Source organism: Drosophila guanche, unplaced genomic scaffold (assembly GCF_900245975.1).
Source record: "Drosophila guanche unplaced genomic scaffold, DGUA_6, whole genome shotgun sequence".
NCBI classification, from domain to species: Eukaryota; Metazoa; Arthropoda; class Insecta; order Diptera; family Drosophilidae; genus Drosophila; species Drosophila guanche.
The window spans coordinates 1,731,382-1,854,023 of NW_022995756.1; the positions used below are offsets into that span (position 1 = coordinate 1,731,382).

General features: G+C 42.8%; 13 protein-coding genes and 1 pseudogene across 16 annotated transcripts; 9 read left to right on the forward strand and 5 right to left on the reverse strand.

Moving 5' to 3' along the window:
* Positions 1-9,409: 9,409 nt before the first annotated feature.
* On the forward strand, positions 9,410-14,682 carry LOC117590069. The gene is made up of 9 exons (XM_034282399.1): positions 9,410-9,553; positions 9,742-10,732; positions 10,799-11,686; positions 11,745-12,727; positions 12,795-13,198; positions 13,259-13,472; positions 13,536-13,733; positions 13,798-14,166; positions 14,230-14,682. The coding sequence occupies exons 2-9, from the start codon at positions 9,823-9,825 to the stop codon at positions 14,347-14,349; spliced, it is 4,086 nt and encodes a 1,361-aa protein (XP_034138290.1). The 5' UTR covers positions 9,410-9,553; positions 9,742-9,822; the 3' UTR covers positions 14,350-14,682.
* A 2,743-nt stretch (positions 14,683-17,425) lies between these two features.
* LOC117590057 (transcription factor che-1) lies at positions 17,426-28,467 on the forward strand. Its single transcript, XM_034282378.1, has 5 exons — positions 17,426-18,316; positions 24,425-24,574; positions 25,326-26,065; positions 26,149-26,245; positions 26,322-28,467. Exons 1-5 carry the CDS (start codon positions 18,121-18,123, stop codon positions 26,456-26,458), a joined length of 1,320 nt encoding a protein of 439 aa, XP_034138269.1. The 5' UTR covers positions 17,426-18,120; the 3' UTR covers positions 26,459-28,467.
* A 5,133-nt stretch (positions 28,468-33,600) lies between these two features.
* LOC117590201 (probable serine/threonine-protein kinase MARK-C) lies at positions 33,601-45,459 on the forward strand. Of its 3 annotated transcripts, none has more exons than XM_034282652.1 (7): positions 33,601-34,521; positions 40,156-40,335; positions 40,411-40,922; positions 40,980-41,202; positions 41,269-41,479; positions 41,552-42,227; positions 42,303-45,459. In XM_034282652.1, exons 1-7 carry the CDS (start codon positions 34,341-34,343, stop codon positions 43,887-43,889), a joined length of 3,570 nt encoding a protein of 1,189 aa, XP_034138543.1. In that variant the 5' UTR covers positions 33,601-34,340; the 3' UTR covers positions 43,890-45,459. The 3 variants fall into 3 exon arrangements, with proteins under 3 accessions (XP_034138543.1, XP_034138541.1, XP_034138542.1); XM_034282650.1 differs by having other exon boundaries at positions 33,602-34,521; positions 41,552-42,261; positions 42,334-45,459; XM_034282651.1 differs by lacking the exon at positions 33,601-34,521 and adding an exon at positions 37,265-37,791 and having other exon boundaries at positions 41,552-42,261; positions 42,334-45,459.
* A 727-nt stretch (positions 45,460-46,186) lies between these two features.
* On the forward strand, positions 46,187-51,436 carry LOC117590184 (E3 ubiquitin-protein ligase Arkadia). Its single transcript, XM_034282593.1, has 6 exons — positions 46,187-46,404; positions 46,688-46,869; positions 46,926-48,505; positions 48,571-50,589; positions 50,649-50,773; positions 50,846-51,436. Exons 2-6 carry the CDS (start codon positions 46,761-46,763, stop codon positions 51,006-51,008), a joined length of 3,996 nt encoding a protein of 1,331 aa, XP_034138484.1. The 5' UTR covers positions 46,187-46,404; positions 46,688-46,760; the 3' UTR covers positions 51,009-51,436.
* A 503-nt stretch (positions 51,437-51,939) lies between these two features.
* LOC117590185 (WD repeat-containing protein 55 homolog) lies at positions 51,940-53,803 on the reverse strand. The gene is made up of 2 exons (XM_034282594.1): positions 53,668-53,803; positions 51,940-53,605 (listed from the first exon to the last, which is right to left on the reverse strand). Exons 1-2 carry the CDS (start codon positions 53,673-53,675, stop codon positions 52,120-52,122), a joined length of 1,494 nt encoding a protein of 497 aa, XP_034138485.1. The 5' UTR covers positions 53,676-53,803; the 3' UTR covers positions 51,940-52,119.
* Positions 53,804-54,022: 219 nt separating this feature from the next.
* Positions 54,023-58,490, forward strand: LOC117590183 (Bloom syndrome protein homolog). 2 transcript variants are annotated; one of them, XM_034282591.1, is made up of 5 exons: positions 54,023-54,244; positions 54,303-54,631; positions 54,764-56,275; positions 56,336-57,158; positions 57,214-58,490. In XM_034282591.1, the coding sequence occupies exons 1-5, from the start codon at positions 54,151-54,153 to the stop codon at positions 58,461-58,463; spliced, it is 4,008 nt and encodes a 1,335-aa protein (XP_034138482.1). In that variant the 5' UTR covers positions 54,023-54,150; the 3' UTR covers positions 58,464-58,490. The 2 variants fall into 2 exon arrangements, with proteins under 2 accessions (XP_034138482.1, XP_034138481.1); XM_034282590.1 differs by having other exon boundaries at positions 54,303-56,275.
* A 32-nt stretch (positions 58,491-58,522) lies between these two features.
* Positions 58,523-59,765, reverse strand: LOC117590186 (thiamin pyrophosphokinase 1). The gene is made up of 3 exons (XM_034282595.1): positions 59,529-59,765; positions 58,919-59,443; positions 58,523-58,856 (listed from the first exon to the last, which is right to left on the reverse strand). Exons 1-3 carry the CDS (start codon positions 59,680-59,682, stop codon positions 58,711-58,713), a joined length of 825 nt encoding a protein of 274 aa, XP_034138486.1. The 5' UTR covers positions 59,683-59,765; the 3' UTR covers positions 58,523-58,710.
* Positions 59,766-61,832: 2,067 nt separating this feature from the next.
* LOC117590133 lies at positions 61,833-73,678 on the reverse strand. Its single transcript, XM_034282505.1, has 8 exons — positions 73,109-73,678; positions 67,583-68,323; positions 67,269-67,504; positions 64,120-64,791; positions 63,791-64,038; positions 63,540-63,712; positions 62,785-62,908; positions 61,833-62,544 (listed from the first exon to the last, which is right to left on the reverse strand). The coding sequence occupies exons 2-8, from the start codon at positions 68,128-68,130 to the stop codon at positions 62,413-62,415; spliced, it is 2,133 nt and encodes a 710-aa protein (XP_034138396.1). The 5' UTR covers positions 68,131-68,323; positions 73,109-73,678; the 3' UTR covers positions 61,833-62,412.
* Positions 73,679-81,986: 8,308 nt separating this feature from the next.
* Positions 81,987-82,652, reverse strand: LOC117590117. The gene has a single exon (XM_034282467.1). The coding sequence runs from the start codon at positions 82,639-82,641 to the stop codon at positions 82,012-82,014; it is 630 nt and encodes a 209-aa protein (XP_034138358.1). The 5' UTR covers positions 82,642-82,652; the 3' UTR covers positions 81,987-82,011.
* Positions 82,653-89,549: 6,897 nt separating this feature from the next.
* Positions 89,550-90,769, reverse strand: LOC117590116 (transcription initiation factor TFIID subunit 15). Its single transcript, XM_034282466.1, has one exon. It carries the CDS (start codon positions 90,694-90,696, stop codon positions 89,614-89,616), a length of 1,083 nt encoding a protein of 360 aa, XP_034138357.1. The 5' UTR covers positions 90,697-90,769; the 3' UTR covers positions 89,550-89,613.
* Positions 90,770-94,753: 3,984 nt separating this feature from the next.
* Positions 94,754-95,853, forward strand: LOC117590118 (protein Fer3). The gene is made up of 2 exons (XM_034282468.1): positions 94,754-95,255; positions 95,333-95,853. Exons 1-2 carry the CDS (start codon positions 95,114-95,116, stop codon positions 95,788-95,790), a joined length of 600 nt encoding a protein of 199 aa, XP_034138359.1. The 5' UTR covers positions 94,754-95,113; the 3' UTR covers positions 95,791-95,853.
* Positions 95,854-97,306: 1,453 nt separating this feature from the next.
* LOC117590177 lies at positions 97,307-98,567 on the forward strand. The gene is given in 7 exon segments (XM_034282572.1): positions 97,307-97,502; positions 97,564-97,729; positions 97,731-97,945; positions 97,948-97,992; positions 98,039-98,267; positions 98,269-98,383; positions 98,385-98,567. Coding segments are annotated over 7 exon segments (1,149 nt in total).
* Positions 98,568-99,690: 1,123 nt separating this feature from the next.
* LOC117590011 lies at positions 99,691-101,286 on the forward strand. The gene is made up of 4 exons (XM_034282298.1): positions 99,691-99,978; positions 100,043-100,530; positions 100,589-100,955; positions 101,029-101,286. Exons 1-4 carry the CDS (start codon positions 99,801-99,803, stop codon positions 101,253-101,255), a joined length of 1,260 nt encoding a protein of 419 aa, XP_034138189.1. The 5' UTR covers positions 99,691-99,800; the 3' UTR covers positions 101,256-101,286.
* A 252-nt stretch (positions 101,287-101,538) lies between these two features.
* LOC117590010 overlaps positions 101,539-122,642 on the forward strand; it is a 58,482-nt pseudogene continuing 37,378 nt past the window's right edge.

The window sequence follows — 122,642 nt, forward strand, 5'->3', positions numbered from 1 at the left end:
ATCTTCGACAAAACCGACAAGCAAGAAGCAAGCTGCGTCCACTCGTGCAAGAAACCAACTACACAGCTGACATAAGCGTATACAACGCGACTGCATGTGAGCTTAGACTTCTACAGTCTAACTTACCCATTGAATCACTAGAAGCCTATCTGTATGACTTAGGCACTAATTTTAGTGATAATGAATACATACTATGGTGAGCGACTAAATATCAAAAGAAACCAGCTAAAAGAAACATAAATATCCGCAAAAACAGCGGAACTTGGTGTAGGTCTAATAATGAAAAAGCGGAAGCATTTGCACAACATCTGCACTCTGTGTTTCAGCCAAACGATATAAATAATTATACAACAGAGACTGAAGTAGAAAAATTCCTTGAGTCACCCTGCCAAATGAGCTTGCCTATTAAAAGCATTAAATATGAAGAAGTTGTGACAGAAATCAAATGCTTGAACAATAAAAAAGCACCAGGCCCTGATAAAATAGACGGTATCACCCTAACAAGTTTACCACCAAAATGCATTCGGTTTCTCGCTCTTATATATAACGCGATTCTCAGACTAGAACACTTTCCAAGTCAATGGAAATGTGCAGAGATCGTTATGATCCTAAAACCAAACAAAATAGAAACGGAATTGGCATCATACCGTCCCATTAGTCTGTTGACAATTTTCTCGAAAGTGTTTGAAAAAATACTATTGAAGAGAATGTTGCCAATTTTGGACGAACTTTCCATCAAAGGACTTATGGTTAAGCCTAAGTCCTGGGGTCACGGGACCCCTGAGCAATGTCACAGGGTTATTAATGATATAGTTTCGGCATTTGAAAACAAAAAATACTGCACTGCTGCATTTCTTGATATTCAACAAGCGTTCGATAGAGTCTGGCACAAAGGTTTGTTGTACAAGATAAAGAAATGGCTACCTGCTCCGTACTAGAAGATGCTTTTACGTGCAGCAGAAAACCGATAGTTCATCACTACTTCTCATCAACTCAGGCGTCCCACAAGGAAGCGTATTGGGACCAATTCTCTACACCCTATATACGGCCGACATGCCAGTTACAAACAACTGCACTGTTGCAACATATGCTGATGAAACAGCCGTTTTAGCCACAAACACATCTATAAATGAAGCTTCTGAACTCCTGCAGAGTGAGCTAAGCCTAATTGAAGACTGGTTCCTTCGATGGAAAATTAGAATAAACTCCCTGAAATCCGTCCAAATAACGTTTTCATTAAGACCAGGTAACTGCCCAAATGTTACACTTAACGGCTCACCAATTCCACAAAGTACCTGTGTGAAGTATCTCGGCTTGCATCTCGACCGCAGATTAACATGGAAAAACCACATTAAAGCAAAATGTCAACAACTTAGACTTAAAACACTAAAAATGTCCTGGTTGATAAGTCGAAAATCAGAAACCACTTTGGAAAACAAAATTCGCCTCTACAAATCCATACTGAAGCCTGTTTGGACCTACGCTATACAGCTTTGGGGAACTGCTAGCAACTCAAATATTGAGATACTTCAGCGTTACCAATCAAAAACTTTGCGACACATTGTCAATGCTCCGTTTTACGTATCTAATGCAAACATCCACAAATATCTGAATATTCCAACCATTAAAGAAGAAATAAAGGAAACTAGTAAGAAATACATCGACAGACTCCACAACCACGAAAATAATTTAGCCTTAATTATAAGGCTTATATATTAATTATAATTATAATAAATAGCCTCTATTAGACAATAGCCTAACAGTAAGAAGACTGAAAAGATACCACATTCTCGATATCCCTGATAGATAAATCCAACAAACTGAAAAGATGTTATATATAATAGCAGGGCTCATTGGAAAACTGCTATTTCTGTTCATTTAATATTAATTATACAATTTACCTATTGTTTAAAAACAGATTGTAAATATAAAGAGAGAGAGAAAGAAAAAAAAAAAAAAATATTCATACATACATTTACTTTTTCTTTGATATATTTTTATAATTTTCCTTCCTACTTTATATTATTTTCCTTTTTTTATATTTGGGTAAATCAAAATCTAGTGTAAAATCGATACTTTTGGATGTGTTTTGCGATGTTGAATAAATTTAGCCATAAGCGTTAATATGAACTCCTGCTAAGTGCGCTTAACTTGAGGGGGTCATGCGTCGTGTAGGGAACGTAGGCAGAGGTATTGCGGCATAGACCTTTTTTTGTGATCGCCGTATAACTTTATCGGATTATAGCGATCATGGAAGGGAGGGCATTCGTGGCCGCATTTCCATCTTGCGCCACAAAATAAAGGTCTGGAAGCTAGGAGTTTTGTCTCTGTTCTGTCTGTTTCTTTTCACTATTGTTTCATAAACCGACTTGTTCATCGCACGCGAATTTTAATAACTTTATGTATATAGACGAGCGGATAGAGCAGCGGATCCTTCCCTTAACCCCCCCCCCCCCCCCCCNTACCCCCCCCCCCCCCCTATTAAATGGTCTTTATAAGATAGCGAGGAAGAAACAGTTTTTAAGGCAGACAAATGCTGCTCGTATATTAGTACATCCGAAGTCGATAGACTGGCCGGGAAGAATCAGTCTAACACAGAGGAATTCCAGGTCTTGTGAGACCTGGACTATGAAAAGTTGCGACGTAAAGTAAGAGTTTACTGCAATCAGAACCCCTCCTCCACGTCGAGACGAACAATCATTCCGATAAATTGTGTACCGATCTGCCAAAACTTCGGAACTAAGAATGTCCGGCTTTAACCAGGTTTCGGTAAACACAATAACATGGGATGAAAATGTGAAAGTATCCATAAAAAGAGTGCTCAGCTTACTACGTAAGCCGCGAGCATTTTGATAGGCTACAAAGAGGGATGTTAGTTTTTTGACTGCAAGGAATTGCAGTGGGAAGAGGGCGATGGAGCAGAGGAGGAAGGACCACTGGCCTCACTACTAGGAAGAGTTATGGGGGCCTATTTTTCTTCTAAGCCTTAAACTCTTTCACAACCAGGTGCTCTGGCCAAAATTTGGAAGAGCAAATGATCTCGAAATGAGTTGGAGACACGCTAATCTTGAAAAAGGATATCTCCCTGGCATAAGAGAAATTAAACTTCTCCACCTTTAAGAAAACGGCTTTTATTTTGCTTTGTATAAAAGCAGTTACATCATTAGATGTGAGGTCAGGGGCAAGCCGAGAGACAAAAACTTGCCGCTTTGGTGGGACTCCCACCAGAGGTTTTGGCACCACAGATCTGGTACCTGTGACAGCAATATCCGGTGGTCCGGGACGTTTATTAACTGGTGGGATCGAAATAGATGGACGCTACAGTACTAACTGGCTGCATGTTCTCCGAGATGATCGATTCGGTAGCCGAAACTTGATCACCAGCAGTTGTCGTTGCCCTCGGATTAGCGAACGAAATTAGCTGCTGCACTATCGGAGTGGACGAAGACAGTTGATCAGCAGCGAGCGGTCGAGGGACAGGCACTTTCAGATCACGAGGAGTGACTTTTTTGCGCCTAGGAGACTCATTCAGCAATTTAAAACTGCTGAATACTGCTTTTTAAAGCCCACGGTCAGCTCCTTAAAACCCTTTCGCGTCTGCCTCATAAACGTGACCATGTCATTCTCGACAGACCGACATGCCTCGCAACTGTAATGCAGACCATTACGCTTTGAAATTGCGACACCCACGAGGCCTGAAAACCCAATACATTTTGCGTGCACTACGTTATCGCAGAGCCAGCAAGGGATGATCGGCTCGTGGGTGATCTGCTTTTTGTAAGCCTTAGCGGAGCACACAACCAAGTATTCCATTATTTTTATTATTTATATTGAATATATAAATAAAAAATATATACAAATTATTTTCACAAAACAAATAGCAATGGGACCAGTGTGCATTTGGTCGAATTAATTAAAGAAATGCTTAAAGCGGGATCGAAAACAGATGAGCGCAGAGAGGAGAGAAGAACAAGCGCAGCGGCAGCTAAAACAGTGAGCGCACGCCACTGCACAGAAAGTATTGAGAGCGAGAGAGGGAGAACAGCTACTCGAGCTATAGAGTGAAAGACAGAAGCGCAACTACAATAGAGAGCGGTTAATAGTGAGGGTGTACTTACAACAAGAAATAGCACAAACACACAACTAACCGACGCACAAATGAATACGATTTTAATTTTAAACAAAATAATAGGCATGCACTCGCGTATTAGGATAGTTAAGAAAAACGGCAAGCTATTCAATAATTATAAAAAGAATTATTTCGAAAAAACCCGGTGTTTATCCAAAATATAAAGGAAAATACGGAGCGCAAAACAAAAACACGTCTGGTCACTACGAAAGAGAACGTTTCCTTCCATACGTTTCCATACATATTTCCAACAATTAAAGAAGAAATAAAGAAAACTAGTAAGAAATACATCGACAGACTCCACAACCACGAAAATAATTTAGCCTTAAGTCTATTAGACAATAGCTTAACAGTAAGAAGACTGAAAAGATAACACATTCTCGATATCCCGATAGATAAATCCAACAAACTGAAAATATGTTATATATAATAGCAGGGCTCATTGGAAAACTGCTATATCTGTTAATTGATAATTAATTATAAAATTTATTATTGTTTAAACAAACAGATTGTAAATATAAAAAAAGAGAAAAAAAACAACTTTTATTGGTATATTTATTTTTTCCAACCCCCAAGGGTCCGGCCACCAATCCCCACCCCTCATTCTGCACATGTTGCGGCAGGTCAGGTTCTAGCTGCGTGTTCTACACGCACTAATACTTGTAGCTGCGACGTTGGCAGAGGCCTGGGACTTCGCGACGCACATTCTGCGGTGACGTTTCGCTTCCTTCAAATTGACAATCTACTATACTATTTGGTTAGTGCACTAAGACTTCAAACTGACCTAAAACTGGCTGCCTAATCAGTATAGTGGATTGGGTCCCAGTGCGATTCTTGGTGCGAGACCCTTCGGCTGAGAGAGTTTGGCGTTGGCTCTCTTGAGCATTTAATGCAAAGCGACTCTCGCAAAAACAAAGTTTTCTTTTACTTTTTCAAGTCTGCTTCGTAATTTCTTGTGTGCGGTGACACATAAATGATGGCAATGCGTGTATCTATTCTCGACTTCATATGCGTTTTCATTTCTAGCGCTTGAAACGTTTGGCACTTTTGTGTTGCTGCTGAGCTCACATACCCTTCCTTCAAACTTGTGACTTTATGAAGAAGCTTGCCCCAATAAAAATAAATTGATCTTGCGTATCCTCTCTATGCTCATAAATTTCTTAAATACAGTTAGGACGAAAGGGATAAACAGTTCTTAACATCTAAATATGTACATATACAAATAATGAAACGGCAAGTGACTTGGCGTTAAAAATATTATTCATTAGAGTATTCATCATACACTGTGTGAATAAACGTAGAGTTATAATTGGAGACATGGCAGCTGTTTGCTTCACAGCTGATACTTCACAGTATGTAACCCGCATTATTCATAGTCTGCCTCAAAAAAGTTCCTTTCCTGGTATTGACTGTGTCTCCAAAGCCGGTGTGTCTTGCATTGAAGTCTCCTGCTATATTGTCTGCTTAAAAATGGTGAGTGGTATCAGGGGTTCAAAGTATGCAGATGAGATGACTAAATTTTGTCCGTCTCCACTAGTTTTAGCTATTACAATATCTTGATTGGTTTCTAAACAAATTATAGAGAAGTGATGTAGATGTAGATGACAGATGAAGAAAATATGTTAAATTTTATAAAAACCGAAATAAAACAAAATTTTTTTTTTTTTTTTTTTTTTTTTTTTTTTTTTTTTTTTTTTTTTTTTCTCTCTCTTTATATTTACAATCTGTTTTTAAACAATAAGTAAATTGTATAATTAATATTCAATTAACAGAAATAGCAGTTTTCCAATGAGCCCTGCTATTATATATAACATCTTTTTAGTTTGTTAAATTTATCTATCAGGGATATCGAGAATGTGGTATCTTTTCAGTCTTCTTACTGTTAGGCTATTGTCTAATAGACTTAAGGCTAAATTATTTTCGTGGTTGTGGAGTCTGTCGATGTATTTCTTACTAGTTTTCTTTATTTCTTCTTTAATGGTTGGAATATTCAGATCTTTGTGGATGTTTGCATTAGATACGTAAAACGGAGCATTGACAATTTGTCGCAAAGTTTTTGATTGGTAACGCTGAAGTATTTCAATATTTGAGTTGCTAGCAGTTCCCCAAAGCTGTATAGCGTAGGTCCAAACAGGCTTCAGTATGGATTTGTAGAGGCGAATTTTGTTTTCCAAAGTGGTTTCTGATTTTCGACTTATCAGCCAGGACATTTTTAGTGTTTTAAGTCTAAGTTGTTGACATTTTGCTTTAATGTGGTTTTTCCATGTTAATCTGCGGTCGAGATGCAAGCCGAGATACTTCACACAGGTACTTTGTGGAATTGGTGAGCCGTTAAGTGTAACATTTGGGCAGTTACCTGGTCTTAATGAAAACGTTATTTGGACGGATTTCAGGGAGTTTATTCTAATTTTCCATCGAAGGAACCAGTCTTCAATTAGGCTTAGCTCACTCTGCAGGAGTTCAGAAGCTTCATTTATAGATGTGCTTGTGGCTAAAACGGCTGTATCATCAGCATATGTTGCAACAGTGCAGTTATTTGTAACTGGCATGTCGGCCGTATATAGGGTGTAGAGAATTGGTCCCAATACGCTTCCTTGTGGGACGCCTGAGTTGATGAGAAGTAGTGATGAACTATCGGTTTTCTGCTGCACGTAAAAGCATCTTTTAGCCAGATATGATTTCATTAATAAATAGTACGGAGCAGGTAGCCATTTCTTTATCTTGTACAACAAACCTTTGTGCCAGACTCGATCGAACGCTTGTTGAACATCAAGAAATGCAGCAGTGCAGTATTTTTTGTTTTCAAATGCCGAAACTATATCATTAATAACCCTGTGACATTGCTCAGGGGTCCCGTGACCCCTCCTGAATCCGAATTGGTATTCAGGAATGATGGAAAGTTCGTCTAAAATTGGTAACATTCTCTTCAATAGTATTTTTTCAAACACTTTCGAGAAAATTGTCAACAGACTAATGGGACGGTATGATGTCAATTCCGTTTCTATTTTGTTTGGTTTTAGGATCATAACGATCTCTGCACATTTCCATTGACTTGGAAAGTGGTCTAGTCTGAGAATCGCGTTATATATAAGAGTGAGAAACCGAATGCATTTTGGTGGTAAACTTTTTAGGGTGATACCGTCTATTTTATCAGGGCCTGGTGCTTTTTTATTGNAAGAATTGCAGCACCTCCATGAGCTCTATCTGATGGATGGTCAGCTCTTACTGTGTCGTATCCAGTAACTTTAAAAAAAGATTTGCTAGTGAAGTGTGTTTCTGAAATAAGCATGACGTCAATGGCATTCGTTTTTAAAAATAAAGCTATTTCATTTACATGGTTGGAAAGCCCATTGGCATTCCATATTCCTAAGTTTAGATTTATTTGCATAGCTTATTTACAAGTAACATTATCATGTTAAGTAAATTATTGGTAAGTTGAGATTGTTTTTCTAGAAGCTGTTCTATTCTTTCTAGAGACTTGTTCGAGTTACTATTTCCTGCAGCAACTTGAGCGTATGATTGGTAATCTTTGGGTTGTTGGGTCGAATTATTAGACGGAGCAAATGATTGATATGTACCATGGTCATTTTTATTTTTGTCATCTTTGGTGTTTCTCTGGTGGTTGCGTCCGCTTATTATTTTTTTTGATATAAGATCCTGATAGACTTTACACCCTTTGTAACTAGCAGCATGATCTTCGTTGCAGTTGGCACATTTTGCTGGTTGCTCTTTATCTTTTGGGCAAACGTTGCTGGGATGGTTAAGAGAGCATTTCACACATCTGTGAGTTTTGGCACAATATGACTTTGTGTGTCCAAATTCCTGGCAACGATAACACTGAACGATTTCTTTAGTTTTACGGGGTGGTTCTATATTAACAACTGCGTTACCAATGAGTTTAACTTTGTATATATCTAAGTTCTTATTGTTGGGCTCAATGTCTAAGTAGAACAAATTCAATGGCTCTTTGGTTACACGACTTTTAATATTACTAATGTTTCTAACAGCGTGACCTTTGGACTCCACATCTTGTTTGATTAATTCGATATCCGTTGAGAAGTGCAAATTCTTAATAACAACTCTGAATGCCCTCTCATGTTTAAGTTGGTATGTGTGAAATTTGACAGAATCTTTAGTAAGAGTTTTAACAAGTTTCCTGTATTCTTCAATAGACTTTACCATAACTCTCACATGACCATCGCGTTGTACTTTATAAAAGAAAAGCTCTTTTTTAATTGTAGTCTCGAGGTAAACTAGCATTCCTTTTATATCACTGACTTCAGATAAGAATATAGGTGGCGGCTTGGCAGATTCAGTTAAGCTATCTTCAGTTATCATGTCCAGTGCTTCGTTTTCATCTTCATTTCCGTTATTTGGCGTACTGTCGCTTAGGAGGGCATATTGATTGGAGCTGGTTCTGGGTGCTAAGTCCAGAGCGATTTTTTTCTTTAGTAGAATAGGAGAGACTTGGTTTTGTCTCTTGACTGCCTTTGACTTCAATTTTACTCTCTGCCAGTTCCAAACCGTTGTGTCGTCTTCGTCGTCGTTCATGATAACAACAACACTTTGTTATTGCTTATCAGTAACCACTATTTTGTTTGCTTTTGTTTTGTGAATCGAATAGTACTTTTGCTTTATATTTACGAACTGAAAGTTTTTGCTAAGGCAACTTCGGCTCAAAAATTTACTTTTATTTCCGAAATTTTATTTTCACTTTCTCTCCTAGATGTTGCTCCTACGAGCAGCTCCGTTCAAACACGTTCAAAACAAAATTTAAATATGATTAAACAAATACAAATGAACAAATGAACTTTTTAGACAAATTTCTGAACACACACACATGATGTCTTCAGAAAAAAATAAAGTTTTGACTTTAAGGCCGCAACAAACAGGCCATAAGTTGTTTTTAAGATGTATTCTGCTACTCGCGACGGAAACAAATCCAACAAATCAAAAACCATGGCAATCGGTCCAGCCGTTCTCTAGTTATAAGTGCTTTACAAAATACGACTTTCTTTTATATATATAGATATGAAAACATTAAAAAAAAAAAGTTGTACTCCTAACCAGCTAATAATATTATAGTATATAATATATATTAAATAGAACCACTAACCAAATAGTATATATAGTATACTATTTTATAGTATACTATTTGGTTAGTGATAGAACATAAAAGTAGAGGAATATAATCTAAGATTACGGTATATTGAAGGTGTATTTTGAAAAAGAGAAGGTATATTTTGGTATATTTTTGAGGGCTTACCGATAATTCCGCGGTCACACTGGCTAGATGTCCCAAATTGATTTTTGAAATTTTTAAATAATAAATATAAGAGCAAGTGCAGTGGATCGAATGAAATAAATCACCATTATTGAGAACCACGCTTGAAGTAAGCATGGGAGCGAGCAGCAAATGTGAAGGTAAGATAAGTGTTTAAATCTGCATGCCAATATTTCGCCGTGTCGTGTGGGTCGGTGACACGGTGGTGGGAGGTGACTTCATCACCTTTGTTGTCCGCCTGTGCAGTGCTGCGGCGCATTGTGCAACTTGTGGATATTGATTAATTGCAAGAAACTAAAGATACACACACTTTGGAATTTCGTTGTAGGAGGAATCGAAAATTAGAACTACAGACAGACCTTTCCAACCATAACTATTTAAATCGGGGACGACTCTAAAAACCATCACAATGGATATAATGGAGCCACCAAAAGTCAATAACAACATGAACAAAGTGTCCCCCGTTGACAAGATGAGCTCCAGCATCAACAGCACACTGGAAGACACAACGCCCAGCGATTCAGGGGTGCAGTTGCTCGATTCCGAGAACAGTGATGTGATGCTGGAGTCCATGTGCTCCTATGAGGAGAGCTCGAGACCCATTAAAGTCACTTCACCACAATTACCTTCAATAGACCCTAACTCCAATGTGGCACCGGCTGAGTCCATGATGACTAGTGACTGTTCGACCTTTGACACCACTGAGAAAATTGTGTACAGGCGAAAGGTTCACAAGACTTCATCCACATCAAAAGCCCCGAAAAAGCGCGTATCCTTTCACGAGGATATTCTGAAAAACACTCGCACCGACAATATTCACATAGAACATGGCTTTATAACGTACAAAAATGGCCGCAAGCTGACCTTTGCGAACTCTGCGGGTGTGGCCGGAGCACCCGGCCGGTATTCCTGGTGCCCGGAACGAGATCGTTTCGAGGGACCCAATGAGATCTCTGCAGCTGGCAGAGACGATGATGATGGCGAAGATGCTATGGCTGGTGGTGGCAGAGGTGGCAAGCGACATTTGGTGTATAGAAATGCCTGCTCGGATGTGCTAGACTATGTCAACACGGACATGTTCGATACGAATGAGCCTGTTGGCCTGCAGTACGACGCTTCGGGTGTGTTCGAATATACCCCGTCTGCACAGAAACAGGCAGAGCCTGTCCTATATAATTGCGTTTGCAGCAGCTCCAACTCCAGCCTGGATTCGGATGAACAGGACAAGAACTCCAACTCGAATCGAAAGCAATACGAGCAGGCCAAGAGCAGCTCTTGTGATTGCATTGGCATGAGTAATGTAAACAATAATTTAATTGGTAAGGCAATAGAAGACTAGTCTTTAACTTAGTCGTTAACGTATATCTATAATCTCTATCAAATAGGTGACAACTGCTACTACTCGGAGCCCAATATTGGCGATGTCGACGGTCCCGCAATGAAATCAGTTTGGAACAAGGAGAAAAAGCCAAAGTCCAGCTGCCTTAAGAAAACAAAACGTCAGACGAACATCATTCTGGAACAAGATCTCAATGGCCGTGTCAAGACCTTTAATGTGCACGACATTAAGCATCAACTACTAGACAACAGCAGCAAAATGATCTTTGGATCATTGAAAAGTATTTTCACGATGCCCCTGCCAGAGCGAGGGGTGCCCGAAGGCTCTGAGGACCTTCAGGCGGTGGTAGAGTGCGTGCCAGAGCTGGAGCACACTCTGGAGACGAAAGCAAATCGTCCACAGGAGTCCCTAACGCTCAAACCCAAGCCATTCCTGAGCAAAAGTCTCGATGGCAATAAGCAGACACAGTCGGTTAAGAAATTTGTGCACAACGTAGATGAGCAGCTTCGGCACAAAAATGATGACAGCTCCGTGGAAGCCTCGCCCACGGAGACAAAACCCTCGCACACTTTGCAACGTCAGGAGGAATTCGATAAGGAAACAGCCGCCATAAGCAGCATTCCCAATGAATTCCGAAGCAAATTTATTATCAACTGCGAAAGCACAGTCTTCGAGCACACTGGTGTGTCCTACGAGACTGGGCAACCGCAACCAGAATTCTCCAACACAGACCAGCACTCCAGAGTAGCCAGTTTACTAGAGCAAAACACACCCATTGCCGAGCCAGCAGCTATTCAGTTAAAGAAGTCGTTCATGGATGCACCCATTGCCAAAACGTTTAGCAATTTCTTTCGCAGCCTTAAGGAAAGCACAAGTGCTGTGGGAACTCCAATTGAAAATCCAGAAGAAAAAGCAGCCGTAGATGATTGTGCTGGTAAGAAAGTGTAAACAAATTTATAATCTTATGTTATAATGTTTAATTTATTTAACAGCTTTAAAAATGCCTAAGCCGCAACAACAGCAAGCGGCATCCAGCTGCAAGCTGTACAGAAATCACTCTTCATCTACCTTATCTGAACCGACAAGTTCCACCAACAACAGCAGCGGCCACCACATCAATCAACAAGCTAATAATACAGATAGCCATTCGCGTCATCTGTCCTCTCCTCTGAAGAAGTATGGCCAGCCAATGCAACCAACTCGATACTACGACCAGCAGCTGCTCCACAGTCGTAGCCTTCACAGCCCCAACAGCTATCTGGCTGCTCCCGGGGGTGGCTGTGGGGGTCCTGGCGGAAGCGGACGCGACTCAAAAAGCACCATCCTAAGCGAGGAATACGATGATTTACTCACAATAACCACCACAGATACGACCAATGATAAGCGTTCCATGGACAGCGATCTGCTCATCATTGACTACACCGATGTGGACTATGCTCACCTTCTGAAACCTCCAGCACCTGCAGCCAAAACCTCATTAATCAATCGATTCCTACGAAATGTCACCCAAAAGAAAATACTAGAATCCTCCATTCGGAAGAACAATTTCTTCGCGGATAAACTACGAAACGAACAGAGGCTCTATGTCAAGGGGGCTCGACCCAAGAACTATGAGCTAATAGACGACCTCAATGCGGAAATCGCAATGGAGATTGAAATGTGTGGAACGAGCTCCCCTCGCCGAGAGCTGGCTGTAAGCCTTGATACGGATACGCCAGAGTGTGTATCCAGCTTTGAGCTTGGCATTGGAGAAATATCAATTGAATTGTTTCATGGAAAAAGTCTGCTGAATTTACGAGATTCCAAGGATCAGCTTTTAAAGGTGTTCAAGCTCTATACTGGTTACAGCACCGAGGGCGTTATGACCCCAGTCTTGGTTTTACTTACTGACAGGACACTATATGTTGCAGATCTGGATCGGGACAGCCTGTGCGCCAAGTTCGTTTTGGCCTACAAAGACTTAGATGTAATTTTGGTAAGCATTTTTTGGTTCAGTTCATTGTGATCTCTATCTATAATTATTGGAATTCAAATTATTCAAGATGGGTCCCTTCGGCAATACTGTTCTTCTGAGTAACAGCATGCGGGACATGCAGCAAGTTTTACTGTCAGGTGGACCATATCCAGCCGGATCCCTTGTTGCCAATTTGGAGCTTTGTGCCAGACGCAGCGGCGCCACTCTACCGGCTGTGGGTCAACTGACATTAGAGCACTTGGCCCCGCTGCAGGCTTTTGTTCGAGCCAACAGTTGTGTGGGTCGGGATGAACGCTGGCTATTCTATGCCGTTGTCAATGTTCCAGCTGTCGATTCATTCAGAGCAGACTCACCTGGTGAGCCACTGGGACCATCCATTAGAGGGTTCCTCATGCATCGACGGCTTAAGGAAACAGCAACCACGACAGCTGCGAGCAGGGTGCACTGGCAAGCGGGATACTTTTTATTGAAGTCCGTTGGAGTTTTAAGCTTTTTAATGATAAATTAATCGAATTTTATTAAATTTTATAGAGCCGGCGTCTTGTATATGTTTAATGACTCCACCCAGAATCTTCCCAGTTGGGCCATGGCTCTTGCCGAATGTCAAGGTGCCCGACGGACACTAAAGTCCGAGCGGCCTCATTGCTTTGAGATTATGTTAAAAGGTGAACTCCTGCAAATGGCCGCACCAGATGAGTACGTCGCGTCCGAATGGCTGCAAGCCCTTCTACAGTCGGCTACTGGAGTAAGTCATAATACAAGTAAATTAAACCCTTAAACAGTCTGTTAAATTCTGATTTGATTTTAGCATTTGAAACCGCAAGAGAAACACAAAACATTGGGCTGCACTATGATCGTTACGGAAAATCACTTGATAACCTTGCGGGAAGATTTTTCGTCACCATTGAGGCCACTCAACCATCATGTGGATACTAACGTAGTTCCACAAACCAAACAACTCTTATGTGAAGAAGAGCTATTGAGTGTATTTGAAACGGGTAGCCTAGTACGTATATTGAATATCGTATGCTATCAATATGAACAATTTAATGCTTATGTATTGTTTTCAGATGGGCTCTACAATGAGTACGCCGACTCGGGGCACTCAAAGATCTTTCTCTTCTTTAAGCTCCACGCCTACGAAAAATGGAAACGATCCGGAAACACCTAAGGAAAATTCGTCCCCTCCTGGAAAATCACAGCGAATGAGTAGTGTCTATGGAAAGAACTCTGGTCTGGCAATACTTACTTGTGGGGAAATTAAAGCCATGACTGGTATTAAGATAACATCTCGTACCGAGACCTGGTGGTGCATACTGGAGTTCTCGTGTCAAGAGGCGCCCTTGGAAAGTCTCGATGATTTGGTTATCTTTTTTGCCAGCAGCATGGAAATGCAATGCTTTTTGCGATTACTGGAACAGTTGTGGCAGGCCAAGAATGTATGTAGGATCAATGGGTCCCACAACCCTATTAATAATTACATAATTTTGGTCAAATTTTAGAACGATCTATTTCCAATAACAATACTGGACGACGGTGACGATTTAGCCGAGCAGTGTACCCTTCTTTATATAGAGACCAATCGAGCATGGGAGCCTCTGCTATCGGCTGCAATGGGTTAAGGCGCTTAGTGCTCAAGCTTATATATCCTCCATTTACAAACCCATACACAATTTATTTCCATGAATAATTATGTCTAAAGTGTTAAAAATACTATCCAGAATACTCAAACTAACTAAAAAACAATAGTATTTATATGCGAACGTAGTCGATATTATATATTACATTTGTATTTTCAATTTTGTATTGCCTGCTGCCTTCACTTAACTCATTTCATTGATTTGCGCTGTTGTTATACCTACATTGTATGTATATTTTTGTGATATTAAACGTAAACCTTTCTAATCATTTTCTTAGGTTGTATTTCAGTTATATTTATTTTTAAAATTAAATACTCCTTCTATAAATATAAAAAAAAACAATACGTAAATTAATCTACTTATACCGAGTATCAACTTAAAAATATAATTAAATAAATATGTTGTTTCAATAATGGTATTCTGGTATGAATGTACATATGGATTTACATATGTATTTACATACATATGCGTCTAAATTATGTAAAGTGCAATATATTATTATGCAGAAGGGGGGGGTTTGATTTTATACAGAATTCCGCAGTTCAATGCATGCAATTCCATTTCAATTATCAAAGATTAAATGCCGTGCCTCCTTTCGCTCTCAGCCACAACTCAACCTTTGCCAAAAGGAATAAACGTTATTATGACCCTATCTACTCATAAACACACATGCTACGTACATATGTATTTTTTTATATTATCTTAAGCTCTTTGAATGATGAGCCTTGGCGTTTTCAATAAATAGAAATGGTATAGGGTTGAGCAGTCCAAGTAAATGTGAGGTGGCTTCCTATTCTCTAGGCCGCGCATCAGTTGCAGCAGCCGGGGGAAGCTATCTACATACATAAATATGTACATACATATATACATACATACATATGCCTACATACATATGTACATTTCGAAATGAAGGTCTTTAGAGGATGCTGAAGAGGGATACGAGTTAAGTGTTGTAAGTATGTATGTACATATGCATGCACATACATATCTGCAGGTTTAATTTACTCTGTATGCACATATGTAGATATAAATGCTTTGTTTCTAGACAGTACAAAGTTTCAGTGATCGAGTAACACGGAAACTCTCCGAAATCATTTCGTACACTTATGCAAAACTTATAATTATCATAATTGGAAAATGTGGATATAAATTCATTAAAAACAACAATGTACACGTATATATGTATGTATGTATGTACGTATGTACAATTGCATGTATGTAAATATGTATGCAAAAGTTGCAGCTCAAAAATCAAGCTAAACAAAGCATTGCATTCAAACGTCCAAGAGGGAGAGAGAGTGAAAGAAAAGAGAGAGAGAGAGAGAATGAGGAATATGGAGAGAATGGGAGAGAAACGTAAAAAAACTCCAACCCTCTTAATAAGTCAAACGAGTAGAAGACAAGACTGCAACAGGAAAAAACAAGAATGAGAAAAATATACAGACACACAAACATACAAATGTACATTCTCACACATTCAGCTCAACATATACAACAGAATTTTCAACCGCAGCGACTTGAACATGCGCTACCATGTTTTAGATATTATTTGAAGCAAGTTCGATGATTTTGCAAGATCCTGACAGGAAGGAAGAATATTCTGAGCTACTTTTGCTCAAGCAAGCAATATGTATTAATAATTGTATGTACATACATACGAATGCATGTACATGCATGTATGTATTTGAGTCTGAAAATCTAAACTCCATGTTTGATTGCTTGAACCGATCAACGGATGGCGATACATACATACATATATATGTATGAAGTGGATCCAGAAATACTAAAACACTTGCGGACCCTTGAAAGAGAACACTACTCTTGGCAGTTCATGCTTTCTTCTGCTGGACTCACTTTCATTAATACAAGCATTGGCGAGCAAAATGCAGCAGCAAACCCAAATGCAACGAGAGCAATGCGCCCGAGAATGCTCGCTCTCCTCTGTGCCTCTCTCTCTCTCTCTCTCTCTCTTTTTCTCTCTAGGCAAACAGATCCCAGATACATGCACACAGTGTATGTATGTGCGTTCACATGTAAACGGATAAGTGCACAGCAATACCACACAACCCCAAAATGTTGGAAAACCAAATAAAAATACAAGGCGCATTGTATGTGCGTTTTCTGTTTTAGATATCACCGACTTCTGAATGCACTATGCTGGCGAATGCAATATACATATGAAAATGGTACACAACATTTTTGGTATACGAAATCTGTGAACATTTTGCAACACAGCTAATAACAAACTTATGTACATAGATACATCTCTGACTCATGTCCTGCATCTTTTCAATTCACGAACCACTAGCAAGCTTACTTATTCGAAGCGAAACGCAAATGTTCAACTAAATCAACATTCAAAAAGTCATCCTGCTTGGCGCTGTTGTCAATTCATTGTTTTTGTTTCAGCAGCAACAAAAAAAGTAGCTCATCTCAGTTGAAAACCAGTTTTTATGCTGTTAACCGGTTTTCATCCTGATAACTTACAGCGAATTTTGTGTCTCGCTGGGTCTGTGGCTGCGGCTCAGTCAGTTCCAACATAAATTGCAGTTCGCTTGCACGGGAGATATTCGGCGGCGGACCAATTCTAACATTTAGCTAATCAAGAGGAGAGGCTGGGCAAGTGTCATATGCCCAACGCTCAATGCAGCAAAATGTAAGGAACATACAAATAAACGCGCATTTTCCAGAGAAGTAGAAAAACTTCCACCCTCAAAGCGGCACACAACATGCGCGCTTACTTACACACACACAAGCACACTATACATACATACATACAGAGCGAACTAACACAAACATGTAAGAATGCTGCAGTCGACGAAGAAATAACTGCGAGGGCTATTCGACGGCCGCGTACCGAGTACCTGCATTCATCCTAACATATGCGTTCCAGGCAGGCTCAAAACAGGAATTATCACTTTGGCTTAAATAGAAATAAACGGTTTGGGGACACACGCAACCGAAGCATGTTTAATAATGTACCAAAGGTCTGACGAGGTCTAATATACCCGTGTACCCTATGGTATGTCACTGTCATTTGCGTCGCAGTCTCTGCCGCCGTCCGCGCTGTGTCTGTGTTGCCTGCCCCAGTGTTTCCGCTTTCTTTCGTTGTAATGTTACTTTTAGTTTGAATTCGGAGCCTCGACGAGCCGGTTGGAAGCGAGATTTTAGTTTAATTCTGCTTGGGTGTGTGCGTGTTTAGTTTAAACGAAATTGAAAGTTGTACACTTTACTACCCCCGAAAAAGCGAAGCACAGCATAAAATTGTGCGCTCATACGCGCGCGTTTGCGACTGTGTGTGTTCGTGTGTGTGTGTATGTGTAAACGCGAGCGTGTGTTTGCATTAGTGTGTGTGTGTGTGCCACGCCACGCCACACCAACGGAAACCAACCCCCACCAACAACAGAATAAAAGAAGAAAACAACAACAAACAAGCAAAGTTAGCACCACCCACTCTTGAAAAACTGCCTCATAGAGTTCGGCGTCATCGTCATCGTCATCGCCATCGCCGTAGCCGTTGTTACCGTTTCATCATTGCCTGTGCCCTGTGCCTGTCTCTGGTTTCGGCTTAATAGCGATCGGATCGTGTTGTGTAAATTGTGAAAAATATACATACATACAAATATCTACTAAAGTGTAACGGATAAGTGAAGCAAACCGATTTGAGAATACAAGATCCGCTATTTGCCGAGACAAGGCGAGACCCCCGTCCGCCCCCATCCTGCCGTGACAACCGCTAGCTTACAAACTGCTATGATGAATTTCTCCGCGTTTGGTGGCCCGTTCTCTGGCATACATCAATTCGCCGCTAAATTTGATGCACAAACGCCGGGAGCATTTGGAACGCCGCCTGCGAACGCAGCAGCCGCTGCAGCCGCAGCAGGAACCGATAATCATGTACAGCGCTATCAGACCAATGGCAATCATTTTAATCAGAATGTGGCCAACGGTAAGTGCATATACCAACTCCCATACAGAGGCAAGCATGCACGTGCTTGTGCGAGAGTGTGAGAGTGTATGAGTGCGTGGATGTGTGTGCTTGTATGTATGTATAACATAATCACTAAAAATTTATTTTATTTTTATCGATTTATTTTCGCCCGCTGCTAGCAGAACAGCAGCAGTGTCGGCGACGCCAGCGTCATAGCGTCAGGGCATACACTCTCACTCGGCAGCGATGATGTTCGGCTGCCGCTTATACCCGTCTCTATGCCCTACACAGCGCTTCGCTTCGGTGTATTATGTATCGATGGTATGGAAGGAACTAAACTGTTGTTTTGTTGGATATGTTATACGCACATATAGGGAATTACGTTGCGTTTTTGTATTTTGAGTGTTGGATTGGATGATTACTGTTATGTTTACAGGTTAATTAATTGTTGGATCATTGGAGGAGAGTCTTCTTATCACACTTCTTAATATCTCCTTTGTTGTGGTCTAGGGCACCTTTCAGATACTGACCGATCAGTTTCTCATTGTACACATCGTTGCAGGTTTTTAGTTTCTTGGAACTGCAAGGGGAAGGAGATTCATTTATATTTGTACAATATACATACAAATATACACATGTATCTACATACATACGTATGGATGTATTTCCACCCCATCCCTTATACATAGCACTAGTAGACATCTTCATACGAGGGCTAGTCCAATTTGTAAACCGCACTATAATTGAGGGTTGGTGAGCGGGAAACGGAACGACTTATACCCTGTCATCAAAGCAGAATATAACGATTTTTTTTTGTTTTTGTTTTGCGCTCTTTTTTATATTCTACTCTATGTTTTGAGTCATTACCACCCTCCCCCTTTTCGCTAGTGGGTGTTTGAGAGTGCGTGTATGTGTGTGTGTAGCCTTTGCTGCTGCCAGTTTTTCTTGGTGTGTTGCTGTTGTTTTGCTTGGCTTGAAAATGCAATGAACTCAAATAACTTTTGAATTTGCTGCATTTCACTTTGTTGTTTGGTCGGGGTGGGTTTTTCTCTCAGAGCTACTTAAGCACATACATAGAAATACAATTAAACAGACATGCACACACCCATGCATACATTTGGTACATACAAACATATGTATTTTGTATGAAAATGCATATAGGACAGAACATATGTATGTTATATGTATAATATGTATGAATGTTACATACATACATTTCAACCCCCAACCAAAAAGCTATTGCTTTTTTAATTGCACTGACTTCTTGCCAAGTTGCAATATTTCAGTGGAAGGGTGTGACCGACCACCAGTGCAACCCCTACTGGGCCTCAAATCTCTCACCTCCCTTCCTGCTCGTGTGACGCGAATATGTACGTGGGGCAAGCAAATCATCCTAGTTCCTCCAATCACCCCCCCCCCCCCCCCTCTTCTTTCTTACATTGTGTTTCTTCAGCTTCTTATCAATTTTAATTAGTTGCATTTGCTTGCATAATTGGATTCCCCGGCCAGGCATCCCACTACTCCCGTTTTTCATTTACCAGCCCATCCTCCAGAGAAAGCCTCATTTCATAATTTATTTCTGCTATGGCAACCAATGCTCTCGTACATAGTTTGCATTTATTGGAAAGTAAAGAACTAAACGCAGACCCAAACTCCACAACTCCATTGGGTTCATTGATCCCGGCTTTTGAGCTACGCATTATATTTCCAGTTTAGCGTTTTATGTTTTTTTACCTGCTATAACAGGAAAATTTCTATACTTGTGTGTGCGTGTGCGTTTGTATTGCTGTGGGTTGCTCTTTTATCTCGCTTTTACGTGCATACATGTACGTATTTACGTATGTACATGTAGCTGTACGTAATCTATGCAGTCTTGTGAGCGAGTGTGTGCATGACTGTGGTTGATCCTATGCAGGCAGGTAGGTAATCTGTCGCACGTCGATGCCGGCTGTACGGCTACTGCATTTTCTTGTCGCTTATTAGCTGCATTATCGCTTCGCTTTGCAGCGCCAGTGCCTGGGCTCTAAGGCTGTCCAGGAGGTTCCAGCCTCCAGTTATCTCTGCTGCAGATGCATTTGAATATCATTTCATTGCTTTTCGGTTGTAAAAATTGTTATTAGGTTACCAGGAAATATGCACACATAGCTGCTCGCCTACTCTTGCCCTTACCATTTCCATCGATGTTGGTTCAACATCGCCGCTTATGAGGCACATTTCTTAGAATGAGGCAAGATTTTCTACATCCTAAGTAAATAACGTTATGGTCCGTTATGGATTGGTTTAGACAACGTCACCAAAAGTACTTTATTAATCTGTTAAATACTTTGTTAAATCGAGGATTGTTTTAGGTTTTTTCCATAGGGTATCTTGTTGTCGAGGACACTTTCCCTAAAGTATGTTTCTTCGTATTCGGACTTCAGGGGGGGAGGTCTAATGTGCCGCAGACCCAACCATTTGCATTTTTATGTACCCATGTACATATGTACCCACATTTGTACATATGCATGAGTGTGAATGGCGGGTTACACCCCCAACGTTGCCTGGATGTATGCAACACTAAAAATGTGCGCATGATAAAGCAATGAACGATGGGTGGGAGGGGAGGATTGGAGAGAAGACCGCCACAGCACCAGAACCAGCCCCAGTCCCCATGCCATTCAATCATATCTATTAGAAGGATGGTACATGAGGACCAGCATTCCATGATTATTTTCCTCCCTGTCTTCCGAATAACTTTAAGACTTAAAGCGGTTTTAGAATCGTTGTTGTCATGCTGGCGCGCTGATGACTTAAACCCTGCCACTGGCGTCGTGTATCCCCCATTCAGCCTTCCTTCAAACATTGCACTATGGTCCCAATGACCACTTCTGGTGGCCAAAAGCTAATTTTTAAAAGTTAAAACCAAGACGCAGTTTTTGGGTCTCTGTATTAAAAAAAAGATTGACCATCAAAGCCGCGTACCAGAAATTTTCATAGATGTCGCCACCATCGAAAAGTCTGCTGTGAAACCTAGCGGTCATTATTGCACAGCGTGTGCAGGGAAAAAGTACCAATTGTATTGCTGTTTTAAATATGTCATGAATTGAAAAATAGATTAACTGGTCCAACAGTCTAACAGTAGGCTTTTTACTACGTGTTTTGTAATGTGAACGGTATCTAGTAGTTGGCGATGTCTTCGTAATTGTACGTCAAAGTGAGGCTCAATTTGTAGCAGTTCGTAGTGAAAAATAATTTTGTAAAAAGTGTTTTTAATAGAGTGCCACTTAGTCCCACCTTGAAACCTATTGTGTGTCGTAGACCATTAAATGATTGTTAAAATGTCTTTAGTCAGAAAAGCCACATTTGACCACAACTCTTACAATTTGCATTTATAGACCATAACCTCAAATGAGAAATTTCAATGTTTTTTGCCGTAGGGGTAGGGTACCATTTTGCATTGCATTTAAGCCACAGTATTAGTCACCAGCTATTTTGGAGGGAAGAGTGTAGCAAGTGTAATATTGTTTTATAATGGAAACTGCTGAAGAGCATGCTTTGTGGGAGAAAAAACGATTATCTTAGATTTTTAAGTTGTTTTAATTTGGGCTACGACTTTTTTTTATAAAATCTTGATCTGCTAAACATATTCCCATCCTTTTTTTGCTTCTAACAATAGGAGAAAAAAAAAAACCCGATTTTCTCTAAAAAAAATGAGCTGCCACGCCCATTTCATTCAAAAAACCTTCCTCTTCCTATTCTTAACTAATATCAAAAGACTATATCCAAAAATCTTCATTCGTTCGCGAGTTACTAATTAAGGACAAGAAAAGTGGTCATTGGGACCATAGTGCATTGGACTCTCACACCAACAACCGCATCAAACTTCGGGTCAAATTTCGCCCAACCCTAGGGGTTGCAGTTTTTCCTAACCACGCCATGGATGGTCTCTCTCGTATCAACTCTCTTTCACTCATTCTGTCACGAGGCCGTCTCTCTCTCTCCATGTCACTCCCTCACTCACTGGGTTTTTGGCGCGGGCGCTCTCATCGCTTTCACTGCCTCTCACACACACGAATGCAAGCATATATATGTATGCTGTCACTATTGCCGACAAACATAGACACAGATAGGTCCAGATACCCGCCATCCGCCATGTTTTCCAAATCGTAGCCTAGCCCCCCAAACCAGCCGACCCATGTCGTATTCCTTTCCATTTTGTTCCACTTTGATGTGAATGATCCGCCCAGGAACCCCACTTGAACTGTCAAAGCCCGCCATTGTATGGGGTCTCTCTCTCTCTCTCTCTCTCTGTGTGTGCTCCGTGTTCCGTACTTCGTGCTCAGTTTGGGGCGCCTCGCGTTTACTCTCCCTTTGCCTGGCCCGGTATCAACTTCACCGACTTTAACTCGTTGCTCGGCAAAATGGCAACAACAGAGACGACATCGACATCGTTCTCTTCTATGTTGTCGTCATCGTCATCCTGTTTCATGGGAAAGTGAAGTGAAAAGTGAAATGCTACGAGCAACACAACGCATGCCGGCTTCCATCCACGCATGCCTCCTCTTTTGTGTTGTTGCTATGGCTTCATTATAGTGTCTTTTTGGTTGATAAAGATACTTTTGAACTTATTTAATTGTAAAGGAATAGTTGGGATTGGTTGTGATTTATTTAATTTTTTCGCAAATGGAATACTTATTGTAATTATCGCTATACCTAAGAGGAGCACTTCCAGAGTACTGCACCTATTCGTGTGGAATTTAAAATATGTTAATTTTTAGCTCAAGGTCGTTCGCTAATGTGTTCAAATAAAAAATAAATTTGGACACTTTTCCCTTTTCCACTACTCTTTTGATGATTATTGTCCTTACCATCTGGTCTAATACCCAAAAGTATCCATCAGAAAAGTACACATGTACATATGTCACTGGGTACTTGCGAGTGTCTTGGCTGTAAGGAAAGTATAGTCTGTAAAACAAGTCAATTGGCAACAGCCAGAAATGTTATTTTTAAAACCGAGCACCCGGCTAAGAAATATTTCAGATGGCAAAACGCACAGCAGTACCGAGCAGAAATGTACAAAAAAATGCACACCCCCAGAAAAAAGTGGGGAACGTTTTTCTATGGCATACATTCAGGCGTGTGCGCGTGCTGGTTGTTGTTGGCAGGAGGCCGCGTCGCGGCCGGCATTTTCAGTTTCAGTTTTAATTTCCTTTTTCCTATGTATGCGTTGTCGGCGCACCCGAAAACACGTGTGTAAGCGTCCGTGCTGTGTGTCAGTGTGTGTGTTGTGTGTCTGTGTGCGAAAATTTGGCCTTGGCAGACGGCAGGCGTCTGGCACAAGGAGTTGGCGGCAGGGGAGGCAGGCGACGACAGCAGGCAGACAACAACAATTGTAGGCAGGCACACGCACGTTCTCCACACCGAGTAGGAACAGAACAGCGTTTGTTAACTACATATGCCTGGACATATCTACATATTCATACATACACTCGAGTGTACAAATCCCCAAGTTTGTAGATATGTGTACACATTATGTGTCTGTATACTCAGAGAGCTTTTTCGGCGGCCTACACACAGCACTCACACACAGACGATGCATTTACTTGGCTATTTATATACACGATGCTCCCTACGAATACATATGTACGAGTACGAGCATTTTTGTATGTATGTACCTTCTCTTACTATATGCATGTATCGTGCCATATCGTCGTTACTTTGGTCTTTTCTCTGTTTTGTTGTTGGATTTTGTGCCGGCACCCGATCTTTATTCGGCTTGCCAGCTGAGAGCTAGAGGAGCCGGAGGAGAAGGAGCCGGGAAAACTCCTCTAGTCAGCTCTCAGGACAGAGCCAGAGACTGAGCCCCAGTCAGCAGTCAGTTGTAGTTAGTCGGCCAGTGTACATTGTGGAGCTCGCGACTGGTGGTCCGAAATTGAATTGGATTGCTCTGAGTTACACCTAAATCTAAATCTACATTACATATTACATACAAATATACATACATATACTATAAAAAGGCTGTGATAATCCACCCAGTTCAACACCAAAATGTGTAAATGAAAACTCTGATGAAATTTTCAATTGCCTGAATTTCCCAATTGCCGGTTCTTCATCCTGTTCAATAATGATTCCTTTTTGTCATTTCAGTTTCGGCAGCAAATAACATGCAATATGGTCAAAATATATCCATACCATACTCATCACAGCCGCAGGGTGATCTAAATTTTCTAAATGCAGCCGCTGCAGCCGATCATAAGGGTAAAATCCATCCAAAAATCGAACGTGACCGGGAAGAAGGTGAGTCGTCGTGGGTGGCTATGAAAATCAGTTGAATAGCAGTACTGTGGCGAGCAGTAACAGTACCGCACCGGTTGTGGGAGGGGCAGGAGGGGAGGCTGAATTGTACATAGGACTGGCACACCGGACATACACATGGGTCATGTACATATAAAGTATACACAGTCTTTGGGTTGGTATATGTGCATTTCAAGGACGCACATTATTCTTCGGCACATGAGCTTCGGCTTCTCGTTATTTATAAATGTTTTTGGGCCTGTCTGGGACACTGCGTGGGGATTTTAGTAGAAGAGATTTCATAGCATACTTTTTCACTACAAGTGGATATTATTTTTTAATTTTGATTACGGTTCTGCTTCTGCAAATGCGAAATCTTGCCCCGGAAAATTCGTCTGAAGTGAAAGCTCTGCCAGTGGCAAGAAGGGTAGAGAAGAGATGGAGGTGCACAGGAAGGAAAAAAGTAGGCTTTCCGTTGCTGATGCCTGTGGCCTTGGGAGTAAATGGATAATATCGCTCGGATTATATATTAAGAAAATAGACGTGAGACCCGCCGAGTCCCCACTAGCACGCCCACGCCGCAGCCCGCCGCCTCCTAGGTTGTCAAGGGGAAGAAAATTGTTGTTGGGGTAGGTTTCTCGTTGTAATTGTAACAGAACGAACCCAAGAAAACCCAAGAAGACAGGAAGCTTTAAGCTGAAATTATTTCATGCATCTAGTTTGAAACTAAATCGTTTTGTTCCCCCCCCTGCAGTTCTCAATCAGCAGATCTTACAGAATGTCAATCAGTCGTGGCAGACGCTGGCCAACACGGCCAACACTGTGGACTATTCATCGCACTTGCTCTCCGCAACACTGCCAATCTCCATTCAACACTTCCTCAAGTATTCGGAGACCATCAAGAAGGAGTCCTCTGGCGATGTCCTGAAGAATGGCACTAATTTGGCCAGCCTGGCGCTGGGAGGCGTGGCCCTCACGCCCAGCAATAATGGTGCGAACGGAGGCCACCACAATGGGGGATTGGTAGGAATGGATCACGGCGGTCACATGACCAACATGACGGACGCGAATGGCACATCGCTGACCAATGGCGGGGCCAGCAATGGCGTCAACGGCAATACCAATGGAGCGGTCGCCAACGGTGGAGCTGGGGCAGTGTCCAGCTCAGGGTCAGTGGGTACCACCAACGCGAGTGGAGGCACCACCACAGCCAGTGGCAAGAAAACCAAAAAGAAGAAACCACCAAAGGAGAAGAAGCCACGCCCGAAGCCAGGCGAAATCCGAGAGACGAAAGCGCTGGACGGATCCACTCTCTACTGCTGCCCCGAGTGTCAAATGGCATACCCAGATCGGAGTTTAATCGAGCAGCACGTCATCTCGCATGCCGTGGAGCGACGCTTCGTTTGCGACATTTGCAATGCGGCCCTCAAACGCAAGGACCACTTGACCAGGCACAAGCTATCCCACATACCGGACAGGCCTCATGTGTGCAATGCAAGTTTTATAATTGATAGACCCTTTTGCTCTTCCTTTCGCTGTCATTTGACTGATTTGTGACTTTTGATTTCCATCAATAGATCTGCATGAAGTCCTTCAAGCGCAAGGAGCAGCTCACTTTGCACATTGTTATCCATTCCGGCGAGAAGAAACATGTTTGCATTGAGTGTGGAAAAGGTGAGCGTTAACAAAGCACCAAAGCTTACTTACATAAATGACTTAAATGACTCTTTTGTTGTGTTCTTTTTTTTAGGTTTCTATCGCAAGGATCACTTACGTAAGCATACGCGCTCCCATATTGCCCGACGCGTCAAGTCCGAGGTATCGGCACAGAACGTTAACGGATCCGGGGGCAACAATGCACAGACCAATGCACTACATGGTTCCTGAGGATCGTACAAGGACTTTTGGTAAACTCTCAAACAAATTTCAAGCCATGAGGGCGGCCGAACTGTTGGCAATACCATGCGCTCCTCCGTAAGGATTGTGTGGTGCTGGCAGCAGCTGTGCCGCCTTTGAAATTTGTTGAAGAGTTTATTAAAGGTCCTGCTGAGCGTCACCAAACTCCAACTCCAATAACAATAACCCTCTGAATAAAATGATGTTATACTTACAATTTGCAAGTATTAGTACGATTTTGTTCACGACACTTTCAGTTCTTTAGCTTTAGTTCTTTCAGTTTAGATTTTCGCACAAAAGTTAAGTCAAGTAAGGAGGAGAGTAAATGTACAAAACAAAACACAACACAGCAAAAAAATATATACGGAACAGATTTAAAAAGATTTCGAAGTTTAGTAATGCGCATATTTTAAGGGAAAACCATACCATACCATACCATACAAAAAGTTACTTTCATTTCTCTTTGAGGATCTGTGATCTGTAATTGCTGCATAAAAAAACAAACACACAACAATTGATAATTGAAAAACTATCGAGCGATAGCTGTTTTATGAATAAGTTTTTTAATTTGCTTAATTTTAATCAATTTATGTGCAATTAACAAACATTTTGATTTGCCTTTTAGTTGTTTTGGTCGGCACCTCTGTTCATCGCGTGAATTATGAATTTTATTTCGAGAAAAAACCTGGCTTACATGTTCATATGTATGTATGTGCAAAAGTCAAAAGAATAATTGTTTCATTGAGTTGCAACCTACTATTAGCCACTCTTTTGCGCATATTAATGAAGTAAGAAACCCTAAAATGAAATTTATTTCTAGTCTTGTATTTTATTTTATCCATAGACATAGTAGAGGAACGGAATCCTCAGAACAACCCCCTCAAATTCGAGGTCATGTAATTTTAAGCTTTTAAACTTGAGCGTTCAAAAGGAACGAAAGGAGATCCTCCTACGCGAAACACACACTAAACAGAAAATGCAATACAAGGATACTTGCTTCTTTGCATACCCAACTTCCAGCCATCGTCATTCTTTAGAGCAGAGAACTACCATTAAAGAAACTGCAACAATATCTATGTGTAATATACATTCATACCGCGATAGATACAGATACACACACACACACACCTATATCCAGCTTACCAATCAATAACTGATAACCAACAAAACAAATTAAAAATAAGAACAATATATACAGAAGCCACAGATACCACAATACCAGATACCAAGATAGCAGCTAGCACAGAAGATCAACAAATATTGCAAATGCTAACCAATAACAGAAACAATAACCGAGACATAAACTGTATAAAACAATATTTTTATATATATAAATACAAAAGGAAAAAGGAGAGCAGAGCATATGACAGAACAGAATAGGAATAAAGGCATAAAACAATAACCGAAATAAAGTGCAAACACTTCGTGCGAGTGACAACGTAATTTACTGTTCAAATACAAAGCATTTTTGAGATTAACGATAGACGTACATACATGATTAATCCATTAATCCATATGCATACAAGGCTATGTTTTACTCATGATATGCATCCTCGTCGTTCACTTGTATAGTTAATATGACTGCTTCAAACTAATATACGCTAAATTACAGAAGATACAACTAGACTGTAAAGCGAACAACACTTAATTCCTTGTTTGTTTCAATCACACACACGCACACACAGCTCCCAAATGACCCTTTGTGCTCGAACTTTAACGGCGAATGTTATAGTACCCCATAGAGTTCGAGCCAAGGGGTCATTCAATATGCTATGGTTCAATACTTGTTCGAAGAAGTACTATTCGACACCAGTCTTTGGGTTTACAGTACAGAGCAGAATGGAATGTAATTCAAACACTTGCAGCGAAGTACAAATATATTAACAATACACACCTTCAAGAGGAAGCCCCCCACTAAACAACAGGCAACAAGCAGCCAAATGCATACACATAGAAGGAAATCGAAACGAACCACGAGAAAAAATTAGCCAAAAGTAAAAAAAAAGCAAGAAAAAAAACAATAACTATGAAAAACCTAAATACAGTTACTACATTAGAGGGTAGCATATTATTAACAAGTTTTTTCTGGCCAAGCAAGCGCTAGCTTGGCGACTCTCCAATGTTGTATCCCATCCATCATCATCCACTGACCCCCAGCCCAGAGACAATTTATAAACAAAAGTGACAAGTTATGAATAATTAAGCGACCTTCACACAGCAAACAAACAAACAAGAAGTTATTATTTTGCAATTGATTTTCTTAGTCTCTCTCCTAACATACAATACTTAAAATCGCGTAAGAGTATATAAAACAATAAGTTAATAAAGAAAAAGTTGCAATAAATGACAAACAAATGAAATTAAATCACTCAGGGATAAAGCCTCCAAAAGAAAAACAAACATAAAATAAAATGCAATATTTTAAAAATGAAAGAAAAGAAAAACAAAAACGAAAACGAAAACGAACCCGAAAACAAAAATTTAATCTAATGAGAAAAGTACATTTTAAAGTTAAAAAATATTTTAGTATAATACAAGAAGGACGAAAACAAAACAACATTTTTTAGAAATTTGCACAAATTTTTGGCATTTTATAAACGCATAATAAAAGATAAAACTAAAAACAATACATAAAAAGCAAACAAACAAAATGACGAAATAGAAACATATTTTCTCACATTTCATTGGCTTAGCGAAGGTTTAAAAACAACAGAATAGATCGGCAAAAAAACAAACAGAAAAAAACATAATTATATACATACATTCATAGACAAACGGTCCGTGCAACATTTAGTGCATTTATATAAAAACAAAACCATAGATAAACAACAGTTCATATTTACAGGAAAAGAAGTATCGATCCATCGTATAGAGTATTGAGAATACAAAAATGGGAAATTAAAAGAATGGAGCGAAGTGGAAGGGGAAGGTCGGTGGCCAAAGATGAAGTTTTAAGTGTAGTTAGAGAGGTGGGCACGTCGAACAGAGAATAAATTAGAACGAGTGCAGGTGCTGGGTGCAGGCACCAAGAGAAGGCAGAATCGAGTATACATTACAACATTGATAGATTTAAAGAGTTTAAACACAACCCAAGAACACTTTATGACAACTGTGTGTATTGAATTTATGTTTAGTGTCTGCAGCATGCTAGGAAAGTTGTGCGTTGAGGGAAGATCGAGAAGAGCTAAATACTTTTAAGGTTAGATTTTCTGCGAAAGGACTGAAGTTAAGGCAACGTAGCGTTTAGATGCAAAATTGAATTGAAATCGAGTGTTATGGATAATGGAGCGTGCGCGAATGCGAATGCGATTGGTGACGAAAATTATTTGTTTAAGGCTGGACTTTGTAATTTCAAGCAAAAACGATAGACGGTAGACGGTAGACAAAACGAATGAAAACAAAACATGTAAAATGCAGATACAATATTTTTATAATTAAAAATGGAAACCCAACCAACCCCTGTTCTTAATATGTTTAACTCAACTGCAATTATCGTTAAAGACGTATTTACTGTTTGTGATCCAAATTCATTAATTAAACGCAAATCACCCCATTTGTTGCATGGGCAAGGTTTGAAGTAAACATCAGATCAGGGTTCGTTAAAAACCTCACAACGTACTTAACACATGCGTTTTTAAGACACTACGCAAATAGAAGAGAACGAAAAACTCGGGATTTCTAATACGAGCCATATGCAAGGTTTAAAACTTTATAGCGACTCGACTCGACTCGATTTGCAATGTTTTTCAGGCAATGTCAAATACAATACCTGACTCGGCCTGACCTCGACTCAACCGTGGAGTCCACAGTACTTTTGAGGATTATACGAACCCTTATAAATAGAGCAGGAACAGTAACTTGTACTTAAATGAATGAAGATAAAAAAACAGCCACTTTGAAATGTATTTACTTGAATCAAATAATATTAATGAGTATATATAACTTTGTACTTGAATAATATTTTATTTATATATACCTTAAGTCAATAAAAATTCTAATAAATTATAATCACCTAAAAATGTGTTTCATTTAAATATATGTTACGGGTTAATTTTAAATAGATATTTTAATTATTTTATTTTAATTTAACGAAATCTTATCTCCCTCTTCACCCAGATCAGTAAAATATGTTTAATTGAAATTTTAGTCTCCAATTGTTTCCGTTAAACCAACATTGCCATGGAACCTCAAGGCCGCCTCAAATAAATTGTTTTCAATTGGTATTTATTTAATATCTATTCATCAACAAATCAAAAATATATTTTTAGTGTTCGTTCGGCAAAAACTCTTTTTTGAGTTCAAAATTTTTAGTAACATTTGTACCTGGTCAATGCGGTATCATCGTCTGGGACCAACGAATTTCGCTGTAGCGATTAAATTAAAAAAAAAAAAACATAAATCATCCACAAATATATCGATAAGAAATACATTTCGATATATTGATGACGTATATCTGACATCAAAAGTCTCGAATGGTGATTTGAAAGCTGGCTAATATGCAAAATACAATTAAAGATTTGTTAGATATGTATGTATAAGGTAATAAGGTATACAATCCAATAAAAAGGAGTATTTATAGTAAGCCATATTGATTCTTTAATCTTTGCAAACTAGTAATATCAAAAAGACATACAAATTTACGATATTTGATCGATTACTCTGCGGTTACTAACAATTGTTAACTCAAAGAAGAGTTGTTTGCCGAACGAACACTAAAAATATATTTTCGGTTTGTGGATGAATAGATATTAATTAAATAACAATTGAAAACAATTTATTTGAGGCGGCCTTGCGGTTCCATGGCAATGTTGGTTTAACGGAAACACTTTAAGGTATATTATATACTTTTCAGGATATTTTGACGACGAAATTGGTTCAATTTTATATTTACGGTATATCGTTGTACATATAATGGTAGATTCATTTAATGAATTTCCATTTTTAAGGTATATTCAATAATATAGGGTATCCCAACTCCCATGCGCATGTTATGTATATGTCCCTCGAGGAGCTTCTCTCTTTTCCGTACGGAACTTTCTCTATCTTTGAAGGGATATTTCTCTCTCGAAACATGGGAATTTTGAACAAAGCCTGTATTGCAACACCATCTACATTTTTTACCGTTGTCAGCATAGTTTGGAAGGGGCAGCAGCTGCGAAAAGTGAGCAGCATTGTTCAACAACATTTGGCACGGAATAAGCAACATTCAGTACCCTTTGAGGATGGATATCCTCGAATTGAAGAAACTTTAGAAATCTCTGGCTCCAATCAATGCAAAAACATTCCATCTGTGTTGGTAAGCCATCTTAACAACATTTTTCGGATACCGAGAATATGTCTAGATCGATATTCATAAGTACATACATAGAAGGCATATGAAAAGGTTAAAAACATGTCAGTCTAAGATAAAGTCATTATTAATGTTTGAGAGAAGCTTTGAAAATGAAATTTTTATATTAAGTTATGGAAATAGGGTATACAAACGACCTTACTGTACTATACATGCCGTTGACAAGCAACATATTGTCAAATTACGTTGCATTCCGTTCCCACTCACGTAACGTTTTATCCCATTTTGTTTGTTAACCTCTTAGCTTTAAGCCTCTTTAGTAATCAGATCCGAAAACACGTTTGCTAGCAAACACTGAAATATATGTTTCTAGCGGCAGAGTGTGACCAAAGGTGAAAACCGCTTACATATCAGGAAGCCGTTTGGCTTTCTTTACCATTTTGAAAATGTGTGAAAATGTAATAAAAGATTAAACAAATAAATGAAAGCAAAATGGATCCATGCAGGAAATTACTTTTAGTGGGATTGGCGGCTCTTGCGTTAGCGGAGGAGGAGTAAAATAAACGAAATAAGCGCCGACAACTTTGATTAAGCCCATTTCTACAGGAAAGAAACTAGGACGGTCGTTTGTCTATACATGTGAGTATTAGATTAAATGCAATCTCATTAATCCAGAATAATTTTTTACTTTTTGCCGTTGATGGCCTCAAGGTCGTTGAGAACGGTGGTCATTTATCTTTCAACTTCAGCGGCATTGTTGCCTCCATTTTATTGGGACTTTATGTCGAACTGCTAAAAACATACTTTCGAATACCACAAAATACTATCTGCTGATTTTTTAGATTTAATGGGCCAGTGTACTTTTTAGCGACTGTACGCCGGCACTAACCATACAGTATCTAGATTTGACATTACTTGGAAGCGAAACGTCACCGCTCAGTGTGCGTGGTGAAGGCCCAGAGGGATCAGATTGGATCATTATAAATTATAGTTTTAGAGCGAAGACTCCTAACTAGCTGGTAATATCATATAGAACATCAAAATCGAAGAAAATGGTTAAAGACTACGGCATATTTTTTAAATGAGACGGGATATTTTCGAGGGTCTGTCGGTATATTTTATCGATAACCCTGCGGTCACACTGCTGACGTAGGGTTGTCAAGTATTTAAAATATGTTATATCGGTGATATTTGCTTAGAAAAAATATCAATATAATATACTGCAAAAATATCGATATATTTGCTAACATATTTCTAGTCTTCGTTTGGCAAACTTTTTGAGTTCAAAATTTTTAGTAACATTTGTACCTGGTCAATGCGGACTCATTGTCTGCGACCTAACAATTTCGCTGTAGCGATAAAATAAAAAAATATATATATTTGCTAAAATTCAATTCCGTGGGGACGTGTGATACGCTTCGAACATACATACACTTGTATAAGTGTGCTGTTGCTGTGATATGCAATCCGTGAGCAAAATAAGATGGCTCTAGCTTTTATAGTCTCTAAGTACTAGCCGAAAAACAACACTGCCAGACGGACAGACAGACATGGCAATATCGACTCGGCTATTGATGCTGATCCATACTACTAACAACAGAATATATGTTTTTTATGGGGTCGGAAACATGTCCTTCTGTGTGTTACATACATCCACTTTTGTGCACAAATACAATATACCCTATAAATTTTTTTAGATCCTGTGGTAAGTTACCGAATTTGAAATATATAGAAAAGTATCGCCAAAACATAAGAAAAATCAACCAAAAATCACGATATAAATATATTTTTATTTTTAAAAATATCGATATATTGATATTTTGATATATATCTGACAGCCCTATGCTGACGTCGTCTGTCGGAAAAAAATCTTCGAACGGTGAAAAATGGATCGGTAGCTGGAAAGATACTTTTAAGCGAAATACGCAAAAAAAACGGCTTTTGTCCGCTATTTCAGCGATTTTTTTTGTGCTGTAATCGGCAGGAATAATTTTTAACAACGACCACTACACCACCACCCGTCAGTTCCAGCAAAAACAACACAATACCTGCAATATAATTACTTCTGCACCACAGAACACCCAACTATTGCACAGCCAGCCAAGCCCACAAAGGAAAGGTGGAACGCAAAAAAAAAAATAAGAAAACCAAAACGGAAAAAAGGAAGAAATTGAACTTTTTGCCTGCTTTGCCGATGTGATGAGAGAAATCTGCAGTCGCCTACTCCAACAATAAAACTACTAGTAAATTTGAACCAAAATCCTGTCGTACGAAAGAATCAAATTAATTCACACACCACACTCGCATTTCTTGGCAATTGGATTAAAAGAGTATCACAGGCAGAAAAAATATTTTCAACCAGCCACCATTTTGAATGAGCTGAAGCAGCAGATAGAGAGAGACCGTAACGCAGCCGACGCAGCAGCAACGTTTCTTGGATTGCAGCTGGCGTCACAAGCCCCCTTCTAGCCTATTCAGTTCCTGCTATTTGCATCCATTAGGACGCCGAGACTGTGCCGGGCCACCTGGTGTTCATTCTGTGGCCATAAATAATTTCCAGCGAAAACGCCAACTCCCGAAAATATGGTTGAGTTTAAGGAAAAAAATGCCAGCACAGCTGCAGCAGGCAGCGTGAAGCAACATCAACGCAACGCCAACGCAGGGAACGTGAACAACAACCCTAGAGGTTCTGGAGACAGTGGGTTATGCGGCAGTGGAGTTTCTTCCAGCAACACGGATAACAGCTGCAGCCAGAGTCAATCAGGTGAATATATAGAGATTACTCCTAGGTTTGGGTAACACATACACTTTTATGTGTTGTTATAGTGCTTAGTCATATTGACAGTTAGGAAAGTTCTCGACATTTCCTTTGCTCGACTTCCACGTTACGTTTGTGTTTCGTTTCATCATCAAAACTTTTGCTACGCTCCTATTGATTGTATCAAATCAATAGTAGCAGTAAACATGTGCATACATATGTATGTACATGATGAGTCTATAAAAGTGCACATTGAAACATATGCAAAGATCGACTCGACGTGGTCGAAAATACATTTTCTCTTTGTTTTTAACGAAATACCGGGGCGAGAAACAGCTGCTGCTGTGGAAGCCAATCAAGCAAGGCGGAACAAGAGAGTGACACGCAAAAGAGTATCTACGAGCTGAATGTGGAGGCATTTAAAGTAACGTGAGTCACTCTACGGTCCATGCAATTTGTTCAAAACGAATGTTTTGGTAACAAAGTTTTATAGCTTAAAACAACGACGTTCATAGCGGTAGCTACGATCTGGCAGTTGGCAGCGCGGCTGGCAGAGCAGCCTGCATATAACCTTGATGACGTTTATTGCTCTTGATGACGTTTATTGCAACCCAAAATAGAACGACAGGCCAAAGCGAATTGGAAAAAGCAAAGTGAACGAATGAACGGACTAACAGAGACAAAGCGATGAGAGCGGCCTCTCGTGCCTCCTACACGCTCCTATGTTGACCGAGTTTGGTGGCAACTGCAATGACGGCAGATTTCAAATAGAATGGACCGAACCGAATCGTACGCGCAAACGAATATCTAAAACCTTAGACCAAATAAATGAAACATTTACATATACCGAAATAAATTGTTGTAGAATACACCATTCACAAGCTAGTAAACGCTGGTGTTTTAATTGAGGGCGATGTTATTCAATAAAACCATTCATACATACAAATGTACATATGTATGAATGGATGTGTATGTTGTCTGTTCTATGCTGGAATAAAAAAACATGGAGGACAGCTAGTGCCTACGTGCACCTTTACATTCGCGTCTCTTAAAGTCCCTCAGTCGCCCGCTCTCAAAGCCCCGAGAGAGAAATTGTTACATATGGCAATGCCGCCTTTAGCTTAACAAAACAATATCAGCTGAACTTGTTGTTTACTTGGGAAAGACGAACACAATGCTACATTTAAATGGGTTTCCTTTGCCCTTTCCACGTTTATGCTTTTTAAAAGAATTCGAGCACATCAGGCCACTTTGTAGAAGTCGAAGTGTGTGTGTGTCTGTGCGTCTATTCACACTTCAACCTCCCAAAAGCCATGAGCTACGTGAGACAGAATATACATTAGTGTTTGTGCTTGTCCACACTCGTAACAACAGTGGTGAAACAGAGCTGCCAACTACGGATGACGAAAACAAGTCAGTTTCCAAAAAAATATATTAGGATAGAAATGAATGAAAAACAGTAGTTACTAGTAATTTTGAATTATCAGAATTTCGATATTACTTATGTTGACTTGTTTTAACGACACTGCTTTATAGTTTTTCCGACGCATGCTTTCAAAAAGTAGACATGTAGTGGCTCTTAAAAAGCTGACTGCAGCAGCACTAATGGGGAAGAGAAACCGACAATTTGATTCTAAGAGTATATGTTTATGCGCTGTATGTTGGTGCCGCTCGCTCTTTTTCTCTCTTTCGAAGAGTGTTTCGGCTCTCATATGTAAATTATTACTTTAGACAGCATGGTGTATTCTTTGCATCATGGAGGGATTGTGCTAAACATCATGCTAAACTACAAACATATATACAACATACATCATAAGGCTTCATACCGGTCTTTCTTCTTCAACGCAAACTCTTAACTGTTCACCGTACTCTTCTCTTCGCCCACCTTCTGTTTTGTTGCTATTTCCCCTGTCGTTGTTTTTGTTTTGAGCTGACACAACCACAAAGATGCCATTTGTCGCTGCCTTTACTTATTGTCAAAACTGGTTTTGCTAATAAATGATATGGCTTTGGATTTAGTTTTTCTCTTTATTTTTTTCTCTTGCTTTCCTCACGCTCTTAATTGTTTGCTGTTTTATGTGTGCCTGTGTGCACGACTATACATACTCTATGTATATGTATGTATGCACTACATATGTATATGCAGTATTTTCCATGTTATCACCACAGGTATCGTATCGGCTGATTCCTTTTTTTAAGTTTGTAGGAGGGACCTGGGAACTTACCGAATCCCAGTAATTTCAATAATAATAAGCATCAACCGTAAATAATTTTAGTATCCCGGTTGCTGTTGATTATACATACAAATATGGAAAAAATACAGGTATTCAAATATTGACTTTTAACTGATTCAAACACACACATGTATGGCTGCATTAGTGCAACCAGAATTTATTATATGTACTTCCGGGCAGGTCTGCTTGTTATTTACTTTGGCATAAGATAATATACTCTTATTGGTGTGGAGAATTCGGCTTTGCGAAGCCGAAATCTCCAGCGCTTTGAGGAGGCTTCTGGTTGCTTTTCTTCTATCTGCAATACATATGTACATACATATGGCACGTGTAAAGAGGGAAGCCGAGAAACAAGAAAACCAATGTACATAAATACACTTTTTATTACAAGTCACAACAACAGCACACTCTCGCTCTCATTGTGGCGCTCTCATCCGGCAAAATAAGCTCACTCTCGCGTCACGTCGTCGGTAGTTTTTTGGCTGTTTGTCCGCGGTTCGCCAACGGGCGCGTGTTCGATTCTTTCCTCGTTGGCGCCGAGTACGTTAGGTCCGCTACAGTTTGTCCGTGTTTTTTATTTTTTAAACCACTTTTTTCGCCCATTCGTTTAATTGTGCACCAAAAACTTTTCCGCATCCACCGGTACAACGAATCCCTTCCGTTATCTTTCACCCACTAGTTAGCAAAAGCCAAAAATTTTTCGTGTGCTCCACTCGTCGTGGGTTGTGGCTATCTTTGGGGAAAAAAACGCATTGAGTGTGATTAATAATGAAGGCGAGTGAGTGAAAAATAAAATGTGGATGTCGAAATCACAGACGGCTTTTTTGCGTATTAACTTGAAAATTAATCCAGAATAGGGTTGAAATTAGCCCAAATCCAAACATCGAAACCACAAAGTAGCCGGAATACCTACCGGTAGCAATTTTATCTACGCATTGCAAAAACGTGCCGCACAGAAGCGAAACGGGCGTTGCTTAGACGAATTGCGTTGCGATTAAAAGGCGAGAAAGCAATAGCAACAACATCGCAGCAAACATGTTGGGTAAATACAAAACAAGCGTAGAAATAAATAGTATGTGTGTGTGTGTGTTATATTCTTTAAGTTTAACCAACACAATTGCGAAAGCTGCATACATTGTACATGTGTATGCATGTATGCATGTATAATTCTTATGTTCTTCAGTAAGGTGCAATCTTGGGATCTGCATGGGAAAACGTTTCAAAATGCCGGTTTTTGATTTTTGATTTGGCGACTTTTCCGCTACCCATTAAATCAGGTTGCTGCCCTTTCAATTTGGATTTTGCGTTGGTACTTTCGTATATAGTGCATGAGCCAGCATGTGTTGATGTTTATGCACAAACAAGTGTTAATATATATGTACATACTTATATACATTATAAAGTAAAAGTGCACATGGGGCGTAAGAATTAAATTCAAGCTTGATATTGTTATTCTTTATTTTGTATTCATGCTGTTTATTCGATTCTTTTTCTGTGGTCGCTTTTGCGTTGGTTCGCCATTTCTATTTAATTTTTGCTTTTACAATTTCATTTTGCTGCGCAATAATTTTCTGCTTCTTTACAACACAAACACTCGCATACCGCGCCTGCTGTGTCTGTGTGTGTTTTGCCCATGAAGTCATGCAAAACTAGAAGGTGGCGCAATGAGCAGACTGACTGAGCTCTCAGAAATTTCAATCTTCGCTACTAGGAGAACAAATATGAAATATTCCATTTCGATCAGGGGTGCGATCTTCTCCCACTCACGCCACTCCACAGTCAACATTGTGAGAGCTCCAAACAGTGTGCGTCTCCTTGTCTTACATTCGTCATGCTATGAAGTAATACCAAAAGAGAGATACGCCTTATCTACTGTTTGCTCTCTCTCTAAAATGTTGCTCTCTTTCTTTCTCTCTCCGCTGAAAGCTCGAACCGCATGTTTTTTTCCTCCATCAACAATCCATGCTAGTGATAAAATCAGCACAAGAGGTACGAAGCGAAGGAACTCAATACAATAAGAAATATATTTTCTATTGCCCGATTTTACCGCACAAACACATTTTTAAAATTTGTGTTGAGTTTAAAGCTAGCTTTTTGCGTAGTTCATTCTTATCGGCATTTTGTTTATTCGCATAATTATTTGCCACCGTACTCCTGCGTTTCTATACGTACATATGTACATATACTGTGTTTATTGTTATGGAACTTTGAAAATTTGATTATGTTTGCTCGTAAACCACGAATCTAAAAGGTTCTTTCCAGGCTGATAATTATGGTTTAGCTATCAGGTGAGTTTTGTTTGGTTAACAGTAGATCTGAGCACATGCTGTATTCTTCATTCTGATACACTAGATTGTAAATAATAAGATGCAAAATAGCCACGAGAGTGAATGTAATTCGAGGTGAAAAGCCGGCCGGCAATCAATGATCAATTGTTTATTTACATGCTTACATATAAGTTGTGTGTATGTACATTTAATAGACATGTGTATGTATATATTTACATATACATACTATGTATTATTCTCGAAGTTATTTTGGAGGATACTTATCTCTATCTCACACCTTGCATATTTATTTGGTATCTTTAAGATTATCTACGCAATTGATACAATTTACGAAATCCCAATAAATAGGCCAAACATAAATTTAGACAAGAACCGACAACCGCCTGCGCAAACTTTTGTGTACGTAAGCATGCGAGGAAGTCCGGAAGAAAAGACCGAGAGCATCGAGGTCGTACAGATGAGACGAGACGCGTTGCAAATGACGCGATAACGACTTCGAATAGAGGGGGGGGGTGTTAGTGCTGTGTGTTGCACACATGCAGTAAAAATGTTAGTTGAGGCGCACCAAAATTCTATCTGAAAACACACACCAAGTCTCAAGATCAGATATTTGATGCATATTCCCCACTTAATTCTCGGTGACCCAACCCTTAATTTCCCTTCAGTGGTGGTGTGATTGCGGAGGCAGCCAACAGCGAATTGCGATGTGATTAGGAGGAGATATTCGTGCAAAGTGCAACGGGCTTTGAATAGTCAAAGCGCTGAATGCGACAAGAAAAAAAAATCACACAATAAACCTAGCTGATCGTCAGCCGCCTTACTTTTATTGCCATCGGGTGTGCTGTGGCCTGACTTAGCTTTAGACAACCCTCTGTACATATATTTCCAAACAGAATTTTTCTATAAACCTGTGAGTGTGTGTTTAAATATTAGTATTCGGCTGCTGCGAGAGTTGTTTACGTCCCGCGATTTGCATTATACGCAGTTGGGCAAAATAATTTCTTACATCGACTTCCTTCCTATTTCCAATTACTATTTATATTCATTGATAAATGTTGAAAACTACTTAAATAAGAAAGATAAAAATAACAGTAAACCAATAAATTCGATCGTTACAGATGGCCAGAATGAGCTTACGCGCTACAGTAGCGAGGATGCGTCGGGAAATGAGTCGAGTGAAGCACCCAACATGACCGAGGTGGAGCGGCAGGCCGAACTGAACCGGCACAAGGAGGAGATGCAGAAGAAGCGCCGTAAGAAACGCATTAGTTCCTCTCTGCATTCGTCAACGTTTCAAGGTTAGTATGGTGGAACATGTGGAAGTACGTACTCTCGAACAGTAATTTAAAAATAAATCTCGAACATCTTATTAGAACTCTACAAGCTGACCGGTGAAATACTTGGCGAGGGCGCTTACGCTTCGGTACAAACTTGCGTTAACATTTACACCGACCTGGAATATGCTGTTAAGGTTATTGATAAGATACCAGGACATGCGCGTGCTCGTGTCTTTCGAGAAGTGGAGACATTCCACCATTGCCAGGGACATCTGGGCATCTTGCAATTGATCGAGTTCTTTGAAGATGACGAAAAGTTTTACTTGGTGTTTGAGAAAATCAATGGCGGTCCTCTGCTCTCCCGCATCCAGGAGCACATCTGCTTCTCGGAGCATGAGGCTGCGCAGATAATAAAGGAAATTGCCTCAGGATTGGATTTTCTTCATAAGAAGGGCATTGCCCACCGTGATCTCAAGCCGGAAAACATTCTCTGTGTGAAAACCGACTCGCTGTGTCCGATCAAGATTTGCGACTTTGATTTGGGCTCTGGCATAAAGTTTACCACGGATGTCTCCTCGCCAGCAGCCACTCCCCAGCTATTGACACCAGTATGTACACCACAACTCCGAATCAATCTTATCTGATCCTTATTATATATTTAACAGGTCGGAAGCGCCGAATTTATGGCCCCCGAAGTTGTCGATTTGTTTGTGGGCGAAGCAAACTATTACGACAAGAGATGCGATTTGTGGTCCTTGGGAGTCATTGCTTACATTCTGCTCTGTGGCTATCCACCATTTTCGGGCAACTGTGGAGAGGATTGTGGCTGGAATCGCGGTGAAAACTGTCGCACTTGCCAGGAGCTCCTCTTTGAGTCCATTCAAGAGGGTAAGTTATCTCAGTTGCCATTATATTTAATGTTTTTAACTTTCTTTGGACATGTGTCTATTTCAGGACGCTTTAGCTTTCCGGAGGCCGAATGGCATGATGTAAGCGATGAGGCCAAAGACCTGATTAGTCGTCTGCTGGTCAAGCAGGCCTCAAAGCGTCTGAGCGCGGAGGCTGTTTTGAATCATCATTGGATTCGTATGTGCGAGCATGAACCGCCGACTAGCAGGCAGTCTGGCCGCCACAAGGCATTGCAGACCCCAAGCAATATTCGACGGTAAGTAATATAGAGCACCAAAGATAATGCCAACCAACCGATATATCGGATCTCTTATTTTCGAACTTTTAGGAATCACCAGTCTGCTAGGGAAATTTCGCAGTTTGCCGAGTCTGCCATGGCTGTTAAGCGCGTGATCTTGCAGCATTTCTCCATGCGCTATGACTACATGAAAGAGCGTCCCAACATCTACCAGCCATCACAGGCCTATATGGATGCTTATAGCGATGAGAACTATAATCCCAAGCCGCCCTCTCATTACACTCGAAATCGATCACAACGCACAGCTGCAGCAGCAGCAGTGGCAGCAGGAGCTGTGGCAGGTGGCTTGTCTAGCTATGGAGGACGCATGTCCTCGATTCATGGCCAGAGGACGAGCAGCCGTCACTCTTCCAGGAATGCTTCACGCAACGCATCTGCGATATATCCAAGCAGTGGAGGATTTAAGACGTTGAATGTTCACGAGGAAGACGATGATGATGACGCACTCGAGGCCTTTGGACGTTTGGATGATGATGACGACGAGTGGGCCATGTCGACACGTCGCTATCAGCAGCAGCGCGAGCTGCAGCAACAGCAGGAGGAGACGCTTGGCGATGATCACGAGGATCACTATAGGGAGAGCGTCAGCGAGGGAGATGAGGGCGACGACTTAGAGAGCGAGGATTATCAACACTATAAGCATTATTGGCGCGAGTTAGACGAAGATGAGGGCGATGACTATTTGTATGAGCAGCAGCAGCAACGCGTCGATGATATTGCAGAAGAGGAGGAGGAGGAGGAGAACGAAGAGAAGGAGGAGGAGGAGAACGAAGAGAAGGAGGAGGAGGAGAACGAAGAGAAGGAGGAGGAGAAGGAGGAACGAAACAAACAACACGCTGACAATCGAAACCAATTGAAAGCTAAAGTGGAACAATTTGGCGAAGCCAATGAAAACGAACAGCAGCCGAAGAATGGTGGGTGTGAGAAAGATCTTATTATGGATAATATGGAAAAATCGAAGCAAAGTGAATTTGCTAAACTCACAATGACAACAACAATGCGCAATGATGCGCAGGAGAAAGAGAAGGAGAAGGAAAAGGAATGGATGAAGGAGAAGGAGAAGGAAAAGGAGAAGAATGAGCAGGATGATGTTGATGGAGCTGAGAGGCAAGGACCATCAAGTGATATTAGTGCTACTACCATCACCGATAATAACAAGAAGCAAACACCAGTTAAGACTACAACAACACACATTAACAACATAAAGCAACAATGTGAGCAGCAGCAAACTGGAGATAATGATGATGATGTTAAACTATTGGATAGTATTAGTGATTTAAATGAAAAGCTACCTGAAATTTATGAGACTGCAAATATTGTTGTCAACTCAGCGGCAGTGCAACCAACAACAACAGCAGCAGAAACAGCAACATGCCCACCAATCGATAACATAAATGATGATGATGATGTTTTGAAAGCGATAAATAACGCTCCGAAGACAACTGCAGCTGAGGAGACAACAATGCGAACGACTTTTGGTAAATCACACGAACAGCAACAACAACAGCAACATACAGGCTACAGCAAACCAACACGCAATGTTTGTTTTGCACTTGATGCATATCAAAATGACGAGGATGCCGACATAGACGAGGACGATGACGATGACTACGATGAGGATGACGAGGGAGAAGATGAAATGGAGCCACAGTGCAATAGTTCAGCAGCTTTTAAGCAACCGCTGCCATCTATTTCCAATGCCTATACACGGAAGCAGCGCCAGCAGCAGCAACGATACATTGTGCCACGGTACCAAGGTCAGGGTGGTCCGGTTTCGGGTCAAAGGCAACCTGAAAATTGGCGCTATCGCACTCATCACTCGGAGCAGCAGCAGCCGGCCGCTGGCTATCGGAAGTACCGCCCACCCTTTAGCACTGGCGGGGGCGGTGGTCACTATGGCAACCAGCAGCGCAACTATTTGGGTAGTTTCTCGCACAGCGGCGGTGCCGCTGGCTACAAGGTAGCTCCATCGATGCAGCCACCACCGCAGCGAAATAACAGCGCTGGGAGCAGCAGCGGCAGTGGCGGCTCCCCTCCATCAGATGAGCAGTCTACATTGCCGTCATCTACGATCCGCAACTGGCGCCAAGATTGCGTTTACGTAAATGCATCCCCAATGCGCAGTTGTGGAATGAATCAGCAGCAGTCGCGGGCCGCTGTGCAACATCGGCAACATCATCAACAGCCAAGAATTGGCAGCGGTCGCTTTGCCCATTCGCAACCAGCCCTGTTGATGGAGGAGCTGCCCAACATTCGCATTGGCCTGTCCCCTCCAAGCGAGAGCTTGCTGCTGCAGCGACGCATGCGGCAGCAACAGCGAGCCAATGATCTGTCAGAGTATTGTGAAGCTGCAACTGCTAGTGGCTAGGCATGCCTTATGCCCTTTTCAGCTTTAAGAAATGTGTACTGCGTCGAAATACATAGTTTTGTGGCGTTTTTTACGCACATTCTCAAATTCAACTTTCCAGTTATATACCTTGTTTGGTGCAACATTTCAACCACACGCAAACATTTCATTAAAACGTAAACGCAAAAATGCAAAATCCTACTAAAGTTCCGTCATCGCAAGAGAAACAGATACAAAATTGTGGTAAGGAAGGATCGAGATAATTAAAAGAGCGAATCGCCTTCAAAGAGCAATTGTCTACGCTGTTTTGAAACGAAAGCCAAAGTCGTTCCCGATAAAAAACGTACTTTTTTTATAAAAAAGATTCAAAAATTGTAATTTGTATTGAACTTTAATTTTTTATTTTGAAAAATAAAATCGAATACAAGAAGTGTTTGAGCGAGATGCATTAACCAATTAACATTTTTCTGTTCTATAATCCTGTAATATTTCATGTAAATTGAGCAAATGTGAAATTTTTTGAAAACTTGAATATTGTAATGAAAGTAATGAAAGGAATATTTAAAGATCTTGTAAAGTATCTGTGTTTCAAATAACAGAGAACAGAATAATTATAAAAACTCATGCAACCATCCACAGATTTAGAGATGCTTCAGATAATTCAAACAAATCAGCGTGCAGATGTGTTTAAGCTCTTCGACATGCGGAAGTGCATTCATTGTCTATTCAGTTTTCAGGTCTGCAGTTGTCAATTTTATTCAATTTTCTAAAAAAGAATCTTTCGAAAACAACTAAAAAATATATTTTTTTAAGTCTTGAAAAAAAATGTACACCCACTAACAAAACACTATAGACAAACCCAAGGGTTCTTGACATTTAACGATGCTGAACATTTTTCATGGGCGTAAATAAAGGTAAAACAAACAAAAGAAATTGTGTTAAATACATAATTATAATATTTAAAAAAATTGTGATATAAAATGTAAATGTAAATGCACCTGAAGAAATCTATCTATCAAATGACGCTGTGCCATCAACAACATCCACACTTCTGACTACTGTTAAGGCCGCCAGGAAGAGGAAGTTTCCGCAATCTTTATTTGTTTACGCCCCCAAAATCAATGTCAAGTGCATCATCAATACTTCTATTTTTCCAACAAACTAGCTTACACTAAAAACTTCCATCTAAAACAAAAAGTATAAAATAAACTCAAAAAATCCCTATTATAAAATATATAAATGAAATGGAGAGAATCGATGGCAAAACAGCATCAGTTTAGTTCAGTTAAAGTTTAGAACATAACATTTATAAAACGACAGCGTCCAGAACATTTTTCACTATTTCACTATATCTATTCCTACAGAAGCAATTAAGTTTGCATTAAAAAATTTGATAATATGGAAATCGCATTCGTTTTAATTTGTTAAGCTGTGAGGAATGTTTCGCAACGAAACAAAAAAATGACTAAGGCAAGATACTACTACGCTCACTTGAGATAAAATCCTTAGTTTTCAAACGTCCGTTAAACGTATGAGTAAACTTAAGCTGTTGGATACTGGTCAAGAGCTGCTTTAGTAAGTCCGAACAGAAACAAAAGTGAAACAATTGATACAAAAATTGAATAATACCATTAATTGAAATGTTTGTATGACAAATTTGTTTTGAAATAATTGCTGCAAGAGATATAAAAAAATGTAAAATGAAAATGAAAATGTGACTAAGATAAAGTCAACCTTCAATAAACGAATGAATAGATATTGTTTTATACATAAAAAAGTCAATAAAAATGCAAAATATACAAAATGTTAAATCTTGTGTTGTCGGTCTAAGGACAAATATCCGGAATACAAATATTAAATGCATATATGGCCGTAAAAACAAAATTAAAAAGCTCAATAAACAAATCAGCCATCCTAATCCAAAAAAGGTATTTCCTTCTCTTGCAATGGGTGACTTCTGATCACTTCTGATCCGGGAAGACCAAAGGCCGTGAAGTCGGCCCTGGAAACCATTTTGATAAAACAGATGATAAAACCTATTTGTTTGATTTTTCATATATTATGTCACAAGAATTTGCTAACTAGCTTAACTTGGCTTAAATACAGGGATAGCCTAACGCGAATTCATTAGGTTGGCCTCTCTAGTCGAACTGGATCTGGAACTGCTATCTCTGGCTTTGTCAGTCTGGTTGTACTGCACTACACTTGAATTGAAGAAAGATTTTAACATTCAGACGTCATGTCGATATATGCCTTAAATATCGGTATGTTGTATCGATACAGCACAGACATCTCATCTCTATGCATCGTCTAAAAATTAATAATAATAATTTTCGATGTTAAAAAAGGGTCCAGCTGAAGAAGGCAGCAGCAGGTGGGTCGAAAATTCCACAGCTGTTTGGATATCAGTGCGGTCTTCGGTGCGAACCTAAAATTGACTAATTGTTGGTCATTAGTTGGCCGAAAAATGGCCACTGGCCTATTGGAGTGTGTATTCAATGATTGGAGCAAAGTATTTTAGGTATTCAGTTTTGATGTACGTATTTTCCACTGCCTTTTCAAGTGATATTTCAGCACCTGTTCTGTTCTCCCTTTCGAAAAGTAATAAATCAATATTGAAAATTAGTTTGTGCGTGCATGTTTGTGTAAAAGAAATGTACGTACGTACAATTGAACATTCATTTGTACATACATATCTATATGTGCATATAGGTATAGCCAGCTCAGACTGTTCTGTCGTACTCTGTGTATACTGAGTGTGTTTCTATACATTTTTCACATCATAACAATTGTATATATACTCTTGTGTATCCTTTCAGGATAGTTTGGCACATGTATGTAAAAACCATTCCTTGTCATTCGGATATATCTGAGAATTAATACACAAGCAGCATGGAAAATGAGCAGGAAGAGTTTGAACACAGACATATGCAGCATGCACACCATCCACGAGTTTCCATGCCATACGGAAATGTGGGTCAGAATCCAGACCAGGAGACCCGTAAGGGGGAGTCTTAGCCAGTTATGGGTAATACTAATCATTTGGAACCTTTGCAGATGGCGGCCCATCGTATACTCTATACTCCATATATGAACAGCCGCGTGATACCATGGTGGGCCAAGCCCTTTCTGATAGTTACATGCTAATGGGCACATACATGTCGACGCCCGAGTCGATTAGTAGCCGTGCTACCACGTTCCAGTCACAGCCTTCCTTTACGGCCCTGGTGGCATCATCACATCGCGAAATAGCCAGCACCAGCTATAGGACGAGTTCTGGTCGATGCGACAAATGCAGTTCTCTCACAACATTGTGCCGCTGTCAGGTGGTATCACCCGCGGCCAGCACAAGTCGGTACGCAGACCAGGTGCACTCCACCCAGAGAATGCCCCAAGAGTCACCGCCTCAGTTCTTTGAGCTGCCCTCTTCGTCAACATCGACTGTGTCAATGCCAACGACGACGGTAAACTTCAGTCCTGGAGTCATTCCAAATCCCAAAAAACAAAAGACTGAAACACTTCGAGAGCATTTGTCGTTGGATCAAGACAATGACAATGCAAATGCCCATGCACATGGAGTGGTGGCCTCTGTCAACGGCACTTGGCCAGCTGCAGCCATAGAAGACCACGCAATGGATGCCTCGGCAGTGGTTTACGAAATGCCATCCAGTTCACTGCTGAGCAGCAGCCCCTTTGAGGCCAGTAGTAGCAATATTCCACCGAGCTCTGGCCTTGCTAGCGTCTACGATGATGTAACATCCAGTGCATCTGATACAGAGCACGTACAGTTTGCCCACACCCGCACAACCAATACGACCACAACCACGTCGGCCATTCAGGCTCACAAAAAGAAGGCGAATCAGGCAGTAAATCGCTCAGGAAACGGGGATGCTTCATCCTCCTCTTCAGCCAATGAACTGGATGCCACACCGAGCACGAGTGCGCAAGCTCGTCGACAACAGAGAACAAATTTATTGAATGGCTACCAGCAGCACCCTAACGTCTTGGAGCCTGAGAACGATAGTAGCGACGATGGCTGGGATCTTCGCATGCGTTATCCTTCTTCATTGAAGCCGTCTGAGCCTGTTATAATGGGAAACAACACAAACAAAAATCTGACTGACCGTCATACAGATCATAACTACTACAATAGTAGCCGAGATGTGTCTAGGGCGCCTCCAGATAGCACATTTGTGTCCGCAGCTTCATGCTCTACGGCTACACATACTACCCGCAGTGTGGATTATGGGACTAGAGATCTTTGCGGGGCTCATCGAATGCGCCAGAGCTCATCAGAGCCTGCTGATGCTGTGTCTCCACCTTCCACTACATCGGATCAAGAGCTGGAGCAGCAGCAGCAGCAGCTGCAACAGCAACAGCAACAGCATGAGAGACTAGATACACCAGCCCACAGTAACTCCTTTGGTTCTAATGCGAACAGTGGTATTATTCGAAATCGTGTGCGTTCTATTGACGAGGTTGCGCATCCACCCAGAAAACTCGCGCGCTTGGAGGCCGAAGGTGCATCCTCTTCGAACTGCACCACAAAGCTCTCGCCGACAAACTTTAATTCGTTTTTGCCAGGAAGGACAAGGCATCCCACCTATGCCGAGCCCGCCAGTAGTTCCTTACAGCAGGTTAGTAGCTCAAAGAAATTGCATACTAAAAATATAAAAAATAAATACTCTTGTGTCTCCCACAGACTTCAGCACAGACGCAACAGCCTTTGAACGGATCTTGCGTAATTACCTATGTGGGTAGACCAAGAGAAAGGCAGTCCCCTGCCGATACACAGAATCAGAATCAGCCTTCAACTTCATCGGGAAGGCGAAACAATTTGAACCGAGGTGACGTTGTGCTCACTGCTCCAGATCTGCAACTGGACGATTGGTCCTCCGACTCAAATGATGATGACGTAGTCTTTGTGCACTCGACACGAGAGCCAATACTCTCCATTGATTTGACATCTGACGATGACGCCGCCGTTAATGAAACCCAACAGCAGCGAGCACGGGAATGGGCCCGGGAACAGGAGCACGTGTGGGAACAGCCAGTTTCAGCCCTCGGCCTTCCCGCGGTCAGTGGCTCTGAGGAAAGACGTCCCATTTTCAACTATGCCTACTCCATTCCATACCCTCGAAGGGACCGACGAACAGAGCCGAGTAATGCTGGCACCTCATTTGCCTTCTATAGCGGAGGGCTGCCGGATCGAACTGCCATTACGGATCACAATTACAGCTACGATCATAATCATGCGCAAGCGCCAGCCACGCTAATGGAAGAGCCCAGCCCTGCAGCAAGTAATTATTTTACGCGTCAAGGTCAAGGATGCACGCCTCGGTGTCCCACGATGGACTCGCAGCGGTACTTTCAGCCGATCACTCCTCCATCCATGTGGCTCTTTGGAGCAGCTCCAGAGACCAACCACACAGAGGGCTACAGTCGCATGCCCAGAACCGCCCCCACTACAACTTCCGGCTCCGAACAATCTGGCCAGCAGTCACGACGTAGACGGACTAGTCCAGCAAACGTCTACCACCGTTACCAGCCGTATTACGTGCCTCACTATGCGATTACTCCACTTCCCACAGTTATGGAAGCAGTCTATTCGCCCAACCATCCACATGGTCCGCCGCCTCAAAATCCCCATCCGCACCCGCATCCGCATCCACACTATCGAGGCGGACAAGGTGGGAGCAGTCGGAGTTCGTTAAGTGGCGCTATGAGTGCTGCCGCTGTGGCGGCAACAGCAGCTGCGGCCCAAGCTCAATCCTTCAACGAGCTCTTGTCCCTGGCCAGTGTTCACAATGAGTCAGAGGCGAGCATAAATAATCGATTGGACAGAGGCCAATCACCTCTTCCAATCGTGCCCCGAGCCCATCCCATGGCCCCATCTGTCGGTCTGGTTAGCCAACCACCGCCTGTGGCAACGACTAATGGTACTCTGGCAGCTGCTGGTGTCTCGCCTCCTCCACCGCTGGAAATGTATTCAGGTCGATCCACCATACCCTACTGTGGCTCACCGCCCTTTAGCGTGCGGCGTTCGGAGGCCGCGTACAGCAATCGTCAGCATTATCAGCCGCAGCCGCATCAAGGTCACCAGGCTCCTCAAAATCAAATGCATGCACACATTCATCCCCCTCATCGAGCAAGTGCCATTGTGGCCACCTCCCTGACACCTGCTCCGCCATATCCGGTTCATCAAAATCTGTGGTATCGTCAGCAGAGTATGCAGGAAATGCATCGTCGCCACATGACTCCCACGCCCATTGATCTCTCTTCGAATGCTCCCATTTTGACCAGCAGTCTGCGGACCCGCTACCTCCATAGCATTTGCAATTGCGTGCATGCCAGGAATGGGCCAGTCTCTAGCTTGGATCCGGCCTACTATCCGCCCTATGATGGCAATTCAAATGCTGCGGCGCCGTCCCAACAGATTCCCTCTAGTAATGGCCAGGCCACGGCCGTATCTGCTGCCCAGCCGCAGCACTCGCAATCGAACATGCGGCACATTCAAGTGCAACACCAGCAGCCTCAAGGCCAGCAGCAGCAGCAGTCTCCGCCTGTTCTGCAGCATCTGCAGCGTCAACGAGCAATCCATCATCACATGTTCCATCATCATTACTCGCCGTTGCACTTGGAAATTGGACTTGCAACGCCTCTGTCGCTCGGCTCACGAATACTGATTGGAGCACCACGCCCCAACCGAGGGGCAACTTTGGTAAGTGCCGGTATTCCGTGCTAAATAAAACATTAGGCTTCATGGTTATCTTCTCGTAGGAAACAATTGAAAGAAATACTTTGCCCCACAAATACCGGCGTGTGCGTCGGCCCAGCGAATCAGATGAGGACGCGGAGAAGTGTGCCATATGTTTGTCTCTGTTCGAGATTGAGAATGATGTGCGGTAAGTTTATTGTTTTGTGTGTTTATCAGATCCATCGTATAATATGTAAATGTGTGTTTTATGCTGTTCTAGCCGCCTTCCCTGTATGCATCTTTTTCATACCGATTGCGTTGATCAATGGTTAGTCACCAATAAACACTGCCCGATTTGTCGTGTCGACATTGAGACCCACATGGCGAATGATGCACTCAACTCCAGTGGGGTCTCTGATGCCGCCAATGCCGCGGCCTTATGACATTGTGTGCATGGAATCTTCGTGTAAAACTCATGTGGACCGAGTTCGCGAGGGCTAGCCAACGTCGTTATAAAAACTAATTAGATAACCTTTGAATCCCACACACTCTTTAACGACACTTGTAGAAGGCGAAACACCAAACAAAATTTCAGTGTTGCGCTTAAATATCAAAAAGAGCCAAATCTGTTTGGCTCAACCCCTCCCCTCCCTATATAGTGTATACTTATCTTAAGTGTTTTGGCTTATAATTTCCTAAGAATATGTACAAATTGTCTACGTTTTGTGTAACAAAATTCTTGTGATAAGAATTTCATAAATGCCTAAATTGTTATAGCATAGAACCTCCCATAATGGGAAATAATCATATTTTTTGCCCATGCCCATGCTGTTGTTATAGTTTTATATATGTCACAATTACAATTGTTTTTGAAAACACCATGCCGATAAAACTCTATATTGCTAGCAGTAAAATGTTTATGATAGAGCATTTGAATTTTAAAGATATGTATCCCAAAATGACAAACAATTATGATTTAGTAAAATATTGTTTTTCTCAACAATATGCAAAATACCACACTTCGGTTACGTTACTTTTTTGATTTATCCCTAAAGAAAGAAAGATATACATAGTTGAATTATAAACTGATGTACTGCTCAACATTTCATGTCGTGCCATATAAGTGATTTTGATTCGATACAGTTTTAAAGTGCTTCAGGGCTGCAGTAAGAAACATGTGTTATGTATGCTTCAAACCTACTCGTATGATTAACTTGTGACAACACTTGAGAAATGATGCTAAAAGTGGTCAAAGCTTAATGTTGTCAATTCAACTTCGACAAATACATATAATAATAAAATAAACAAACGAAATCAAGTCACCTCGAAATGGAAGGTACTTCTAGAAGAATGAAAGAAAGAAACGGCGTGGCATTCGGATGCTATTGCGTGAATTTAATTATAATCGGTAACAATTTATTGCAAAATTGGAATATCTCAACATTGTTTATATTGTTTAAATGATTTCGTGCAAAATTTTAAAAACCTATAGCTAAAGGTAATTTTTTAAAACCTTATAAATACGGGGAGAAATTGCCTAGTAAAAAGGCTCCGTTAGGCCGAATTACTGGGTCCAGCGGATGCGTCGTTATTGTCTTCATTGTCCTCATCTTCTTTGGTTAGATCGGAGAAAAAGTCCGACGCATTGGTGCACTTGGAAGAGGGTAAATTGTGACGCTTCTCTTTATAGGCATTGTGCTTATCATTATACTTGATGTCGCCAAAGTCCTCAAAATATTTGACGTTCCAAAAGCGTACATCGTTGTTGTGCGAAGAGGAGGCCAGCAGCTCCCCATTGGTGTTGATGTCCAATGACTCAATTGGCATATTGTGCTGACCGACAACTCCAAGGTTTCGGTAGGGTGTGATATGGCAAGCTCTTATATTGCCATCCTCTCCTGCCACACAAGCGATGCGATCGGTTATGGGTATCATGAGGCTTATGGGACTCTTGATACCAGGGTACATGTCGCAATGGTAGCCGAAAGAACCCCAATTGTATGTATATAGTTTGCCCTTGGAGGTGCCCACTACAAGCTTAGAGTTTGCCCGATAGATGCCCATGCAGTTGAGCTCCTCCTCGTACGGCTCTGACTGCACATACAGCTTTCTGGCAGCAATGTTAAATGTGGTTAGATAGCCGTCGGCGCTGGTTGCCAGCAACAGTTTCTTCTGTTCGTTGGTTATCATTTGCGTGATTTGATCCTCTAGTTCCTTCAGCTCAAATATCGGGTGCTTTGTGCGCAGATCCCAGAGCTTCACTGTTCCTGCATCATCGCCAGAGGCGAAGAGGTTCTCGTCCAAAACATACAGCTTGTTTATGGCATCGTCGTGGGCCGTCTCATACAGCTTTTTAAGCTTCTCCGTCTCCACGTCTGTGACCATCACACTCTTATCCTTAGAGGCAGTCAGCAAGTAGCGGCCATCTTCAGTGAACTCTACATCCCGACAGGCCTTGGAATGAACCTCAATAGTGCGCAGCAGCTTGTTGCCTTCGGTGCCGTACTCGTACAAGTGGACATCTCCTATTATGGTAGCCAGCGCAATGATGTCTCGGCCGGGGTGAAAGCAAACATCCGTGATGAAGTCCTCGAGCTTAATTTCTGGTGGGGCACTACGAGGCTTCTTTATAGCAGCTATGATGGCACGCACTGTTTCGTCTGTCTCATCATCAGCATCCAGATCAAAAGTGGCCGATTCGCCTGAGCTTCCGCATGGGCCATCGTCAGCCTTGCGCCGCTTGGCGCTTGTGGCGCCCCCGCTACTGGCTCCATCCGCCTCGTCTTCCTCCAGCATGGAATCATCCGAGTCGGAGTCTTCCGCATTGGGATCAAAGCTGCTATCGCTGCTAATGCTCTCGTTTTCATCTGCTTCGTGTCCTGGTCCTGGCACCCCCAAATCCCCCAGATCGTCTTCATCGATTTCGCTATCTGACTCGTTCAGTGCCTCCTGTTCGATCTCCTCTATGACACCAATCACCATATCGTCATCTAAATCATCAAGCTCATCAGCATCTGAGGGCGTCTTGAAGTTGTTATGCCTTCAATGAAGAAATGTGAATGAGAACGATGAATCTGTGCACACGTTCGAATAAATACTTACGTGTGCATACTATATAGTCGCTTAAATTCCCGAATTAATATTTACCACGCCACGCTTTGTTTAATAGATACCAAGAAGGAGCAAGAAGAAGCATGGAACACAACACATGTACATAGCCTTCTCAGCTGTTTGCTCATCTGGCCGTTTTCCTTGACTAGACTAGACCGTTTCTCCATTCATCAGTAGCCGTAGCTCATGTTGTCCCAACGAATTATACATGTGTATTTTATTGAAATTAACAAGAATTGGATTAACTTTAGTTTTATTGCTTCACATAAAATAGAGATTGGTTAATGCAGTAACAATTTCAACTTATCTGGCATCTCCGATCAGCTGACCGAATCGCACGACGGTAACACTTGATTTTTGCAGCATTATTGCGCGCGTTTTTAGTGTTTAAGAAGGGTTTATATGTTTAATGTTCAAAGTTTAAGGTTTTTATTTTAATTGTAAGTTCATTAACCGCAGTGTAGGAACATCATCATGTCGAGAAAACCCTCGGCGCTGAAAAAGCAGCTTAAACTTAGCAGCTTCATCGGCTCGGGCAGTAGTCAGACTAAAATACAAACTAAAAAGGGTAAGGGAGCAATGCTTCGCTTCTGTGGGATATATTGAAGTCATGTTTATCTTTTTAGCGCCTGTTGCCAACACCCAAATAAGTAAAGTTTACAACCCCATATTTCTGGACTCCTCTTCTTCTGACGAGGATGACACCCAGAGTTCCAACACAAAAACCGAATCACAGGATGATTCCAATGCTACCCAAACATTGGAAGGCCAGCCTACGTCTCTCCCGGAGGCGCCTGTTGCGTCGCAGCCTGTAAATAAATCCGGGCTGAGTAAATGGGGAAGGGCAGATACAAAAGTGTCTAAGGATGCCTTAAAAGACAATCAGCTTACTTTCAAAGAGGATGTCTTACCCGACTCGGAATGGGTGAGAGATTTTCCCTCCCCACCATTCGAGGCTTCGAACAATTGGCGCAGAACAGAGACAAAAGTAACTAAAGATCAGGCTACTTTGAAGGATGCCCTGTCCTTCTCTAAGAAAATGCATTCAGAATGGGAGGGAGATGTGCCCTCCACCCCATCATTCGAGGATTCTAGCAATTGGCTCAGAACAGAGACAAAAGTAACTAAGGATCAGGCCACTTTGAAGGATGCCCTGTTCACCTCTAAGAAAATGCATTCAGAACGGGGGGGAGATGTGCCCTCCCTTCCATTAATGCAAGCGTCAAAGTCTAAATTGAGCATGGTCTTTGATAACTCCCTGCCTGACTACCTGCGCGAACTGGCCCAGAATGACAATTTCACAATAGATCCCTGCCACCAGAGTGTGGAGGCCCTGAAGGCCACGCTTAACTTCTTTCGCACCACGCACATTGACCTGATGGACAAATACTGTACACTGATTGATCAGATTCCGGCCAATCACTTTGAGGAAATATGCGGTTTCCAGCCAAACACATTCATTAAACTAAAGGTCATGCGGCAGAAATTCAAGGCACGATCGCAGCTGTTGCAAAAAACCCTAGAGCGACAGCAGTGCAATCGCAGGAACGAGCAAGAGGAACAGGATGCCATGGAGCGGGAGGAGCAGGAAATCGAGGCTGAGCAAAATCGCGAAAAAACAGCCAGCCATGCAAATTTGACCCCACCGCAACACCACAACAGCCTGCGCATGGCGCCTCTTAATAAAGTCATGCATAACGGTGAGGAATGCAAGAGCAATCCAGATGAGCAGGGGTTGCTGCGGAAGCGGGAAGAGCTCATACACGATTTGTGTGAGGACCCAGAGGATGACTACTTGGCTCAGAGTATCCTCCTTGACAGAGACCTAACTGATGAGAACATGAACGGGTATGCGCAGGAGATGGATTGCGAGATGAATGATGAGGATGATGATTTGGATGGACTTTTGGCCGACATTGAGAACGAGCATCAGCAAATGCAGGGGCGCAAGTCAGAGTATAACGGCTATGGTTATAAAGACTTTGAAGCAGTTCAAATTAACTTGAAAGATGAAGGCTCTAAAGACAAGAATAAAGGCTACAATGCCATTGAGGCCGTAAAACCTAGGCCTAAAGAAACTGCAACCAAAGCGCTTTCTTTGGATGATGATGGCTTTCCTGAGTATGATGAAACACTTTTCGAGCAAATGCATTCTCAGGCTGCCATCTCATCTGCCAGCATTACGGATCTAACTAGCCCCAGAAAAATGACTGACTTAACCGGTCCCAGCTGTAGTCGAAATCCACCCAGCCGCCTTCAACCGGTATCGGCCGATGTTAACAAGGTAACAGGAAATTTTCATGCAAATGTGCACAACGACGGCATCACCGGCGAGTTTGACGGAATACATTTTGAGCACTCGACTCGCTTAATGCACGGTTTAAGCTACAGCTTTGGTCTGAAGAGCTTTCGTCCTAATCAACTGCAAGTCATCAATGCCACTTTGTTGCGCAATGACTGCTTTGTGCTTATGCCAACGGGAGGAGGAAAATCTTTGTGCTACCAGCTTCCTGCCATCCTTACTGAAGGGGTGACCATTGTTATCAGTCCCTTGAAGTCGCTTATCTTTGACCAAACCAATAAACTGGCTTCTCTGGATGTAAGTATTTTAACTGCTATAATTGTGGCATTTATTTAATCATGATTACGTTTCAAACAGATCTGTGCTAAGAGTTTATCCGGCGATCTGGGAATGGCCGATGCTATGGCCATTTACAGGGACTTGGAATCACATCCTCCCATTGTCAAACTACTTTATGTCACTCCTGAGAAGATAAGCAGCTCTTCTCGCTTTCAGGACATATTAGACACTCTAAACGCCAATAATTACCTCAGTCGTTTCGTCATAGATGAGGCTCACTGTGTATCCCAGTGGGGCCATGACTTTCGTCCAGACTACAAGAAATTGGGAATTCTTAAGAAGCGTTTCCCCAACGTTCCCACAATTGCCTTAACGGCAACGGCCACGCCTCGCGTGCGATTGGATATCTTGTCGCAGCTCAATTTGAAGGACTGCAAATGGTTCCTTTCCAGCTTCAATCGAAGTAACCTGCGTTATAAGGTGCTTCCGAAGAAAGGTGCGTCCACTGTTGATGATATGAGCGCATATATAAGGACAAAGCCACCACACTCAAGTGGGATTATCTACTGCCTGTCGCGCAAGGAGTGCGAGGAAGTGGCTAAGAAAATGTGCAAGTACGCTGTACGCGCGGTGGCCTATCATGCCGGTCTCACGGATACGGAGAGGGAGAGTCGTCAGAAGGACTGGTTGACTGGAAAGATCAGAGTGATCTGTGCTACTATTGCATTTGGCATGGGTATCGACAAGCCTGATGTTCGATTTGTCTTGCACTACTCGCTACCCAAATCCATTGAAGGCTACTATCAGGAGGCTGGACGGGCAGGGCGAGATGGAGAGGTGGCAGATTGCATCCTATACTATAATTATTCGGATATGCTTAGACTGAAAAAGATGATGGATGGTAAGTAGCTCAATAAATAAATACAGAAGTGATGTAATTCATTTGCATATTCCAGGCGACAGAGCTCTTCAATATAATGTTAAAAAGATGCACATCGATAATTTGTATCGCATTGTGGGCTACTGTGAGAACATTACGGATTGCCGGCGTGCCCAGCAACTGGAATACTTTGGTGAGCACTTCACCAGCGAGCAGTGCATGGAGAATAGGGCCACGGCTTGCGATAACTGTGTGAATAAGCGAGCTTATCAGCCCATTGATGCGCTGGAGCCGGCCAGAAAGGCGGCTCGAGCTGTCAAGGATCTATGCAGTGGAAGGTCGCGCTTCACGCTCCTTCATATATCCGACGTCTTGAAGGGTAGCAAGATTAAAAAGATTGTGGAATTCGGGCACAACAATACCCCACATCATGGATCTTTAAAAGACTGGGATAAGAACGACATACACAGATTGCTGCGCAAAATGGTTATTGATGGCTTCCTACGGGAAGATCTGATTGTTATGAATGACTTTCCTCAGGCATATCTTTACCTGGGCCACAGCATAAGCAAACTAATGGACGGTACTCCCGACTTCCAATTTTCCATAACGCGAAAGGATGCAAAAGCTGCTGTGGCCACTGTATCTGAGCCGGGAGCTGGCAGCATCAATGATGGGAAGACGAAGATGCGCGAAATACACAATCGCTGCTATACTGATCTTCTAGACTTGTGCCGCACTATAGCTAGCCAGCGAAACGTGACTATGGCTAGCATAATGAATATACAGGCTCTGAAAAGTATGGCGGAGATTCTGCCACTCACTGAGAAGGACATGTGCAGCATTCCTCATGTGACGAGGGCGAACTATGATAAGTACGGCGAAAAACTTCTTGAGATTACGTGTAACTATGCCTCGGAGAAGCTCCTGATGCAAGCAATTTTAGACGAGGAGGAGGAGCAGGCGGCTGCAGCAGCATCAGCCGCAGCACAGAAGCCGCGGGCCGGGAGCTCTGGTTGGAAAAACGACACTTCTGTGGATTGGAACAAGGAGGTTGCATCGCAAGGGACCAATGGAAGTAGTTATGGTTCCTCCTTCCGCGGCGGAAAACGTAAGAGAACCTTTAAATCGGCATCGAGCAAGAGATTTAAAAGTACTTCAGCCTCTCCAGCACCAAAGAGAACCACTGCAGGTCGAGGAGGTCGTGGCGGAAGAACGACAGCTAAGCGCGCAGAGAGCACTGCCGCATACGCCTCCGGCTGGAAAAGTAAAAAAACAGGAAACAGCTTTGGTTTTGACCTGATGCCTTGTCCAGGATCAAAATAACGTAATTTTTACATTTTGTGGAAACGAAAACGAAAACGATGAAGATCAACATTCATTTGTCTCATTTAAACTTTCATGTTCAACAGTAACACATTGCCCTAGAGAGTAAGACTTAGATAAGTAGGCGCTGGAGCCGCTTGCATCTTTGGCTGAAACAGCATAAAAAGAAACTCGCATTTCCAATTGTATAACGTCGGTGAATTTCACTTAATTAAGTACTCAAACAATAGCACCGATCACCGATCCCTTACTTGGCGGCTTGACGTAATTTGTCTTCAAAATCGTATGCCCCCATGGACCATATTAAGTTGGCGTCCGTTTCCACTTGAACAAACTCTGTGGAGTAGGTGTTCGATGTACTGACCATGCCGCCAAATTCCATCTGTGTGTGATCTTCAAGATAAAAGAATCGCATTAAACATAACTTTACGGATCTAAGGAATTTGTGTACAAACATAGATTCCACTTCAGACCCGTCGTCGTAACATTGTGCGCCATTGATCCAACGGGCATGAGAGAACACCATCGCTGAGTTTTCACCAGATCTAGAGGAACCTGTATTGTGTGCTTGCCAGGTCGCAGAAGCCACGTGATGGAGTCACCGCTCAACAGAAACACATTGCAATTGTCCTTTTGAGTTTTATACAAGGTGTTCAGATTGGCCATAACCTGATCGAGGCGCCCGGAGGTGTCGTGGAATACGACAACATCATGGATTTTGCGCTGTGCCATTACTGGTTGAAGCACTGATATGGCCTTGGTGAAATCCGTTGCGTCTTGATCGGGAGTGTGTATTTTAGGTGTTGTTTTAAAGAAATCGACTGTTTCCTCCGTTATTGAATCAAAGTCGCCTGTTATCACATCGAGTGGTTCGAGCGGAGCTGTTGCCGGCGCACCCTTGGGCCTTTTGGCTACTGCTTGACCTAGCAAGAACTCACGCCAGTGATTAGAGCCTCCATCAACGGCGCAACGCACAGCCGCTGCACAAATAGTTTTGGTTAATTAACAATTATCATCTAGGGGCTTGCTTGTATGCTCGCAGGGTAGACTTCTTTAGTTACTTACCATTCGTCCATAACGATTTCACCACATGAGCCGGAATCTGAATCTGTCGATTGAGCACAACACATACGTGCCCGTTGTCGCCCAGCTTGAAGTTTTCGTTGATCATATTGCCAGGCGTCCATTTGAACTCTTTGGGGGGCACTGTGTGGTCCATTTGTTGTCGAAATCCAATGGTTGTTTTGGTGCAGAAGATTCGACTATCGCCATCCGCTATCGCAATTCGCTGGGCAGCGCTGCACATCAAATTTAAAACTGTACTGCGCCTATCGCCATCCGTTATCGCCATTCGCTGGGCAGCGCTGCGTATCATGTTTAAAACTGTATGGCGGTTTTTCATGCTGCTGCCATATTACGACAGCGTCGTAATATATAAATAAATACAAAAATACAATAAAACTGAAAAAATATGCTCGGCCGCCCTTTAACATGCTGTTTTCTGTTTTGAAACCATTTTTTATTTCAGGTCGATAGGCTTTAGGAATTCGATTCTTCCTAGGGATGGACGAAGTCTTTTCGATGTGGTGGTAAGTTTGAATTTAGCATAATCAGTCAGAGTACTATGCTTTAGGTGATAGATACTCTTTCAGAGTACACATACTCATACATTTAATAGCTACTTCATGTCTACTTTCCAACTAATCTGTCGTACAACTTTTGTTGCAAAAAGGTACTGCAGGACGGGAGCCATGCGCCTTCCGCTTTTAATGAATGAGGGGAACAGGACAGTCGTCTGGAAACCAGACAAAATGGGGCGCGGGGCTGCAATACTTTTCTTCTTGTTGAACCTTCGATGTCAGCTGTATCAATATTGTTGCAGTTCATTTTGCTTGCTCTATACAAGTACGGCAGTTATACAGTAGCCATCAGCAATGGGCTTATACCCCCATCCATTGCGCCATCCGAACTCAGCTTTTGGTCAGAATGGGCTGTGATTGCTATTCAACGACCGTCCATTGATGTGGACTTGTGCTGGCTGCATATGCACACGAAAATGATTCAGATTTAAATTCACAATCCTTCATTTTGAAGGTAATTTGTTGAGATGCAGGGAGCATGAAATCGGAGAAGCTCGAAAGAAATTCGCACAAGTAGTTGAAGTCGTGTGAATATCGTTGGGAGCAACGCAGTCATAAATACATCTATAAAATTCCACTTTTACAAATACCCGAGTGTTTCCGCGTGAACATTGGGGTACGCACATGTGCTTGGCATATTTGTTCGCCATTTATACAACTTTGAAATAAATTACATGAGTCGCCTGTTGGCTCTATGGCGGGTTTGACATTCCACCGGGCGCTCCCAAGGTTTCACGCAATTTATTTATGAAGGCAATACTTACCCACATACGTACACTCTGTCCGGACTGCAAGATATTAACTATAGTGCACACCAATTCCAAAACTAATTGCAATGTACTCATGTACATATTTGTATGTTTCCTGTCTGCGCACGCTGATCGGATATGTGTGTCACACGCAGACACACATTAGCAAATGGGATCAAGGAGTATGAAGTACTTCATTCAAAACGTATTTTAAAGCCGTTTGCTTTTCGTCCATTACCCACCACTGGGTAATGGTGGGTCGGCATTGCAGTTCAATGCACCGCGAAGACGTGATTAGAAGTTATTAAGTCACAATACTCGTAGGCAGAGGCGGGAAGGGTGGACACTTGCCAGGTTACTTGACGTTTCCAAGCGGTGTACGAGCAGTAGATTCACTTGCCACATCCACCATAGCCCAGACCTACCAGCCGGAAGGGGGTGCCAAGGATGCGGCAGGAAATTCATTAATGTCTCCAACGTCTGTCGCATGCACTCAACTTCACCAGCGTGGCGTCAACATGTTTAGCCTAAGCTTGAAATGCATTGCCCGATGATGGTAAAAAAGAGGACGAGGATGCTGAGAAACAGAAAACAGAAGACACAGGGGCATAGAAAGAAGGTGCGCTGGGGGCCGGAATTTGATTGCTAATGGTGGTTAAGGCAGTGTGGTGGTATTCTAGGAGGATATTTACGGACGAAAAGCAGAAAGCGAGCCACATGTCCTTTCTACATGTCTGCAGCCAAAAGGAAATTATGAATTTAGGTGTGGTTGCTTCGTTTCTTTTTGTCCAGCTTGACCATTGCAGCAGCTCAGCAACAGCAGCTGTCTGTTTAAGTTTTATTCTTCTCGAATCTGGATTGATTTTCAGACTTCAAATCCCTTGAATCTCTACTTAAACAAAGAGAAAACACGGCAAAATTACTTTTTACTATTCCATACACATATATGTATGTATGTGTGTATGTATTTACGTTATATTTGATCTTTCTCGGTTTTACATTTGACCCTTTCGTATGTATGTTGATCCTTCTCCCAATGCACTCTGTGAGTTGGACACTTTCAGCGATTACTTTTATTGTATTCCGTCAAATTAACTTAATTGGTACAACACCGCTGCGTGGTTGTAGTGTTTCGAGTGGTAATGCCAGTGTTCAGTATATGTACTTGTCCGGTCTGTGTGTCTTTTGGGGGCCACGGCGACTGCTAGATGGGAATGCGCCATGCCCTGCTAGCAGGCATAAATCACATTTTGTGTGATCCACACACATATGCATATTTATGGATACCTTTGTGGTTGCACATACATATAAATACATAAATATTTAAATGAAATGCTAGGTCATAAATCTATGCAGTTTTGATTAGCTTAGCCCACAATTGTAATCGAGATTCGGTTTGGATTTCCCATTTCCCGCCCATATATTCTGTATACTACACATGTATGTATAAGTATGCATAGGTGTGTGTATATTGCATATATGAAATGCATATGTAATTCCAATTTGAGTTCTTGTTTTTATTATTGTTCTGCATTCGGCGGCACTGGATATTTACACGCTTCAATTGCCGCCGTAGTCCTCGATGAATGTGTCGATGATGTAGCGCTTCACCTCGTTGATGGACGTGCGCTTGTTGCTGCATTGAAGCCTCTCCTGGTGCTCGGGCATGACCAGAAGCTGCTGCAGCTCTCCCTGCGGAAGGAAAAGCGAAAGCAATGTCCATATAGTTGTCAGCAAACAATATCCATTATCAGCGAATTATTATTTAATGCGTATGCGCTATCAGAGAACACACGCCACAGACCGAACAGTCAACGCTGTATTTATGGTTATCGGATGAAATGGCTTCCACCATTTGTGGTGGATGCCCCGTGAATGCAGCTGTGCTCTTAAGAAGCAACGCACAGTGTCACGATCACCGATTATACTCACATTAAAGCCGCGTCCAATCTCCACGTCCGCGTCTATCGGCAGTGTGTACAGTCGTTTCGAGACAACAAAACTATTTGTCCACGCGCAGTCAACGTAGATCGATATAAAGTCGCCATTTTGGATGCTGCATTAAGAGAGTAAGAGAAAAACAATAACAATAGTAACATGAGACCAGGAGAAAATAATTAAAATATTCAATGAATGCATACACACATATAATGTATGTTTGTGTCCATACAATATGTGAATACTGTCAGTATGTGGAGTGTACTGTAGGCGTGTGTATGCACAGTGTGAGTGTGCGAAATGTGCCGACGGCCGATGACAAATGGCGCACACTTGAACCAAGTGTCAATTTGGCCGTGTGTCGTCGCAAAACCAAAACCAAAATCCAACAAAAAAAAAAAAGAAATAGAAAAAGGCGTTTGATATTCATGTGCAAAATGTGTGTGTGTGTGGTTGTGTGCGTGCGGGTGTACTCTTATTTGCATGTGTGTCAAGTGTTGGGCTGTGTGTATGTGTGTGCGTTTCATGGCACAAACATTTATGCTAATAAATTGAAAATGCAAATAAAAAGGAAAGTGTGAACGACGATGGCCATCAGTTGGAGAGTTGGAAGTAAGTGCCATACAGCGCACACACACATAAACCATGTCGAACACAGACACAGTGATTGGCAATCAACAATAAGAACGACTATTGAGAAGCGTACAGCAAGCATCCATTGCACTCATTCCAGTCCCCGTCACACTCACCTGATGGCCACTTGATGCCACCGATAATCATATAAATTGAATTTCACCGGCAACATTTCCGTTGTGTTGTCGCGTTCCAGATACAGGCGAAGTCCGTCCTTGCACGCCTCCAGATACAGATTATGCGTGTCATTGCGTATGGAGAAGATGGTCGCCGTACTTTTGGTGTCGTTCTGCAAGAGACAGAGACGAACGGATAGATACCAATTAGGATAGGAGGTCCTATCCGCCTGTAGTGTATTCGTATTCACCTTTGCCCTCAGCGTGATCATCAGCGTAAAGTTAAGTATGTTCCGCCAGCTTCGAATGTAGCCCATGTTGTAGGGCGTAGAGGGGGTGGGCGACGATGGGGTAACTGCCATGACAGCGGTAGTCAGATCCTGCATCTGCATTTCCGGAAACGCCGAGGCCATGGCTGCTGCGGACTCTGAGGCTTGCGTGGGCAGCTCCTCCATGAGTGGCAACTTCTTATAGAACTTGAGCAGATCGCTAATGTCATCTGTGTGTCGATTGTGAGTGTCGATTGTGAGCAGGGGTTGTATCTAAGTCTAAGGGCTTTAGGGGGTGTCTCTCTACTTACCACTGCATTCGAAACTGTTGCAGTTGCGCTGCTCAATGTTGTAGCCCTCGCAGAGGAGTGTGGACAGAGCCACACTCTTCGCCGGCTTGTGCTTCTTGTGCTGATTGCTGGCACGTGTCTTCCTGCGACCAGCTGGAGCTCGAGCTCGGGCATAGGATGGGGCATGGACACGGGCACTGGCTCCCCTACCATCATCCCGTTGCACATATCGGACACTTTTGCCTCCCGCTGCCTCATTACTGCTGTTTGTTCCCATGATGGAGGCAGGTGCCTGGGGCTGAGCTTCTGCCATCTCTATGAATTTATGCAGCGGCTCAGCGCTGCTCGCTCGTTGGAGGAGCAAATCCTCGTCATCGGCCAGTACTTCATTATTATCACCATCGTTGAATGTGTCCGTGTCTGCTGCCAGATTGTCCAGAGTGTCATCGTCATTCGCCTCCTTAGAACTGGCAATCTCACTTGCGATATCGTCCATCTGACCTTCCATTTTCATGTCCACATCATCGTCTTCCTCCTCCTCCTCCTCCTCCTGCTCCTGGTTTACCAGGTTCATGTTCATATTCATATTCATGTCCACCAGCGGATTGTCCAGCAGGCATCGGCGGAATCGCTGCTGAACCCCCTTGCCGCAGGTGACGCTGCACAGGGTAAAGTCGCTCCAATCATCCCAGCCTGTAATTTTCAGCGTGTTAAAGTGTTACTCTTTTCGTGTCTAAAAAGTATNTTTTTTTTTTTTGTTAAAAAAATAAAATATTGTGTTGGGTTTTGTTATTTTTTTTTTTAAGAGAGGGTGTTTCTGGGGGTGCGGCGGTTTGGGGGGGGGGGGGGGGGGGGGGGGGGGGGGGTGTGGGTTCCCGCAGTGGGCGCCACGCCGCTTGACACAAAAGTCAAGTGTTTCTTCCCTCGAGTGCTGCAGCCAGTTGAAAGCATCTCTAGTCCTGTCCTGACTGTGCGATACGGCAGAGACGCAGAGGCAGAGCCAGGCGACATCTGCTTCGTCATCGAAAAATCCTTTTTATACCCGGTACTCGAAGAGTAAATAGGGTATATTGTATTTGTGCGAATAACGGTTGTATGTAACGCACAGAAGGAAGCGTTTTCGACCCCATAAAGTATATATATTCTTGATCAGCATCAATAGCCGAGTCGATAGAGCCATGTCTGTCTGTCCGTCTGTCCGTCTGTCCGTCTTGTTTGTCGGCTAGTTCTCAGAGACCATAAGAGCTAGAGCCACCAAATTTTGCATCCAGACTGCTATATGCTCACACTGAAACCAGTGTATTTCAAAAATGAGCCACGCCCCCTTCCGCCCCCGCAAAAGGACGAAAACCTACAAAATCTACAATTTTGAAGATAAAAGAAAACTAAAAACGCCATTCCGTAGGGAATGGCCATATCTGTCAGATCAACAAATTGGGATCCGATCGGTTCATTATTATAGCCAGAATAAAGAAATTAATTTGCTGTGGCCAAACCCATCCTGTCCAGCAGCTTTTGTTGTTCCTTTCACATTCTCTCATTCACACTCTGATTCTGCTTCACTCGGCCCCTGCCTATTTAAAATTTGAAAAAACACCGCTGAGGTGCAGATGCACTATTGTCCCAATGACCAGTTTTGGTGGCTGTTTACGCCAATTAGCCAATTAATAAGTAAAATGAATTTGTAGCATTAAGCTATTGAATTGTTGCATTTACGACATACTGACAGAAGCTTGTTGCTATAGAACATACATGTGATATGTGAATACGATAGAGAAAGAGGGAGAACATGCATTTAATAGGTGAAATTATCGAAATTGAGAAGAAGAAGAAGAGATTAAATTGATTTGAATTCCGACTCGGTCGAACCAGCAGCACTTGGCTTTTTATTTCGAGATTTTGATTCCGAACTGGTTGCGAGGAGGTGTTTAAACAGTGGCCAAAAGCTAATTTTTAAATGTTAAAACCAAGACTCGGGTTTTAACGCTCTGTATTAGAAAAAGAGTGACCATCAAAGTTGCGTCTAAGAAATTTTCATAGATGGCGCTACTTTAGAAAAATCTGCTGTGAAACCTAGCGGTCACAGAAGCGGTTTCACAGAATGTACCAATTTTATTGCTGTTTTAAATATCTCATAAATTGGAAAATACGATTAACTGATCCATTATTTTTGATGCGTTTTATTTAGTAGGCTTTTTACTACGTGTTCTGTAATGTGAACGATGGTTGTGGTTGGCGATGTCTTCTACATCTAGATGTAGTCCTGAGTGCCGGGTATAAAAGTTGTGACGCTTAAGAAGCGTCTCACACGTCCCTTCTCGTTTTTTTTTTGTGTGCGGGCGATGCCTCTTCCTCTGCCCCGAGTCTGCAGTGTGTGGGTCTTGGGAAGGGGGGCGAGCTAAAGGAGCATGTTGGTGTGAGAAGTGTTGTAGATGTATGTAGATGACAGATGAAGAAAATATTTAAAATTTGACAAAACACCGCTAAGGTACAGATGTAGTACTGAGTGCCGGGTATAAAAGTTGTGATGCGTAAGAAGCGTCTCACACGTCCCTTCTCGTTCTATTTTACTTTATTTTATTTTATTTTCTTTTCATGCAGAAGCGTCACCTCTGGCACCGTCAAAGGCTGACTGCCTGACTAGTTGCCGGTCGCATGGTTATCAATCTTTATAAAAGTTCATCTCTGAGGAGGGAAAAACACGGCGTCATACTAAACTGGCGAATAAACCGAGTGACTAGTATAATTTTAAGTTCTTCCTCTCTCAGGATATGCCCAGCGGGTTTGATGGAAACGTGAAATGGGAAAATTGCATAGTTCCGCTCCCGCTTTAAGGACTCGGCTTTCAAGACGAAGCAATTCATTGGCAAACAGCAGCATAGCTCTGCTGTCCCAAAACCCTCATGTGCCAATTAATACTGATTGCCCGACCACTTGCTACACTCTACGAAAAGTTTGGAAACTCTATTCCTATACGTGCCCTATCCGTATGGTCCGTATGGGTTCCATGGCAAACATTCGAGCCGAGCGATTTGTTCAACAATGCAACTAACAAGCAAAATGCGATTAACTAACGGAAGCAATGGAAGCAACGAAAGCCAGAGACTTTGGAGAGGAGTGGGGTGGGGACGAGAGGGTACAGTAAGTGGACACAGGATGTTAAAGCTTACCCAAATGCTTCCAGATATGATTCTCGAACTGCGGTGTCCAGCGATGCAACCCGTTGATGCTGATGTGCAGAACATCAGTGGCCCCTGCGGCAGGCGGTCGTAGCAACTGTCGGCCAGAGTTGGTGGCTGCTGCTGTGGCAGGCAACAATTTGCCAAAGGCAATTAATTCCGTTGGCAGCATTTTGAGCATAATAGCATCGAAGCAGCGCAGCGGCTGGATTGTTGCATTCAGCTGGCTGTGGGATGAAGTAAAGAGGAGAAGAATTAACATTCTGCATGGGGTTTATCACCATAAAGCAGTGTCCTGTACCTACCCCTCGTACTGAAACACTGACTCAGTGCCACTCCAAGCGCTTCCGCTACCGGATCCATTGGCACTTCCCCCACTGGGATGGCCGCCGCTGCTGGACATCCCTCCTCCCGAAGCCCGAAGCGACAGTGCGGCCTCTCCGCCGCTGGCGCCATTGGCCATTTTCAGCAAAGACGCTCCTTTGTATATCGTTTCGGGGGTTAAGGTTATTAAAATACCGGAGGACAGCTTAGTCGCAGTGTCCCCCTGCCCATCGTCAAGATCCTCATCGGTGAAGACACGGGCTGCCAGGGCCTTTACAATCACAGGACTCGTGCGAATCAGCTCCACTATGCCCTTGTGTGCACAACGCTGGGGATCCGCTGCTGGTGCTGGTGCTGGTGCTGCAGTGGCACCAATCGCCAGTAGCTGCAGGAGCAGAACCAGGACCAGAATCCGGTCGTGCGACTGCAAAAGATGTCGCCCACTGTCATCCCTGTTCATCGCTGAGGCTGTCGCTGTGGCTTTTGCTGATGCACCCAGAGTGGGTGCCATGGGCAGCACGTAGCGCATATACAGATTCTTTATCTCTTTGACTGCGCGAATCCTAGCGAAATTCGAAGGTTGGCATGGCACCTTTTATCGCTGCGGTGGCCGGTGGCTCAATTTGCTTTTGGCAAAAGTCACGTTCCGGCTTCGGTTTCTTTAGGGCCTTCCCCTTTAGTATAGTGACGACACTTAAATCGCGCCGACATTCATTGTGGGGCTGAAGAGATAGAAAATATAACTCTTATTCAGGTGAAATTTGGTTTTCTTTTATCTTCAAAATTGTAGGTTTGGGAGGTTTTCGCCCTTTTGCAGAGGTGGAAGGTGGCGTGGCTCATTTTTGAAATACACTTGTAACAGTGAGAGCATACAGCAGCCTGGAGCCAAAATTTGGTGGCTATAGCTCTCATAGTCTCTGAGAACTAGCCGACAAACAAGACGGACAGACGGACTGACGGACAGACAGACATGGCTCTATCGACTCGGATATTGATGCTGATCAAGAATATATATTTTTTATGGGGTCGGAAACGTTTCCTTCTATTTATTTATACCCCATACCATATTTACTCTGTGAGTACCGAGTATAAAAAGTCTCTCAAACAGTAAATGGGCACTCTCACTGCAGTCAAAGAGGGAGATAAGAAGACCCACTGGACCCACATACGTGTGTGAAAAGAACAGAAAGTGTAGCAGAAGAGGCAAAACCAACGGGTGATGTGAGTGATAATGAAATGCATGAAGCGACATGAATTGAAATAAAGCCAATACTGGTAAGCACATACAAACGTATGCAATAGCTAAATAAGGGCTCTTGAAAGCTGCTGTAAAAGTCCATAATTCTGTTTTCAAAAAATATTTACATGAAGCACACACATGCATACGTAAATCGCTTAAGCACTGTGTAGTGACTTCCCAAGGTTCCGTTGCAGCAGTTGCCCCAGTTGCCACTAAAATATAAAGACAAAACATTCTGCCAGATACATGTGGGCTTCCCTTTTCAGTTTGCAACTTTCAGCGGAACCCTAACAAATTTGCGACTGCAGCCCAAACCGTTCCGACTGTTCAAATTCCCGGTTGGGGCTTTAGGCGCATCCTTTGGATACACTGAGGGCCGGGGATGAACAAAAATGAACAACAAATGTGAAACTGAATGCAAATGCGGCCGGGCGCGCAAAATTGAGTTCTCAATTGTTTTATGGGCGGGACCTGTCCCAGAAAAACTGGCCAAGTCGGCCATGACGCGACTCATTGCGGAACCTGTGCTCTGTCCGATCCGTTATGCTCCATTATGAGTATTCTGTTCTGTTCGTTTCCATTTGTCCACTCACCCACACTCAACATATTCTCCGGGGGCGGCAATCAGTGTAATTGTTATTGTAATGCTACCCTATAATCGCGGAGCACAGAGTGTTTATTATTCTCGTGGACCAAGAACATCAAAGTTGAAATTAAATGGAAATTACCACAAAAAAGTCATTAAGTGTCTGAGGTTTCTTCTCTTATGTGCTCCTTTTCAATAATTGTCGAGTAATAGGTATATTGTAGTCGATTTATTATAGTTTTCTCACTTGTTTTTCTTCGTGTCTATTGCCTTTAATCCATTTGTTTTGTTGTTTGTTGCTGTTGTTCCGTTGAACTTGTGCAAATTGGCAAAGTTACTTCTTGCGACAATCTGTTAAAAGCTTTTGAATTCCAAATAAACTTCGGTTGGCATGCAATCTCGAAAGTACGTTAAAGGTAAGTACTCCATGAACGAGTCGAGGGGCGTCGTAAATCAGACAGAGAAATTCCTACTGATAAGCTAAATGTATATTTTATGCACCTGCCAGAGGAACTTACGTAAGTACAGACGCTCCTCTCTGGCCGTAGCTGACCTCCGGGGAATAAGTATCAAAAAATCGCAAAACACCAGACAAATATTAGCATTGTTCTCCCTATCGACTGAGTTCATTTTGAAATTGAAAACGAAACAACGAAAAATAAGTGGAATCCACTCGTTGATTACTGCTTCTCTTTACCCAACACCTTTTGGTGGACATGAACAAACATGTTTCCGCCTACATCATTCGGTATACTTCAAAATACCTTATTAAAAGGTGAAGGCCAGTTGAATGTCATCGTTAGCACATGTGGGTGTTGTGTTCTCTGAGGGATGGATACCATTCCAGGGTGCGATTCTAGAGGTGATTGAATATCAAAAGGCGGTTGGCGAACGCAAATCTCTGACATGTTTTAAGTTGTCCAATGCTGGTCCCACCTCCCCTCCCCAATTCCACCCCAAAGTCAGGCCCTGACCGGACTCGTAAAACTGATAGCTACAGCAATCATGAGTCCCCTACTCCTGGCTCCTGTCGAAGTTTTAAAGCTCCAGCACGTTTGCCATCCGAACTTCCACAAGTGGCGGGTGCTCTTTATATTTGGGTCTCAGATTGGCTTAACGCAAAGGAGGGATGGGGCCAAACATTCTGCACAAAGCAGCAAAAATATTTGGTGCCCAAATTTTGCCTAAAATTCCAGGCAGAGGGACTCTGGTCCAGGCCTTTTGGATCCCAAAAGAATCAAGCCCACAGAGTGGAGTCCTTCCGTTCGTTCGTTCCACAAGCATACGCAATTATCCTCAGGGACAACTGTCGCCTCTTATCTGTGCGAATGATTAAGCCCAAAGTGTCTCAAAATTAATTTAATAGCGAAGGCAGAACCGCCCAGGATTGCTGCGTATGCTGAATCCTGGCAACCATTAGATGGATCACGCAGATTGTATTCGTATTGTGGCTTAAATAGTTTTATCTGCCTCACACTTGAACGCCAGGGAATGGAGTTTTATTATTGTGCGGCTCTTATCCAAAGTGTGCAACGAGCTACGAGTATCTGAAAGACACTTGCACGAATGCCACACCAGCAGCCGACAGACAGACATCCCGACATGTAAATCATTTGGCCAAGAGGACAATTTAAGGGAAAACGTTCCTTGCTCTCTTTGCTGGCTGAAAGTTTGTCAATGAAAACGAAATTCTTGCATAACAATTTCAACTTCTGCCCTCAGCAGCAGCAGCAGCAGCAGCAGCAGCAGCAGGAGCAGGGCTTCTGGCGCCTTTTCTTTTCAGTCACGCGCTTTGTCTTTATTAAATTCCTATTTTATTGATTTACATCTTTGCAATGTTCTCACTCGATGTGTCTGTCCCCACTCCTGCTAAATGGCTGCTGAATGATATCCGAAGTCCGAATTGTGGTGGCTAAGCTTAGGTGGATGATAGAGGGGCCCATCGATGTTGTCTAACATTACTGCAACAATCAGCAGTATGTATATGTCCAGGCCGAATCAAATGCTTAAATCATAACAAATTGAAGTAATTCTAGTTTATGGCCAAACAAACACTTTGCAGTGGGCTTAAGAAACGGAAGACATATTTCAATTTGTTTTATTTAAATAATGCAAACTCATTTAATACAAAAGTGAATTTATTGGGCGGCGTTAATAAAAACAAAAGCCAAAAGGTTGCTCCAACACTGTTACGATGGGATGTGGTTCTGCTCCGGTGCTCCAGCTCCTGCTCTCTGGGAAATTTATGTGCACAATTAATTCTAAAATCCGAATCTCAGTAAATATCATCGCATAAAAACAAGATATACATTGGGTATACCTGCTGCAGCAGTCGATTATCAGCATAAGGAACCAGGATTTGGTTCGGACTGTTCAGGCAATTAATTAAAATCTGAGTGGATTATTTGCCAAGCGGAGTATTTGCTAATTGGCTCTGCAATGGCTCAGTCCCCTCTGCGCTGCTCCTCTCACAATGCTTATGGCAACCAAGCTTCTGGCCTGACAGGAGTCTAACGTTAAATTCAGCTAAGCCCTGGCCCTGACTTAAGTGGCACCTCTTTGCCCTTCGCTCGTTCTTCCAGCTTAATGAGCCGTTCAACAGCGAATTTTATAGTCGGGATCGGGTTAAGGGTGCGGGGGTCGGTGCTCCTTTGAGCAAATTGTAATTATAATGCCACTTAATGTCATAAGAGTGTATCTGTTGTTCCTGTTTCCTGTTTGCTGTTGGATTTTGTAATTGTTTTTGTTGGTTCCAGGCGCGGGGAAACTGGATGAACAGCCAATCAACTTTTACATTCCGTCGATTAGGCGATTTGGTTGCGAAATAAAATACGTTGCTAATGAAGGGTTTGGCCAACAAGAGATCAAAATGCATTGGAAGGCAAAAATCATTCGGTCAGCGATTGGAGGTCTCTGCACCAACAAATTCCTCCCACAATTGCCAATGGGCCATCGTTTGTTCATTATGCAAAGCACACTTAACTGGAAAATTAGCATATATTAAGCAAATGCGGGCACACAAACACACAAACATGTACACACGTACAGATAGGTGGGTTGCCATTGCCATTGCCCCATTATCCATTATCTATACGCTGGGATTATTTTTATTACATGCTGGAAAGCATTTCGCTGGTATAGAAACACGGCCGCAGATATTTTCCGCTGAGGCAGCAACAAAAAAGTTGCCCCATTATAAAAGGACAACGGCACATTAACCAATGGGTATGTAAATGGTGCCTGCAGACCCCAGACCTCACACCCCAGACCCACTTCCTGCCGCTGTCTGGGAGACCCACATTAACCCATTTGGCCATTTGGCAAAGGGAACACACAGATAGAATCGGCAGAAGCAGAAGCAGAAGCAGCAGAGCCAGCGACTGTCAGTTGCCAGTCGACTGTCGAGAGGGTTGCCAACGGACATTAACAATGCAATTTTGTAACAATATGAAATTGTGCAAAATGCTGCCGTATTCGGAATCGTAAAATTCCTCAAAGCATAGTTTCAGTAGAAGGATGCACACCACATACACACCACAAAAGTGCAGAGCACATAAATCAATCCGCAAAGAAAACCACTTTACAGACAACAACAATATGCTTATCATTTGGACTTGAGGTTTCCCTGTGGTCTCTACAACAAATGCTGCAGATACTCGTGGTGTTGGTGGGTATGCTTACCAAAGTTGGCAGGATTTTACGATGTCTCTGTTCACTCGGAATCCATAGTAATCAGCAGGATAGGATGCTGCAATCTTTGCCACAGAACTTCACTCGTTAAGTGTTGCTCCGGAGTTCACGGTTCACAGTTTGAGTTAGGGCAATATTTCCCACAAACGCCAATGCAATCGACCATGAAAGCACACCAGTTTTGAGTTTAATTTGATATGAATGCCATTGATATTTGAATTCAATTGCCAGCACAATCTGATTAGTGTCTGCGGTTTTAAAAACATTAATTTGATTTGAAAATTGTAATTCCATGAAGTTTTTGAGGGTTGGTTGTGTCTGTGTGCGTATTGTAATTTGTTGCAACTCTTTATTTATTTCTCACATTTTGCACTTTTCCACTTCTCTCGCCATTTTGCTTCCTAATTTAATTTCGAAAATCCACAAGCGAACAGTAATTACAGCTTTTATTGCTTCAACGACACAGCAGCATGTGGCATGTGGCATGCCACGCAACAGAGTTCAGAGTTCGAAGCAACGAAGCGACTTTGTGGCTGATGTACTTTTAGATCCTGATTTGAGGACTATACGGATAGAGCGCCGCTAACCAACTGCGTGGCAATGTCCACAAACAGAGTCTTTTATACCATCCGCAAGCGATCCGATGCCAGCCAGGCGCCTGCGCGGATAATCTCTCGTTTGCGGCTCTGACTTTCGCTGCCAATAGAGATGAGAGGAAAGCCGGCTGGCTATAGCCGCTGCTCATTTAGCGGGTCCCTTCCCTGCTTCCCCATTCAAGGGAGTTTGTTTACATGGGGACAGCTGGCAGAGGTTGTGTGGGGACAACACAAAGTTTGAAGCCAACCAAGGCACATGCCACTTGCCACTTGGCTCGAGGTGGGTTGGAGGGCATGTCGTCTCAGGGCTACATACATATTTTTGAATTGCCGTGCTGTGCGTGTGTGCGTGGGTGCATCCTGGTATTACATTGAAGTTTTAATTGAATTGCGGCTGTTGCAAGTTTTTTAACTGCATTTTGCTCTCGCAGATCCCCCCTTGGAGACGCTCGGGCGTCCCTCTCAACCGCATAAGGTGAGAAAAAAAAGCACAAGTTGTGCCACAAACTTTGTAGCTTGAAAGTTTTTCACTTTTCATTTCATGTGTGTGTGTTCATGAGCTTATGTGTGTTTGTTTCTTTCTGTTTAAAAGCAGCAAACATATGCAGCAAACAGAGAGAAAGAGAGGCCTGCAGAGTCCACACACAAGCACCTGCCATGTCCCGCACTCCGCCGAATAAAGCGAACGCATGGACCATAGGCAGCGGCCAAACCAAACACTTCCGATTTATATTTATATTTCCGCTTCCCCCATAAAACACCTGTTGTTTCTACTGTTGTTGTCGTTGTTGTTGCACACTGGCCTCCTTACCGCCTCCTTTGTCTTTTCTTTTCGTTTGTTTTCCCGAGCCACAAAAGTTTTCCCCACTTTTGCTATGCTTTTCGTTGATATCATTTTTGGCTGGAACCATTGTGTGCCTGCAGATTGTGGAATGTGGGAGTTTTGTGGGCTTGGAAGTAAGTACGGGTCTTAAGTAACCCGCCGTCAGGTGCTACGACCATGATTTATTGCGGTTTGGTGAACTGCAGGAACAACTTCATTACGGAGCAGCTTACAGCCAAACGGACAATGCAACAATGGAGGATGGATTTTAGTATTACTTATTTATTAACAATTACAGACATAAATGGGGAAATGTGCTTTCCACACACGGAATAACCAATCAGCAATCAGGAGGAGCTATATGCCCGATTATGCATGCCTTTTATCTGCCTCAGTGCCACAGCCGCAAAGGCCGCAGTGGGTAACCCATTTAGAAGGACTCCAAAAATGTAGACACTCCAAAAATCAGCCAGCCAGTCCTAAGCTCCACAGATCCTTTGTTCCCACTGCCACGAGCTCTCTGTGTGGAAGCTAATTATAATTACGGTCTATGCCCCATGCCCCACCATGGGAACATTGGATTTCGGATTTGCTTCGAACGGAGGGGCAGCTCAAAGCAATTGGTGGGGCTCCAAATCCGAAACATAGCCATGCATATTTAATTCGCTCGTTACCCAGAATTGTAGAAAATATCCTGCCTCTACCCCGACTCCTGCCTAGGAAGCTCTTTGGCCTCGATTCTTCTTTTGGCGCTTGGCAAGTGTAACTTCATTTGCTTGCCACTGCGGTGGCCAAAACCATTTGGAACATGTACAATTTTGACACCAGCAACCCAATCAGCCACGCCTACGTCTACGCCCCTGCAGAGTAACAAGTACCATTCACCCACACCCACATAACACATACCAAATGGAAGAGGGAACAGGCGATTTCATCGGAACTCAATTAATGGAGCATGATCTTAATGGGTTTCACCAACAGACGAACGGACCCTTTCCTCTCTGTGGACCGAGGCAACGAGGCAACGAGGCATACAAACACATGCCTTTCGCTAAGTGCGCCAAATCAGCAGGACTCTAATTGGAGGCGGACATCAGAGGATGCCCCCCACTCGCTCTGCGCCCCCTCTGCCTGCCCTTGGTGGTTTTCGCACCGCATGGCTGGTGGCCTTCATAAAAAAGAAAATGCTGCAAAAAATCTATTTCAGCCGATAGGAAAGCCAAAAACATACGACCAACGACCATCACCACCATCCTCCTCTCTCCTCACTCCTCGCTCTTCTATTCTTTCATCTCCTGCTGTGTTTTCTCTTCACTAAATTGATGAACCGTTTGCAGAGCAATTAAATGATCAAACGTCGATATTTGGATGCTTTTCAGACTGTGTTTATTGGCCAGCAGTTAGAAGTGTGGCGCTTATGTCGAATGATGCATTTTCCTTCGGTGGAACACACACGGAAACGCCTCCCTCAATGTTGACTGCATTTTAAGGTACATTTCATATATAAATATTTATTTTGAAGGTTCAGTGCCATGATAGTTGGTACCTTAGGGGCTCACATGCGAGCGAAATCTTTCAAGACTTCAAGGTGAGTGTGCCCCAATGCTGCTGCTCTTGGCGGTTCTTGGCAAATGAGGCTAATATTTCAGCGACTCGAAGGGCGCGAAGCAATTGCTTTCGGGACTCCAAGTGCGCTGCTCTGCTTTGGGTATTTGCATGCAAATTTGTAGCCACAGACGTACATGTTGCCGAGCATCTGGCAATCGACAAAATACAATTTTCAAAGAGGCCTTTGCCGAAAGGCAACTATTCTTCTATTTTCGATACATGGAATATTTTTAGACACAATAATTGCATATGTATGTGGTAAGTGGAATTTGTCTTACAATTCGAATGGAATATTGTGATTGTGTTTGAATACTCATTGAATCATTTATCCTTTATGTCTGAGAAATTCTGTCCCAAAATGAGGCCCCATCCAGTGGGGAAAATGGGATTGCTCTGCCTCTTTTTGCTGGAATCGCTGTTTATGTTTTGTGCGCAAGTTAATGAGATTTATTGCGATGGATTGTTACGGCTACAAGTAAGTATTTCCCATGTCAGAGGGCAAGAGCCACCGAGACAAGCAATTTAATTTTTAATTTTCCAATTGAATGCCCCCAAATTAGAGCCCAAATTAGGCTTGTTGTTCAGTAAACGAGTATCTGTATGCTGCTCCGACACGGATTACATCAGTGCCAGTGGCATTGGCCTGTTAAAGCACTTCTGGGGCACTACTTTAAAGCGATATATGGGTGGATGGATACTTGTATGTGTTCTGTTTGAATTTTATCGCTTTCCAAGCGAATGCGCTGATCCCAATACGGGTAGGTGTGTGGTAAGTACGGACTCCTTCCTTCTTTTCGGCTCTGACGTTCACACTTGACCGGAATTCAATTACCCTACGAAGCAGCGTGGAGCGGAGGATAGCAGAACTCCATGGGCACTGGGTTCACATTTGTTTTGCTTCCGCAGTCCATTATTTTTAGGCCATTTAAAGCTGGACACAATGCGCTGCTTACACTCCGATATGCTCCTTGCTGGGCGACAAGCGACGTTTGTGCTGCTGCTTCTCCTTCTGCCGCTCTTGTGACTGATGGAGCTGAAAAGCCTCCCCCGAATACTGAACGCAAAAAAATCACCATGCAGGAGTAAATGGCATGCGTGTGAAAGTGGAATTCCTTTCCACAAATGTAAATGTAAATGTGATAAATGTAACCTTCGGCGGCCACTGATGCTGCTGCGTTAAACGTTGCTCGTTTGGCCACATAATTTATTTTCGCATATTAATTTTCGGACAAGAAGTTCGGACAACGCCAAGTGGCGAGGGAAAGGCAAATGAGAAATTTGTGATAAATGAGCAGGACTTTAATGCTCGAGGATCTGCCGGTCGGCTGCCCGCCGCGGGCAGGGTCAAGGAATTATTATCCTGCAATGCCCATTAGAGAGTGTGTGCTCATAGATATGCATGTGCCCCTCATGTGTATGCCACGACTATTTATAAATGAGCGACCATTCATGGGAGCATTTTAATTGCTTTTCTGGTGCTTTAATGCGTTTTCTCCTGAGGTGCTCCTTCCCGCCATGGAAGTGTCATATGAATCGCAGATAGAAGCCCCTGGAATCCCAGCCAAAAGAATGATGGATGAGCCATCCGTAATGATTCACGCATGGATAACGGAGTGGAGTCACTCTGCGCTCGCAAGAAGGATAATAATTATGATTTGAAGGCATTCAGGGCAGAGCATAGCTCGCTTCTTAATTATCATCTCTGTGTTGCGTGAAATTCTCAGTTGTGTGCCACGTCATGGCGCAAGATGCCTCAACATCCAGAGACATGCAGGCAGGTCCTTGAAGCTGCTTATTAATCTCCTCAATAGCAGCAGCAGCAGCAACGCAGCTCCTTTATTGAAAAATTCCTTAGCCATCATCTTTGCCCGAGTGGGAAAGTGGGAAAATTGCGATAACGACAGGAAAGCAGCAACAGCAACAGCAACAAGAAATTGCATAGCCTGCAGCATGCAGCATGCCAGTGAGCAGTCATGCAGCAGTCAGGTGGGGTATGAAAATATGCCATCACAATGGAAGATACTTGTCTAAGTAATCAGCAAAGTTGAAGGACAAAGAATGGAAAATCAAAAGCAAACAAAAGGCAAAATAAAGCAATGAGTCAGGGAACTTAACAAGGGAGACTTTTGTGTGCCGTTTGTGATTTGTTTTATGGTGCGACACATTAGCGAAATTTAGCTAAATTATTTTCGGCGTGGAGGGGGGACTATAAATTTAATGATCTATTAAAGCAAGAAGAAACTTGTTCTGCCTGGCATTCTCGCGGGAGCCGTGCCCATTCCCAGACCCATTCCACGCCATTCATTTGGCAACCATTTGTCGGGTCGTGACTCCAGTTTTTCCAGCCAAACCGGAAGTACCCAGCCGCTTGCCAGCTTTCTTCCTTGGCGACGTTGTGCGACGCTTCGCCTCGTTTCATTTCGGAATTTTAACATTTCAACTTTCGCACATTTTGGCAAATTATTCAAATTCTTGTCAGTGCAGCAGCAGCGGCAGCATTGGGAGGCACAAAGAGAGAGCCCGAAAAAAAACTGAAATTAAATGAAAAGAAAAAAGAAAAAAAGAAGTCGCATGGCCTAGTAGAATTTTCAACGATTTATGTGAGGCATATGAGGCTCTGTGGCAACTGGCGACTGTCAACTCGCTGAACGTCCAACTCTGGCAACAAACTTAAGAGCGCAAATAAAATGTGTTTACTCACATTTTTGTAATTTGGACGAAATTGCTTCGCTTATTGCGAGGGGTAGACATGTTTCGCGTTTGAATTCAGAGTAGCAGACACCTTAAGGACAAAAGACAAAGGGAGAAAAGGTGTGTGCGAGTGTGTGTGTGTCGACTCAAATGGGAACTGAGAAAATGCGACAACTGCCGCACTGTTGACGCCTGTGTCACATTTTGCTAGCTTTGAATAATTAATATTGCGCATACGACGTGTTGTTTGCGACTGTGTCTGGTACTGCCACTGTCACAATCCATGTGCATATCCATGGCGACAGGAATCCACTTTATTATGCTAATCAGCGACGAATCTGCTGCAATATTTGGCCTACAACTTGCGCAGCTTCAGTCATTCTCTGGCAAGGCAATAACTTTATATTTGCAAGTGTCTCCATGTTGTCACACGAAGTATCCGCTCTTTAGGGCCGACAGCTACTCGTAGATATAAATTATTTTATGCCACATAAATCACATTTCTCCTGAGACACATCAAGTGAGGATTCCCCGTGCCCCTTCGAGTAGTAACTGCCACAAAGGCAGCTAATTTGTCAAATTACAACAAATGCTGAGACAGAGTTGGAGAATTGCAACAGTTGTTGTCATTACATCAGAATGACATTTGTTATGTATGCAAACTGATGGCTAGAACGTGCTATGCAAAGGAGTCTTTCCTGTAAGTAGCTTTGATTTGGAACTGCTCGCTGTGCTGGGTATAAAGTATTCGAATTCGGAGCAGGTAGACAACAGCCTGTCGAGTAGTTAATGTTTCCAAACACAACTAAATATTCCCTAATTTGTGTGTGCCAATTAGGAGGATACACAGCAATAACAAAAGGAAAGGCAGCATCACATTTGTCAGTGCAGAACCCGTTTTAAAGCTGAAGCCACAATGCTTGAATCCTGTTGCTGGACGGCAGGACGTGCCTCGCCCATCTGGGATCCGGGCTAGCTTCCCGGTCATGGCTGTGGTTCAAGAAACTCTCACAAGTGACACTTGCTCGAAAGATAAATGCGAACGTAACTTTTGCCATAAAATGTTGCCAATCTATACCCCATGCCATTTCTTGACTGCTGACTGCAATTTGGTCCTGCTACCACTACCTTTGCCCACCAGTCACCATCCACTCGCCACTCGAGCGAACGAAGGACTGAGGACCGTCTCGTACTTTCCCTGCTCATCACTGCTATCATAGTCTTCGTCTTGTGTAAAGTGTCCACGAAGTCCTCGACTCTGAGTCCGAAGAGGAGTTACATTTACTCACTGATTTATGGTCGCTTCTAGGGTTCCAGGGTTCGTTCTCAGGGTTTTATCTGTTGAGTTTTTGGTGTAATCATTTCAAGTCAAAATGTTTTCAAAGGTCGAAGCAGTGGCGATGCCTGGCTGCCTGGATGCCCAGAGAGGACCAGCAATCCGCTTCGTGATAAATGACAGCAAGTTTATCTCCACATTTGGCCATAAATCCAGGCACTACAAACTTGCAGACCATCGACTAGGCTTCCCTTCGACTTCCCGTATTTAAATTGTGTTTAGTGTGAAAGGATTGCAGCTAGTGAAGGACTCTGAGGGGCTCTGAGTGTCTGAGTACTACAGGAAATGTCTGGTATGTCAGCTTTAGGCGTAAATCGCTCAACATTGGAACGAGAAGCACAGGGAGTGTGTGTAAATTAAAGAACACGAGTAGGGAGGTTTGTGAGACGCTTTGCACGCGTCACAACTTTTGTTCCCACATTCATAAGTATTTAGGTAGCCTTAGTGTGTTACATATGTACATATTTACATAAATATGTATTTAACCTTATGATTTTTTGTAATTTTAAATTGTACGTGTTTTCTACATGGGTTATGTACATCTACATAAATTCTTACATTAACACGTATGAGGCCGAGTGTGTGAGAGAGATAGTATGAGCAACAAAAATAAACAGTAATAATTGTAATTATTCTATATTATATATTACATATTATATATGTATAAATGTGTATATATTACATATTGTATATGTATATAAATGTATATTAATTATATTATTTAATAATTATAATCGATCCATTTGTGCCACTCCTCTAAAGTCCCCTTGCGAAGACAAAGTGTTGGTCTTTCGGGCATGAAATTGCATTGCAATTGCTAAATAATTTAGCACATATGTTGACCGAAACATACACAGCCTTGGGGTAGCTATAAATTGAAGGCAAATGGACCGAACATGCTGTCTGTTAACCCCTTGCCCACCCTAACTTTCCGCAAAGGCCGATTGCTGTCCAAAGAATTTCATTTTCATATTGTTATTTTTAATATTTTTATTATTGTTGTGGCCCGGACCCGGACTGGGGGGCAAACACTGAGGACAGATGCAAACTCTCTGGGAGGCTTAAATGTTTTAAAGTAAACACAGAAATACACACAATTCAACTAATGATCGAACGAACCGAGCCAAATGGGTGGGTGAGAAGGGGCCCCTGGGGTGCCTCTGTATTCGCTCTATTGGCGTTTCGTTTTGCTGAATGCGGCTGTTACACTTGCCACACGCGTTGACAGGCTGCTAATTAATATTAAACTCATTTCCACATTCCACACTCTGGCATTGAAATGCCAGAAGCAAGTGCCAGACATCCACCATCCTTGATTCTGGTCGCGTTGCCATCCGATGTGTGTAATTATTTCATGGGTCTGTAGGCGCCAAAGCCCATTTCGGGGGAGGATGAAGGAGAGTGTTAAGGATACGTGTCCTGGATGGCTTAATGAGAAGGCACAGTACAGTGTACATTTTGTATTAGTCTCATGTAGAGAGTCAGTCGCCACATAATCCACTTGCCATTTAAATTTAAGCGAATTAAGTGCCCAATGATTCACCTGGTGTGACCTGTGACCTGTCTTCCCTTTCCTCTCTCCCATACGCAATGTCGGCTGTCATATATCGTGTGTTTAATTACAATTGATGCAGCACCTCTTCCGAATGCAGGACACGCACGAATGCGATTGCGATGCGTAAAACTAATGTTTAAAAATGCTTGTAAAATGTTTATCAACTTTGTAATTGTTCTCGGGTAGCGGCGGGGGAACATTGAATCGACGTGACTTCCATTTGTTTATGCCACTAACATTGTAATTGAAGTGAAACACAATTACGTGCGTGAGTATATCCATTTATTAATTGACTTGCAGCAACATGCTGATGAGATCCATGGGTGTATTTTTACACTTGCTCGCATATAACGCCTCGCAGTCGCCTCCTCGCCGGCCGAAACGCTCCGATGCATGATAGTCGCGGTTTGAGCCGTGGGCCGCCAGCTTGTCCCTGGAGCTTGAAGGAGTGAGGATGATGTTCAGCACTTCCCCGAGTAAGCCACTCTCGTGGTTCAGCGGCAGGGCTGCGTGCTCGCAGATTAAGCGCAGGAGGCAGTTACGCCCCGGAAGGCCCGCGTTCGCTATGACCATCTCGATGCCGCGATACATGATCCAGCGGTAGAGTGCGCCGTAGTTCGTTTCATCCTCCTCTCTGCCCGTTATGGCCTGAGGCTTGAGGTACACCCGCGTGATCTCTGTGGCATTGGTGGGCAGGAAATACTCGGCCTTCAGGACATATCCAGAGGTCACGGACTCGAAGTGGAGCCCCTCCACGGGTATGCCAATGCCGCCAATGAACTGCACACGCGTCGGACTGGTGGGCGGAAACAGGAGCGATCGGCTGAAGCGTTTCAGATGATTTCCTCGCACTCCGGCACAGTCACAGGCCAGAAACAGTGCAGCCAGAAAGATGCTTAAATGTGTTCGATGCATTTGTTGCGAATGCTTCGAGAACGGTTTAAGAACTGAACGGCAGAAGAGCCACCCAGAAGACTGTTTCACACCTGAAACTCACTTTCTTTTGGCTCTCGTTGGCTGCAGAGGCATCTTTGATGTGGAAATCAGATCAATTAGCAACTCGGTGCCAAGTCGTTGATCAAAGTAGTTCACTAAGCAGCCTCATTTCAGTGGTACTCCTTTGTTTGCCCCAAAGATCAAATGCTGCTAATTGAATTGGAAGTACACATCCATCCAGCAGAAGGTTTCTGTGACGTGACCCTTTTCCGGCACACACTGAGAGCAGATCAAACAAAATCGGAATCATGAGAGTCTCTGAGGTTCTGTAAATATTGTTTTATCATTCAATGCTCTGCATCTCCGCTCAATCTTGTCTTGTAGGAGTATTCGAATGTAATCCAACTACTACGAGAAGTAGTTCAAGCAGCTCAATCCACATCCCCACATCCATACACATCCTTTGCACATCCTTTTGGCGCATCCTCTTGAAGATGTAAGTAAAAGTGTACCACTGCATGCAGCTGCTAAAGTATTTCAAAATGTGTATAAGAAATTGTGTAAAATGTGCGAGCATTGGCATTAAGACACTAAGCTCTGCCGTCTGCCATCTACCGTCTGCCCTCTACCTTCTGGCCCAGCGAGTGGAGGCGGAATGCGGAGCGGAAGTTATGCCGTCAACGACTTGAGTAAGTTAAGTGAACTGCTGCTGCATCGGGGGTTGGCCGTTGCGGCTGCTGCAGAGTCAAGAGATGAGCCATGGACCAGTTGCTTACGGCAGATGCTTTTCCTACAGGGGAGACAGAGGGAGCTAAATGAACCCCTTAGACGGTTGCGACAGCAATGCGATAATAGCCATGAAAAGGATATTAAAGAGCAGCGAGTATGAGCATAAAAAGTACCTACCCAACTAGTCATAGAAAGGAAGTCCATCAAAGTGAAAAACTAGTTGCCACATCATTCCGTCGCATCATTCCTGCTTTGTGTATTCTTCTGGATAAGAAAGAGAACTAGCTATGTATTGAATGAAGATAGCTAAATGCCAAAGAAAGAAACGATTAATGGCAAACGAAACGAAATTTGAGGTGTCAGAGCACACGTGTCGTATGCGTAATGAAAGCAGGAAGCTCATTGCTTGGAGCTACATGCGAGTATGTGGTGGCATGTGTCGTCGTCTTCGTCACATCTTGACCTCGCAGAGCCTTAAAATTACCTCGTTTGTGCTCCAAGGTGCCGTAAATCCTTTTGCGAAACTCAACAGCATTCGCCTTCCTCCGCTCCCTACGCTCTCCCTTTCTCGCTCTCTCTGGTGTGGCAAAGGAATGTGTGTCTTACTTATGCTTATTTAGTCGGGTGCATGGTGCAGGAGGTGTGCGTGTGGGTGTAGGGGTGTGGATAATGAGTTAAATTATTATGCAAACGACGGCTCTATGTCTTGAGATGGAAATGTGTGCTCCACATAAACAAAACACTAGAAATGTGTGCCGGGGACAAGCAGAGCGTTGAGCTCTCTGGGAGGAAAGGGCTCTGTCGGGTGCTCCCCACTCGATGCAAGTACCATCTCCATCTCCTGTAGCCCTTCTCCGTGCATCTATGTACATCCATGCTATCCATATTATTTATGGACCTTGCACACAATAATTGGCCAGCTTTCCGCTCCAATCGTTTCAATGGTCAATGGAATCGAGGATTGGGATAGATGCAAGTGGGAGTGGGAGTGGGAGTGGGAGTGGGATTAGGAGTAGGATGTGAATATGGGAGTGGCACCGATGGCTTCCCGTTGGTTGACCCTAAAACTTGAATGTTTCAATTTTTGAATGCTTAAATGTTTGCCAGTCATAAGAAACAGCCACTGAACAGCAGGTGTGTCTGGCAATCATACCAAATCGACAATTGCAGTACGATAAAATCAAAAATAAAACGAGTTACGAGCAGAGCCATGAATGCTGAGCATTTAGTTAACCACTGGAAAGGCTTTTCTTAAATCTGTCTAGTACAGGCTCCTTTACTCTTGCAGCTCGGAGAGAATCTTATGATTTGCTGCAGCTTGAAGCTTGCAATGAAATCAATTTGTTAACCAAACATTTGGCACATACAAGAACACGAAACAAGCCCCTAAATTGGGTCTAATTATGCACGGCTGTGACCCATGCACCACCATGCGGGTCAAAAAAGAGACCTCACGTGTATCCTGTCTGTGCCCCTGTGTATCTGACTAAATGGGTGGGGAATGTATGCAAATGACCGGGAGCACACAGCAAACATTCTAATCGGCATGTGGCATGTGGGATGTGTGTGTTGCAGGATTTGCAGAATGCTCAAGTTTCTATTACTGTTTCTGCTTGCTGTTATTCCTGTCTCATGTGATGAACATTTAAATATTGTACGAGAGAAGGATGGTCGAGGATTGCTTCGAGTGACCTGGCTAACAAAGTTAAAGTCTGCCAAACTGTTATTAAAAGTTTCGACATTGACCGAACCGAAGCTCTTTATTTAGATACATTATCAAAGAACCGAACCGAAGCGGTTCCTGCAGCCCTTTAAATGGGATCAAAATAAAGACCCAGGCAGGGCCAGTCTGGCAGTGTGGCTGCTGCTGCTGGTCTGTATTCAAATATGTAATCCACCCAAGTGGAGTGCACGGGCAGGCCCCTTGCCCACATAAAGAACAGCTGCGTCCACCGTGGAGAATTTCATTCCACACAGAAGGACGGTTGGACGGTGTGTGGGTGGAGACAGATGTCTCTGCTGCTGCCCCCTTCCGTGTTTAATTGAGTTTGAAGTAGGTGCCTGGCGCTCTCTCTTGAAATTGGCTTAGTTGTGTCATACTTCCATGACAGACCACCATGGGAGGGGACCTGTGAGGCCTTAAATCGGAGTCAGGGGATGGTTGGTTTGATCTAACTTTTGATTTGGATTTGATTGCCATTTTGATATAACTTTTCCGTGGGTTACCTTTGTGGTTAAGTGGGAAAAACGACTGTAAAGTGGCTTCAATTACGGGCTGCTAAATAACAAAGGAATATCAACATTTGGGAGGCAGTAATCGACGGGAGTGTACGAGTCCCATATGCGAGGAATTTTATGTTCACCCTCAATCCTTTGGCAAATTCATTTATTTCAATTGTTACTGGAAACACTGGAGCAGTTTCCTTCTGAATATCCTGACAAAAGGGGCAACTATACTTCGTCATAAGCCGTTTTTATTGTTTCCATGGGAGGGGAGAAGCATTACCTTTGTTTGGAAGTTTGGGCCCCGACAGTGGGACACAACTCAGAGATATGGGAACAATTTAGCCGGATCACGTACATACGTCCGTCCCACTGTATGCCACGCCTCCTTCTCCCCCCACAATGGCGTGCGTATTTGCCAGGCAGCGAAAGTTTTACTGTTTCATTTTGCTGTTTTCATTTTATAACACCCAAACCCAACCCCAAAGGAATAAAACAAAACAAAGTTTTCAGCTTTTTGGCCCCTGAATGACATCCACGTTGGCGGCATTACGAGAGTATTCCTAGGCAAATTTCTGTCTATAGGCAGTGAACTAAGCTCCCGACTCTCCTCCCCAGGTGACGCCCAGAAGTACTTATTTGCCTATTTCAAAAGACATTTGGATAAATGGTAACAAGAGGAAAGAGTCGGGGCTTGGGTGCTCCAAAGAAATGTACTAAAATAAACCTCGGCATTGCAGCTGTATAAACAAATACCTGATAGTATAGATAGCTGCCGAAGGGGGACCCTTTCGAATCCCTTTACCAAAAAAAGGTTGAGTCCAAAGTCCAGTCTGGATTTGGAGGATATTTGCATAAAATGTTGCAGAATTAGCAAGGGTCGCTACACATTGAGGGACAATCAGCGGAATGCCGACGTTCCTTATTATTAAATTTTATCATAATGTTTAGCGTAATTTCCCTTTTCTATCTATAAAGGCTGCGAAATGCTAATGCGAGGGCTTACCTATGCGAAAATGCCTCTTGGCATGGTGCCGCAGAAACAGAAACAAAGCTGCCAAGAAGTGTTCGTTTGAAAGAGTTGAAAGATTTAAAGTCGCTTTTGCATCTCTTAAATACTTAACAGCTAGTCGAACAGAGTGCCATCGATATTTACAGCGCCACAGAGACTCTTTTGTGAAAATAGAAGTCGAGAGGGAAGCCACACAAAATTCGACTGCGGAATGCGACAATTAGTTTAGTGAATTATGACCGCAGAGTGGAAAATGGTGCTAATGTGACGGCCATTCTCGACAAAAACACCAACTGCTGTCAGGAAAACAGGACCCACAAATGCACCAAAGTGGGAGGGGCATTCCTCTATGCATCTGTGTGTATCTGTGATAACTTTTTGGTGGATAATACGACCGAATGGTGGCACTAGTGACAGTTTCGGGCTCCCTGGCGTGTCGTTTGCAATATGACAGCCAGAAGCTGAACCCCGGTACGTGGACGTGTACGTGTTATTCGAATGCAGCAGCCATCGAGGCTTTGAAACTGTCAGAGCCGTCAGAACCATGCCAATCTAAGTCCGTGGCGCGGTTTTCAGTTTTCAGTTTTCAGTTTTCAGCTTCAGTTTCGATCTTAGTGGCGACAGTTTCCATAATTTATGGCCAAACATTTCAACGCTTGGTGGTGGAAGGAACCCATTGTTCGATGCACGTGCAAAGGGCAGAGCAGAGCAGAGCAGACAAAGGCAAAACGCAACAAAACGGTGGCAGCCGTTAGCCGGCGACAACAGGAAAAACATGCGGAAGTCGCGAGCTTGGATGCTCCTCCTCCTCCGCTCCGCTGAAAAATGCTCGTAAAGTACAATGAACCGCAAGAGCTGCATTCTGGGGCATGGAATGCTGTGTGGTGTGACGTGCCACTCGTATGTGGGTGAAGTTGAGTGGTTTTCAGTGAAAGAAATGTCTGCAAGTGCAAGAGTAGAGGCGCCAAAGCGAAAAGGCGTTTGTTTTATGTTTTTGCGGCATTCGGCATTCGGCATTCGAGGATTATTTTTGTATTCTCCTTCAAAAGGTAGACAGAGACAGAGAGAGGAATAATCGTAGATACATTGCCAGACCTACGAGGAGGATCCCTTGAAAGGCAGAAACAAGTTAACTAATGGCCTAATTATGTTGAAATGTTGAGGAAAAAGCCTGTAATAGGCCACACAAACAGCAGACAATCTTCGGAGCTGTAAACAAATTCAGCAAAGGTTTCAGCAAAGTTTCCATCGTCCATCGCCCTTCGTCCTGCGTTGCGCCCAGAGTTTATGGCGCCCGCAGTTTGAAAGTTTTTCATTCAATTCACTTACGAATAAGTTGCTTTTCGCCTTTGCATTTTGATGCGGCAACGTTTTCTACTCGTTTCAGTTTCCAGTTCTTTTTGCTTACCTTGGTGGCCTAGTTCCTGGGGGCAAGGAGTAAACTTTCTCTGGCGAAAAAGCAAAGTAAACGAGAATGGATGTGTGAGACGCTTCTTCCGCGTCAAAACTTTTATACCCGGCACTCAGTACTACATCTGCACTTTAGCGGTGTTTTGTCAAATTTTAAATATTTTCTTCATCTGTCATCTGCATCTACAACACTTCTCGCACCAACACGCTCCTTTAGCTCTCCGCTCTTCCCTAGACCCACACACTGCAGACTCGCGGCAGAAGCTGCGGGACGGGGTTTGTTAAAAGTCGGCAGAACCAGAGTGTGAATGGGGGACAGGCTAGCCACTGGAAATAAATTTCTGAAATACACTTGTAACAGTGTGAGCATACAGCAGTCCGGAACCAAAATTTGGTGGCTCTAGCTCTTATAGTCTCTGAGAACTAGCCGACAAACAAGACGGACGCACGGACAGACGGAGAGACAGACATGGCTCTATCGACTCGGCTATTGATGCTGATGAAGAATATATATACTTCATGGGGTCGGAAACGTTTCCTTCTGTGTGTTACATACTTTGTGCACAAATACAGTATGCCCTATTTACTCTTTGAGTACCGGGTATAAAAACATGGTCCGACCCCGAGCAAGAGCAAGAGCACGAGCTAGAGCCATGGCCAATGCTCTGAGAGGGCAGAAGTAGTGGCAGCTAATGGTGTTTATTGCATTTACTCTCCTTCTGTGGCACTTAAATCGGCATCATGGGGCAACAGCAGCAGTGAAGTGCGACACTGTTGCCTGTTGCAACAGGCGCGAAGAAGAGAGATTGAGGTGGCAGGGGCAACACCTGCAGCTACGCAAATATCCTGCGGGCGCCAGAGCAAAGAACAGGAATGGACCCCAGACGGACTTCAGGACAGAGGCCCAAGACCAGGACACAGGTCTATGCAGCTGCCATCTTCATTCGTGTGGAAGAAAGTGCAAAGTAAATTCAACACAACACAAAGTCCACCAGGCGGCTGTGGCAGCATAGGATGATGGGGGATGCGAGGATGCGGGCGACAAGGAAATGCGCAGTCAGGCTCCCCTTTGGGGGCAGGAATCGTGGGAGAGATTTAGCTGCAGCAAAGTTTGATTAAATCACATGACACACTGGCAGGTGAAGGAGCTGGGAGGAGCAATTACCAGCGGTTGGGGAAGGACAGACTCAAGTGGTTTGCCACAGCCACAGCCACTGGCTCACTGGCACTCTTGGTGCGAGCAGAAGGCAAGTAAATAAATTCATTAAACGATTAGAGGAGCTCTCCAGGTGAATGCAGATGCAGTCCACAGAGCCGGATGCCCTTTGTTCATGGAGTAAAATATTCAGTTAGCCAGGATTAAGTGGATTTACCCTCCATTGTCCTGCTGTGCCACAATGGCAGGGAAAAGCCCGGGGACCAGGGCTTGCCAGGGACAAAACTTATATGCCTTATTCTTGTGACCCAAGTTCCTCCTCTGTGACTTCATTGCTTCCACCAGAGACCTAAGCGATTGCAAAATTTAGCGTGACATTTATTACATCAAATTTAGAGGCATTTTGGCCATCGCTTTAACATTAAACTTCCATCGGAATATCATGGGCGGAGAGCAAGTTCTCCGCTGAAGACTGCAGCACCAGGTCCCACTTTTCCTTCTCCATGGAGTGGGTGTCCGTTTCCCCATTCATCTCTGTCTTCTGCTTCGAGGAGTTGCACAGATTGCACCTTTTGCGATACCAAAAATTGATGTTGTTGCAACCGTCGCAAAGCCAATCGTTGCTGTGGGGCCGACGTCGGCTAAAGTTCCCCAAGATCCCTGAGGTTGGCGCCGTGCCCTTGTCCGCCAGACAGCGGTTGCAGGAGGAGCGCCACACGAAGTTGCTGTTACGGCACACGAGGCAGGACCAATTGTCGATGGCGGGCTTCCACTTTCGAGAGCGCGTCTCCTGCTGCTGCTGCTCCATGGCACGGTTGCGGGGGTAGCTGTAGCGCACGGTACCCCAGCGTGTGGACAGGTAGGCGGGAAGCACCGTCAGGGTGTGGCCCATGAACCTCCTGCCACTCATGGCAGTTATAGCCGCCTGGGCGCACAAGGGGCTCACGAAGGTGATGGTGGCCTCGCCCTTGGAGCGACCCGTCAGCTTGTCCTTGTAGACGAAGATCTTCGGCTTGTGGGTCCCCTCGTCCACCTTGATTTGTCCGATCTGGCCGAAGCACACGATTATGTCGTTCTTAGTGATACTCTGGCGCATCCCCAGCACGAAAATGGTGTCCGGCTGCAGCACATACTCCTCGTGTCCAATGCGGATGAAGGGGCAGGAGCACGTTGCATGCTGCCCAACACTCAGATAGGGCATCCGTCCGAAGGAGCGACTAACCATAGATACTGCCCCTTCGGAGGGTGTGTGCATAACGGGATTCACAACAGATACATTCCGCCCCATGTCCACAATCATTTTCATCTGCCCTTCCGCAGGGGCTGAGCAGGAGGCGGGGTTCTCCTCCTCGCCAACGAGCGAAGCGCTGGCATCGCCGCCACCATCCTCGCAGCGATACGACGAGTCGCTGTGGAGCTCAGGACTCATCATGATTTGGCTGTCAAGATTTTCAACTAAATTTAGATTGTTATATGGACTGAAGAACATCAAATTGCGATCCATTCTATGGAAGAAGAAGTTCCTGAAGTTTCCTATTTATTTGTTTACTAGACAAAAAAAACACACGAACCGATTCGAACCTTTCGAATATAAAAACAAAACTACTGAAATCTTTGACAACATCCCAGGTGGAATAACCAAAACGAATGAACAACACAGGAAAGTCAGAGTTTCTCCAGGAGACCTCGACACCCTCTCCACGACATCATGAATTTCCCGTAGCCTACTTTGAAACTACTTTCTCTGCGGGCTTTATTAATCAACAACAAAAAATTATCATATTCTGTAAGGATCCATCCAGTCTCCAGTGCCCAAGTAGCAATGCAAATTTTATCCTCTCCCTGGATCCTGCCACTTGTGTGGCAGTTGCTCTGATGACTTTGCACTTCGCTCTCCCCATCTATGGGAAAATTGATTCATAATTTTTCCGGTTTTTTTTTGCATTTTCACTTTAATCAGCAAACTTTTGATTACATTTTCGCTGCGGAAAAACTGAACTGGGGAGAACGAAGTTCGCGGTTCGGAGTGGGGATACAACCTGTAAAGGATGAGCAAAAAATAACTCATCTTTCATTGAGTGAATTTCGTATTGAAGAGTAACCACCTAGCACTCCGATGGTAGAAACATGACCAGGGATATCAATATCCATAAACGTTTCGAATCAGAATCCAACTCTCGGCTAATCATCGAGCCAATTAGTTGCCAATTACCTCCCTAATGACTGACCTGACCCACGGAGATAGAAATGAGCGAGAATATGGATCCCCGCACAAAAGAAATGTGCGCCTTATTCATGGCAGGATGTGGTCCACATTGGCGACATGTTTATTAATATCCCGGCTGTTGGCCCCGGACACTGATAAGCTAGGAAGCTCTTCCTCAATTGTCGCACACCATTTTCAACCGCAATTCGCTGTTATGGTCGCCTCGTTACGTGCCCCACGCCTGATGACCTTATCTACATTAACAGCAGAGCAGAACGCAACAGAGCAACAGAAACATAGAGAAACGACAGCGACAACATCTGCCATTCATTAGGAGGACCCTTTCACTGGCCTTTCCCCTGAACTGCCGGCTGGCACTGGGTGTCAATTTCGTTTAGGGGTCCATGCCACGTCCATGGAGAAGCTCATTAGCAGCGCCCAGCGCCTGTCTATTCTGCGTTCTCTTCAGTTAATTTTCAAAGTAACATTTACTTTAAGATTGAATATTTAAGAAGGAAGACTGCAATGTGACACAATTAAGACAGGCAAACAATCAACATTAAATTAAAAAATCAACTGTGTATCCCTCCAACCATTCATTTAAAAGGAAATGATGGCGGTTGCGTTGACTGCAGTGGCAGTGTCAACAACATCATAAATGTACGGAAAGTGCTGCAGAGAGAAGAAAGTTTTAGCAGCATTCATACTGTCGTGTAGCTTTTATCTGCTGGAACTAGGAGGTAATGAGTGCGAAGGTAAACATGCAAACCGTGCAAACTGCCATAAATCGGGTTGGTCCACTCTCCTTCCCAAAATCCAATTAATAGAGCCCCTCCGGATGCATGAAAGCTGTGACGAAAATCAATATTCAAAAAATGTAATCCACATTTAATTGATATAAATTGCGTGTGCATGTATCACACTCGTGAGAGTGCAAAAGGGCAGGAAACGAATGTTTGTGGTCTGGGTGGGTGAATTAAGTTTTGTCTCTTTTCTATCGGAATACCCCTGAAATCCTTTCACTAATCATTAAATTCTATAAACAGAGGTATCACTGGTGCTGGATCCATCGGATGGTATTTGCAATATACTCGCATGAAGACACGCAAGACTCACTCCTTATTTGCACTCCCTCTCTCCCACTGCTTAGTCCCAAAATACAGTATAAGCAATAAAATGTGTACGTGTCTAAATTTTAATATGGATGCTGTCGGCATTTGACTCGTTCCTCTGCATCTTGTGTTGTTCTCTTGTTACTCTTTCTCTGTGCTTATTTGACTTGTTACTTATTTATAACGCAGGATAATGAAATTGCACGTAATCCTCATTAAAGCCTCAGTAGCCGGGAAGACTTGAGGTTCATTTTGAACTTGGGTAGGCTTGGTTGGAAGGCAAACAAGACTTGAAGACCTCTTTCTCTCTGCTGCTCAGTCATGACTCAATTTCACTATGCAGACAGAGACTCCTCTTTAAAGTGGGATGTGATGGAGAACGATCTGTGTGTGAAAGACACACACACTCCTCCCACACGTCCAATACAAATAAATCAGACAATGCATATAAATCCAAATTGTATCGCATTGTGGCGTATTTTACCTCCTTTGCACACCTTCTGCTGCTTTATTGGCAAAGTGGATGTCGGGATGTCGCTTGGCTCCAGCCAAGGGCACCCTTTTGTGCTGTTTGCTTCATTTCGATTCAGATTAAAGGGAAATGTAACCTTCTCCATAGTGAGGGGGAGCCTCGATATGAAGGGAGCTGTTGCTTGCACCTTCTCGTGTGTGTGTATCGAGTGTTGGGTATCATCACTTCAATTGGCTGCTGCCACGTTGATTTCCCATCAGCTTTGCCTCCACATCGGCTGTCGATTGTGCGACCTGTGTTAATCCACTTGATTGATGCATTCCTAGTCCTGTGCAAGTGAGCAAAATTATCAGTGAGTTTATTGAGTTCTGAAATCTATAATAGGTATAATAAGTATAACCAGTGGCCACCGACAAAACCTACTGAGGACCGTCCTAATGCCTCGCTTAGCGCCTTGAACTTTAAGCGCTTTCAGTTTTGCTGGCTGCCAGAAGAACAAATCCCCAAATTGCGTAATAAATAAAATGCATTTGCGTGGAAAATTAGGAAATGGCAAAAAAAGCAAACAGAAAATTCAAATTTCCACAATTTCAGAATTTCCACATTTTTATATTATAAACTCGCTCGTAGCTCCCACAGTTTGCTCCCATCACAGAGAGCATAAATCTTGGCCAGAGCTCAGACGCAGACACAGAGGCAGTGGCAGTGGCAGTTGCACAGAAACAGAGGGACAGGGACTGAGACAGAGGCACAAACAAATCGCCTTAGACATTTTCTTGTTACTCGAATTCTCTTTTTCTCTGCAAAAATCGGAGCAGAGATTACAGAGAGAACTTTGTTTTTTCTTTAAAACCGCGTCGCGTCAACGGAGAACTCCGGGTCGGGTCGGGTCGGGTAATGGCTGAAAATGAAATAAATGCAAATTTTACAACTATTTTTTGCCGAGAATTGTTTTCCTTTGAATTGAAGCTGAAGCACGCTTTAAGGAGCTCCCTCGTCGCTTGTCGTTTGTCGCTGGATTTAGCTATCAAAGTGAGGCACTCTGCCGGAGCAGCGCTCGTCCGCTCTGTCTGTCTCGTGGGTCTGTCTTAGCTTAACAGTATCCTCCGCAAGGCACTTCATATCCAATTTCAAGCTATTGACACAATGAAGTACTCTTGAGATCTACTCTTTCGTTCGTCTGAGCGACTTTCACCAAACATAAAAAGTAGCAAACTAAATAAACACAGCCTAAACCTCATTTTTGGGGGCTATAAAAACAAAGAAACATACCAAAAGTTGTGATTCGCGTTGTTCTCTTTTTTTTGTATATTTATTTAAAGTTTGTTTATTTCCATAGTCAATTCACATATGACTGTATGAGTAACCATAGCCGATAGTTCGCCACTCGAATATGGTAAGACATCTATCTCCTTGAATCTGGAGAAGGCACTTGGGAGCGGGATACCGGCGAGTTTATCCGCGAAGGCGCACTACATTTCATTCATTCAGCCGGAGTGCAGCTGAATGAGAGAACGGCGGGAGCGTCTTATTAACAGATGCATGCAACAGATAGGAACAGATAGCTTTTGAATTTTGTAGATATGATATTTGGGGAGATGTGAAAGTAATTGAAGATTCTGAAAATGGTTTAAGCAAGAAATTCCCGTCTGTCGAAAAAGGTTTATATTTTATTTATTTATTTTATGTACACAAGTTTCGGTGTACTATACATACATATGTATAAGTACACATGTGCTTTCTACATTCTACATTCTATTTGGAGAAATCACCGCTAGGAAAGCTCCTCGTAGCGAAGGCAACAACCCACAAAAGCTGATTGCTGCACCATCCCGAAGTGGGAGTGGCCTAGAGTGGCCACCCTAGTTGTCCTGTCAGCATTATCCCTGGCTAGAACAGAGACCAATCCAACTGCGGCGAACTGTTGCCAATCCAAAATGGCTTCCTCCTCGCAGATGCTGCCACACAGAGGGTTGGGAAATCCAATAAGCACGGTAGAGGCCCGGCCTGAGATGATTTCCGAACCAGAAGGGACAAACGGAACTTATTGCAACACAGTCTTCCAAGCAGAACAGACCCAAGGTCTTCCAATTGCAATAGCAGGAATCAGCAGGAGCAAAATCGTACAGCCATGCAGCATCCACACCCCAGTGATCAGCCCACTTACATGCCGGAGGTGCCGTTCCAGCCACTGTGGGGCCAGGAGGCGCCTCCGCCGCCACCGATAGTGCCCTATCAAGAGCTCATCGCTGGGTTCCCATGCACCGATTTGTGTAAGTACTCCGGTAGTGAGACCTTAAAAAGTGGTTCGCTGTGACGATAATTCGAATCCTTGTCGGGATCCTTGCAGCACTCTGGCAGCGCTCTCAGGTGGCTCCACTTGTGCCCCAACGTTCCAGCACACATGGGCGGTCGAACGGGTCCTCGAGCTCCTCCAAGAAGACTCGTCGCCGGGTGGCCTCCATGGCCCAGAGGAGAGCGGCCAACATTCGGGAGCGCCGTCGCATGTTCAACCTGAACGAGGCCTTTGACAAGCTCCGTCGCAAGGTGCCCACCTTCGCCTACGAAAAGCGACTCTCTCGCATAGAGACGCTGCGCCTGGCCATCACATATATTGGATTCATGGCTGAGCTGCTCAGTGGCACTCCCTCAAACTCCCACTCCCACTCGAAGTCTCGCTCAGATGTGTATCCCGGGATGAACGGACACCACCAGCCAGCCCCACCCTCGATACATCCCCATCATCTACACCCAGCGGCGGCATATCACCGAGACTTTGCCTCTCCCTACAGCCACAGCCTGACATAATGCTCCTTCATGTGTGTGTGTGGATCGCGGAATAAAGAACTATCGCGAATAAAAGAAAGTGAAGAGTGTCAAAAATCGTAATGTTTGTTTAATCAGAATAATAGAAACTACTACCAAATGGACTCTATTTTTCCTGAGGGCTTGGAAGCAAAAGGGAAACTTGCAACCAGTTGGCTTGCAACCCAAATTTTGTTACTTAAAAAACCAATACACGAGTACACCTGATAATCCCTTTAAATACTGGCTGCCTGCCAGTACACCCCTCACATGTTTTGAACAATTTCATGCCCCACCATATACCATACCATGATTTGCGTGCGAATCCTTACAGCTGCTGGAAGAGGAAAAAGCACACCACATGTTCTGTCCTCAATGAAGTCACATTGCGTACGGGCCCGGGCCGGGCCACCGAAAAAGAAAGAAAACTATTATCCAAAATTTGACAAGGCAAACAACGCGTGAAATTATTATTAAAAAATTTAGGCTGACAAGAGAGAGGGGAGGGTGCGATTCAAAGTCAATTGAAACCACCCTAAACAGAAAGTAATCCAAAAACAGGAACAAGTGTAACACTTGAGGGACTCTCTGTGTCCTCTCTCCCGTGCCCCTGATCAGCTCTGTCTGGCTAAATACCAAGGAATTTTTGCGTTCAACGCCCATTTTCAACAGATTAGCTTCCCTCAGCCAGGGAGCAAATTAATTCTGAACGGATATTGCAAGGACATCAGCTAGCGAGGGTTGCCTCCTGCAGACAAGCGCAAAAAGGGTCGCTCCCCTGTTGTTTTGGTCGCCCTGGTGCACAATATGTTTTGATGAATTTGTGACACTTCATGCCGTATTAAGTCCATCACCATGTGCATCGGGGGGGTGGCTTACCGCATCCCTGCCTTCACCTATGAAGTGGCCTCACGTGTCGGCGATTAGCGCATCAGGAAATCAAAGGCGGAATCTGTCTTTTCGATACCTGTGGTGTGGGAAAACTTTACAAAGTTTATTTACTAATACTAACAACACACTAACAATTATGTTTGTATGTCTCAGTCCATGGACATGCCTCGTGTTCTATATTAAGTTCTTCCCATAGTAAATCAGCTTAGCTGGAATTCCCCCCTGCCTGTGGGCTTGTACATATGTCAAATCGGTGTGACGAATTAATTGAATTTTGCTGCAATATCTGACAGTTTTTGAGCTATTTATCGGGCGTAATTAGGTCATGATAGATCGAAGGCTGCCATCAGATTTGCCAGATGTTGTCGGAGCAGAACAATGGAATGGAGTCATATACTCCCATTCGTTTCTACTTCCGTGGCGAAGTTTTCTGCACATACTGGTGGCTGAGACTTATCTATGATGACTTGGAAATCAAGTATTCGCAAGACTCAATAAATTCTAGCAACATGCACTATCTGGATGCTTATGGATTCATGTGTAGTACATTTGAAAACAATACCCGTTTCGGAGGCAGGCCAAGTGCCGCTGTGTACACAGTTAACAGCCAGAACCCCTACCGTACAGCATGGGATTCGTTGGATTCGTGACTCAGGTCTCCAACGATCCGTCGCCTTTGCCGGCTTGGCTGGACCAGCAGGAGCTTCAGAGTCTGCTCAAACAGGAGATGGATGACTTCAGGAGCATCCAGACCATTCGGGGCAAGTGGGAAATGAACCTGGTGCAACCCACCTTCAGTGTCCAGCTCCATGTTGAATGTGCGGGTGAGAGAATCACAAAAAAAAAAAGAATATAAACTCGCAATAACCAAAGGTAACCAAACAGGAAACATGAAAAGAGGCTTAAGTTACTTGGTGAAATCCTCGGAGCCAACTCCCAGTGGTAGGAAGTTCCCCATTGAAGGGGACTTCTCGATGGAGCTGCGAATGTACGAAGACATTCTGCCCGCTCTAGAATATCTCTACAAGGACGCGGGACAGGTCAGTAAATTCACTCAGAGAAAAACACGGCAACTTCCACTGCCTGTTCTTGGACCATGCCCAGAAAAGGGACTACAGTATGGCCAATACCCTTAACGGCCTGGAAAGACCCGCCATGGAGGCAGTTCTATCGAAACTAGCGGCTTATCATGCGGCCACAGCTCGCTATATACAGACGAGTTCCGATAAGAAAAGAGTGCTTCCAAAGCTCGTGGAAGGTGGGGAAGCTGCGGCATCGGCAAGCTGAAGAGCTTGCTTCAACTTAGATTCCACGGTGGTAAGTAATAGTCAACTAATGAATACCCTTGTAAGGCCACAAGCCACACTCCACTCGCCACAGAAAGCGTTCCAGAAATACGTTAGAGGACTCATAGACCATTCAGATACTAGGAATTCATTCAATGTTATCCTGATTGCGTCCTGTTTTCCCAACAACATATTGAACAACACTGATGCTTTTGGCAACGTGAAGGACTCGCTCTTCGTTGACTTTCACGCCGCCAAATATGGACCAGCTGTCTACGATCTTTTCAGCCTGCTTTTAACAAGAAACACAGTACTACCACGATCGGTTAACAGCTAATTTTACCCTGCTCAAGTATCGGGGCAAGCAGCTCAGCTTCACCGTGTTTTATCTGGATCTGCTGAAGTACGGCCACTGGGGTAGGTCAGACATCATTTGATATCCAAACCATAACTAATACCTTGCTTGTATCTTATCGATCGTTCTCGTACTTTGGCAGCGATGACGCTGACATCGTGGAGCTGTTCGGAAATCCATTGTTTTCGCTGCAGATAAGGGAGCTTCTGCCTTGGCTGGAGAATCGTGGCTACTTCGAAGAGGAATAGGAATATATACATAAATATATTGTGTGTGGGTCTAGGGAAGGGCGGCGAGCTAACGGAGCGTGTTGGTGTGAGAAGTGTTGTAGATGTAGATGACAGATGAAGAAAAAATTTAAAATTTGACAAAACACCGCTAAGGTGCACATGTAGTACTGAGTGACGGGTATAAAAGTTGTGAGGACGTAAAAAGCGTCTCACACGTCCCTTCTCGTTTTGTTTATTATTTGACGATTTTATACAATTTAAAGGGGGCGTGGCCGTGAACTACGATTCGGTTTGTTAATATGTACAATGGTTTAGAGCTCGATTAAAGTAACGGGTTGGCGTTGGAAATAGATAATAAAGAATTAATTGGACTGCTCGGAGATGCACGGCGATCGACAATATTTTAGACTGGGACTAAGAAAACTGCAAAGCACTGCAATATAAGCAGTACGAACACATGTGCACACATATGCACTGTGAGAGCGATGAGCGCGACAATGGCATATTAATATAAGAGAGTATAAAGAGAGTGTAATTATAACCAAGGCGAGCTTATAAAAAAAACTATAAGTGTGAGGGCAACGACAACGGAGTGTGCTCATTAACCATTTGAACGCAATGAGAAAAACATAATAATTGTTACAAATTTTAATTTTTAAGAGTTTGCTTCATGATGGTAATCTGTGTTTTGAAAAAATAAACATTTTGAAAAAATTTGAAAAAAAATTCGTCCGCAACCAACCTTCCGCGTCGACAAGCAAACGAGCACTGACCATAGGCAGAACCAGCGAGTAACTCTGCCACCGACGAGGCCTCCTTATAGTTTCTTCATGGGCGAGCTGATCTTAATAATTATATATTTGCTGCTGGTCTGAACATATATTCTTAATGAAGCTTAAAAAGCTTTCTCCGAGAGAGAGAAAGAGAGAGAGAGAGCTATAATGGGAGGCCCCATTTAATAATATGTGTGAATAGATAAGAGAAAATAAAAAACCTCACATCAGAGGTAGAGAAGAATTTTGAGGGAAACTTCTGAGTCGCGTGCTTGTCATAAATCATATTAAAAAATAGTTTTACTAGATTGTATTTGAATTCTTACCAAACTAGTACGGAGTAAAGCTCCCGATTGCGTTACTTTTAATCTGACGACGAAATTGCGAAAAAAAAGCTCGATCCAAAAAGCTTAGTTTGTTGAAAAACGCAACCAATAAAAGACATCTGCCATGGCGTGCGACGAATAACAGTCGAGAAATGGTTGAAGCAAATGAAATACCCAAATGGATGGATCAGGAACTGTTTGTGGAGTTTCTAGAAAGCGACTTTGGGGATCTGAAGAGCATCAAGGAGTTTCAAGTGGAGCCAACGGCTGGCAAGGGAGAGAACTACACAACCCTCCTGCTGCGTGCAAGTTTCACGATCGAGTTGAACGGTGAGTCCACTGTCCAATGCGATGGACTTTGTCAATCTTCTCTAATTGAAAGCCTCTTCCCCAGATGGCTCTCAGCGAAGAACTTCGTACATGGCTAAGGTTCTTCCCACTACTGTCAGCACAAGGGATTTCGTGACGACTTGGAAGGTATTCGAAAAGGAGAGCAACTGCTATGCCAATTACCTGCCCGATTTCGAGCAGATGTACCGGGAGGCCAAGAAGAAGGTTACCTTTGGGCCACGATACTACAAGCATTCAAAGGAACTGAACGAGGAGCTCATTGTCCTGGAGGACCTGAGCCGGCGCGGCTTCAGAAATGTGAACCGTCAGAAGGGCTTTGACATGGTTCACACCAAGGCGGCCTTGGAGAAGCTGGCCCAATTTCATGCCGCATCGGCAGTGCGCTTTGAACTTAAGGGACTCTATCCAGAAATGTACGATCGAAATCTTTGTAGCACAGAGGATAACTTCAAGGAGTTCCGTGAGCAGCAATCCAAGACGTTTGTCCAATCGCTGCCGTTCTATAATGCCGCGCACATGCAAAAAACAATTGTAAATCGATTCTCTATCACAATATACCGATTCCAACTACAAATTGGGCATTTTCCAGGAAATATACAGCCAACAAGCAGAGGACATGTTCCAGGCGTACGCACCCAAGATCGAAAATGAGTTCCACGTACTCAATCATGGCGATGCTTGGTGCAACAACTTGATGTTCCAATACGACCAAGAGGGTCGGCTCAGAGAAACATATTTCGTCGATCTTCAAATGAGTCGGTACTGCTCGCCCGCCCAGGACCTGCTCTATATGATTCTAACCTCCGCCAACGGCGACATAAAGATACAAAAGTTTGACCACTTTATCCATTACTACCACGAAAAACTCACAGAAAACTTGACACTACTAAAGTACCCCAAGAGCCTGCCGAAGCTGAAGAGCCTCCATCAGTCCATCTTGAGTTACGGGGACTGGAGTACGTATCCACTAGATTAGTTACAGGATGATCCTCACGTTAGATTATACTTAATATGTTTTTGTTTTAATAGTTTTCCCGATAGTAACCGTTCTCCTGCCAATCGTGCTGGTCGATGCAAATGAGAATGCTAACATGGATGCCTTGCTGGGTAAGGAAGGAGATGGGGTCGGCGACCAGTTCAGAAACAGCCTCTTCCACAACGCTCGCATAGCGCAGCACCTGAAGGAGGTGCTCCCTTGGGCACACAGTCGAGGAGCGTTTGATGTGGTCAAAACAGCATCAACTTCTGTTGATTAATTCCGAAGAATGCGTGAATAAAATAAATGTAAACAATATAATTAAAGATTTTCGACGAATTTTGAGTGAAAGCTCAATTGATGGTTCACATTTACTCAATTCCCAAATCGCCATCAAGCCCTCACTCATTCAATTTGCTTCACAAACGCGTATACATTTCCACGGCACTTATAAAACAATAGAAAACTCGTAGCGTAGCTATCAACAGTACGAGCTTTCGGCACTGTGTACTTAGCCTGGGATTTTTGAGACACAACTACTTATGCACGTACATATTTAGGTGATATTTGAAGTCAAATATCAGTTTCTAAACCTTCGCACAGTTGAACGGACGCACACAAATCGCGATCTCTATTCGAACAAAGAGTCAAAGTACACCTCCAGCTACAGCTTCACAATGGGTCTTCGAAATTCTAAGCCAAAGCATAGCTATAAAGTAACACCACCAAAATCACCCGAGAACAAGATCGCATCCAAAGAGACAACACCACCCCCATTACCGAAACCCACCCCGGTGACACAGACAAAATCGAACGACACACACAGCCCCAGCCCCAGCACCAGCCCCACTACAATCCCCGACGGCACTTCTCTGGTGCCAGATTGGCTGAATGAGACCCAATTTGTGGATATACTTTCTGCGACTGTTTCTCGGTTTTCCAAGATTCTTAAGTTTCACGCCATGCCCGCCATGGCCCCAGGAGAGAATTATGCCACACTCATGCTTAGAATCAGCATTGATGTGGAGCTCGATGGTAAGTACTACCTGGAGACTGATACCATAACTGATAATATAAATGGAAGAATGTACATACACAGCATGTAGAATATTGTTTATCGCTTTAAAGTGAGCCAGAAGTACTTACCGCTGTTTGGCTACGGTTTGGGCTCAGATAAGTAATCGTAAAATGTATTCTGTCTTGCTGTGGGTATTTCACAACAATAATAGCAATTGCATGCATTCGAAAACTAACAATGACTGACCAAATTCTAATAATCTTTCGCCACTTCTCCCCTCTTACAGACAAAAGTACTAAGGCCATAGCCTTCATGCTGAAGGTTCCACATACAACTCCTCATATGGAGCAAATGCTGGCCATGGCAAACTTCTTCAATACTGAGAATTTGGCTTATGTGGATGTATTGCCGAAACTGGAAGAGCTCTATAAAGCCAAGGGACTGGACGTCTCATTGGCACCGCGCGCCCATAGGCTAGACTCCAGCGAGGAGCCAAAACTGGCCAATACCGTGCTCATGAACGATCTGGGTAAGGACGGTTTTAAGAATTTGAATCGTCGGGAGTGCCTCAACTTGGAGCAAACCAAGTTTGCCCTTCGAAAACTGGCCCAATACCATGCGGCCACCGCAATGATGATTGAGGTGAATGGCCCTTTTCCAGATGTATTCATGAAAGGTATGCTCGGAACGAACAAGGATGCCATTAAAGCCTTTATGGAAGGAATGCTTAGCCCCTTCCAAGCTAAATTTTTGGAACATCTGGAACATCTAAAAGATGGAGAGCAGTATCGGGACAAGCTTGTAAGTCTTCTTGATCAATAATTAACAATTAGTGCATACTTTAATCGGCATATGTGAAACTGTATCCCAACAGACCAAAACATTTTCGAAATTTGCCTCGCAGTTCCTTAAGCTAAGCGAGTACGATCCCTCGGAATTTTGTGTTTTGAATCATGGCGATTGTTGGATGAATAATTTGCTGTTCAAGCTCGACTCCAAGGGAGAACCTGAAGATATGGTGTTTGTGGATTTCCAAAATCCCAATTACGGTTCCCCGGTCCAGGACATCTTCTACCTTATCATCACCTCAGTGCACATAGACTACAAGATGAAGTACTTTGACTTCTTTATAAGGCACTACCACGAGCAGCTCACCAAACATCTGGATCTGCTAGGCTTTACAGGTCGTCAGCCTTCCCTCCGGGAGCTCCACTTGCAGTTTTATAAGTACGGAGACTGGGCGTTGTTCCCCGCGATTACAGTGCTGCCTGTCGTGCTCTTGGGTCCCACTGAGGGTGCCACTTTCGAGAATTTCGTGGGTGAAAACGAATCAGCCGGAAACTTCAAAGACCAACTGTTCACCAACCCACAATACCGCAGCTACATAGAGCAGTTGCTGCCTTGGCTGGACAATCGAGGACTGCTGGACATAGAGTGAGTATATGGATGGACATAGACGGAGCGAGTTGACAAGATGATTGTTGGCATTACATTTTGTAGTATGCTCTTGGCGAATCAATAAATAAATAAACTCGGATTCTCATTCAATTGTTCCTTATTATACCCGGTACTCAAAGAGTAAATAGGGTATATTGTATTTGTGCGAATAACGGTTGTATGTAACGCACAGAAGGAAGCGTTTCCGACCCCATAAAGTATATATATTCTTGATCAGCATCAATAGCCGAGTCGATAGAGCCATGTCTGTCTGTCCGTCTTGTTTTTCGGCTAGTTCTCAGAGACTATAAGAGCTAGAGCCACCAAATTTTGGCTCCGGACTGCTGTATGCTCACACTGAAACCAGTGTATTTCAAAAATGAGCCACGCCCCCACAAAAAGGCGAAAACCTCCCAAATCTACAGTTTTGAAGATAAAAGAAAACTAATCTATCTATATCTATCAGATCACCAAATAGGACCAAAATCGGATTATTATTATAGCCACAATGGAGAAATTAATTTCCAGTGGCTAAACCCACCCTGTCCCGCAGCTTTTGTTGCTCTTTTTACATTCTCTCATTCACACTCTGCTTCTGCTTCACTCCGCCCCTGCCTCTGCCCACGCCCAGGCGATTACTCTACCGACTTTTAACCCACCCCGTCCCGCAGCTTATATTTGTTTTTTGTGATGGCGCTGCCTCTGCCTCTGCCGCAAGTCAGCAGTATGTGGGTCTAGGGAAGGGCGGCGAGCGTGTTGGTGTGAGAAGTGTTGTAGATGACAGATAAAGAAAAAATTTAAATTTGACAAAACACCGCTGAGGTGCAGATTCACTATTGTCCCAATGACCAGTTTTGGTGGCTGTTTACGCCAATTAGCCAAGTTATGGCCCTAAGCAATTAGTATTTTGTATAAGTAAAATGAATTTGTAGCATTAAGCTATTAAATTGTTGCATTTATGACATACTGACAGAAGCTTGTTGCTATAGAACATACATGTGATATGTGAATACGATAGAGAAAGAGGAAGAACATGCATTTAATAGGTGAAATTATCGAAATTGAAAAGAAGAAGAGATTAAATTGATTTGAATTCCGACTCGGTCGAACAGCAGCACTTGGCTTTTTATTTCGAGATTTTGATTCTGAACTGGTTGCGAGGAGTTGCGGAAACAGTGGCCAAAAGCTAATTTTTAAAAGTTAAAACCAAGACTCGGTTTTTAACGCTCTGTATTAGAAAACGAGTGACTATCAAAGTTGCGTACCAGAAAATTTCATAGATGGCGCCACTTTCGAAAATTCTGCTGTGAAACCTAGCGGTCATTATTGCACAGAATGTGCAGGGAAAAAGTACCAATTTTATTTCTGTTTTAAATATCTCATAAATTGGAAAATACGATTAACTGATCCAATTTTTTTGATGCATTTTATTTAGTAGGCTTATTACTACGTGTTCTGTAATGTGAACGATATCTAGTGGTTGGCGATGTCTTCTACATCTAGATGTAGTCCTGAGTGCCGGGTATAAAAGTTGTGACGCGTAAGAAGCGTCTCACACGTCCCTTCTCGTTTTACTATCTCTTTTTGCATACGCCCGGTCCGCATGATGATAACAATCCAAGTCCCTCCTTCTTTACGCAATCCCGATTACCCGCTTATCGATAGTCCTTGTATCGGTGTCGTGGACGATACCACTAACCAAATAGTATAGTAGACTATCAGCTTCCATAAGTCTCGAAGTCCCAGGACTCTGCCAAAGTCCCAGCTACAAGTATTAGTGCGTGTAGAACACACAGCTAGAAGTCCCAGCAACATTTGTATAAGTGCGTGTAGAGCACGCAGCCAGACGTCCCAGTTACATTTGTATAAGTGCGTGTAGCCAATGATTTTTTAGCGCTCCAAACCGGTTTTGTCTTGATTCACACGGACACTGCAAGTAATGATGTGGTGGTGCGCTGACTTTCTGAAGTGCGATGGAACGAAAATTCGTTTTGATGATTTGATTTTGTTTTCGGGGCTTGGCGTATGAACCTGACCTGCCGCAACATGTGCAGAATGAGGGGTGGGGATTGGTTTCAGGACCCTTGGGGGTTGGAAAAAATAAATATACCAATAGAAGTTGTTATTGCATTTGAATGCTGTAATTGTATTTAATTGCAGATTTTATACGCCGTCGCTTCTCGACTTCGTTGCTGCCGTATTGTCAACATTGTTACCAAATCCATCTTTTACAGACAAATCTATATGTACACACATATGTATATATATGTACATATGTATGTACATACATCTTTCCAATTTCTGTTCTCGTCGTTTGAAGGAAGGGTATGTGAGCTCAGAAGCAACACAAAAATGTCAAAAGTCTCAAGAATAGATACACGCATTGCCATCATGTATGGATGTGTCACCGCACACATGAAATAACGAAGCAGTCTTGAAAAAGACAAAAAAAACTTTGCTGTTGGGAGAGTCGCTTTGCGTTCAATGCTCAAGAGAGCCAACGCCAAACTCTCTCACCAAGAGCCGAAGGCACATTTTACTACGTTTGACCACTCTCTGAGTGGTTTGCTTAGTCACTAACCAAATAGTATAGGTTAGTGGCTTATTTGGTTAGTGGCTTAGTGCTCGAAACCACTAACCAAATAGTATATACTTCATTTTCTTTTAAATCTTCAAATATAATTCACCATTTCTTGAATTTTATAACAATACTTAATTCCTAAAACATTTTTCCTCGACTGATATTCACCTTGCGGAATAAATAAATACTAACATAAAAATACGAACATTCAAAACAAAAATACACACGGATTCTATTTTTCTGCCCGAGGTGGCATCCCCAATTTTAGGTAAACAAAGCTGAAAGTGGCATGCAAATTTAAATGATTAACTTAAAAACTTGTCTTTAAGAGACACTGCAAGCACGTGGGGAACATAACCTCTACGCCAGGTAAGTATTGGAGCAAAGCTGTAACAAGTTACATATTACGACGTGGCGATTTCCCCCTTGTAAAGGCGGGTGGCCAAATAATTCCCCTCTACCCAAGGGTAAAGCGGTAACTTAAAACCTCAAAAAAAAAAAAATAAATAAATAAATGATTAACTTAAACTAAAATTAGACTCCGCTTAACGAAACGGAACTTAACAAAAAAACTATCCTAACATATTTTGTGTTGTTGTTTTTTATTTTATTTTCATTCATGTGTGACGACTTGTGTTTTGGAATATCAAGACAAACAAAAATATATGTGATACGTGTGAATTGACTATGTGTTCCGGGAATAAATATATAAAGTGCGAATGAGGCTGCATGAGTGGGTATAATGTGTGTATGTGCGATGGGGCTTATTTGGCGGCGGGTATTATGTTTCGTATATCATTTTAATAATGGTGTTAATATATGTGGCTATTTTCTAAGTGAATACATGCGGGTTTTTAGTGTGTGTGGTGTGTGTGTTATGGGTGTGTAACGTGTGTGGTATGTTGGGTGTGTGTGGCGTGTATGTGGTGTGTTGTGCCGTTGCAGTGTGCGGGGCGCCGGTGCGTGTCTGGTGTCTTCCCCTGGATCTGGCGCTCTGATCCTTCCGAGGTGCTCCCTCCGGGCCAGTCTTGTCGCTGACCCAGCTGTCGGCTCTGCGTGGTGTCCGCTGCTGCCGTCTCCTCCTTCCAGCGCCGTCGTCGCCTCGCTTCACGGTTGTCGGTTTCGTGGTGTTCTTTTTTGTATGGGTCTGGGCACTGATTTCATTTTTTTTTTTTTTAGGTTGCCGACCAATCTCTTGCACTTCTTCCCGCACTGACCCTCTCAATATAACCTTTACGGCCACGTTTCCTTCTCTCCTCCTTGCCACCTTGCAACCCTTTTTCAGCCTCCCAGGATCTACACCAGAGGCCGCTGTCTGCTCTTGTTCTCCAGCCCTGTCGGTTATCGGCTACTTCAGAAAGCCGTCCATAACAATATTCAAGTTGTTTAAGATATCTCTATTTTTATGGTATATTTTCAGAATCAATTACGACTCCATTTCGCCAGTCTGCCCATTTTCTTAATCTATTAGACTCTATTATACCTTTGTAGGGTATTTGTGCTATTTGACCGTTTTCTATATCTGTAATTACATATCTGTCGTTTGGTAGCGCTTTTTTCACAATATATGGGCATTTAAATTTTGGTATGAATTTCTTATTTGAACCTATTGTAGTATCGCCGTTCCGCACCACCACAAAATCCCCAATGTTATGTACTATATGTGCTTTGTATAGTCGTTGTTCAACACTGGTGAGGCGCGTATCTCGTTTTTACCGCGGAAAGTAGAAAATTAGCTTATTTCGTGAAATTGAGCCTAAACTCGCTTATAATAAGCAATAACCCGATCACTCGTGGTTACCCAACATCCTGATAAAGACGGCGGGACAAGAGTGGCAGTAGATCCGTAGATTTTCCGGATAACCTTGCCTCGCCGCAATGGCGGCCCAGCAAAACCAGTAACACGGAAGCTGGTGCAGCGTAATCCGGAACCATGGCTGGCATAGGAAGGACCAGGATGGCCACGGAGAAGGCCACAGGATCAAGGATCCTAGTGGAGACGCGAAAAAAGAGGGAAGGAGACCCCAGACCTGCTTTTTCGGCAGGCGTAAAAATGGCAGGAAAAACAACAGCTACGACGACAAAAACCACCTTGAAAGAGAAAGAGACGAAACACAAAACTACCAAAACAATTACTAGTGAGAAAGAGAAAGCGGATGTGCATGTTTGTCAGACGTCCGTGAGTACAAGATCAACAACGACAACTAACAACAACAACAACAACAAAAACAACAACAACAAAAACATCAACAACAAATACTTCGAGGGCCACAAAGGCCCTTTTGTAGTGTATATAGACAAATTAAGCGATAATAATTCCAGGATTGCAATTAACCAGTTCGAGCTATCCGAACTGTTGATAAAACTGGGACTTGGCGGTATAGAGGAGGTCGCGAGGATAGGCTATGGCAGGTGCAAGATTGTATGTAGGTCGGCCGACGGTGCAAACGAGCTTGTGGAAAACAGTGCCTTCGCCGGCCACGGGTACTCTCCCCGAATTTTGCGGCACTTTGTGCAAAAGGCGGGCCTAATCTTTGGGATCCCTGGCCACCACTCGGAGGAGCAGCTCTCGGACGTCCCCATAGAGGGAATACAACGGATTTCCAGAACAGACAGAACCTCCGGGGATAGGGTACCCACCGGCAGGGTCAAACTATGGTTTAGAGGTGAGCAGCTGCCCAAGGAAATCAAGTTCCTGTACACCAAGGTAGCAGTGAAACCTTTCGTTCAGTTTAGCCAATGCTTCAGGTGCTTTGGGTTCGGTCATATGGCGCAGTACTGCAAAAGCCTGTCGAGATGTTTCAGTGACACGCTATGCTCGGGACTAAGCTGTGCTAACTGCAAGGGTAACCACGCGGCTACGCACCAGCAATGCGAGGCCAGAAGGAAAGCGTTCGCAATTCAAAAAAGCATGACGCTCGAAAACCTATCACGGGCTGAGGTCAAGGCTAGGTACCCGACACTCTTTGGTAGATCTCCACCCAACCCTTGGGACCCAGGGGAGTTTCCCCGACCCACCTGGCAAAATGGCATCCTCCCCGAACGGCAAAACAACAAAACTGAGGCAGCTAGGGAAATTCACTCGGTTGCTTCCTTTGCCGAAGTGACCAAAGCCAAAAGAGTGGCAGCCCGCAATTTGGAGTCGGCTAAGGCAGCTGCCAACATGGCAGACTGGAGGAACGCTTTGAACGCAGATGGCCCTCAATTAAGTGAAAAATTCGTGAGAACAACGCCCGTGGTCTCATCTATGGCCCAGGAAAAGCTTAACGCACTGGGATCCATGCTTACAGCGTTCCTGGTGGAACCCAGCAACATTTCCAAGGGGGAACTGGTGCAGAAGTTTTTCCAACAGATCTTGGAGTATGTTAACTCCTCCAATGCTGAACTCGACCGTTTGCAAATTGTGCAAGGGGTGGAAGCGGGATACTCAAACAAAAAACAATGAAGATTCTGCAACTAAACATTCAAAGTCTGACTTACAACAACAACAAACAGCTCCTAAATATTTTTCTAATAAACAACGAAATAGACATTGCAATCCTTTTGGAGATCTTGGTTGTAAATAATGCGGACTGCAGTATTTAGATTACAACTTCATCGGCAATCCCAGAGAAGACGGCTACGGCGGAGTAGGATTCTATATTAGAAAGAAAATTAGATTTAGCATTCTGAAAATAGACTGTGATCTAGAGATCGTAGGTATTAAGACCCTGAACCTCAAAAACAACCTCAACATTTTCAGCGCATACAAATGACACTTTCCCAATTCAAATCGGACATTAAAAATGTGTTCGAGCTTGCGGAGTCCCTAGACTACCCTTCAGTCGTAGGAGGAGATTTCAACGCCAAGTCTTCCATCTGGGGAAACCCTTCCAGTGACCGCAAGGGCCGCAGCATCGAGAATGCTACTCGTGAGGCGGATTTTAACCGTCTTAACGACGGATCTCCAACGTTTTCCAGGAACCCTTCCCAATTCTCTGTTCTTGACCTCACCTTTTCCAATCACATGATCGGTAGAATCGACTGGCAAGCCCTTAAATCCAAAATAACCAACAGCAACCACTTCCCAATCGTCATAACAGTCGAAGGGTTAGATGCCTCCATTCAAGAGAAGAAAGTGCTGCACAATAGAATAAATCGTATTTTAGGAGCAAGCAGTTTTACCAATCTACAAGAGCTCAACGATAAGGTCAAATCCCTGACCAGTAAGAACACAGTTACCATTCCCAGCAACAACAAGTATATTGCCAAAAAATGGTGGAACGAGGGAGAATCTCTATCTATAGAGAGAGATAGAGAGACTATTTGGCGTTAGAAATGCGTGCAGGCAAAAATACTATTACACCAAAAAATTTGAGGATGCCAGGGCCACCATAGAGGCCGACCGTATTCTGAAAAATGAGATTAAAAATAGCAGAAGGTCAAACTTCTCAAAGTTCATAGAAGAGGTTTCCTCTTCGCCCTCCATGTAGAGCAGAGTAAAGAACCTAAAGAAATACGGACAAGTCAAAAACGTAGGGAACACATTGACAGACGAAAACGACAATGGCTTTCTAAAAATGGTCAAAGACATCCCCTCCACAGGATACTGCAGCAACTTCCTGTGTGGAAAAACATAACATCTTTGAAATTGTAAACAGGGTATGGCTCAGTGGCATCATCCCAGAGGTCTGGTGTAGAATCAAGGTGGTACCAATCCCCAAGAAGAATGCGGACCCCGCTTCCTTCCAAAACTACAGACCTATTTGCTTAATAAACACCCTGTTTAAGTCTATAGAGGGGTTGATAAAGTTAAAGCTGGACGAACATATTACAAGGCAGGAGCTTTTGCCGGTCAGATCCTACGCCTTCAAGAGGAACAGGTCCACGGCGCTCTGCATCAACGACCTGATCAACGAGGTCCTGGCTATGAAAGCGAGAGGGAATCAGGTCGTGGCGGCCTGTCTTGACCTACAAAGGGCATTTGACTGCGTAAGAGTCGACACGCTAGAGCAGAAGATGAATGTCATGCAGTTGGACCCGAATCACACTGCCTGGATTGCCAGCTTCCTGAGCAAGCGTCTACTCATCAAGGGCAAGAGTGAGGTTGAGGTGAACAGGGGGGTTAATCAGGGAGCTGTCTCAGTCCAACTCTGTTCAACTTGTACACCGCAGAACTGCACGAGATAAACGATGGCAATTGCCTACTGTTTCAGTATGCGGACGACTTCTTTATTATTTGCTTCCACAAGGAGATTTCCATTGCCAAACGTATGCTCCTTGGAAAAATAGACAGCTTTGAGGCAAGATGCAACAGGCTTAACCTTGCTTTCAACCCAGCCAAATCCAAAGTGGTTCACTTCAGCATCCGAAGAACCGAGCTGAACATTGAGCACCAAGGAGTAGAGATTAGGCAAGTAGATCAGATAAAATATCTAGGCAGAATAATTTCAGCGAACAACTCAGCCTCAGTGCAAGCCATTTCGGAGTCAAACAGAACCTGTGCGTTCCTAAGACTACTCAGTGGGTGCCATTACGGTATCAGCCCAAAGAGAGGGCACATAGTTTTCAAGGCCTTTGTCAGAAGTAGACTAGAATACGCTTGCTCGTCTTTCAGCAACTTGTCCAAATCCGCTCTAGCCAAAATCGAATCTCATTGTAACCACCACCTTAGAAAGTCACTAGGCTTAATCATCTGCACCCCAATCCCGATTATTTACCACATGGCAGAAGAACTTCCCCCGGAATACAAAATGAGATTCCTAGCGGCAAAAGAGTTAGCCAAGGCATTTGCGTACAGCCTCCCAGCGAGTAGGACAGTGTCCCTAAACAGGGACATAAACACGGGCTACGCTAAGGCATTTCGGGAGTTCGGTGATATTCTGGAGAATATCGAGGTCTTTGAGAGTACAACTTCACATTGCACCAAAATTAGGTCAGGCTTAGACTTCTTTAAGGGGGCTGCTGAGAACAAGCATAGCTTAGACCACGCGGGCATATTAGTTCTCCATAGGGAAAAAAGGGCATTACTGACAAGGGGAGGCTTCGAGACCTACTACACTGATGGATCAGTAGCTAACAGACACTCTAGCGCAGCTTTCCTACACGACAGCTCAGGTTTCATAGACAGCTTTTACACGCACAAAACCTTGTCATCACTGTCCGCCGAGTTGCTTGCAATTGAAAAGGCCTTGGACCATGCTATTTCCCGCGGGTTTTCTCGTATCGCCATCCTAACGGACAGCAGAAACGGGGCTCTAATACTATCAAGGAGCATTCAGGATAATTTTATCGCTTATAAAATCAGGGAGAAGACCCGTCAAGCCCAATACCTAAAGAAGGTAGAAATCCATTTTATACCCACGCCAACATCCCTCAGAACACGACAGTAGACTCAGCAGCCAAAGAAGCACACAGACTGGTAAAATATACAGTCGTTAAATGGAATCTTAAAGATGCAATATGTGAGATACACCGAATACTGAAGGAAGAATGGGAGAGAGAGTATGCCGAGTTTGCCAGCGTTAAACGCAGAGGATACTGCTCACTTTTTCCCTCTACCTCAACAAAACCATGGTTCCTAAATAGAAATAAGGTAAAAGCCATTGACGCTAAAAGGATCAATAGACTTCTTAGCGGCAGTGCATTTGTTAGGCACACACTTGCCAAAATGCACGTAGTCGCAAGAAACATTTGTGATAGTTGCGATATTATCGATGACGCATCGCATATAATTTTTAATTGTACCAAGTACAACACAACAAGACTAAACTACACATCGCTAAGGAAATATAATAATATCTATAAATTCTTCGAAAAAGAACAAATTAGCTCGTACCAAACTTTAATCGAGTTCATCGAAAAAATTGGAGTAAAACTGTAACAAGTTACATATCTCGACGTGGCGATTTCCACCTTGTAAAGGCGGGCGGCCAAATAATCCCCCTCTACCCAAGGGTAGAGCGGTAACATAGAACCTCAAAAAAAAAAAAAATGTGCTCTGTGGTTTTTCCTGAATGCCTAAGATGTTTTGTTTTGCACCTTCTGAATCTTGTCACTTGATGCCTTCCGTACTGATTTCATATTCCGGGCCAAATCCGATTAATCCTCCAGATATTCACTAAGTGAATCGATTTCGAGTCCTCTTGGATAGACACCGTACAACAAAACTGAGGGAGCCTGTTCCGTTGTTGAATGCACTGAATTATTTACTGCGTATTCGACCTTACCGTACAATTAGTACCAATAGGAATTCTGAATGGGATCTGAAATGTTTGCTAGCATCGCCTTAATTATTCTATTTATTCGCTCAACCTGGCCGTTTGCTTGAGGAGATGACGTAGCTACCTTAACGTGTTCAATATTAATCTCTACCAGGAAGGAGCTGAATTCCATCGACGTAAAACAACTTCCTCTATCACTAATCACTCTTCTTGGCCTGCCATAATATTCAAAGTATCTGCCCAAACTGGAGTTTACTTCCTTCGTGCTTGTTGAATTCACGGAACAGAGCTTAACGTACTTTGTGAACGCGTCCACTATGACTAATATGTGTTTTATCTTTGAAAGAATGGCTGGCAATGACCCAAAATGGTCTATGTGAATTGTGGCGAACCGAATCGGTTTTTTCTTAATATTATGCAGTGTACGATTACTCCCGTGTCTAGTTAAGTACTGATTTCATAATACATTTTAGACAATTTTTAATAAAATGTTCCACCTTAGATTCCATGCTCGGAAACCAATGTCCGCTATACACTTAAAAGCTCCCATGTGGCATAGCTTTTCATGTACCGAGCGAATAACATTCTCCTCCATTTACGATGGGACATAAAGCAAGATTATGTCATCTTTTATTTTTCTGTATACTAATCTATCCTCTAGTGTACAATTCTTTACTGGGCCAGCCTCTTACTCTCTTAAAATGGTTATTTCTGAATCTCTACTTTGGGTTCTCAGTAGCTGAAAATTTATCTGAAAACCCTTCAAATATTCATATATGGAATTTTCTTAATGAGTACACACTTGCAAACGTTTCCAGCTCGAACTATGGTATCTCAACTCGGCTGAAGTTGCGGTCTTTGAAAAAAACGCAATTGGGTGGAATTTTCCATCGTCTTGTTTTTGTAATAAGATACCACCATGAATACTTGCGTCGCAATGTAATTTGGTCTCTCTATCTGGATTATATAATGCAAGAATTGGCTTTGAAGATAATCTAGAATATAGATCCTGAAATACTTTATGGCATTCATTTGTAAACTCAAACGTAACGCCTGGTCTAAAATATGAAGAGTCCCAAGCACTTTTCGACTTCGTACACATTCTTTGGAACTGGAAGGTGCTTAATTGCTACTGTATGCTCTTCATTAGGCCTTATTCCCTCTTTGCTAACTCTGAATCCCAAAAAGTCTATCTTTGGCTCAGAACTGGCATTTCTTTAGTTTTAGTTCCAGTCGAAATTCCGTAAGCCTTCTTAAAAGTCGTCCTAATAAAATTAAATGCTCTTCAAATGTTTTGGTGCCGATTGCGATATCATCCATATAAACCGCAATATTGCCTTCCTTAATCAATGGCTGAAGAACAAAATCTGTGAACCGTTTAAAACAAGCGGGAGCTATTTTCAATCCGAACGGCATTTTCACTCGTACTGACCATCTGGTGTCACAAACGACGTTTACTTAACGGAATCTTTGGCAACCTTAATGATGAAATCCACTATTTAAGTCTAATATACTGAAAAAACGATTGCCCTCCAGTCTCTCTAGGCTGTCATCTATGCGCGCCAATGGGTAACCATCCCTTTCAACAATTTTATTCAACTGTCTAAAATCTACACAATCTTTTTTCACCACTTTTCTTTTTCACTAGCTTTTTCACTAGGTTGCTGGAGATTATGGTGATGTACTGTTCCGAATGTGGCCAACTTCTAACAATTCATTAACTAATGTTTCTAGTATCTTACGCTCGTCATACTTCAACTTAATTTTCAATTCAAAATTATGCTCTACCGGAGGAATCCTTGCGCTATAAACGTAGTTTGTTTTAATAGTTTGCTTAACCGATTTAATTTGCTCAGTTCTTAAACTTTGATTTATAGCAAAGTCCTCTTCGTTCTGAATGTTAATACTGAATATAAATTTATCGGAATATGAATAGACGGAATCTAAGGGTTCGGAATTTGAAATGTCGGAATATAAAGGTTCGGAATCTGAATGGTCGGAATTTAAAGGTTCAGAATCTGAATGGTCGGAATTTAAAGGTTCGGAATCTGAGTGGTCGGAATTTAAAGGCTGTTTGGCGTTTGAATAGCTTCACTACATTTTAATTTTAGGTTAAATCTACTTAAAAATTTTCTTCCACATAAAATGGGATATGGAATGTAGTTATCTGGAAGAACGTAACATAATATTCTGTGCGTAATACCGGAGAATGACATAAATATCCAGATCTTCCCAAACGTCCATAACCGAAAATTTCCCAATCCTTTAAAGTTAGTTTCCTTCAAACTGTTTTCTCTTAATTTGAGTGGTAATGCGGAATGACGTATTAAACTGGCGTATTAAGACTCCTATCTGGCGTATTTATAGTGTCGCAAGAGATTCTTACCGTATTTATTACTGCCACTTCGTTATCGTCTACCTCCTTGCTAGTCCATTCCTGTCGGAATTTATCCGACAATGCCACCGCTTTATTCCCTGAAGGTGGTGGGACCTTGCAGTTATTTATAGCATGTACATTGGGCTTTGTACACGCCTTAGCGATGTGTCAGGTGCCAGTCGCACGCACCTGAGCTTAAACGTCCCCTTGCAGTTCAGCTCAAACTCTTCCATCCATGCGTGACCGCTGTTTACTTTTCCTGCATAAGGTTCCATAATCTTATATCTGCTTCTATCATAAGGCGTTCGGCTTCCAGCCTCCTAGCTTGTGCGTCTGGCGAATTTTCTGGACCGTCCGATTTTACTTCCATATTCTTGCTTTCTTCACCAGGTAGTTCCATTAAGTCAGCGCCATTTGCCATTTGCCATTGCCAGTTGCCGAAGCTGTCTGAATGTTGCAGCCTGATCGAACTCAATGTTATTTTCGATCTGAAACTGCGTTCATGTTCTGCAGAAACTGCGACGCCACGCCAAAATCTAAAGGTAACGAACGTTCCAGAAGCAAAAAAATGCTCTGTATGCATTTGCTTGTGCTGCGACGAACAGACGCCAAAACGTACATATGTACTATGTTGTGCTATCTCCTTTCTGCTACCGGAGTCTTATGTGCCGAATGTGTGAGTGAAAAATTTATTCGAATTAAAGGCACGTTTCCCTTTATCACACTTCTGAAGTTGTAAGCAAGCACTATTCTTGATATTTTAAGGGAGTTTTAAGATATATTTTTGCACATGTTTCTTTAAATGTATTTTTATACCCGGTACTCAAGTAGGGTATATTGTATTTGTGCGAATAACGGTTGTATGTAACGCACAGAAGGAAAAGTTTCCGACCCCATAACGTATATATATTCTTGATCAGCATCAATAGCCGAGTCTATGTCTGTCTGTCTGTCTGTCTGTCTGTCTGTCTGTCATACTGTCTGTCCGTCTGTCCGCCCATATTGTTGAACGCCTGGATCTCAGAGACTATACAAGCTAGAGCCACCAAATTTTGCTCACACTGTTACAAGTGTATTTCAAAAATGAGCCCCGCCCCCTTCCGCCCCCGAAAAAGGGCGGAAACAACCCAAATCTACAATTTTGAAGATAAAAGAAATCAGATCACCAAATTGGAATCCGATTGGACCATTATTATAGCCAGAATGAAAAAATGTATTTTGCAGTGGCTAAACCCACCCCGTCCCGCAGCTTATATTTGTTTTTTTTTTTTACATTTTCTCATTCACACTCTGCTTCTGCAGTATGTGACCTCTGCCGTGGCTAAACCCACTGTCCCACTGTTTTTCACCATCTCTCATTCAAACTCTGCTTCGTGAAGTGCGGCCTCTGCCTCTGCCGCGTCTATGCCTCTGACATGACTCTGCAGTGTGTGGCTTTAGGGAAGGGTGACGAGCTAAAGGAGCGTGTTGGCGTGAGAAGTGTTGTAGATGTATATGACAGATGAAGAAAAAATGTTAAATTTGACAAAACACCGCTAAGGTGCAGAAGTAGTACTGAGTGCCAAGTTGTGAGTGGTATAAAAGTTGTGACGCGTAAGAAGCGTTTCACACGTCCCTTCTCGTTTTTGAATTACACTTGTAACAGTGTGAGCAAAATTTGGTGGCTCTAGCTTTTATAGTCTCTGAGATCCAGGCGCTCAACAAGACGGATAGACGGACAGACAGACAGACAGACATAGACTCGGCTATTGATGCTGATCAAGAATATATATACTTTATGAGGTCGGAAACGTTTCCTTCTGTGCGTTACATACAACCCATTCTCGATCTCTCTCTCTCTCTCTCTCGGAGAAAGCTTTTTAAGCTTCAATAAGAATATATGTTCGGAGCATGGTAGAATTACTAATAGGTAACGTCGTCAGCTGAGTGGAGGAGCACCTGCTTATTCACCACGCTCTCTCAGCTCTCAGAGAGGTAAGCGCTAGAGAGAGATAGCAAACGTTTATTAGTCATTTCACCATGATTTCACCATGAGCTGGTGCTCCTCGAATGAGAAGGATGTGGTGAATACGTCACCTATTAGTAATTTCACCATGGTTCGGAGCAACAAGAAATATAATTATTAAGATCAGCTCGCCTTGGTTATATTTACACTCTCTTTATACTCTCTTATATTAATATGCCATTGTCGCGCTCATCGCTCCCTCTCAGAGTGCATATGTGTGCACCCTTCGTACGGGTTATATTGCATTGCTTTGCCCTTTTCTTAGTCCCAGTCTAAAATATTGTCGATCGCCGCGCATCTCCGAGCAGTCAAATTAATTCTTTATTTTCTATTTTCAACGCCAACCCGTTACTTTAATCGAGCTCTAAACCATTGTACATATTAACAAACCGAATCGTAGTTCACGGCCACGCCCCCTTTAAATTGTATAAAATCGTCAAATAATAAACAAAACGAGAAGGGACGTGTGAGACGCTTCTTACGTCTTCACAACTTTTATACCCGTCGCTCAGTACTACATTGCACCTTAGCGGTGTTTTGTCAAATTTTAAATTTGTTCATCATCTGTCATCTACATCTACAACACTTCTTACACCAACACGCTTCGTTAGCTCGCCGCCCTTCCCTAGACCCACACACAATATATTTATGTATATATTCCTATTCCGCTTCGAAGTAGCCACGATTCTCCAGCCAAGGCAGAAGCTCCCTTATCTGCAGCGAAAACAATGGATTTCTGAACAGCTCCACGATGTCAGCGTCATCGCTGCCAAAGTACGAGAACGATCGATAAGATACAAGCAAGGTATTAGTTATGGTTTGGATATCAAATGATGTCTGACCTACCCCAGTGGCCGTACTTCAGCAGATCCAGATAAAACACGGTGAAGCTGGGCTGCTTGCCCCGATACTTGAGCAGGGTAAAATTAGCTGTTAGCCGATCGTGGTAGTACTTCACGAAGCCATCAAATTGTTGCATTTATTGGCCGGTAGTAGCTATTATATGGGCATGTAACTATAGGACAGTGTTAGGTATACGCACAGACAAAAGAAATGATAAGAAAAGTAAACGAACAGTCAAGGGGCTAGGAGGACCTTTTACAGAAAAAACAATAAAACCAAAAAACCAAAAGAGAAAAACGATCCCAAACTAAAATAGTGCCGCAGATTCATTTGAAAGGGACGGGACGAAACACTTGCTTGAGGGATGTTTGAATCGTTTAGTGCCGCAGATTCATTCGAAAGGGACGGGACGAAACACTTGCTTGAGGGATGTTTGAATAATTGCAGGGAACCAATCACATAAGCAGAGAGAGGGATAGTTGTTTGATGGGTGCTGTCCAGGATTATTGATCATGGATTTTTTGACAAAGTTAGTTCACATCTTTTCCGATAGGGGGCGCCACAAAAGTAGTAAGGATATAGGACAGTGGTACTCGAGTAAATTCTCACAAGGGGGCGCCACGTCGGAGAAAGTGGTTTATGAACTAGATATTCGAGTAAATTCTCACTACTTAGCGCTAGTGTTGCCTGCTATGGGATATTCTGCGTAGCAAGGATCCTATACAGGTGTGTGTATAGGATATGATCTAAGTGCTCATTTAACCAAAAATGTTTTTAGTGTCCACCATTAACATTCCTATTAAGACATAAAGTCTTATAGGATCTGTTACTTACATGATCATGCTAAAACCCATACTTTTAGGATATTTTTTTAGCATTACATAGTGAATATATGTAAATGCTTTCAGGATCTAATATTTAGCCAAGCATATGGAAATATTATGTAAAATCATGGTTTTTAGATGCCTACATGGACGATTGCATGGTAAGAGCTCACATCAAGAATGGAGTCATAAAGGATGAAAAGACAAAAATTAATCAATTCGACTTATAGTAAATATACTACACTCCTATATCGAATGCTACTTTGTGGTGAGTCTAAACCAATGCCCTATATCCTTACTACTGTTGTGGCGCCCTCTAGCGGACAAGATGTGAACTAACTTTGTCAAAAAATCCATGATCAATAATCCTGGACAGCACCCATCAAACAAATATTCCTCTCTCTGCTTATGTGATTGGTTCCCTGCAATGATTCAAACATCCATCAAGCAAGTGTTTCGTCCCGTCCCTTTCGAATGAATCTGCGGCACTAAACGATTCAAACATCCCTCAAGCAAGTGTTTCGTCCCGTCCCTTTCAAATGAATCTGCGGCACTATTTTATTTTGGGATCGTTTTTCTCTTTTGGTTTTTTGGTTTTATTGTTTTTTCTGTAAAAGGTCCTCCTAGCCCCTTGACTGTTCGTTTACTTTTGTTATCATTTCTTTTGTCTGTGCGTATACCTAACACTGTCCTATAGTTACATGCCCATATAATAGCTACTCACAGCTACAAGCCTTCTCATAAACTAGTGGATTCTAAACGAAGATGGATGACCTAGAAATTATTTTTATAAACTCGCAACCTGAAACAACTATAGATCTGGACACCCAGCCCGACTCCGTGGACCTTTCGCTGATATTCGGAATTAAAACGCCAGAATATATAAGGCAATGGAACGTCTTAAGTGATATTGTATGGGATGATAGTCTAGATGACCTAATGGCTGCTGCTCCGATTGATGAAAGTCAGACATTCAACTTTCCGGATGATGACAGTGTATTCGATTTGGTCGATGATAATGACGAAGGGGACAGAAAACGATTCCAGGAACTTCTTCGCTCTAGAAAGAGCCGAGACGTAATTTTAATAATATTCTTATTTATGTTTAATACAATTAATTTATGTATTTTTCTACAAATAATAAATAATAAATACAATATAAATTTAAAAAAATATTTATTTTCAATGGCTAGTTTTTTTTACTTTGATTGGTGAAATTTCACTCCACCAAGAGACTCATACGATTCGTTTCCAACATGTTTTTTTCTAAGGGAGGATTACACAAAAAGAATAAGTAGATTTTAGGTAGAGTGCCGGTACTATTGAATGTATTGGTTGAATTTCACATCATATTAAAACATCATGAAAAGTCAAGTGAAATGTACTACATATTTATTTTATTTCTTAATATTTAATTTTTTGTGTAATTGTTTAAAATATTCGTTATGCTTTAATAAAACATGCATATTGAGATCAAATCTAAGCCAAAACTTTATAGCGCCCGGACATAAGTAACATTGATAAAATGATGATTTTGATTTTTGATAACTGAAGTTATGAATTTTTAATACGTGATGTTTCAGTCCATTGCGGGACCTAAAACTTATTTTCATATAACACAACTCGCAATGAAATTCAGTCATTTCGAATAGCAAATGAACTAAAGTATCTTAAGAGTTAGATGTTCTTACATAGGGTTTCGAGTTATGTATGAGCATATGTAAAATATAAAAAACCTAGCACACGGTCCATTTTTATATATATACATTATATATAATGTTTTCATTTGAATGGTTTATGTACATACGTATATGTATATGTAAAAAGTATAATATTTGAAATCCTTTTCTCATATCTGGCTTTTACATGATTACAACTATATACCTAACGCAACAACCAATCAGCATAGATATCATTTTAGAGAAAAAGACGAAATAGAGTATAAAAGATTATGTACTCATGATTAAATAATTTAGTATAAAACATTGTGTAGTTTGAATAGTTTCATTTTTATAATGGTATGTAAGCATTTTGTATTTTTGATATATAAAAGGAGAAAGAAAACTTCATTAAACATGTACATGCATAGGCGTTCCTAGAAACACTTAACGAGATAAAACCGGCGATTGGATACACCAAGGTTGAAGATCTATGTATAGGATTTGAGTACAAGATCAATGGATGTAAACTTAAAAAAACATAATTTGGAACAAAGGTAGTCCTTTATTTAAGTGTTAAGGTCAATGAGCCGCTTTGGATTATTTACCTGAAAGTTATGTGACCAAATTTTCCACAAAAGCACCCTTTAAGATGCTAAAAGAGCATGGAATTTCACATCTAAGATATAAAGGAAAAGAGATGACTAGACATAGCACTCCCCATTTCCAATTTATATTGTAACGGACACGGGAAGTGTCGTCTCGTCAGCACTCTCTGTCTACTAAAAGTTTGCCGGCTAGGCTCAGGGAAAATGGGGTGGGTGGTGTGCTGCGAAAACGAACTCCGTCACCTAACAAAATCGTAGACAGATTTACGGGAACTGGGATCGGAATTACAAACCCGGACGGAACTTAAGGTCCACTACCTACTGTGAAGAGCAAGGTGGATGTGCTCTTCCCTCTTGACCCACCCTCCATGTAGAATAACATAAGAATATGCCATTATGGTTCTACCCAAAACCTGCCGCTGCTGCCTATGTGCCTTCGGAACCCCTCCCAAAAATCAGATTAGAAATTCATGTTAAATCGTTATAATTTTACTTTGACTTGTATGACTTCAGGTTGTTTGTAACCCCCATTATTTCTACCCTAACCCTTAAAACTATTTTTACTGCATGTGTATTATATATGTGGGACTAATTTAATACATAGGAATTCAAGAGAATGATCAAATATGAATAAAAATAATATAATCAAAATATAAAGTAAGAATTAATTAATTAAATGAATTAAATGGCATAATTGTAGTGATTATAGTTAATAATAATTCATCTTATATATGGTTAAGCATGCATGTCTCACTGTGTAGACGCTATTCTCCTGACCCGGAGTGTATGTGTGTATATGTGTGTCTACTTACAGACTTTTAAACAGCTGTTGGTGTCGTTGGGCCCAATTTCACGTTCTAACTGTTAAAGAAATGTAGAAATATGCAAAATAACAAGAAGCGTTATGAAGAGGTATTTTACCAATACCCTTCCATGGACACAATGAGACCGATCAGGCACCCTTTAGAATCTATTATTAACTACGCATAAATTTCATGTTTTTCTTCTTCTATTCTAAGTTAATGTCTAGGAATATTTAATATTATTGAACAATTTTCTTTTCTATTTTTTTTCTTCTATCCATAATTTTTCATTAAGTTTTCTTTTCTAGATT

Bases quoted from the DNA above. Each gene is read 5' to 3' on its own strand.
- LOC117590069 (XM_034282399.1), top strand. From the start codon at position 9,823: ATGGATATAATGGAGCCACCAAAAGTCAATAACAACATGAACAAAGTG. The intron at 10,733-10,798 runs GTAAGGCAATAG...TCTATCAAATAG, and splicing joins TGTAAACAATAATTTAATTG to GTGACAACTGCTACTACTCG. The intron at 13,199-13,258 runs GTCCGTTGGAGT...TAAATTTTATAG, and splicing joins GCGGGATACTTTTTATTGAA to AGCCGGCGTCTTGTATATGT.
- LOC117590057 (XM_034282378.1), top strand. From the start codon at position 18,121: ATGATGAATTTCTCCGCGTTTGGTGGCCCGTTCTCTGGCATACATCAA. The intron at 24,575-25,325 runs GTGAGTCGTCGT...CCCCCCCTGCAG, and splicing joins CGAACGTGACCGGGAAGAAG to TTCTCAATCAGCAGATCTTA. The intron at 26,246-26,321 runs GTGAGCGTTAAC...TCTTTTTTTTAG, and splicing joins TTGCATTGAGTGTGGAAAAG to GTTTCTATCGCAAGGATCAC.
- LOC117590201 (XM_034282650.1), top strand. From the start codon at position 34,341: ATGGTTGAGTTTAAGGAAAAAAATGCCAGCACAGCTGCAGCAGGCAGC. The intron at 40,336-40,410 runs GTTAGTATGGTG...ACATCTTATTAG, and splicing joins GCATTCGTCAACGTTTCAAG to AACTCTACAAGCTGACCGGT. The intron at 40,923-40,979 runs GTATGTACACCA...TATATTTAACAG, and splicing joins CTCCCCAGCTATTGACACCA to GTCGGAAGCGCCGAATTTAT.
- LOC117590184 (XM_034282593.1), top strand. From the start codon at position 46,761: ATGGAAAATGAGCAGGAAGAGTTTGAACACAGACATATGCAGCATGCA. The intron at 46,870-46,925 runs GTAAGGGGGAGT...GAACCTTTGCAG, and splicing joins GAATCCAGACCAGGAGACCC to ATGGCGGCCCATCGTATACT. The intron at 48,506-48,570 runs GTTAGTAGCTCA...TGTCTCCCACAG, and splicing joins CCAGTAGTTCCTTACAGCAG to ACTTCAGCACAGACGCAACA.
- LOC117590183 (XM_034282590.1), top strand. From the start codon at position 54,151: ATGTCGAGAAAACCCTCGGCGCTGAAAAAGCAGCTTAAACTTAGCAGC. The intron at 54,245-54,302 runs GTAAGGGAGCAA...TTATCTTTTTAG, and splicing joins TAAAATACAAACTAAAAAGG to CGCCTGTTGCCAACACCCAA. The intron at 57,159-57,213 runs GTAAGTAGCTCA...TGCATATTCCAG, and splicing joins ACTGAAAAAGATGATGGATG to GCGACAGAGCTCTTCAATAT.
- LOC117590186 (XM_034282595.1), bottom strand. From the start codon at position 59,682: ATGGACCACACAGTGCCCCCCAAAGAGTTCAAATGGACGCCTGGCAAT. The intron at 59,444-59,528 runs GTAAGTAACTAA...CTATTTGTGCAG, and splicing joins GAAATCGTTATGGACGAATG to CGGCTGTGCGTTGCGCCGTT. The intron at 58,857-58,918 runs GTTTGTACACAA...TTTATCTTGAAG, and splicing joins GGGTCTGAAGTGGAATCTAT to ATCACACACAGATGGAATTT.
- LOC117590133 (XM_034282505.1), bottom strand. From the start codon at position 68,130: ATGCGCTACGTGCTGCCCATGGCACCCACTCTGGGTGCATCAGCAAAA. The intron at 64,039-64,119 runs GTAAGTAGAGAG...ATCGACACACAG, and splicing joins CAACAGTTTCGAATGCAGTG to ATGACATTAGCGATCTGCTC. The intron at 62,909-63,539 runs GTGAGTGTGACG...CTCTTAATGCAG, and splicing joins TGGCATCAAGTGGCCATCAG to CATCCAAAATGGCGACTTTA.
- LOC117590117 (XM_034282467.1), bottom strand. From the start codon at position 82,641: ATGCATCGAACACATTTAAGCATCTTTCTGGCTGCACTGTTTCTGGCC.
- LOC117590116 (XM_034282466.1), bottom strand. From the start codon at position 90,696: ATGGATCGCAATTTGATGTTCTTCAGTCCATATAACAATCTAAATTTA.
- LOC117590118 (XM_034282468.1), top strand. From the start codon at position 95,114: ATGCAGCATCCACACCCCAGTGATCAGCCCACTTACATGCCGGAGGTG. The intron at 95,256-95,332 runs GTAAGTACTCCG...GGATCCTTGCAG, and splicing joins GTTCCCATGCACCGATTTGT to CACTCTGGCAGCGCTCTCAG.
- LOC117590011 (XM_034282298.1), top strand. From the start codon at position 99,801: ATGGTTGAAGCAAATGAAATACCCAAATGGATGGATCAGGAACTGTTT. The intron at 99,979-100,042 runs GTGAGTCCACTG...CCTCTTCCCCAG, and splicing joins TTTCACGATCGAGTTGAACG to ATGGCTCTCAGCGAAGAACT. The intron at 100,956-101,028 runs GTACGTATCCAC...TTGTTTTAATAG, and splicing joins CTTGAGTTACGGGGACTGGA to TTTTCCCGATAGTAACCGTT.